Here is a 101408-nt window from a genome sequence, read left to right as displayed (position 1 = left end):
TAGTGGTGGTGGTGAAACCAACTAAAAAAAAAGCAATTACTCTGCAGAGAGGTGTGCTGGCCTAGTCAGAGTGGAGCAGACATGGACTGACTGTGGGCACCTGAAGAAAGAGTGAGGTGACTAGAGTAGGGGAGAGTGCTTCAGTCAGAATGACAAGCCTAATGGAGAGGGTGGGGACGGACCTTGGCCTTGTCCGGGAACTAGAAGATGGTCAGAATTTCCATGGAAAAGGAGCTCTGAGGAGTAAGAAGGAGCAGACTGGGGAGGGGAAGGGGTGGGTACCTCTTAGTGAGGGTGTTATGGGCAGAATAATGGCTCCTCAAGATGGCCATGGAATCTGTGGATATGTTACAGTACATGGCAAAAAGAACTTGGTGGACGGAATTAAGGTTAAAGACCTTAAGGAAGAGAGATTATTCTGGATTATTTTGCTGGGCCTAATGTAATCACATGAGCCCTTAAAAGTGATGAAGAGGGCAGATGAGTTGGTCAGATTTAAATTGTGAGAAGTACTTGATCCTCTGTTTCTGGCTTTGAAGATCCCTTCCTTTGGAAGGTCCCTTCCACCATCCAAAAATCCGAAGAATTCAGGTGACCTCTGGAAGCTGGGAATGACCCTCTGGATATAGCCAGCAGGAAAAACAGGAACCTCAGACCTACAACCACTAGGATCTAAATTCTGCCAACAACCCAAATGATCAAGGACACAAATTCTCTCCTAGAACCTCCAGAAAACACGACCCTGCTGATGCCTTGATTTTAGCTCAATGAGATCCATGTTGGACTTTGAGGCTACAAAACAGTGATATCATGAATTTGTGTTCTGAGTCACTGAGTTCCAAGTAATTTGTTATGACTGTAATAGAAAACTAATAATGTTGCTATCAAGAGCAAAGTACTACTGTAACAAATTCTACAAATGTGGAAATGGCTTTGGAATTGAGCAGTGAGCAAAAGCTGGAAGAATGTCAAAGAGCATAATGGAAAAAGCCCAAACTGCCTTCAACTGTTAGGGGAAATCTTGACTTTAAAAATGCTGCCTGTGAGGACTCAGAAGGAAATGAGGAACATGTTATTGGAGACCAAGAGGAAGTAGGACGCTAAGTAGCTGTAGAGAGCTTAGTGGAATTGTGTCCAGGAGTTGGGTGGAAAGCAGAACTTGTAAGCGATGAACTTGGACATTAAGTAGCAGAGATTTCCAAGTAAAATGTTGAAAACAGAGCCTCAGCTCTTGTTAGTTATGGTAAATGCAAGAGGAGGGAGGAAGATCGAGAGAAAAAGGGTTAAAACAGAACCAGGATATTGATATCGGAAATTCTTGGCCAACTGTCCAAAAAAACACTTTTCCCCAAATTACTGGCATTGATACAATTCTAATCAAACCAGGTTTTTCTTTTAGGTTGACAAAGTACTATTTTCATAAATAGTTTAGAACGGGGTGTGACATCAAAAAAAGATGACAGAGGGCGCCTGGGTGGCTCAGTCGTTAAGCGTCTGCCTTCGGCTCAGGTCATGATCCCGGGGTCCTGGAATCGAGCCCCGCATCGGGCTCCCTGCTCAGCGGGAAGCCTGCTTCTCCCTCTCCCACTCCCCCTGCTGTGTTCCTGCTCTCGCTCTCTCTCTCTCTGTCAAATAAATAAATAAAATCTTAAAAAAAAAACAAAAAACGACAGAGTAAGACTCTCCAGGAATCCTTCCCGCCACCAAAATAACTATTGAGCTAGCAGAGACTGCAGCAGGTTTTTGGAACTCTGAAGTCTAGTTGAACACTTGCAGCATCCAAGGGAGAGTTTAATGAAGAATTTAATTCAGTGAATTTCCTTGTTTCAACCCCCACAGGCTGAGGCAGCTTCCCAGCTGCAGGGGATTTAAGTAGATCTCACTCCCCAACCCCCATCCCACCTTCCTTTTGGGAGCAGGACATTTAAGGAAATCTTTGTGAGGTCACTGGCTGGCCAAAGTGATAATAGAATAGAAACTTCAGTTACTGCACACAACAAGAAATATACACTTTGTAAAAATAGTATGGAAAGATCATAAACAGATGGCTCCACCTCTCAACAAGCCGAAATCAGGATTCCCTGAAGAGAGAGAATTCAATTTCTAGAATTGCCACATGTCATACTCAGAATGTCTAGTTCTCAACAAAATATTATGAAACATGTTAAGAAATGGGAAAGTATGGCCTGTTTGCAGAGAAAAAAAAAAAGGAACTTGACAGAAAACATCCCTGAGTAAGCCCAGGCAGTGGAATTATTAGTGAAAGGAAACCATGGACAAAGAGCTAAAGGAAATCAGAAAAACAATGTCTGAATAAAATTAGAATATCAATAAAGAGAAAATTTTAAATGGATCCAAGAGTGCTGCAGCTGAAGACTACAATGATGGAAATGGAGTATTAGAAGGGTTCAACAACAGACTGGAGCAGGCAGAAGAAAGGATCAGTGAACTTGAAAGTAAGACAAATGAAATTATCAAGTCTGAGGATCAGAAAGAAAAATGAAGAAAAAATGTGCAGATCCCGTAGAACACCATCAAGCAGAACAATATATGCATTGTGGGAGTTCTGAACAGAGAAGAGAGAGAGAAAGGGGCAGGAAAAAACATTTGAATAAATAATGGTCAACTCCTCCCCCCAAATCTGATGGAAAACATGAGTACACACATCCAAAAAGGTTGGTTTGGTGGTTTGAGGCTTAGCATAAATGACTCCACTTTGGGCCTCTTGTTTTTAACAATAAATATTGTATGATCCCACTTGTACGAGATATTTAAAATAGGCAAGTTTATAGAGAGAGAAGGTAGAATTGAGATTACCAGGGGCTGGAGGAAAGAGGAGATAGTGAATTATTGCTTAATGGGTACAGTTTCTGTTTCGGATGATGACAAAGTTCTGGAAATAGATAGTGGTGATGGTGGCACAGTATTTTGACTGTTATCAATGCCACTGAATTGTACACTTAATGATAGTTAAGATACTAAATTTTACATAAATGTTAGCACAATTTAAATCTAAAATTAAACAAAACAAAACAAAACAAAACATGGGCGCCTGGGTGGCTCAGTCAGTTAAGCGGCCGACTCTTGATTTTGGCTCAGGTCCTGATCTCAGGCTCCTGGGATTGAGCCCTGCATCCAGCTCTGCACTCAGTGGGGAGTCAGGGAGTCTGCTTCAGGATTCTCTCTCTGTCTCTCTGCCCCTTCCCCTGCTCATGCTCTTGCTCTCTCTCTCCCTCTAAAATAAATAAATCTTTAAAAAAATAAAATTAAGTTAAAAAACATGAAAAATGCCCAAAATAATAAACTGGTGAGTATATCAAATAAATACTGAATGAGAAGAGTAAGGTGAGTGTCAGAGCCTTCTCAGGCAGCCCACACAGACCTGGTTACAGGTTTGAGAATCCCTGGGGTGCGTAATAAAGGAGCTGTGGATAGAGATGGATAGAGAAAGGAGGTCTGGTCAAGAAATGCTGTTAGAGGGGCACCCGGTTGAGCCAGTCGGCAGAGCCTGTGACTCTTGATCTTGGGGTCATGCGTTCAAGCCCCACGTCGGGCATAGAGAGTACTTAATAATAAAAAAAGAAATGCTGTTAAAAAATTCAGTTGCGGGGGGAAAGGATATTTTTACTTCACCTCATTCCATATACCAAGTAATTCCCAAAGATCAGTGAATCATCAAAGACTCTTGCCAAGTCATTGCAATGACTGCTGCTTTTAGTAAACATTTCCTTTTTTGACCAACCTCTTGAAACACATACTTCCCCGGGGCTTCTACAACATCACGCACTTCCTGGTTTTATCATTGTCCTTGCCTTCGCACCCCAAGGTAGCAGTGGGGGTAGGGGAAGGGGATGGGGAAGACTGGATATAGAAATTATTTGGAATAGAATTTACTAAAGGATTGGGTGTGCATTTTGAGAGATGAGTCAAGACTGCCTCTTAGATTTTTAGTCTGAGCAACTGGGTTAATGGAGGTGTCATTTACTGATGAAGGCAATTGTGGGAGGAATAGGTTTGGAAGGGAGAGTGAAGAGTTCAGTGTTAGCCATGTTTAATTGAGATGTTGGCCCTCCAGGGGAGATGGTGAGTAAATGATGGGAATCCAGGAGCCATTGTATGTACAGACAGCACTGAAGCCATGAGATGACAAGAGAGCAAATTTTGATCAGGAAGGGAAGAGGTAGCCAGGACTGAGGCCTGGGCTCTCTATTACGACTGGGAGGTGAAGAAGAACCGGCTGAGGAGCTAAGAAGGAGAGTCCAGGGAGGTGGGACAAGAAGAGCAGAGGGTGGCAACCTGAAGGTGGAGAAGGGATGAGGCTCCAAGGAGGAAGAAGTGGCCAATCACGCTAAAGGAGTCCATTGGATTTAGCAACATGGAGCTCACTGGTTGCCATGACAGGTGTGGATTTGGAGAAGTGACGCGAGGACTGGACTGGAGTGGATTTGGGAGAGAATGAGAGGAGAGGAAGTGTGTGCAGTGAACTCTTCGGGGAAGTGTGGTGGCCCCTGGAGGCGGCTGTGGCGCAGGCAAGAGGGGCCTAAGGAGAGTGACAACTAAGTGTAATGCAGTATCCTGGATGGAATCCTAGAACAGGAAAAAAAAAAAAAAGGTAGAAATTAAGGTAATCTGAATAAACTATAGACTTTAGTTAATAATAGTGTACCAATATTGGCTCATTAATCGCAACCAACGTACCTTAATAATGTCAGATGTTAATAAAAGGGGAAACTGTATGGGAACTCTACGATCTGCTCAACTCTTCTGTAAATATAAAACTTCTTTAAAACTAAAGTTTTAAAAAAGTGGAAAGATGGACTAATTAGACGATTCTATTTCATTTTTATTTTTCACGTCTAAATCATAATATAATTTTAGACCACAAAATATTAATAAACACACACTTAAGCATCTTCTGTCTGCTTTTTATAAGAGTTATATTTTAAGTATGACTTTTTTTGAAAGATCACAAAGATAGAAGTACAATAAATCACATATAAATCACGTAAAAGCAGAGTTCAGAGGTAGGCTCTTTCAAAAGTAACATTTGTTTTGTAAAAATTAAAAATTCTGGGGGCGCCGGGGTGGCTCAGTTGGTTAAGCGACTGCCTTCACCTCGGGTCATGATCCTGGAGTGCCGGGATCGAGTCCCGCATCGGGCTCCCTCCTCGGCGGGGAGTCTGTTTCTCCCTCTGACCCTCCCCCCTCTCATGTGCTCTCTCTCTCATTCTCTCTCTCTCAAATAAATAAATAAAATCTTTAAAAAAAAAATTCTGTATTAACACAGAAATGTAAATACGGTAACATCCTTCTCCTTCCCTTCAATCCATTTTCCAGAAGTCACTCGGCTGAAAGTTTCGAGTGAGTTCCTCCGGATTTTTTTTCTATGGGGTCTATTAGAAAAGCCACATCGTTTTGTTTTATTTGTGTGTGTATGTTTTGTGTTCCAAACATGGAAACCTATTTCACAAACCCCAGACTAGGGGTTTTCTTTGTTCTACAGTGTGCAGTGCGCACGGAAGTCGGGAACCGGGAGCAGCAGCAGGCTTCTCTCACGTTCCTCTCCGAAATGTGACTCAAGGTCGATGACTTTGAATTTGAACTCAGTTTCACAGGGCGTATGAGTGCACACGCACTGCCAGTGTCAACCACGAACAAATGGAATCCATATTCTCTCCACCCAAATAGTCTTTAAACCGTTCCTTTTTCTCAGCAATATCTTGTTAAATTCCTTCGATGTCAACCGTCTGAATTCACCCTTTTATTTTATTTTTTTTAAGATCTTATTTATTTATTTGAGACAGGATGAGAGAGAGAGAGAAAGAGAGAGAGAGAGCACATGAGAGGGGGGAGGGTCAGAGGGAGAAGCAGGCTCCCTGCCGAGCAGGGAGCCCGATGCGGGACTCGATCCCGGGACTCCAGGATCATGACCTGAGCCGAAGGCAGTCGCTTAACCAACTGAGCCACCCAGGCGCCCTCTACTTCACCCTTTTAAAGAGAAAACCGTGATCAGCAGCTACCTCGGAGTCCCAGCATCCCACGCTGGTGCCTGAGCCCGGGGCCTCCCATCCCCGGACACGCAATGGCTACGCCCCTGGCCCGCGCGGCAGCTCCGAGCACGCAGTGGATTCGGGGCGCCCGCGGTTCGTTAAAAACATCGCGCACTTTGCCTTCCATGGATGAAAGGTAAAGATGGACTGGGCCGAGGATGGACCCGCACTGGCCATGAACAGCTAGGTGGGCTGAAGCACGCAGGTACCGGTAGACGCGCGGACGGAACCACGGACCAGCCGGGCGTGAATACTCGTGGTCTCCGCCAGGAGGCGGCCGAGCGCCATGTCTGCGGTAGTGCGCCTGCGCCTCGGACGGGCGCGTCCCCTCTACGCTTGCGTGGCGCGACCTAGCGCCGACCGGAGCTACAAGATGGCGGCTTCCGCAGTTTGCCGGGCGGCCGGGACCGGGACGAGAGTGCTGCTGAGCGCCCGCCGCTCGGTGAGGCGACAGCGGAGAGTACAAGGCCGTGGAGCGCGGGGCTTCGCACGCGGACGGGGAGCGGACTGCTAGCGGCGGAGGGTCGAGATTGGGGAGGTTGTGGGGTCAGGGCCGTGCGAAGGTCACGGCGCTGAGCGGGGATGGGAGTCTCGCGGCTGTCCGGGGGGCGGCGACGGGGATCCCACTGCTGGCCTGGGAGCCGAGGAGAGATCCCGCAACCTAGCGCTCAGTCTCGGTCGTCCCTTTTCAGCAGCCGGCCCTGCTGAGGTCGCGTCCTTTGCGGAGCACCGCCACCTTCGCCCAAGCTCTTCAGAGCGTGCCAGAGACACAGGTCAGCGTGCTGGACAACGGGCTGCGAGTGGCCTCCGAGCAGTCCTCCCAGCCTACCTGCACGGTGAGCGGGGGCCCCTCTCGGGAGGCCGCCTCCATATTGCACCTGGCGTCTTTTACCAGGTCAGGGTGTGACCTTGGGCTCGAGTCCTCTTGTGGTTTGGGTCGGACTCCTCACTCACCGCTGGATTGACTCTACTACTTTAATCCCGACCCCAGCTAGGCTGACTTCGTGGGGCATTCCTCACTATAACTAACACATTTAGCATATGATGCCTGACAAGCAGGAGGCCAAGTTCTTTGCAGCGTTTTCTTAAGCAGCCCATATGAGAGAAGTGATCCTTTTTTCATTTTACCATGTGGAAAATGGGTTTCAGAGACGTAAGGTGCCCAAAGTCATAATGTCCTGGCTAGACCACTTATGCACTTGCATGAGGAATGCATTTGAAGATTCCAAAGAAGCATGGTTTTAAAAAACAAATCCTCAAAATTGACTTAAGGAGAGAAATCTTGGCTAGATATATGATTAGGTGAGAAGATTCTCAAGACGTAATCCTCTTTCCCCTAAACTGCAGGGCTAAGTGGTTTTATTGGTAAATTCTTTCAGTTTTCCAGGAACAAATAATGTCCTTTGATACAAGTTGCTACTAAACACAGTAAAAGATCATGGGTAACTTCTGTATTACATGGCACTTATATAAACTGACCCAAAGCCTGTTAAGAAAGTTTGGGAGAGAATGCTATATTTCATGGACTCTGGAGATGCTCTAGATTGTAAGGGGCACCACTGTGCTTTAGTGCCAGAGATAGAATGCTGTCGATGATAACCAAAAGCTACCATGGGTTGTAAGATTAATTTTCGTTTCTGAGATGTTAGTTGTGAAACAGATATTAGTGTTAAGAACTTTTGATATATAGTATGTATATCAACATCTCTTGGGAAAGTAGGTGTGAAAATTTTAAATCAGCTGTGAGCAAATATTAAATTAAAAGACTAGATCTGTGTGACTTGTATGGGGTGATGCGTGTTTCATGGCACACCAGGAGGCTGTTGAGGAAATTATGAGATTCTCTCATTGGGTGTCAAGGAGACACTTGGCAGTGTTAAGTATTCGAGTCTGATTAAAAACTTTTTTTTTTAAATAATTGTGAATGAAGGTTCCGTGCTTAATAAGATAAAACGATCAGTGTCTAAACCTTTGCCTCCTTCCTTAATGGTGAAAGACAAAATCACCAGAACAGAGGCAGGGTATAATTTTTAGAAAGGAGAAAATAAGTTGTTGTTTGCAAACGATGTGTTACTTGCCTAGAAGAAACAACCAACTGAAAAGTGAGAACAGAATATAAGAGTTTCATATGGTAATGGGGTTAGGTGAGTGTGCACAGTTAGAAACTTCCTTGGGAACCAGTCCATAAATAGAGTGGGAAGGAGAGGTGACACAGTATGTCTTTCAGCCAGTGCCTGTGCCCAGGGCACCGCTGTAGCTCCAAGCATAGGGGTCCTACTGAGACCGTTCTCCCCCACCCTGGGACCGTGACCCCCTATCTGGGGCTTCTGTTGAGTCATCCAGGGTAGGGTGTAAGTGGGGGCTGGGGTGGTTTGTGTGTTACCTTTGTTGATGGCTTCTTGTCCAGGTCGGGGTGTGGATTGATGTTGGCAGCCGTTACGAGACTGAGAAGAACAATGGGGCAGGTTACTTTTTGGAGCATCTGGCTTTCAAGGTGAGGCTCCTGAAGTCCTGAATCTCCCCTGGGGTTAGGGCTGCCTCTGTCCCTCCTGAGGATGCAGGTTAGCAAAGTCAACCTCAATTATGGGCTTCAGCTGGGGGGCACTCTCTGGCTGGCTTTTCTGGAAAGAACCACATGGGCTTAGCCTCTCCTGAGTGAGCACCTATCTGATCACCCCTGCATAAGGCCCCCAGAGCCAGAAAAAAATGCAGGGATCTGCAGGACCCCACTCCTCACCAGAGAGGCCAGTCCTGTGTTATATGCGTGCATTGGCGTGGAAGTGTGAAACACGTTGATTGACGCGTGCATTTTAACAAATTCATAGACTTGGGCTGGCCTGCCTTCTTGTGATATGCTCTCCTTCGGCAGAATACCCAGGCATCTCTTGTTTGTAGAAGTAAATACTGAGCTTTCTTGGAGGGGGGGGGGAGGGAGCGCCAGCCCGTGTTGGCATGAAGTCGTGAGTTTTTTGAATGAATGAAAAACTGGAGGAGGAGCTATGGAGGGGTGGGGGTGTGGAGCAGGACGGGGTGGGTAGTCTAGCCAGCAGCAGCCGCACAGAGGTGTCCACGAGCACACACACAGTCATGTGAGTGGCATGGGGCTAGAGTAGGTCATGGCAGCATCACCTGCACATTGATGTGAGCTAACCTGACCATGACTGACAGCGAGGGGACAGAGAGTGCTGGTATGGCCAGCTGCTCTGGGGCTCTGGATTGCACTGGCCATGCCTTTTCTCTCCTCGCCCCCGGCTGTCTCCGTTCTATCAGCCTGTGGTACTGTGGCCTGCTCAGCCCTTGGTGAGCAGATTGTAGGCCCTCTATCCCCATAGTCTTTGCTGAAGGAGGTGCCTGTGGACCAATGATCCTGCTGGGACTTTGGCCTTTGAAGATGGGGGTCCTGAGCTCCTGTGTGGCTCCTGATTGATCCTATTGATACCTGGTTCAAGGGAACAAAAAATCGGCCTGGCAATGCCTTGGAGAAGGAGGTGGAGAGCATGGGAGCGCATCTCAATGCCTATAGCACCCGGGAGCACACAGCTTACTACATCAAGGCGCTCTCCAAGGACCTGCCAAAAGGTAACGCCTGAAGGAGGGGGCAGGGACAAGGGTATAGGACTTCAGGGGTGCAGAGGACAGGCCCCCAGGAGCTTGGCTTGGCTGAAGAATGGGGTTACCCTGACAGCATCCTCTTGTAGTAGGGCAACCAGGCGTGCCAGCCCTGGGCAGTTTGTGCCGGTACTGGCCTGCAGTGGCCCACCTCGTGCCCACACCTGCCCTTCTCGCATCCAGCTGTGGAGCTCCTGGCGGACATCGTGCAGAACTGCAGCCTGGAGGACTCCCAGATTGAGAAGGAGCGTGATGTGATCCTCCAAGAGCTGCAGGAGAACGATGCGCGTATGCGGGACGTGGTCTTTGACTACCTGCACGCCACGGCGTTCCAGGGCACACCTCTAGCCCAGGCTGTGGAGGGGCCCAGCGGGAATGTCAGGTGAGGGTTGGCTGGGCCCGTGCTGGCCCGTGCTCAAGCCCCGTCCACCCCAGTTTGTTTTTAGTTGGCCCGTGCTATTATATGTTCTTAATTTGCACAACTGAAAACGTTTGCTCTGTCGCCACATGGTTCCTGGGGGTCTTTTTGAATGCCCATGCGGTCTTCACTCGAGTTGCGGGCCTCCTTGTAGGGTGTGATTTTGTGTGTGTCCTGACAACCTGAGGGAGGGAGCGTTGGGGATCCTGTCTGCGTGGCTCTTCGTCCTCTGGTGGGACGAGCTCTGACGCCGCCTCTTGAGAGCCTCACCGCATCAGCTCACAGCCTCCTCGGAGAGGAAGGATTGAGCCTGTCCTGAGCGCAGACGTGAGGTGGGGCCCAGAGGGCTGGGTGGCAGAGATGGGGAAGGGGATTGAGGGGTGTGCTAGGGCTTGCACCCCGGAGAAGCCATGTCTCTCCTTGTCTGTCTCTTCAGCACTGTTTTGTGGGGCCCAGACCACTGTGGTTTGGGAGAGGCGTTGAGCCATTGGCCGTATGTCTTGCAGGAAGCTGTCTCGTGCAGACCTGACCGAGTACCTCAGCAGGCATTACAAGGCCCCTCGCATGGTGCTGGCAGCAGCTGGAGGTGAGTGCTGGGCTCGCCGAAGCTCTGTGGTAATGGCTGGGTGGGCACCAGCCTTGGTTACCGGGGCCCAGGGCTCCTGGTTCTGACAGTGGGGGATCTTCCACTCCTGGGGACCCTGTTCCTGTGCTGTCCTTGAGTAGAGTGATCTTTCTCTCATGCCCTCTGAGATGGGATGGGGTTCCGCCCTGTCGCCACCACTGGTACCCGCCACATAGGGATGCCACTCCCCCTCAGTACAGGCCTTTCTCAGCCCCACCTGTCCCTTAAGAGACCCAGTTGGCAGGCTGGTGGGAGAGACAAGCCCTGAGGTTTGTTCCTTGCAGCCTTGCTAGTGGGCAGGCCAGACACTGGGGTGTGACGATGCACATTTGATGACAGACCGGGAATTGCATGGTTGGAGGTTAGGGGGTGCTTTTGAAGCACATGTTATTGGAACCAAGATCTAAAGGATGCGGGGGGGCGGGTCAGTGAGGTGGGGAGTGGGGAACCTGAGCAGAGGGACAGGGCAGTGTTGTGGCCCGATGCTTCGCTGCCATGTGGGGGCCAGAGCATAGGCAGACCAGGGAGGGGCTGTGGCAGGTGTCTGGTGGGAGGTGGCAGGAGTGAGGGTTGGACTCAGGATGGTTTTATAGAAATCTGAAGACGTCTGGCCGTGGTGGGGAGTGGACAGGATTGGGGTTAAGGATGCTTCTCCAGCTTGTGGCCTTGGCAGCCGGGTGGGTGAAAAGGACTGCTGGGAAGAGCATGGTTGGTGGCCGTGGGGCCTGTGACCCGGGGTACCAAGGGCAGTTTAAGCGAGTGACATGTGAGACTGTGTTGAGACCAGCAGGGTGTGAGCTCAGGGAAGGAAGGCATAAAGGCTGGGGCGCCTGGCAGGCTGTCTCTCTGGCTGCGCACAGCCACAGCACCGACCGGTCAAGATGCTAGAGCAGCAGAGACCTCCTCTTGTAACGGCGAGGATGTGCAGTCCTGCAGGGCCCTGGGGGACTGAGGTCACAACATTATTTGTGACCGTCCCCGAATTAGTCACGGCCCTGCAGTAGCACCTGTGTGCCCTCTCGTTAGCCTCTCCCCCAGGGTAGCAGCCAGGATCTGCCTGAGGAGGGGTCAGAGGGAGAAGCAGAGCAGGTGGCCTGGTGCCCAGGGAGCCCCAGGCTTGTCCTTAACGTGGGGGAGAACGCACCCCCTGGGGACCCATCTTTACGCCCAGTATGCTGCTGCTTCCCTGGGGCTGAGGGGACGGACGCTCTTCCACGCTGAGGTGCCTGCCCCCGCATGAGGCAGGGTCTGTCTGGGGAGGATTCTCTTCGCTCACCCTGTCCTGACGTCGTGCCTTCCTTCCACCGTCTCCCCCCGAGCTAGGCCGTGGGGTCCTCCGCCTGGGCATGGTTCCCTGGACCCCGCAGCCTGGCCGCTGACGGCGCCCCGTGTCTCGGCAGGGGTGGAGCACCGGCAGCTGCTCGACCTCGCCCAGAAGCACCTCAGCAGCGTCTCGGAGACGTACACGGAGGACACCGTGCCCACCCTGGCTCCGTGCCGCTTCACGGGCAGCGAGGTGGGCCGCCTTGTGGGCCGGGGTACTGCTCTCAGCCCGGGCCTCCGGAGGGACCCTCGGGAACACGGTTGTCTTCGTGACGCCAGAGATGCCTTGGGGTGCGGAACGGGCGCTGTGGCTGCTGCCTCCCAGGCACCCGTGTTCACACACGCGTGTGCATGCTTCATCGCCACCTCGTACCTCTCCTGTCGTCTGGATATGCTGGCTCTCTCAGTCTCGCCGTGTCCTTTTTCAGATCCGTCACCGCGACGATGCTCTGCCCTTGGCCCATGTAGCTATTGCGGTAGAGGGGCCTGGCTGGGCCAGCCCGGACAATGTGGCCCTCCAAGTGGCCAATGCCATCATAGGCCACTATGACTGCACTTACGGTGGCGGCACGGTGAGTGCTGGGCTGAGCACGGGACCCCGCCTTCGGGGGCCAGGGCGGGCCGGGGCCGTGGGCTCCTGCACCATGGGGTTCAGGGTGTGGGCCACAGACAGGAGGGTGGATGCTGACGCTCCTTGCCCCCGGCAGCACCTGTCCAGCCCACTGGCTGCCGTCTCCGTGACCAACAAGCTGTGCCAGAGTTTCCAGACCTTCAACATCTGCTATGCAGAGACCGGCTTGCTGGGCGCACACTTCGTCTGCGATCGCATGAACATCGACGACATGATGTTCTTCCTGCAGGGCCAGTGGTGAGTGGCAGCCCAGTACGGCCGGGCTCTGGAGGGGCCCTTGAGCGGGACGGTGACAGCCCCGTCGCTCAGGATGACCACCCCACCCCCCGCCCATTTTAGGATGCGCCTATGTACCAGTGCCACGGAGAGTGAGGTGCTCCGGGGCAAAAACCTCCTCAGAAACGCCCTGGTGTCTCATCTGGATGGTGAGTCCTGCGGCTCTGGGGGCGGGCATGGGGCGCATCCTGGCAGGGACGGCCCCAGGATAGCCACGTTTCCAGCCAGGATGGGAGAGGAGAACTTTGAAGGCCATGCCATATCCCCCCTGCCACCCCCAGGGGCTTGGTGGGTCAGGTCCAGGTGGCAGCGGGCCAGGTCGGCAACAGCCCAGTGCTAGGGGAGCAGGTGGTGGAGGTGAGGGCTGGGATCCGGGGTCAGACCGCAGTCCCGGTGGCAGCCTGGAGCTGGAGGCTCATGAGCACCTGTGCTCCAGGACTGGACTGGGGGGACCTGTAAGCCTCCCCTGACCCTTGCAGGCACCACTCCTGTGTGCGAGGACATCGGACGCAGCCTCCTGACCTATGGCCGGCGCATCCCCCTGGCTGAGTGGGAAAGCCGGATTGCGGTAACGGGGGCCCCTGGGAGAGGTTCAGGCCTGACAGTGCATGGTACAGACTGCTCCCGCGGGCATCCCTGGTGTCCTCGGCAGCGTCACCGACAGGGTTGGCATAATTGGAGGGCCGGGCAGAGGCACTGAAAGCCGAGGGCATGGGTGGGGCCTGGGCAGGTCTGCGGCAGGGAGGGCCCCCCTGCCTTTCCCCTTTGGCTGAGGGGGCAGCTCCTCGGTCCATGTGGAAGATCTTGATTGGCGGGGTGATGTTGACCGGCTGAGGTGGTCCCGGGAACCTGCCTGTCAGTGTGCTCTCTGCTTTCCCTGCAGGACGTGGATGCCAGTGTGGTGCGTGAGGTCTGCTCCAAGTACTTCTATGACCAGTGTCCAGCAGTGGCTGGATTGGGTGAGTGGCCTAGAGAGCCTGTTCTTTGTCCTTCTCAGGCCTCCTCTTGGCCTCCCCTGCTGCCTGTGCTCCCCCTCCCCCGCAGCCTACACTGGCAGCCGCAAACTGAGGCCCCCGAGAGGCTCTGCCCAATAGCCTGGCTGCCAGGGAGTTCTTGCTCAGAAAACCTGTCCCAGCAGCTCCCTGACTCCCTGCCAGGTGCCTCCATCAGTACCCCACACCCGCCAGGTAACGGACACCTCCGTGTGTGGGGTGGGGCTCCAAGAGCCAGAGCATGAAGTGACAGGCTCGGCTCCCCTGGGGGAATGTTCTCTTCCCTTTTTCCACTCAAAGCCTGTCTTGTGCTGCTCTGGGCAGCTCTGAATCGGGTGCGGCGCAGGGCCAGACGTCCCTCTACAGGCCAGGTACCCCACCCTGACGCCCCACCCTGTCCCTACAGGCCCCATTGAACAGCTCCCAGACTACAACCGGATCCGTAGCGGCATGTTCTGGCTGCGTTTCTAGGCAGGAAGGCTGCACAGGCCAGAGGGCCGGGCCAAGGTCATGGTCCCTCCCACCACAAACATACCAGCTCGGCTCTTCAGACCTGGACGCAGATGACCTTACCTCCAATAAAGCCCTGTGTCGAGAACTATGTTGTCCTTCACTTGGCGTTGCCATGGAGTCCCCTGGGCCGTGGATGGGGGAGCAGGGACTTCCCTCCAGTTCTGTTTGCCCCGGATCCTTCCGCCTTCCCACAGGCTGATGTATCCTCACCCAGGGGCAAGCGTGGGGGCTGCAGTATGGAGGCCGGAAGCCTCTGATGCTTGCAGGGAGCTGAAGCCAGATGTTTCCATTTAGCCACGTGGGGGATGCTCCTAGCTAGTCTGTCCCAAGAGTAGGGTGTGGGAACCCATGCTTTTGCCCTGGTAGAGGTCTGGTGGCTCAGGAGGGAAACCCTTCGCTGTGGGCCCCATGCAATATGCCTTCTGGCAGTTCCTGGCCCCCTGGACAGACCAGAAGGGCCAAGGACTGTCCCTGAGGAAGCCTCCTTCGTATGTTTACTCTGGATTCTGGAAGGAGGATAGCCTCAGGCATAGTGTTCCCATTTGATTTCTAACTTTTGCCTGGACAGGCAGGGCAGGAATCCTTTGCCTCGATTTGCCGCTGACTCAGGCTCCGAGAATAGCCCTGAGCTCAGTGGGGCCTGAGCCCCCTCCCTTGACTAGATCTGTCCCAGGCAAGTCCTGAGCTGCTGGCCTGATGATCCCCTTCCCATCTACCTGTGGCAGCCAGGACCTGGTGGAGCTCACAGCTGCCTAGTCGCCCTTCAGGTCCTGGCCCCATGAGGCAGGTGGGCAGGTAGAATCCTCTTCTGTCTCCAGCCCTTCTGCAGTCAGGTTCCCTGGGAGCCCAGGATGGAAGTGAGGGGCCTGATTCTCCTAGGAGGAGTGCTGCTGGCAGTCGGGAGCAGAGTCCCAGGACAAAGGTGGTTGAGGAGCGGGCTCTTGAGAAGTCACCCAGCATTCTAGCCTTACAGTGGCCCCAGACAACCCTTGAATCACTCCTGCCCTGCCCCAGTGCCTTTCCCTCATCTCTGCTGCCACCAGTTGTCAATTAGGAAATAACTGTCAAGTGCCTTCTAGAACCCAGAGCTGGAGGTCCCAGGTCATCCTCCTACTTTGCGAGAACCTGCTAGACAGTGCAGAACCCTGACAGGCCCACCCCGGTGCTAATAGATGCAGCACACTGGGCCCAGGGAGTACCAAATCTTTGCCCTAAGTTTGAGCTCCTGGAAGATGGGGTTGATTTCTAAGCCCAGACATGGTCCTCGAAGGCTCTGGGTGTGCTGGGCACTCCTGGAAGTGATCTGGTCCCAACAGACCTTGCATACCAAGCCAGGGAATTTGATCTATACTCTGGAGGCATTTTGAGGGAGGTGCCTCAGAGGTTACTGGGAAGAGAAGTGACTTGGTCAGCCTGAGGAATAGCACGGGGACCCTGAGGCTGGATCTCTGTGGCACCCCAGGGAGCTGTGCTATGGCAGTGCAGAGTTGGAGCGGGCTGCAGGGGACACAAGCAGGACAACAGCCCCAACAGGGCTGGGGTACCCCAAGAAGGGGTAGGTTGCCAGAGGACGACCTGCCTAGCTTTGGCCACAGTTTCGGTGAGAAATTCGGAGGTGTCCAGGACAGTGGGATGTGTGGGGCTGGAATCCTGGAAAGCCCCACTTAGAGATGTGGTGCCACCCGGCAGAGGTAGTGACCGAAGCCGGAGGAGCTGTCGGGGGGAGCGTGAGAGGAAGGACAGAGCTCTGGGACCCCAGTCTTCAGGTGGAAAGTGCTGGGCCCTGGAGCTGTGCCCTAGCCTGTGTACCTGGAGCCAGGAGCCTCAGAGGGTCACACACCTGCTCGTGGCCTCAGAGGGGCTCCAGTCACACTCTTGGCCACCTGTGCTTGAACCGCCCCGACAGCCTCTCCCAGCACCCTCTGAGGGACCCCCACACAGCAGGCAGCCCTTCCTTTCAGGGCCACGTCATGCTCCTGCTACCCTCTCGGCAGGGTGTCCAGTCGCCCCTACAGGCGGGACCTACCGTATGTGGCAGCTCTGCCCTCTGCCCTACAAGAGGAGGTGGGGGGCTGGCGGCCAGGGGCTGCCCCTGTAAGGAGATTGTGTCTGGTTCTCTGCTGTTCTCGCCTATCAGACAGCTTTAAGGGCTGGGGGTCTTGGGATGTGGCTGAGGAGACCCTGACCTTGGAAAAAGTTCTGGGCCCCATGGGTCACAGCACTGTATCCTATGATAGTTAGGGGGAGGGATCAGTGATAAAAGGGGCCATTCTGCGGCTTCAGCCATCTGGGCAATAGGAAAACAGGCAGCATGGAGGGTCTTCATTGCCTCCAGCTCTGGACATACCAGAGACCCCCCCCCCCCCCCCGGCCCGGAAGGAGCCCAGGGGAGATGAAGTGCTGGCCCCATCTCTTCACCACTCAGCCTGTTGACCCAGGAGAGGCCTGGGGCCAGGCATGTTGGAAGGGACTCGGTGGTAGTGGTGAGTGTAGACATACTTTCTGGGCTGCTCAGAATTATCTAGGACTAGCAGGAAAACAAACAAAACACGGGGCCTGCTGTTCTTGGGAACGTCTCTGCCTTGGTGTCACTCCCCTATGATGAAGACACGCACATACAAAGGCTCATCTCCTCAGGACAGTGTACGTGACCTGGAGATGCGTTAAAGGGGACTGTCTACAGTCACAAAAACCAGTTGAGGGAAATGGGTGGGAAGTCAGAGGCTGCTTAAGGGGAGAGCAGGGAGACGGGTAGTTACGAAGGTGGCAGCCACAGGTGGGCCCTGAGAGCAGTGAGGAAAGGAGGGAGAGCCCATGGTGACCTCTGGGCCTGGGGGGGGTGGGGGGTGGGATGATGGGTGGAAGGGGGTCTTCAAGAAGAATAGAGTGAGGGAGGAGACTCGGGCAGGCCAGAATGAGGACGAGTAGTTAAGGGGACTTGGAGCAGGAGAGGGCCACCAGTGGGGGTGTAGGCAGGAAGGGGTTGATTCCTGAGAGATGAGCTGTCACTGTGGGTGGTCCCACCCTGCACATATGGACAACCCCTCTCCGTGCAGGCACAGCTGGATGGCATCTGCCTGGGACTGGTTCAGGGCATGGCAGGGGGTGTGGGGTACTGGGATGGACGTGTACGCGTATGCATGACACACATTCTCTCCTCCTGGGCTTCCCCTTCCCAAGGTGGGGGTGGTGGTGGTGGTGGGCATTTTTCCGATACAGTCCAGTGGTGCCTTGGTTCCCCTGGGATGAGCCCAGAGCCCCTCATTTGCTGGGGGCTGCTCCAGCTGTCAAGGGGATTGGGGTGGGGCACAAGAGATCCAACAGACAGGGATAGCTGAATCACAGGAGTGGCCGGCGGGATTCATGGCCTGAAGGCTTGTCTGGGCACCCCCATAGGGTGGGGGGTGAGTCATCTCCAGCTGCAGCACCCCCACCACCATCCCGCCGTCTCCTCCATCCGCAGGAACCTATCTGAATTCCAGCCTCCAGCAGTCAGGACACTAGTCACTCTGACCTTAAAGCAGCCACAACTTCTGACCGTGGACAGGGTTCGAGGGGTCTGCCTCAGCATCGGTCAAGAACCTTCTGGGGGGAGTCCCGGAAGCCACAGGAGGTGGGGGGCTTTACACTTTAGTGGAGTCAAATCATCTGTCCCGGCAGGGGCGGTGGGGGTGGCGGCCTTTGGGACGCTGGGTGGGGGGCGGGCCGCCTGGGACCCCGCCCGCAGCTCCGCCCCCGGGATCAGGGACTTTTCTTGGCTGTGGCGGCGGGACTGCGGCAACGGCTGGCGGCGGGAGCCGGTGGACGGGCAGGCAAGACCGGGACTGGGGGTGGGGGTGCGCTGGGCTCGGACCGCCACAGCTACGGGGGCCGAGGGACAGAGCCGGGGGGCCTGGCTGACCGTCTCCCCCACCCAGGATGAGGCTGCCGCTCCTGGTGGGCGCGCTCTGCGCCGGGATCCTGGCAGGGACGCTCCGCGTGCGGGCCCAGCACAGGGAGAGAGGTGGGCACCGCCAGGAAGGGCTTCATCCAGGACGCTGCACCCTGTCACCTGCGGCCTTCATCTGGGACCCCCCCCCCCACTCCACGACCCCGCCTGCATCCTTGCTAACTCTCCCCGGACTCCCCAAACCCTCTGCCACCCCTGCTGGGTCTCCCAAACTAAATCCTATCCCATTGGGTCCCAAACTCTGGCTCCCCACATGCGCGCTGCGTCACCTACTCTTTGTCATTCCACTGTGGCCCCCTGAGGCCAACCTCAGTCCCAGATCCACACCCGCGTAGGTGGCTCTCCCTTGCCTGCATACACCAATCCTCCGTGGAGAGTCTGCCCCGGGTCCCTCTGTCCCTCCCTCCGAGGTTCCCAGGCCCAAGCCGGCCTGGACCGGTTTGCTTAGCCACCGAGGCCTACTCCATCCTCCCCAGCCCCTAGTGCCAAGGGACCACAGTGCACGGAGGGGTGGGTGGGCTCCAAGAAGAGAGCCTGATGGCTTCTCCCTGCCCCAGTGACCTGCACACGCCTTTACGCTGCTGACATCGTGTTCCTACTTGACGGCTCCTCGTCCATCGGCCGTGGCAACTTCCGCGAAGTTCGAGGTTTCCTGGAGGGACTGGTGCTTCCCTTCTCCGGGGCAGCCAGTGCACAGGGCGTGCGCTTCGCTGCCGTGCAGTACAGTGACGACCCCCGGTGAGTGGGGGCCCCCGGAGCTGGGGATCCATAGCTCTCACCAGGATTCTTCCCCCACGGAAGCAGGGAGTCCAGAAACCCCTAGGCCAGGCTTTGGGGAACCCAGACCCCTCTCCCCTGAGCCAGGACCTCCTCTGGAGACAGAGGGAGGGGTCTCCCGGGTAGAGTCCTCGCACCTGAGACACCTCCAGGCTGGTGTCCTGCCAAAGACACCAGTGTGTTTTCTGATCTGGAGATGGAGAGCCCAGGGGCCTCAGATGCCCCCTGCCTACCGGACTCTCCATGTTTCAGCTTCCTGATGCCTTCGGCCTCTCCCCTCCCACAGGGCCTCCCTGCCTGGCCAATGGCCACCTCCCTACAACGAGACCCTTCCTCCCAGAATTACTTAATTAACCAGACATCCTGCTCCCAGAGGCAGGGAGCCCCAAGGGCTGCAGCCATAGGCAGGGGGGTACCAGAGGAGTTTGTTAACGGCTTCAGACGTTGGAGGACAGGGGGAGTCACAGAACAAAGAGGACCCTCAAGGGGACCCGATATTCACAAATCTCACCCCAGAGGCCTCCTAGAAGCCAGGGCCAGAAGAGGTCCTGGCCCCTAGCCTGTTGCCACCTTCCCTCCCCTGCACAGGACAGAGTTTGGCCTCGATGCCCTTGGCTCAGGGGGTGATGTGATCCGAGCCATCCGTGAGCTCAGCTACAAGGGGGGCAACACGCGCACAGGGGCTGCGATTCTCCACGTGGCTGACCACGTCTTCCTGCCCCCGCTGGCCCGACCCGGTGTCCCCAAGGTGATCTCTCACCCTACCATGCCCCCCAAGTTAGCCGTCTGAGGCACACTGATTTACCCCCTGCGCCTGCCCCAGGTCTGCATCCTCATCACAGATGGGAAGTCCCAGGACCTGGTAGACACGGCTGCCCAGCGGCTGAAGGGGCAGGGGGTCAAGCTGTTTGCTGTGGGTGAGTTCCAAGCTGCGGTGACACGTGGGCTGCGGCGGGGGCCAGTCAGAGGGCACGTGAGCCCCTGAACTCTGACTGGGCATCACCTCAGGGATCAAGAATGCCGACCCCCAGGAGCTGAAGCGAGTTGCCTCACAGCCTACCAGTGATTTCTTCTTCTTCGTCAACGACTTCAGTATCTTGAGGACGCTGCTGCCCCTTGTTTCCCGGAGAGTGTGCACAACTGTGGGTGGCGTGCCCGTGGCCCTGCCCAGTGAGTTCCTGCCCACACTTGTGCCCTGACCTGGACCTCTGCCCCCGCCCCCCACCTGGGAGTGCTGATGCCATCGCACGTGCTCCCGACACCAAGCTGGGGGTACCGTCCTCCGGTCCTGCCCTCGAGGTGCTGACCCTACCCCATGGGCTCCTGACCCTCGACCCCAGTGCTACGCTTTAAGTCTGACCCCTGATCCTCCTGCCTGATTGCCTGACTCCCTGCCCTTCCCAGCTGATGACTTGACCTCTGGTCCCCGAGACCTGGTGCTGTCTGAAGCAGGCAGTCAGTCCTTGAGAGTACAGTGGACCGCGGCCAGTGGCCCTGTGACTGGCTATAAGGTCCAGTACACTCCTCTGACAGGACTGGGACAGCCGCTGCCAAGCGAGCGGCGGGAGGTAAGGATGTCAGGGGTGGCAGGTGGAGGGCTGGGGATTTGGCTGGGCAAGGTAAAGTGACCTCTGACCCCGGGCAGGTGAGCGTCCCCGCTGGTGAGACCAGCACGCAGCTGCAGGGTCTCCGGCCACTGACCGAGTACCAGGTGACTGTGGTAGCCCTCTACGCCAACAGCATCGGGGAGGCCGTGAGCGGGACAGCCCGGACCAGTGAGCAATTCTGCTAACCTCTGACCCCGCCCACCTAACGCCCCAGTAACCCCCCCCCCCCAGCCTGACTCCGCTAATCCCTGGTGCACCTTCCCCCAGCTGCCCTGGAGGGGCCGGAGCTGACCATCCAGAATACCACGACGCACAGCCTCCTGGTGGCTTGGCGGACTGTGCCGGGTGCCACTGGTTACCGTGTGACGTGGCGGGCCCTCAGTGGTGAGTGAGGGGGATCCCGGCACCTCAGACAGGATCGTAGGGTTCTGAGTCTGCAAGGCACACTGACCCCCACCCCCGTGCCCCCGTGCAGGTGCTGTCACGCAGCAGCAGGAGCTGGGCCCTGGGCAGGGGTCAGTGTTGCTGCGTGACCTGGAGCCTGGCACGGACTACGAGGTGACTGTGAGCAGCCTGCTCGGCCGGAGCGTCGGGGCGGCCACCTCCCTGACTGCCCGCACTGGTGAGGAGGCCGGGGCCTTTCTTCGGGCGGGGTGGGCAGGCAGGCAGGTCACTGAGGCCACTGACATCCCGTGTGCCCTGGGCAGACGCCTCTGTGGAACAGACCCTGCGCCCGGTCATCCTGGGCCCCACGTCCATTCTCGTTTCCTGGAACTTGGTGCCTGAGGCCCGCGGCTACCGGCTGGAATGGCGGCGTGAGAGCGGTCAGTGCAGGGGAGAGGGGTGGGCAGGCAGGGTCGGGCTTGGCTTCAGCTGGCCTGACCCTGTCATCTGGCAGGCTTGGGGGTGCCACAGAGGGTGGTGCTGCCCTCTGATGTGACCCGCTACCAGTTGGATGGGCTGCAACCGGGCACTGAGTACCGCCTCACGCTCTACACGCTGCTGGAGGGCCGCGAGGTGGCCACACCTGCCACTGTGGTGCCCACTGGTAAGGGCTCTGTGGGCCTGGCCCTGCGATGGGGGAAGGGACGGGGCGGGGGGCCCGGGCAGCCTTTCATGCCGCGCTCTCCAACAGGGCCAGAGCTGCCCGTGGGCCCTGTGACAGACCTGCAGGCAACCGAGCTGCCCGGGCAGCGGGTGCGAGTGTCCTGGAGCCCAGTTCCCGGTGCCACTGAGTACCGCATCACTGTGCGCAGTACCCAGGGTGAGTACCACCACACCCACACACGCATTAAAGATCCAGCTCTTGGGGTCTGAATGCACCTTCACCCCATCTCTCTCCACTCCTGGGTTTCTACAGCCTCCTCCTGTCTCCTTGTCCATCTATCCCCCGAGCTGACAACTGAGCCCAGATCTGTCACAGAGGCTGTCTGCTCCTGGCCCTGCCTCAGCCCATCTTCTCACCCGGGTCTGTCTCCACTCACTGCCCCACGTCCCTGGCTGCAGCTTTCGCCCTTCTCCACAAGCACAAGCTCAGTCCCTGCCCTTCGGTGACCCTAGCTGGAACCACTATCCACGCTGATCTCGCAGCCCCTGTCCCCACCCAATACTGGCCCCTGTCACCCCACGTCACTGTCTATTGATGACCTGTCAATTCCTATCGCTGTCCACTGACTTCTGTCGTCCTACATTCCACATCCCTCTCCATGGACCCCTATCATCTTGGGTCTCCATTCATCACTGGTCCATTATCCTGTGTCACCCTCCGTCACTGACCACCATCATCCCACATCCCTATGTCTCACTGACCCCTGCCCACCTACCCTGCCTTCTCTCTTAGGGGTTGAACGGACCCTGGTGCTTCCTGGAAGTCAGACAACCTTTGACTTGGACGATGTCCGGGCTGGGCTAAGCTACACTGTGCGGGTGTCTGCTCGAGTGGGCACCCGCGAGGGTGGCGCCAGCATCCTCACGGTCCGCCGGGGTGAGCACTGCAGGAGGGCTGTGGGGGGACAGTTGCCTGGCTCACTCCGGTCCTGGTTTTGACCTCTGACCTCTATCCTTAACCCCCAGAACTGGAAACCCCACTTGCCATCCCAGGGCTACGAGTCGTGGCAGCAGATGCAACACGAGTGAGGGTGGCCTGGGGACCTGTTCCTGGAGCCAGTGGATTTCGGATTAGCTGGAGGACAGACAGTGGTCGGTGTGGGGTGTATGGGAGGGTTGAGAAGAACAACTGGGGTATAGGGGATTGGGGGGGCAGGCAAGAGCCATGTCAACATTTCCCTCTGACCCTAGGACCAGAGTCCAGCCAGACATTGCCCCCAGAATCCACTGCCACAGATATCATGGGGCTACGGCCTGGAACCTCCTACCAAGTGGCCGTGTCAGCACTGCGAGGAAGAGAGGAGGGTCCCCCTGTGGTCATCGTGGCTCAAACTGGTCAGGGCCTGACCCAGCCCCTTGGCTATCTATCTCCAGTGCCCTTTGGACCCCCGTGCCTCCCGTCTCAGACCCTTGCTTCGCCTCAGAACAGTCACAGTCTCCCTCTTCAATTCCCGGTGCCTCCTCCCTCAGAGTCCTGCTTTCCCCTTTGGCCTCCCTTGCCTCCTTTTAAGCCCCTACCTTCTTCAGATTCCTCTGCCTCTCCTCAAAGATCCCACTCTCTTTGCCCTCAGATTTCCACCACCTCATCTCTCAGGCTCCCGTTGCCTTTTCTGCTCCACCTGACTCTCCTCATACCTCTATCAGAACCCTATTATCTTCTCTGTCAGACCCTCTTCTCTCTCAGATTCCTATCACCTGCCTCCCTCAGACTGCAACTATCTCCTCTGTCAGAACCCCCACTTCTTCCCCCATCTGGCCCATTCACTACCTCCCCCATCAGATCCCTGTCTCCTTCTAGACTCCCATAGCCTTCTATTAGATGGTCCCCCAATCCTCCCCCATCAGACCCTCCACTACCTCCTCCATTAGACTCTCCGTTGCCTCTCCCTGCAGACCCACTGGGCCCAGTGAGGACTGTCCATGTGACGCAGACCAGCAGCTCATCTGTCATCATCGCCTGGAACAGGGTTCCTGGTGCCACAGGATACAGGATCTCCTGGCACTCAGGCCATGGTGGGGACCAGGGGTTTTGGAGGGGACCGGAGGTTTTGGAGGGTCGTGGGGGGCAGGTCTGGGTGGAATGGGGGCCGGGGTCCAGGTGGGGCACTGCGGGACAGAATCCAGCTAGCCCTGGAGCTGCCTCCATTCCCCCTCCCAGGTCCAGAGAAATCCCAGTTGGTTTCCGGAGAGGCCACAGTGGCTGAGCTGGATGGGCTGGAGCCAGATACTGAGTACACGGTGCATGTGTGGGCGCATGTGGCTGGTGTGGATGGGACCCCCGCCTCTGTGGTTTTGAGGACAGGTGAGTGGACCCTGGCCAGCTGGCAACCGCATCTCATTGGCTACCCCACCCCTCTTTGTATTCCTGACTGCTTCAGCTGCCCGCTCCATCACTGCTCAGCGACTTCTCCACATTGACTAAGTGTCCACCCTCAGCGACCTCCTGGCCGCTCCACACTGCCCACTCTGGGGCACTGACCTCCTCCCTCTCAGAGGTTGCCTGCACTGACCTGTCCATACTAACCTCACACTGACCTTCAGATGACCATGTTCACACTGCCACCCTGTTCTCTACCAGCCATCCAGTGGCCCCTGACCCTTTACCCTGCCTCTGCCCCCAGACCCTGCGCCCGTGGGCAGTGTGTCGAAGCTGCAGATCCTCAATGCTTCCAGTGATGTTCTGCGGGTCACCTGGGTGGGGGTCACTGGAGCCACAGCCTACAGACTGGCCTGGGGCCGCAGCGAGGGTATGTTTCCCTGACCCACCCTTGTCCCTCCTGGCTGGGATTGCCCTCTCTGGTGCGCCACCCCCACCCCGACTGTTGCCCCGTGTTTGCCTGCCCAGGTGGCCCCACGAGACAGCAGGTGCTCCCGGGAAACACGGACTCCGCAGAAATACGGGGCCTCGAAGGCGGTGTCAGCTACTCGGTGCGAGTGACTGCACTGGTCGGGGACCGTGAGGGCGCGCCGGTCTCCATTGTCGTCACTACGCGTAGGCGGAGCTCGGGCTGGGGCTAGCCTTGGATTGGTGCTTGGAGGGTTTGGGGGCGGGTTTTGTGCACGGCGGGTACGAGGGGGAAGGAGGGATGAAGCCTGGGATAGGCAGAGGAGTCAGTTGGGGCGGTGCGAGTTCCAGGGTTGGTCTGGGATTGGCTCAGGAGCCAGTGGGGGCGGAGCCTCCCTGAAGCCTGGGTTTTCTCTGCAGCGCCTGAGGCTCCGCCAGCACTGGAGACCCTTCGCGTAGTGCAGCGAGGGGAGCACTCGCTGAGGTTGCGCTGGCAGCCGATGCCCGGGACACAGGGCTTCCGTCTGCGTTGGCGACCCGAGGGTGAGAGCTGTCCCCCGGTTGCGGGGGCGGGCTCAGGGACCAGCAGGGGCGGGGCTGGGGGCGGGGTTGGCTAGATAGGCGAGGTCAGTGAGTGGGCAGGGTCTGTCAGTTGTGGGGGTGGTTTGCTGGATCAGTGACAGTGTGCGGGATCAGTTATCCAGGTGGGATCAATAAGGGTCAGTCGTGCAGGGTCAGTAAGGGAACAGGGTCAGCGAGAATGGGGAAGATCAATCAGGAGGGTGGATCTGGTCAGCAGGGTCAGTCAGTGAGGTAGGCAAGGTCATTAATGCTGGTCTGTAGCCCCCTCCCACGTGTCTTGCGTCCCACTCTCGTGCCTGCCGCAGGTGGCCAGGAACAGTCCCGGGTCCTGGGGCCCGATCTCAGCAGCTATGAGCTGGATGGGCTAGAACCAGCCACCCTATACCACATATGGCTGAGCGTTTTGGGGTCAGCTGGAGAAGGGCCCCCCACAGAAGTGACTGCACGCACCGGTGAGCCCAGAGAGTCCACTCTTCCCTGGTGTGAGCTTCCTCCCCACTGATGACCCACCCCATGACCCTTAGTGACTCCTCCTGTAGACCCCCTACCACTCTTGCCCCTGGGGTGACCCCAGCATGATCTCACATGACACTTCTTTCACTAAGATGGTCCTACCCCAGAACCGCCTCAGATGACCTCTCCCCTCTGGGTTCTCAGGATGTAGACTCTGATCCCTGGTGTTTGATTCCTTCTTCAGAGTCACCCCGTGTCCCAAGCACTGAACTGCGTGTGGTGGACACTTCAATTGACTCAGTGACTCTGGCCTGGACTCCCGTGTCTGGAGTATCCAGCTACATCCTGTCCTGGCGACCACTCAGACGGCCTGGCCAAGGTGAAGGGGAGGCCAGGGTTGGGGTGGGCTGGCAGTTGGGGCTCCATGGAAGGCCTCCCGTTTAACCAGGTTTTATCCTCTGCAGACATCCCTGGGGCCTCACAGACACTTCCAGGGATCTCGAGCTCCCAGCAGGTGACAGGGCTAGAGCCTGGCATCTCCTACACCTTCTCGCTGATACCCATCCGGGAGGGTGTACGGGGTCCTGAGGCCTCTGTCACACAGATCCCAGGTATGATGGGCACAGTGGGAGGGGCCTAAGGGGGTAGCTAGATGGGCCGGCTGCTTCAATAACTCAGCCGCCTTCCTGCAGTGTGTCCCCACGGCCTGATGGATGTGGTGTTCCTGCTGCACACCACTCAGGACAATGCTCATCGTGCGGAGGCTGTAAAGCGAGCCCTGGAGCGTCTGGTGTCTGCACTTGGGCCTCTTGGGCCACAGGCGGTCCAGGTTTGAGCCCAGAGGCAGCCAGACCCCTTCCTATCCCAGCCCTTCCCTGTCCCAGGCTTCACAGCAGCTACCATTTCCCTCCTCTACCAGTGGTCCAGGCTGTCTCCCAGCCCTCCCCAGACTCCAGATCTCCCCATCTGCTGCTTGGCTCCCTATCCTGCCATCACTGCTGACTCCCTAGTGTTCAGGTTTAGTCCCACACCCTTAGCTCCATATCTCTCCCCATAGGCTCTGTCATCCTCGCTTTGCCATCCTCCCCAGCTCTGTGTCTGCCCCCCCCACCCCAGGTTGGCCTCCTGTCCTACAGTCATCGGCCCTCCCCACTGTTCCCGCTGGATAGCTCCTACGATCCCGGGGTCATCCTGCAGAAGATCCGCAGCATCCCCTACGTGGACCCAAGTGGGAACAACCTGGGTAAGGAACTGCATTGGACATGCACTCTTGGGGCTTCCCTGCAGGGAACTGGTTGCCTCTGGGTTCTGACATGTTTTTTCTCCCACAGGCACCGCTGTGCTTACTGCTTACAGACACCTGTTAGCACCGGATGCTCCCGGGCGCCGCCAGCATGTACCAGGGATAATGGTTTTGCTAGTAGATGAGCCCTTGAGAGGTGACATCTTCAGCCCTATCCGTGAGGCCCAGGCTGCTGGTGAGGAGAAAGGCTGGTGGGGATGGGGCCTGGGAATCGGGCTGGCTCCAGCAGGGTTGTCATGCAGACTGCCGGACCCCTCCTTAGGGCTCAAAGTGATGATATTGGGCCAGGCCGGAGCTGACCCAGAACAGTTGCGTCGCTTGGTGCCAGGCATGGACCCTGTCCAGACTTTCTTTGCTGTGGATGATGGTCCAAGCTTAGAGCAGGCAGTCAGTGGTTTGGCAACATCCCTGTGCCGGATAGGCTCGACCACCCAGGTTTGCAAGGGGTCTCTAGGGGAGGGGTAGCTGGCAGGGGAGAGGGGGTCTGGGGACTCTTGGTAGAAGAGCCTGGCCTCAAGGAGACCTTACGTCCACAGCCACAGCCAGAGCCTTGCACGGTGCATTGTCCAAAGGTAAATGTCCAGGGTTGAGAGGGTGGGCGAGGGCCACACCCGGCGCTGGCCACTCTGACCCTCATTCGACGTATCTTTCCCCAGGGCCAGAAGGGGGAACCTGGAGAGATGGTGAGTGGCCCTAGTTGGTGGCGGAGAGTGGTTGGGGGTCAGTGGGGCTGGGGGGCGCTGGTGGCACAGGGCTCACTGATCACCCTTCCTAGGGCCTGAGAGGACAAGCCGGGCCTCCTGGCCCCCCCGGCCTTCCGGTGAGTGCCTCCCCACACCTGTCCTCTGCTCCCAGACTGGTGCACGGCCTCCTCACCTGCTTTTCTCCTCTCAGGGCAGGATTGGTGTTCCTGGCCCCCAGGGGCCCCCAGGAAGTACCGCTGCCAGGGGCGAAAGGGTGAGTGGAGACCATTGAGCTTCCCCTAAGACACTCCTGCAAGTGTCCCCAGGGTTTTTAGAAGACAGAAGGAAAGAACAGGGGAAGAACCACAGGGTATTCCCAGAAGCCTAAGTGGACATTATAAACCACATCAGCGACTTTGGGAAAGGACCTAAAGCAGAGCAGCCAGGGGAGTTTTGAGATTCCGCCAGAGAACCCGGGAGTAAGTTCTAAATCCCAGAGGCAGAGAAGGCCCTCTGCCTCATCACTGCCCTTGTGCCCGGGATGAGGCCCCGTTTAGCTCAGGAGGGCTCCTTCTCTGCCCCACTGCCCCACCCCAGCAACACTCGGGGGCCTGTGGGGTCTGGGCTCCTCCAGCAAACCAGGGGCATGGAGGGAGGGTCCCTTCCTGCCCTGACCTCTTTGCCTCCTTAGGGCTTCCCTGGGGCAGATGGGCCCCCAGGCAGCCCTGGCCGCCCTGGGACTCCTGGAAGCCCTGGCTCAAAGGTAAGCAAGCCTTGCCCTTGCAGGTCACACGCTGGGACTCTTTGCTTGCGTGGGTGGGTGGGTGGTCTGACTGTCCTGACGGCTTCCATTAACAGGGCTCCCCAGGGTGGCCTGGTCCTCGTGGAGAAACAGTAAGTTGCTTTCCCTTCTTTGCTCATCCAGTGTCTTCCCAAAGTTCTTTCTGCGGGGCGGGGGCCTGCTGGGGTGGGGCAGCGAAGATGCGCTTTGTGCCCAAGCATGACCCTTTGCTCCATTTTGCCCTCAGGGAGAGCGAGGACCTCGAGGCCCAAAGGGGGAGCCGGTAGGTGCAGGGGGAAGGGAGGGAACCAGGATGGCCCAGGGAGGAGCACGCTGGACACTGTGCAGGGCCCATGGCATGATAAGGAATAGCTGAGGCCCCTCTAGGGGCTTCTCCCACCTCAAGGCTCCCATACCCTGAATCCTGTCCACTGCTTTCTGTCCTGTAGGGAGAGCCTGGACGAGTCATTGGAGGCGAGGGCCCAGGGCTTCCTGGGCAGAAAGGGGACCCTGGACCTCCGGTAAGTTCCAGAACATGTGGGGGCAAGTGATGTGTGGTGGGGGGCCAGCGGGAGGCAGGGTGGGAGTAGGGGTCTGTGGGGTATACTTTATACTTTGTCTCTTCCATCAGGGCCTCCCTGGATCCCGTGGCCCACTGGGGGACCCAGGACCCCGTGGTCCCCCAGGACTTACTGGAACGGCCGTGAAGGTGACAACATGACCCCCATATGGTCTCATGACCTCCATATGATCCGGTGACCTAGTGACCCCATTTGAACCCACACAACCCGTACTGGTTGCTCTGACCCCATGTGACCCCTCAGCCCCCCATGGCTCCTCAGTTCCTCCATGACCTTTGTAATCCAATTTGTCCCCCTGACCTTCATTTTTCCCATATATTGGGGAGTGGAGGTGTAGTCCAGGGTCATGGGGCCATGATCTGTCTTTCAGGGTGACAAAGGTGATCGTGGGGAGCGGGTAAGTGAGGGGCAAGGTATCCTGGGGGTGGCTTGGAATTTGATTCCCCTTGGTCATCTCCTCACCTGCTGTTCTTTCTCAGGGCCCTCCAGGACTGGGTGATGGCGGCACTGTTCCAGGGGAGCCTGGGCTGCCGGTGAGCCCTGAGGCTTTGCTGGGGAACTTGGGGCCATGCTCAGGGGTGTGGATACTGGGGCTGGGGCTCTGCTGGGGCAGTGGGTGGGTGCTGGGCCTCACAGTTTGGGGCTCATGTTTTTACCCACTTTCCCCTAGGGTCTTCCTGGAAGCCCCGGACCCCAAGGCCCAGTTGGCCCCTCTGGAGAGAAAGGAGAAAAGGTAGGAAGCCTGACCCCTTGGTGTCCCAGTTCTGGGGCGGGGGTGGGGGTGGGTTGGGGGCAGGGTCTTCTACTCATCTATTTCTCCTTCAGGGTGACAGTGAGGATGGAGCCCCAGGCCTCCCAGGACAACCTGGAAGCCCGGGTGAGCGGGTGAGTGTAGGGGCAAGGGTTTTGAGGGGCAGCCACAGCTCCCTCAACCTCCTACTCTCTACGCTATCCTTATGCCCAAACCCAAATCTCTGAACCCTTTCTAGGGCTTTCGAGGACCTCCTGGAGACATTGGCCCCAAAGTAAGCACCATGTGGGGGGGTCAGGTGTGGGGTGTGACACACTGGGACTGCTATAGGCTTGGGGGAGGTGGGGGGATCAGGAGATGAGGGTTCTCAACAGGTCAGAGGTTGTGGTTTCAGGGGCAGGATGGCTAGAGTTTGAGACACCTTCTCTGCGGTTTGACAGTCAAGGCACCTCTCCTATCCGTCTCCCCTTAGGGTGACAGAGGACTGAAAGGGGCTGTGGGTGAAACTGGAGAGAAGGTAAGTGCAGCCGAGGGGTCTCTTGGGGCCCCAGAGGGTCTGGGGCTGGACTCAGCTCTGACCCATCCTGTTCCATCAGGGTGAACGTGGATCCCCCGGCCCAGTGGGACCCCAGGTGAGCCCTCTGACCCCAGTGCCAGTGCCCAGCTGACTCGAGTTCTGTGCCCCTTCCTGGTTTTGACTTCTCAACCTTGACTCCCCCTGCCCCTCACCTCTCCTCACATAACTCCTGCTGATGCGGGCTCTAACCCTCAACCCCTGGGACCCGCTTTTAACCTCCTGACCCTGCTGAACTGACCTTGACTGATCTGGTCTCCGTCGCCCCGCTGAGTTCGACCCCTGCCACCTGAATCCTGACCTTTCGTGCCCTCTCTCCTGCACCCTCACAGCCTCTAGCCCTTGTTTGCCATGATCTCCCTGCTGCCACCCCCCCAGACCAGCATGTCTGCTCTTCTTCCCCAGGGGCTGCCTGGAGTGGCTGGACGTCCCGGAGCTGAGGGGCCCGAAGTGAGTCTGTGACTGTGGTGGGACCGGGAGAGGGCTTTTCATGTGTTCCTCCCACTCTGGCTTCACACCTTTTCCACATGCAGGGACCACCAGGACCTGCCGGCCGCCGAGGAGAGAAGGTGGGTCATTGCCTGGGGACCAGTCCCCTCCCCACTGCACCCCGTACTAGGAGGGATCGTGGCAGGTGGGACACCAGGCCCTTGGGTTCCTAGGTGGGTCTCTGACCAATCCCTGCCTCTGTCCTTTTTGCACAGGGGGAGCCTGGTCGCCCTGGGGACCCCGCAGTGGTGAGCAAAGGAAGGACGGCCGGCACTGGCCTGCCTGTAGACCAGCGTTCCAGGCTGGGACCTCGTAACCTTGGGGCCCTGAGCAGGCTAAGAGTTCTGTGACTCTCCTTATGCTATAACACATCTCCTGAGTCCTGGCTGTCACCTGTGACCCTGTGATGTCACACAGGTCATGAGCTCCGTGTAACCCCTGCCCGGCTCCCAGCCGTGACTCTGTGATCTCTGGACAGAGACTGAGCTCCGTGACTTGCAGTTTGATATTACCCCATCCCCAGTCAGCCACACAGTACTGCGTGCCCAGGTGGGGCCAAGCATGTCTGTCCTGTTTGTTTTCAGGGACCTGACGGTGTCGGGGCCAAAGGAGAGAAGGTAATTCTGGCGAGAGTGAAAGGAGGCTGACACAGGGTTGAGGTCAAGGTCACAGGGCCTGCTTGGAGGCCCCTGGGGGGTAGAGAGTTCTGCATGATTGCTAGGTCAGGGTGGTGGCGGGGGGTGGTTCATGGAACCTGGGGCTGATGCTGATGGTTGATGGTCTTTGTCACCTCCAGGGAGATGTGGGGCCCACTGGGCCCAAAGGAGCTGCAGGACTCAAAGGGGAGCGGGTGAGTGAAGGGAAAGAGTCTAGGGGGTAGGGCAGGTGAGGGTTGTGCTCCCTGACGTCTGATTCTTCCACCGCAGGGCCCACCTGGCTTGGTTCTTCCCGGAGACCCTGGCGCCAAGGGGGACCCTGGAGACCGGGTGAATAAATGTGGGATTGGGGAGTGTGATAGAAGGAGATGAGGTAGTACCTGGGAGCCCCAGCTAAGTCCTGTACCCCCTTCCCACGCCCTGCAGGGTCCCATTGGCCTCACCGGCAGAGCAGGACCCCCGGTGAGTACCTGTGACCTTGAGTAACCTCGAGGTTTCTGGGATTACCACCCCCCAAGGGTGGGCTACTTGCATCGTGATCACCTCACTTCTGCCTCCTCTACAGGGTGACTCGGGGCCTCTTGGAGAGAAGGGAGACCCTGGGCGGCCTGGCACCCCAGGACCTGTCGGCCCCCGAGGACGAGATGTAAGAAAGCTGGAGTTGGGGGGAGTCCTGGGGGACAGGGGAGTAGGGTGTTGTTGGCACCACGGGGCATCTGGGGCCCAGGGCTGACTCTCCTGTCTCACAGGGTGAAGTTGGAGAGAAAGGTGACACGGGCCCCCCGGTGAGACTCCTTCCCACTGTGATTTCTGAGCCTCTACCCTTGAACTGGGATCCCTCTGGGCTGGGGGCTCCACCAGGTCATCCAGTCCATTCCCCTGCCTACTGTCCAGCTGGTGCCAGGCCCTTCTCTGCCCCTTCTCCCCGAGTCAGAGTTTGAGTCCAGCCTACCTGCTCAGTGTGGCTTTCTCTCCATCACCAGGGTGACCCAGGTTTGCCTGGGAAAGCTGGCGAGCGTGGCCTTCGGGTAAGCCTGGCAGGGCGAAGTAAGGGGATGCTGGAGAGTCTGGAGGGAGGCCTGGTGTGACGGAAAACTCTGGCATGGTTTGGGGGTGATGAACCTGGGGCAGCATGGGGGGGCTCATGGGAAACCTGCAAAATGCTGGGAGGAGCCTGTCTCAGGCCAGCTGCTCTTCCCAGGGGGTACCTGGAGCTCGGGGGCCTGTGGGTGAGAAGGGGGACCAAGGAGATCCTGGAGAGGATGGACAAAACGTGAGTCCTAACCCCTGACCCCTAACCCCAACTTCAACCAGCCAGTTCCCAGCCCCTGCTCTTGCCGCCCAACCCTGCAATGCTCAATCCTCACAGTCCCCTGTGACCCCTTCATCGCAACCTCCAGAGGCCACCAGGATCCCCATGAGTCCTTAGTTTGCTTCCCAAACTCCCTGAAACTGCCGCCTGTCTTGAGTGACCCTGACCCCCTGACTTTCTGCAGGGCAGCCCCGGACCATCTGGACCCAAGGGGGTCCGTGGGGAGCCGGTGAGTACCCCCAGTGTCCTGGGCTCTGGAGGGATGGAGATTTCCAGTGTTTGGTCTGGTCGGTGGCCACATAAGGGGCTTGGAGGTCAAGGTGGGGAGCCACTGATGGCCACCTCCGGGCCTGACCTGCCTTCTGGGGTTTGGCATTGGGATGCTTCTGGGAATCTGGGAGCAGAGTTGGGCCTGGGGCAAACCTGAGCCACGCCCTGGGACCTCGGGGCTCCTATTGACCATAATCATTTCCTTTCCCAGGGTCCCCCAGGACTCCCTGGACGGCTGGTAAGGGTTGAGCTGAGTCTGGTCCTCTGTCATCTCTCTCGCCTGCCCCTGTTGGTGCTGCATGGTGTCCCTTCATCCGTTCCACTGGCTCCCATTTCCCCCATGGCCTCCTGATAGCTCCATTGATCCCATAGCCCCTCACTGGCCCCACTTCTCCTTGCGGAGCCATTCACTGGCCATTCCCTTCCCTCCCCCCAGGTAGACCCGGGACTTGGAGCTGGAGAGAAGGTACCAGGGTCTGTGGGTGGAGCAGGACTCGGAGCACAGGAAGCATCCCAAGTGCCTCCATGAGGGGCATGCCTGTGGCCCTCGGGCTCTTCCTTCAACGAGCTTGTCTCTGCCACAGGGAGAGCCTGGGGACCGTGGGCAGGAGGGTCCTCGAGGACCCAAGGGTGACCCGGGTCCCCCAGGAGCCTCTGGCGAGAGGGTAAGTGTGGTTGGTCCCCTGAGGAGGTGTGGGTCTGGGAAGGCCTGCTCTGATTTCTTCCTCCCCCCATCCTCAGGGTGTCAGTGGACTTCGGGGGCCCCCAGGCCCTCAGGTGAGTGATGCTCTTTGCCCCAGCAGCCTCAGTCCCTCTCCTACCCTCACCTTTTATCTGACCTTATTCTCTCCAGGGGGACCCAGGTGTCCGAGGCCCAGCAGGAGAGAAGGTGAGAGGGCAGGGAGGTTTTTCAGCCGTGAACCAGGCTCTTAGGTCCATCTTATCCTTTGAGGCCTCTTACCTCTCTGTTTTCCTCAGGGTGACCGGGGTCCACCCGGCCTGGATGGCCGTGGTGGGCTAGATGGGAAACTGGGAGCCCCTGGCCCCCCTGGGCCGCATGTGAGTCGTGATGGGCCCTGTGTGGTCACGCCCTCCCCTTCCCTCTTCACATGACCCCAGCCTCACCTGGGTCTTCGTGGTCTTGATGAGCTCCGGAGCCAGATGGGGTGTTTGTGTCTTCTCCCAGAACCCGCCTGGGCGGGGGGGGGGTTAGCGCCTGGCAGGCCCTGAGTTCGCGGGAAGCAGTGGTCGTGTCAGCGGGGCGTGCTCCTGACCCCGTGGTCACTGCAGACTCCCTGACTCTGAGTCTCTCCTCAGGGTGCAACAGGCAAAGCTGGAGACCCAGGGAGAGACGTAAGTGAGGGGAGATGTTAGGCTCAGGGTGGCTCAGGGGTCCAGCATGAACTGCAGCCGGGTCGCCACACCACGGTGTCAGTGGGAACAGTGGGAGTTGGTCCAGCCTGGGGCTTGGGAGGCTCTCAGTCCCTGGCAGGCAGGCTTTAGCAGGGTCCAGCTTTCTGACCTTCTCTGCCTTGGGGGCCTTAGTAGGTCCCCCAAGTCCTGGAGGTTCTTTCCTGGGGAGTTTTAGCAGGGGACCTCAATGAAACCTCCAAATTTTAGGGGTCTCTACCCTCAAGGAGCATCTTAGTGGGGTCCTCTCCAGTCCATAGGTGTGCTTCGGGGGCTCTCTCAGGGGCTCTCTCAATCCTAGCAAAGACTTTTTGCAGGGGCTTCCGGGCCTCCGAGGAGAACATGGCCCCCCTGGCCCACCTGGCCCCCCTGGAATCCAGGTGAGACTGAGCTTTCATGGTACCCCTTTTTTTTTTTTAAGTTTATTTACTTACTTATTTAAGTAATCTAAGTAATCTCTACACCCAACGTGGGGCTCGAACGCATGATCCTGAGTTCAAGGGTTGCACACTCTACCAACTGAGCCAGCCAGGCAGGCGCCCCTCACGGTACCCTTTTGCCGCCTTACTGCCCTCACCTGGGCCCTGACTCCTGATCAATGATCTCTTCCCACAGGGAAGGCCGGGAGACGATGGGAAGCCTGGCCTGAATGGGAAAAACGTGAGTGTCCAGAGCAGACACAGGGACACGTGCTGAGAAACGCCGGCACGTGCACACAGCCCAGATGTGCAGATACACACGGGCCACACACGCAGACCCCTGCTGGGCTGTATCCACACCCACGTACCTAGCCCGGACCTACACACACGTCCACGTGCACACGCACGCAGCCTCGCAGACCGTGAGCCGTGCAGCCGCGCTGCCCGGTGCCCAGATGGACTGACAGCTGCCGAGATCACGCACAGCCAAGGGCGCGGGCGGAGAGCCACAGACACAGATGGAGAGGTGCAGCCGTACTGATGTGAGGCCCCATTCAGGGAAGCTTGGAGACATGTTGACACGCAGATACCGCCACCCAGCCCAGATACGTGCTAAGACGCATGTGGAAGCCGGGCCACAGGCGGACTTGGGTTGAAGTATGGTGAGACACATGTCCAAGGCTCTGGCGTGTAACACATGCAGTTATGTCCACAGTCATTCATACACAGAGGGCCACACATATTGAGATAATACATGTAAGACTTGCAGGCGGATCCTGAGACATACAGATGATTCTCAAAGTACCAGGGGCACACAGACTCACGTCCATCCTGTGTATACATGTATGTGGCCATATGTAGATGTGGTTGAAGATGTGCAGACAGACTGAGACAGTCTGTGAATCTTGGGGCTGACGTGAATCTTCTGCCCACAGGGAGAACCCGGGGACCCTGGAGAAGATGGAAGGAAGGTAAGGCCCCTCACTTGGAGTCTGCTCCGGCCTCAGATTAGGGCCCTGTCTAAAGTGCCCTTGTCTTCCTTAGGGAGAGAAGGGAGATTCGGGTGCCCCTGGGAGAGAAGTAAGTGCTGGAGTCCTCTGCAATCTGTCCCCTGACCCCGACTCTGCGGGATACGGCTCCACTCTTTTCCGGGGTCTCAGGGTCCTGATCCTGGCTGCATCCTCCACAGGGTCACGATGGTCCCAAGGGTGAGCGTGGAGCTCCTGGTAGCCCTGGACTCCAGGGCCCCCCAGGCCTCCCGGGGCAGGTGGGCCCCTCTGGCCAGGTGAGTATCCAGGAGGGGAGTTCTAGGACTTGGGAGCAACAGGGGCCATTATGTTTCTGGGGTGCCATGATTCTGTGTGACTGCTTTGTGTTCTGTCCTATCTCAGGGTTTTCCTGGGGTTCCGGGAAACGCAGGCCCCAAGGTGAGTGTGCACATGGTGGGTCGGGGGTGTGGTGAGGGCTGAGCAGGGTTGGGGCATTTCTCCCACCTGATCATTCTTTGTTCTCAGGGTGACCGTGGGGAGACTGGACCCAAAGGGGAACAGGTGAGGTCCCCACCTTTTTCACATGCCCAGGTGGCCGTAGCTCCCACCTCCGCACACACACTCCCCCCAGAAACTGGACCCAGCAGCTTGTCTCTTGGTGTCTCCAGGGCCTCCCTGGAGAGCGTGGCCTGAGAGGAGATCCTGGGAGCGTTGGGGTGAGTGAAGCTCAGGACCCGGTCCTTGACTCTCATCCACAGGCCTGAGGGAGCCACCTCTTTCCCCTCTCCCTTGCCATGAAGCCCCACGGGTTCTGTCCCATGTGCTCAGTCCCCTGCCCTGCTGGGATTCCCACAGCTGACATTCGGGGAGCCGGGCAATGGGGACACACCAGGGAGGGGCTTCCAGGGCCTCAGGCCTCTTCAACCAGTGCTAAAGGGTCCTGTGGGCCAGAGGCCTGGGGAAGAGGGTATGGAGGCTTCTCTGAGGGCCGCCCCTCACCCCAGCTTTTGTCCCCAGAATGTGGAGCGGTTGCTGGAAACTATTGGCATCAAGGTAGGTTGTTTGGGGGCTGGGAGTGGGAGCAGATGGGAGCCCCGTGGGGCTAGTGGTGCCCACATGGCCGGGTGGGGGCCTGGGTGGCTGCAGGGACAGGCCCTGGTTCCCCAACCCCTCTCTATCGCTCAGACGTCCGCCCTGCGGGAGATCGTGGAGACCTGGGATGAGAGTTCCGGCAGCTTCCTGCCCTTGCCCGACCGACGCCGTGGCCCTAAGGGGGAGCCAGGCGAGCGGGGCCCCCCGGGCAAGGAGGTGTGTGTCTGCGGCTCGGTGGGGGCGCCCTGGGGACAGCGTCATTGTGCAGCTAGCCACATTCACTCTTCTGTTCCTCCAGGGCCCCATCGGCTTTTCTGGAGAACGCGGGCTGAAGGGAGATCGTGGAGACCCTGGCCCTCAGGGGCCACCAGGCCTGGCCCTGGGAGAGAGGGGCCCCCCTGGACCTCCCGGCCTTGCTGGGGAGCCTGGAAAGCCTGGCATTCCTGGGCTCCCAGGCCGGGCTGGGAGCACGGGGGAGGCAGGAAGGCCAGGAGAGAGGGTAAGCGGGGCTAGCCAGGAGGGCTGGAGATGCGGGCCCAGGAGGAGCTGGACCCCCCTGGACATGACCCCCACCCTGCTATTTGCATCTCAGGGAGAACGGGGAGAGAAAGGAGAACGTGGAGAACAGGTGAGCTGGGTGGGGGGTAGTCCTTGTGGGGTGGGACTGCCTGGGCGCTGTGCTGGGGCAGCCCTGCCATTTCCTTCTTCTCTGCAGGGAAGAGACGGCCCTCCTGGCCTCCCTGGACCTCCCGGCCCCCCCGGTCGCAAGGTGATCAGCCCAGCCCTGCCCCAGGCCTGTGACTCTTGATACTAGGAGGCCACCATTAACTCAGGCCCCAGAAACTCTATGTGGTGTCTCTGACCCAAACTCCTGTGGGATCTTGTGAGTGAGGAGGACCCCTCCGTGCCTCTGTGACAGACACCTCTCTCCCCTGTGACCTTGTATGTGTAGGTGGCTGTGGAAGAGCCAGATCCTGGCCTCTCTGGAGTGCAAGGACCCCCTGGATTCAAGGGCGCAAAGGTCAGTGTGTGGGATCAGTTAGGGGGCCACCTCCTGCCCTGGCACCAGGGCCCGGCTTGACATGTCATCCCTACAGGGGGAGCCAGGCAGTGACGGCGACCGAGGCCCCAAGGGAGACAGGGTGAGGCCCCCCACTCCCCGCACCGTGCTTCCCCCTCCTTTATGGGAGCCCACGAGGGATGGTGTGTACGTGGGCACACGGCAGTGACTGGGGGCTCAGGGCATGCCTTTCTGCTTGCAGGGTGTGCCAGGCCTCAAGGGAGACCAGGGAGAGCCCGGACAGAGGGGTCTGGACGGCAGCCGGGTGAGTCTGCACCACAATGCGCAGCCCCGCCCCCCAGCCCCGGGCTCTTACAGTGTGGTCTGGACTGGAGTCTGCACGGCCTGGGAGTGTCTCGGGGAGGGACAGCATGGCCTTAAATCTGTTCTCTCCAGGGCCTACCAGGAGAGCGTGGTGTGGCTGGACCCGAAGGGAAGCCGGTAGGTGGTGGCAGGCACGGCGTGGCCCAGGCTCCCGGGGACAGCCGCTCTCTGCCATGTGCGGGCTCTCTGGTGACAGGGTGTTGTGCCTGAGAGCCCAGCTGTGAGTGCAGATGCCCGATCTGTGTGCGTGTGCGTGTGCGCGCATATAGGCCACTATGTATTATCCCTGAGGGGCGGGCCCTGGGTGCGGGGTGATCTATGCCTGGGCGGTGGGGGGGGGGAGGGCGGCCTACAAGTGGGCTCCCTAGACAAAGGCCTCCAGAGGGTGGGAACAGGCCCAAGTGAGGCCCAGATTGAGGCTCAGCAGCCCCCTTCTCTATCCAGGGTTTGCAAGGTCCGAGGGGGACCCCTGGCCCAGTGGTGAGTATCCTAGAATCATCCCCCGCTCCTGCCCCCATCCAACCCCATCCTACAGGGGGCAGTCCTTCCTGAGTTTCCCTGGGGGGGTGGCACTGGCTCCCCCTCATCAGACTCTTTCTCTCTCCAACAGGGTGGCCATGGAGACCCTGGGCCACCCGGTGCCCCGGTGAGTCACGGGAGCTTACAGTCTGGTGGGGGTGGGCTGGGCATTGATCCCCACTAAGGAGCCAGGCCTTGTTTGCATGAATCCCCGAGCCTGGGCTGATAACTCTGACCCCTGTCCCCTGCTCTTATTACTTTTTTCTAGGGTCTTGCTGGCCCCGCAGGACCCCAGGGTCCTTCTGGCCTGAAGGTGAGTATGGGTGTGTGCGGGTGTGTGGCTAAAAGGAAGAGGAGGCTCATTGGAGCCAGGTCCACACCAGGGTAACATCTGCCAAGCCCTGGGATGCCGTCACCCTGCAGTGGGGCTGAGCACCCCGGTGTCCCATCCCTGGGGCCTTTGCTTATGGACAGGGGCTGAGGAGCCTCTTGTCCTTCTGTGGGTGATGCAGTCTCTGGGTTTTCCACAGGGGGAGCCTGGAGAGACAGGACCACCGGGACGGGTGAGTGGCCCAGCTCATGGGTGAGAGCCACAGGGAGCCAGGTGCGGTTGGCCCTGCCCTGAACTCTCTCTTCTCCCAGGGTCTGCCTGGACCCACTGGAGCTGTGGGACTTCCCGGCCCTCCTGGCCCTTCAGGCTTGGTGGTGAGTGAGGTCCCTGCAGGGACACTTTTTCCTGCCCTCTGGGTCCCACGTTGTCCCATGTCCCCCTCATATCTGACTTGTCTCCCTCAGGGTCCTCAGGGGGCGCCAGGTTTGCCTGGACAAGTGGTGAGTCCTGGGGATCGAGGCCGGGCTCCAGGAGTCAGGAGTCCATGGGCAGGCCCCTAACAGAGCCCCTGCCTCTCAGGGGGAGACGGGAAAGCCGGGAGCCCCAGGTCGTGATGGTGCTGGTGGAAAAGATGGAGACAGAGGAGCTCCTGGCGTGCCGGTGTGTGTTTGGGGGCAGCTTGCTTCGGGCCTGGGACGGGGCCCGGTCCTGTGCCCGGAGGGTGAGGGGAGCAGGGCAGCAGGGCCGGGGCGGTGGGCAGGCTCTGAGTTCTTCACACTGCTCTGTCGCAGGGGTCACCAGGTGTGCCCGGCCCTGTTGGACCTAAAGGAGAGCCTGGACCCATGGGGGCTCCTGGACAGGTGATCCTGACCTGACCCCGACCCTCCGTGCCTCACCGTGTCTAGTGCTGGCCTCCCATCCGGGATGGCGGGGTGGGGCTGGGGAGAAGGCAGGAGGCGAGGTAGCTCACTGGGCATTCCCCACAGGCTGTGGTCGGGCCCCCTGGAGCAAAGGGAGAGAAGGTGAGTGTGCGGAAGGCCTGGGGGGAGGGGCCAAGTGCTGGAGGCCAAGGCATCCCACTGACCCTTGTCCCACATCAGGGAGCGCCTGGAGGCCTCGTGGGAGACCTGCTGGGAGAGCCGGTGAGTGTGGAGCCTCCGACAGCACCCATCACCCATCCTTGTGACGCTCGGCTGCCATAACACGTGACCCTCAGCTTCCATAATACGTGACACTCGGCTTCCATAATACGTGACACTCGGCTTCCATAATACATGATCCTGGGCTTCCATAATACGTGACGCTCGGCTTCCATAATACGTGACCCTGGGCTTCCATAATACGTGACGCTGGGCTTCCATAATACGTGACCCTGGGCTTCCATAATACGTGACGCTCGGCTTCCATAATACGTGACCCTGGGCTTCCATAATACGTGACGCTCGGCTTCCATAATACGTGACGCTCGGCTTCCATAATACGTGTCACGTTTGACCGCGGGCCTCATGCCTCCTTCCTTGAGTATCCTTTTTTAATGACCCTAATGCCCATGTTGCTTCCTGTCCCCTGCCTCTACAGGGGGCCAAAGGTGACCGAGGACTGCCAGGGCCTCGGGGTGAGAAGGTGAGGTGGGCCCGGCCCAAGGGCCAGAGCGCTGGGTCGAGGGGGCCAGGTTGGGTGGCTAGACCCCCTTACCGCCCTTTCTGTGCAGGGTGAAGCTGGCCATGCCGGGGAGCCTGGAGACCCTGGGGAAGATGTGAGTCTGGGGTCTGGGCAAGTCTGAGCTTGGGAGGAGGAGTGCAGTTGTGGACCCGAGGCACCATTCCCGGGCCTGTGCACCTTCCAGCATTCAGGATCCTGCTCCTGGGCGCACACAGGGACCAAGCCTCTTGGCTTCCACGCTCCCCGGGGGAGGCGGGAGGCGTCTTTGCTTCCTGGTGCCTGTTCCTGGTCTCCAGCTCCTCAGTGTGTCTGAGCACACGTGTGTGGTTCCTGTCCGTTGCCCCCGGTCTCAGGACACAGCACAGTTCCTGGGGGCTTCTCTTGCTCACCTGCTTATGCTTCCCGGATCCCCTGCCCCCTCCGAGTCCGGGTCTCAGCTCCCTCGGCTGGGGTGGCTCTGAGTTCCTGCACTGGCATGCTCATGGGATCTCCCGTGAGCCTGTGCTCACATCTGAGGTCCCTGAGCCTGTGTTCCTGTGTGACACTACGTGTCCGTAGTCATGCCCGAACTCACCCGTATCTGTGCTCACATCTGAGCTTCCCTCTGTCTGTGCCCTCACGAGTCCATCGTCGCCTCTGAGCTCCTGTGAGTCAGTCCTTGTGTACATGTCTGAGTCCCACGTCTCCATGAGCACATCTCAGCGGCCCTGGGAATACTCTTGGGCCATGTCTCAGCTCTGGGTTCACGTTCCTCCCCTCAAGTACTGTTTACTTTGGTTTTTTAGGGTCAAAAAGGGGCTCCTGGACTCAAGGGTAATAAGGTATGTATACCCTAAAGTGTCTCTGCTGGAGGTCATGTTCCTGAGACTCCCTGGGCCTGACCTGACCCCTCTTTCCCTTGAAGGGTGACCCAGGAGTTGGGGTCCAGGGCCCCCCTGGGCCAGCTGGTCCTCTAGGTCTGAAGGTAAGTCGATGCCCCGTCACTGGTGGTGGGCAGTGGGCAGGGAGGTCCCTGGAAGGATGAAGAGGAGGGCAGGCCGGGGGCTAGTTCTGGGAAGGAGTCCCGTTGGGACCATTCCTCCCTTTGCTATCTCTGTTCCAGGGAGATGTGGGCCCCCCTGGCCCCCCTGGTGCTCCTGGTGTTGTCGGATTCCCTGGTCAGACAGGGCCTCGAGGAGAGATGGGTCAGCCAGGCCCCAGTGGAGAGCGGGTAAGTATGCTGAGAACAGCATGTGGGGACTTGGTGACTTCAGGACCTCTGAGTCTGGTAGTGGGTGAGCAGGTGAGGAGGAGAAGGGGGCCCAGGCCCTGCCTCGGGGGCTCCCAGTCTTGGAGGGGCCAAGGAGGAGGAAGGTCCCCAAGTCACCCTCTGCCTCTTTCGCTGCATTGTTCCGGTAGGGTCTGGCAGGTCTCCCAGGGAGAGAGGGTGCCCCAGGTCCCTTGGGGCCACCTGGACCACCAGGGTCAATGGTGAGTAGAAGTGCCCCAGTGTCCCAGGTATCTGATTCCGGTGTGTTGGAGTCTGTCCATGTGGGGACTGGACACACTGCGTGCTTGGGTATGTGTGTGTGCCTTTGAGGGGCCCGGGACCCTCACCTTACTCTGCCCGCAGGGAGCTCCCGGAGCCTCTGGACTCAAAGGAGACAAGGTAGATGGGACAAGGCTGCTGGCTCTCCTGTATCCGTCACCCCCCACCTCCACTGACCTCCCGTCACCCCCTCCTGCCTCAACTGACTCCCATCACCCCTCCCGCCTCCACTGACCCTCATCACCCTATCTGTCCCACTCTGTCCGCCACTGATTCCTCTCGCATATCCCCGGTATCCTATTGATCTCCAGGGAGACCCTGGAGCAGGTCTGCCCGGGGCCCGCGGCGAGCGTGGGGAGCGTGGGGAGCCAGGTGTCCGGGTATGTATGTCCTGCTCTGCGGCCACAGCCCCCTTTAGCACAGCTCTCACCTCTGATTTCCAGCTTCTGAGTCAATGAACTTAATGTCAACATGCAGGGTGAAGATGGCCGTCCTGGCCAGGAGGGACCCCGAGGACTCATGGTGGGTCCCCTTGGGGAAAGCGCCAGCGGTGTGGCATCAGTCCCCTGCCTGTGCTCTCTGTGCCCTTGGGACACTCTCTGTGGCCCTCTGGTTCTTCTTATGTACTCTCTGGTCCTTCATCTCTCCTATTCCCCTGGGACTCCTTAGTCCTCCCCTGCCCCCTGAGCAGTCTCCCCACTAATGCCCCCAAATTCCCTTAGCTCACTGTTGTCTTCTTCTCATATAGGGGCCCCCAGGCAGCCGGGGCGAGCGTGGGGAGAAGGTAAGGACATGGGGGAAAAGATCCCCAGGGTGGGCAGGGTTGGGGCTAGATCTTGTAATTCAGGATTTGGAACTCCTCGGTTTGGAGAGATTCACACTCTTCCACCCAACAGGGTGACGCTGGAGCCTCAGGGCTAAAGGGTGACAAGGTGAGTGTGGGCATGGGAGAGGGCAGAGGCATGGACTAAGGGTGCTCCTGACTCCTTTGACTGCCCCCTGTCCACTCAGGGTGATGCAGCCATGGCTGTGGGGCCTCCAGGGCCACGGGGTGCCAAGGGAGACATGGTGAGTAGTTCTGGCCCCTGGACAACCTGGGTCTCTCTTGGATGTGGGAGGGGCTCCTCTGGGGGCTGGGCCAGGGGATCTGAGAGCTCAAACTTAGATGGGGTGAGGGCCCTCCAGCCCCTGACCCTGACTTCTGACCCCTGGCCCAGGGCGAACGAGGGCCTCCGGGCATAGATGGTGACAAAGGACCTCGTGGAGACAATGGGAACCCTGGAGAGAAGGTACAGGGAAGAGGGTGGGGTACTCTGTGTGGGGTTGGGAGAGGGTTTCTGTGGGCTGTGGGGGCTCTATTGAGGGTCTGTGAGGATAGGAGGGGAGGATGGGGGGCTTTTGGGGGGTCAGAGGGGAAGGGTTCAGTGGACTGTAGTAACTCTGTGGGATGGCTGAGAGGATGGGGGCTCCCCGGAGGTCTCGAGTACCTCCATGTGAGGTCACCAAGGAGCTCTGTGGAATGTAGCTCCAGGAAAGGCCCTCTGGGAACAGACAGGGGCTTTTCTGGTATCAGGGGTGCTCCAGGTAGGTGTAGGGGCCCCGTGGTAGGAGGGAGGGGCAGGGATCTGAGAGCATGGGGTGAGAAATGAGCCCCGCTGGGGGCAGTGGGTGGGAGCAGCATTGGCTGGCTCTCCTCACCCGGCAGGTTCCAGTCTCACTCCAAGCCTCTAGCCCGGTCTAGTCCTGATTGTGTCCCTCTCCCGGTCACACCCACAGGGCACCAAAGGAGAGCCTGGTGACAAGGGTTCAGCCGGGTTGCTGGGAGCTCGTGGACTCACAGGACTCAAGGTCAGCCCCACCCCAGGCACAGACCCAGACCCACCGGTCACAAACATCTGTCTTGTGGGTGTCCTCTGAATGTTGGAAGGTTTCCAGCCTCCCTCCCTGTTGGCCACGTGTGTGTTTACATGGGATCTGTGTGCGGCCTGGGAGTCCCTGAGTGGCATGGGGGACAGTCACGTTGAAGGGCTGCCCTCCCCCATCTGTGCTTCCCACAGGGTGAGCCTGGCACCGCAGGGATCCCAGGTGACCCGGTAAGATGCCCCTGCTCCCACAGAGACGCCCTGCCCCACAGGGCCCCTGTCCTCATGTGATGGCCTTTGACCTTTCAGTGACTGGTGCTCTCGTGGTGTCCTCATGCTGCCCGGGGCCCCCACCTTCACAGTAACTGCTGTGATGATCCCACCCACAGGGTGACCCCTGCCCCTGGACAGCCCTGCCCTTCCAGCAGCTCTGGCCTCCAATAGTGACTCTCACCCTGTGATGTTCCCTGTTCCTTTCATCCAGAGTGATTCTCCTGGATCCCTCCTGACCTCCTTGACTTCATATTGACCCCTTTCCCCACCAGGGATCCCCAGGAAAGGATGGAGCCCCTGGTGTCCGAGGAGACAAAGGAGATATTGGTTTCATGGGTCCCCGGGGCCTCAAGGTGGGAAGGGGCTGGGGTTTTTTCCTCGTTGGGTGGGGGGTGGGGGGTGCTAATGTTGGAGGGCAAGGTATCTGGGGTTGAAGGTCAGGTATCTGGGGTCAGATGTTGGGATATCTGGGGTTGAATGTGGGGTATTGGGTTAGGGGTTGGAAGGTCAGAGATTAGTGTCTGAGGCCAATTTGGAAAGTGGTTTCGTGGTCAAGGGGTTATAGGGTGAAGTATCTGGAAGTCACTTTTCCATCTGCTTTTTCCCCGCAGGGTGAGCGAGGGATAAAGGGAGCCTGTGGCCTCGATGGAGAGAAGGGAGATAAGGTATGGAGGTGACAGGGTTGTGGGCAGCTGTGGGGCCTGGGCCTACGTCTGACCCCTCCACCTGATCGCTGCAGGGAGAAGCTGGTCCCCTGGGCCGCCCTGGGCTGGCAGGACGCAAGGGAGATATGGTGAGTGTGGGGTACCCAGGATGGGGAGAGGATGGGTGGGCCAGGGCCCAGCTCATGTTTTCTCTTCTCCAGGGGGAGCCGGGGGTGCCAGGCCAGGCGGGGGCCCCTGGGAAGGAGGGCCTGATCGGTCCCAAGGTATGGGGTCTCTCAACAGTGGACGTAAGGGGGGCAGAATGGGGCAGGGAAGATCATGGTAGGGTGATGGGGGTGTCATTTCAACAGGGTTATGGAGGGTTGGGACATTGTGGGGTAGAATGAGGTTGGTCTTAAGGTTTCAAGGTGGGTTGGAGTCACAGTGGGGATTTAGGATTAAGGGATGAGAGGTGAAGTGGGGAGATGTGCATCAGGGCTAAGGGGTTAGTGGGGGAGGTTGGAGTGTCTGTATAAAGGATATAGGTGGAATCAGGGCAAGGAGTATGACAGTAAGGTCGGGGTCATGGGGAGCACGGCAGACCAAGGGTCCTGGGATCGTAGGATCACAGGTGCTTGGGTCATGGAAGATTGTGGCCATTGGGCCAAGGGGCTCACGGCCATTGAGCTGAGGAGGCCGACGCAGACGGTCTCTTATGCTTCTTTCCATTCCCAGGGTGATAGAGGCTTTGATGGGCAGCCAGGGTCCAAGGGTGACCAGGGCGAGAAAGGGGAGCGGGTAAGTTGAGAACAAGGTCATGGTGAACTAAGGAGATTGTACTTACTGGAAGTGCGTCCATCTTTGGGGGCTTTGATCACTGACCCTGACCGTCTCTCCACAGGGGCCCCCTGGAATTGGGGGCTTCCCAGGTCCCAGGGGCAGTGACGGCTCTAGCGGTCCCCCTGGGCCACCTGGCAGTGTTGGTCCCAAAGGCCCCGAAGGACTTCAGGGCCAGAAGGTAAAGAGCTCGGACTCTGACTCCTGACCCCTGAACCTCCCTGACTCTTCCAACCTCACTGACCTCTGACCCTGCAACCCATCCCCGAGGCCCCTGCCCCAGTCTCTGAACCTACGATCTCCCACTTTCCCGACTTCTGACCTCCACTGCCTCTGACTGCTCACTGGGTCCTTGTATCTGTTAGGGTGAGCGGGGCCCCCCCGGAGAGAGAGTGGTGGGTGCCCCTGGAGCCCCTGGGACCCCTGGAGAGAGAGGAGAGCAGGTGAGTGGGGATTCCTGGGCATAGGGTCGGAGACCAGGGTGACCTCCAGTGTCCCTAAGATCGGGGGTCACAGCCCTGTCCCATCCGTTGTGCGTAGGGGCGGCCAGGGCCCGCCGGCCCCCGCGGGGAAAAGGGAGAAGCTGCACTGACAGTAAGTGTGGGCCTGGGTGGGCTGGGCCCCACCTTCCGCACCCAGGACCCTCACCGCCTGGGCCTGGGCCCCTGACTCAGTGCTGTCCCTCCGTGAGCCCTGCATCATATGCCTTTTGTCTCTCCCGTGATCCATGGGTGCTTCATGATCCTTTGTGGTCTTGTGCTCCCAGGAGGATGACATTCGAGGCTTTGTGCGTCAGGAGATGAGTCAGCATTGCGGTGAGTGCGGCCCAGCCCAGAGCCTCTTGGGTCCCATTCCCACTCCACCCCGGCTCCCCTAGACAGGGGCAGGCAGGGTCCGCAGACCCGACGGGGCTCGAGCAGTGAAGGAGATGGGCGGGGATGGATAGATACGCAGGAGAATACATGCGCTTCCGGACAGACGTGCTGACAGGACTTTCCAGTAGTGTCCCTAGCAGCCCAGCGTGGCCGTGTGGAGGGTGGAGGTGGGAGCAGGCCGGTGGGCATCAGAGAGTGAAGCTGTGTCTCCTCCTGTCCCTCTGTCTGACCGCTTCCGAACCTTCTCCACGCCCGCCTACTTCTGACCCTCTCTCTCTGTCTCTCTCCCTTCCTCCCTCTCTGCTTCCCACCCATTCTTTCCCTCCGTTGGTCTCTCTTGTCCGTCTCTCCTGCGGTCCTTCTCTGTCCATCTGTGTCCCCCTGTGTGTGTCCCTCTGTCTCTTCCCCTGCCGCTTTCCATCTTCGTCTCTTGCTCTCTGTCCTTGTCTCTCTCCCTGCCCTTCTCTGCCCGCTCCAGCCTGCCAGAGCCAGTTCATCGCATCTGGATCACGTGAGTAATTTTCTGGTATTTTCTGCTCCTGGAACTTTCCTCATCCCAGGCCCTTCTGTGCCCATCACCTGGGTTCACTCAGCCGGGGCTTGGCTGGGGTGGCCACCATTATGACCCCGAGGCCCTGTGCCCCTACCCCTTGCTCCAGGACCCCTCCCCAGTTATGCTGCAGACACTGCCGGCCCCCAGCTCCGCCCTGTGCCTGTGCTCCGGGTTTCTCACGCGGAGGAGGAAGGTGAGGACACGTGGACCCGGGGTGGGGGGCCATGCGGTGGGGCGCAGACCCATGAGGCGTTGCTCCTGTGCGCGGGGCAATGCCACGTGCACAGGGGCAGCACGCAGGGCATGGCACGGACACGGCACGCGTGGGAGGCCGGTGTTGCCCGCCCCGCCCCCAGGGCCAGGGTTGGGCAGCATGGACGTGGCCCCGCAGCAGCCTGGCCGTGTCACAGTACACCCCACCCTGTGTGCAGGCCAGGTGCCCCCTGAGGACGACGAGTACGAATACTCTGAGTACTCCATGGAGGAATACCAAGACCCTGAAGCTCCTCGGGATGGCGATGGTGAGAGCGGGGGCGGGCCCAGAAGGGTTCAGGGAGGGGCGGCAGGCCCCCAGTCCCTCTCTGATGGCCACCGCCCCTGCTGACCTCCTGACCCCCGCTGGCCCTAGACCCCTGCTTGCTTCCACTGGACGAGGGCTCCTGCGCTGCCTACACCTTGCGCTGGTACCATCGGGCGGCGGCAGGTAGCACAGAGGCCTGTCACCCCTTTGTCTATGGTGGCTGTGGAGGGAATGCCAACCGTTTTGGGACCCGTGAGGCCTGTGAGCGCCGCTGCCTGCCCCGCGTGCTCCAGAACCAGGGAACAGGTATGGGCCTACCCCTCCACCCCAATAGGAGCCAGGACACCGAGCCTCCCCATATCAGGTCCTTGTCGGGGGCCCGGGTCAGGAGCCCCCTCAGACTGGGGGCCTGGGACAGACCCCCAGACCAAGGAACTGAACAGAGAACACTAGCTGTGGGGTCCCTTCCATGCTTCCTCCTCCAGGCACCTGAGTGAGGATCCCCTCTCTGAGGTCAGAGCCCCACTCCTGTCATGCCCCCAGTGCCCCGCTGATCCTTTGCCCAGTGCCTCTCTGGGCACACATGCTGGGTAAGGCCAGATGGCTGAAGACAGCTCCCCACCTGCCGCGCCCCCCAGGTGCTGCCCGGAGCTGAGGCCCAGATGACCAGCTGGCCAGCTGAAGTTCAGCGTCCCCTGGAGGAGTCCTGCTGTCCCTCCCCTTGGTGCTAGAGGCCTGTGCGCACGGGAGCGTGCATGAGCGTGTCCATTATTTCAGTGACTTGGTCCCATGGGTCTAGCCTTCCCCCCTGTGGACAAACCCCCACTGTGGCTCCTGCTTCCCCAACAGATGACTCAGTGCGGGGGTGGCTGTGGGCAGGGAGCGGATGTGACTGCATCTGACCCGCCCCTTGACCCAAGCCTGTGATGACATGGTGCTGATTCTGGGGGGAGCATTAAAGCTGCTGTTTTAAAAGGCCCCTGTTGTGACTGTTTGGGGAGATGGGGGTGGCAGGGGGTTAGGTTTTCCCTGGGAGGTCAGTGCTATTCTGCATGGGTGCAGAGTCCCTCTGTCCGGCCCTGGTCACTGTCCTGTGACCCTCAGTCCTCAACTTGTCCCCCAGAAGGAGTAGACCAAGTGGGGGCTGAGGACATGTCCTCACTGCTCCCCAGGAGGGGATGAGTCAGAGGGGGGGAGCTGCTTCATGCCAGGGGCCATGGCCCAGCTCCTACCTCAGGGGGCTGAGAGAGATAAATGGGCCGTGAAGGGAGCAGAGAGCCGGACCACAGCACCGCACTGCCTAGCCCCAGCCACGGGCAGCCCCGGCAGCCCCACCTTGCCCCAGAGGAGGCTGCCGCTGGTAGGACTGAGGTGGCTCTGGGTGGGGTGGGCAGGGCCTTGGGGGCTGAGTGGATCTGGGATTTGGTTTGGTGGAGGTCTCTGGACCTGAGGGGGCCTTGGAGTCTCTGGCTGCTTCTCCACCTTGAGGACCCCATTCCTGCTCTTTCTTGTCCTCGATCTGTTGCAAGCTCCCTCAGAACTCAGGCTCCCCTTTTGTCCCTCCGTGTTCTCTCTGTGTCTTTGCATCCCTATTTTTTTTTTTTTTTAAAGATTTTACTTATTTATTTGAGAGAGAGAGAGTGCGTGCACGAGCACGGGGTGGGGCAAAGGGGGAGGGAGAAGCAGACTCCCTGCTGAGCAGGGAGCCTGATGTGGGACTCGATCCCAGGACCCTGGGATCATGACCTGAGCCGAAGCAGACACTTAACTGACTGAGCCACCCAGGCGCCCCTTTGCATTCCTATCTTTATCATGTTGTCTGTGTCTGGGGTGGTTCCAGCCTCTTTTTCTTCCAGGCTCCCTCTCTTTTGGTTTGCCTCCTCTCTCTCCTCTTTCTCCCTCTTCTCCTTCCCCTCCCCAAGTGTATCTCTATCTCTACATCTAGATCTAGCTGTGCTCTCTTTATCTCCCTGGCCCCTGCTCTGTCTAGCTCTGTCTTGATTTTCTCAGTCTCACTCTGGCTGTCTTGTCCTTTCATCTCTGTCTCTTCTATCTCTCTCCATCCCTTGCCTGGCCTCTCTAATCTCTCTCTGTCTCTTTCCCTCAGTCTCCCTGTCTGTCTGTCTGCTTTCCCCATCTGTCTCTGTCCATGCGCCATGGCTGCCCAGAGCCCCTGCCCTGAGCCTCTTTTCTCCTTGCAGCCTGACCACCACGATGACCAGGTGGGCTCTGCTGGTGCTGATGGTCCTGACATTGGGCAGGGCCCTGCTTGTCCCTGCGACCCCTCTCCCAGCTTCCCAGCTCCTCCCTCAGAACCCTCCCCAGGCCACTCCCCGCCCCGTGGCCTCGGACAGCACCTCAGCCAGCACCACAGGCCCCTCCACTGCTTGGGGCCACCCCAGCCCCGGCCCCCGCCCAGGCCCCCGCATCACCCTCTCGCTGGATGTCCCCATTGGCCTCCTGCAGATCTTACTGGAGCAAGCCCGGGCCAGAGCTGTGAGGGAGCAGGCCGTCACCAACGCTCGCATCCTGGCGCACGTTGGCCGCCGCTGAGCCGGAGGGTGGGGGTCACAATGATGGGACCACCCCGGATCAGGAGACCTGGAAGGCGGTGGCAGAGCAGGACGGCGCTACATCTGGGCATGGTGCGCCTGGCCACCACCCTGTGGGGTCACTGCCAGATGGTGTCATATCACAGCTGAGTGCCTCTCAGAGCCACGGTGTGTCTGGATAGCCTGGACGTTGCCAGACTGGGGGGCTGCCAAATGGAGTCTTGCCATGCCTGGAGCCCCGCAGACTTCCAATATGTCTGGACAGCTTGGACGCTACCGTGGAATGTCACTACTATGTGGAGTCTCGCCATGTCTGGGTGCCCCAAGGTCAAAGAGCATCCAGACACTCAATGTGGTTACTCTTGCTCCACTTTTAGGAACTTCGGCACAGGAGGCCGACATGTTATCTGAGACGAGTCCGCCTAAGACCAGACCCGCAGGTCTGCCCTGCCCGCCACGGGTCACCACACAGGGAAGTGCAGGCTGAGGGTCACACGCATGTTTTGTGCTCCCCGAGGCAGCACCCACCTCCGATGAAGGGGCCGTCAGGGGCATCTCCAGGCATGAGTGGCCGGATGTGGCAAGTCTGTGGCTGTGGCAGCCTTGCCTTGTGGCAGGTGTACACGTGCATGGGCGGCTGCGTCTCTGCGTATCTGATAGCTGTGACTGTGGGTGGGCAAGGTGAGGGCAGGTGAGGGGGCTGCGCGGAACAGGGGCTTGTCCCCCAAACCAGCATGAAGCACGCTCAATGCACAGCCAGGTACTGTCCTACCCACACGCCTGCACACCCAGCCGTGGCCCTTGGACACGCGTGGCTCGGGCTGCTGGGGCTCCAGCCCAGCTCTGCCCCTCCTTCATCCAACTGTCCGGAGCAAACATGCTCATCTTTCCAAGCCTCAGTTTCCTCCTCTGTAGAGCAGTGATGCCACCAGGCTTCTTGCGAGCACCAAGTGACAGTGTACATGAAGATTCTGGCACACAGGAGAGAGCTCCAGAAATGTAGTGCCTGGAGAATGGGATGAACGAGGGTCACAGTCATGGGCACCCAGGGCTGAGTCATAGCTGGCTACGCTGCCCCTCTGCCCGCTCCCCCCCACACACACCCCTGCACCATTTCACCAACCTGGTCCCTCGGTGTGGAAGGAATAGGTTTTCCCTAATCTCACACGGTCAGCACCATGGCTGGGCTGGAGATGGGACCGACCTTCTGAACGGTGTGGACAGGCTTGCCCGCATATGGGGCAGAAACTCTAGGTAGTGTAGATGGCTCTGGCTGGAGCCCAGGGCAGACCCTGGGCAGTATGGACTGCTCTGGCCAGAGAGGGAGGCCACACGGGGGCGGGAGGAGGGCTGCCTGGGGTGGGGGCACTGCTGATCTCTCAAGTTGTGAGCAGCCCTGGGGGGCGGGCCCAGGGCGGGGCTGGGAAGGCGGGGCCACACGGGGCACACCGCAGCTCCCTCCCGCACCCAGAGGGCGGGGCTGCCCGGCTCCAGGCTGCAGGGGGCGGCTGCCCGGGCCACTTCGCTTGCAGGATGGACAGAGGCGAGGAGGGAGGCAGCGCCCTGACGGACCCCGGGTCAGGGAGCAGCAGGCGGGGTAGGCATGGGCGGCGGGGAGAGGGTGGGGGGGAGGCTGGGGGAACGACCAGAGCACAGTGGGGGTGGTGCTGGAAGAGGTGCGAGGGTGTTGGGGGGGTCTCTCTAAGTGTAGGGGTGCTCTGAGGGGGCATCAGCCTGTCAGTGGCAAGGAGGAGGGGGAACACTGTCGCCTTGCAGGGGAGTGGGGGGGCTGGGCCAAGGGGAACTATAAATAGCTTCTTCCTCCAGCCCAGAGAGAGGGACAGCCAGCTGGAGCTGCCTGAGGCCCTCCTGCTCTGCCCTTTGCTGGCCTCCAAGGGGGTCATGTTTGTCCAGGTCCCCCCTCAGGGGTCACACATCATTTTGGGGAGGCCCAGGGGCTCATTTGGAAAATTTTTCATATGAAGTGGCTTTAGCCCTTAAACCAGCATTTCTAGGGCACCTACTGTGTGCCTTGCGTGGGTCCTGGGCTGCTCTAAGCACCTACTGTGTGCTCTGTCCTGGTCATGAACCTCTCTGAGCCCTAACTGTGTGCCTTGGCTGGCCCTGAGTCACTTTGAGCACCTACTGTGTGCCCTGTGCCAGGCTGGAATCAGCAAGTGCAGACCACAGTTCACAGGCTGCTCAGTCATATGGCTCCATACCCCCAAGCTGGAACCTCACACCCTCTGTGAGCTCTGGGTCCAGGAAGATACCAGGGATGATCCTTGGCTTGAAGTGGCCCTGGGAACTCCCTGAACCTCCCAGTGGCAGCAGAGGGGAGAGGAGGAGGGACATAAAGGGGAAGGGAGGCAGTAGAGAGCAGCGGGCCCCGGCAGCCTGCCTGTCTCTGGGCAGGCCTGGGTTGCTAGTGTGCATGCACGTGGGGCTCTGTGTGCACACTTCCATGCGTGGGCATGTGGGTCTGTGTGGCATTCGCTGACCCAAAGGCCTGGGCCTTTATGCTGCAAAGTCTGGCCAGGGCTGGCCAGCAGATACAGGGATGGGGAAGAGTTTGAGCACTGAGAACTGAGGAGCTAGGACTTCAGCCACCCTATAGCTTGTAGCCAGGGACACTGGAGAGAGGTCCAGTGGTCGGCGCAGAGGGCACCACTGGAGCCAACCTGGGCCAGGCCAGGCAGGTTCATAGAGGAGCAGGGAGGCTGAGCAGAACATAGCCACACACCAGTGCATGCTGACATCCCAGTACATTTTCCACCCCATCACTTTGGGATGGCCCCAAGGAGGGAAAAACCATGAAGGCTGGCTGTTCTATTGGGCACCTACTGATGCAAGAGAGCATTGGAGGGAACAAACCAGAGCCTAGGTGTAGGGGTGGGAAATGTGGTAACATGGAAGATGTGGGAGGTGAGGTTTTGAAGGGCTGGGAGTTCATCTGAGTCCATCCTGCACTCTGGGCTGACTCTGTGACCCTGGGCCCTGCTCCCCTCCCTCAGTTTCCTACTCGAGAAATGGGCAGGGAGATGAAGAATGTTCTTAGAGCAGAGGTAGACTCTGGCCTTGGGGAGGAGCCCTAGGCTCCTCCTGCTGGTAACCTGTGGCCTCCCGCTTGGTGTGGGGACTTGGGAAGGTGTGTCTGGGTCAGCCCAGGGTCAGACTGTTTGGAAGGGTGGGAGGTACAGAGCCACGGCTCTTCCTAGGAAGCTAGGCTCAGATTGTCTGGGCGTGGGGACAGTTCCCTCGAAATGGCCCTGGCATCCTGCCCTGCTCTGGCTACCCTGTACCCCCAGCCTTTGACTAACATCCCAAGAGGGCTGAGGAGGAGAATGGGCAGGCCAGAGGAAGTGCTGGGTGACTGTGGATGCTAGAACACATAGCTTTTGCAATAAGTGCTGGGGGTTGGAGAGGGTGTGGGCGGGTGGTGACAAGGTCTCTGAGGTCAAGGTGGCCCCGGGATGGCCTTGGCCATGGCTAGGAGACAGATGGCAAGGCTGGCTGTGTCAGGAACAGAATGAGTGGCTTTGGAGAAGTAGGAAAGTGGGCGGGTTGTCACAAGGGGTATCCTGCTCATCAAGAGCTGCCCACGGGTGTGCGCAGAGCTGCCTCTGCGTCAGGTGGAGGGAGGTGGGGGGTGGACACTGCAGAGGAAGGATGAAGGAGGAAGAGCTCAGCTCTGTCTGGGGCAGGGCATTCCTCCTGGGGTAGCTGGCTAGAGCTGGTTTTAGGGAGGATCTAGGAGGGCTTCCGCCTCCTGAACCTTCATCTCCTGTGACGGGGGCAAGACATCTGTATCAAAGTTATCTTAAGGGTCCTTGCCAGGCTCTGAAGTGCTGGGTGGAGACAAGTGTGTGGCAGGGAGGTCAGAGGGAGGGGGGTGCCGCACCTGTGGTCCGCTGGGCAGAGCCTTGTATCCCGGCTGGACACACTTTGGGCAGAGAACCTGAGGATGTCATGATCCTGTCTGGGGGTTTTGTGGAGGACATCGCTAGGGGGCAGTGTGACCCAGGTTTGAGCAGTGTCGGTGGGGGGGCCCCAGGACAGAAAGTATACAGAACTTGGAGAAGCTGGCCTGAGGAGACAAAGAACGACCCAGGGTTCCTGAACTTCTGGATTTCTCCCCTGCCCTTTGCTTCCACTGCATTCTTAGAGACAGGAGGGAGATAAGTAATATAAATGGTATCACTAATGTGCTTTAGAATGGATTTCTCAGACACTGACACATTTAATCTATACCAGAATCCTGTAAGGTTGATGATGCCTGCATTCTATTTTCCTGATGACGAGATGGAGGATCATTTTTAATATACGCAAATTTACAATTTACAATTTAATTGGTAAAAATAAAATCCTGGAAGAAGTTAGATACTGCCAGGGCTCAGTGAGTCCCCAGGGACCTTGGTTAAAAGGTTCTGCTCACGTGCTCCAGGTGGGCTGGAGTTTAGCCTGAGTTCCCGAGCGGCCAAGGTAAAGAGAGGAAACAATTTTGAGATGTCCCTGTCCGTGAGGTAAAAGATTTTTCCAGCGTGGTTGCGCCGGTCACTCCACTGGGCGAGGAAGAATCCTGGGGCTCGAGAGAGGGTCGGGACACACGGCTGGGGGGCGCAGCGGTTGACAACTGGCATAACGCAGGGGCCACCAGACTGGTCCTGACCAACTGAGACCTGCGGGTCAAGCAGGCGGAGCTCCTTGGCCTGCAGATCCCTCCCTCCCGGGGGCCCTGAGATCAGCGGTAGCAATGAGCGGAACCCGGGTACCCTGGGGGCAAGGCTGTGCAAAGCGAAGCGGTGGATGAGGCCGATGCAAATCTGCGCGGTCCCGTTGGGCGTGCTGGGCTCGTGCATCCCCGGCAGGGTCCGCACTATTATCCAGGCCTTGAACGTGTGGGGAGTTGGGCATGCGCGTCCCCGATCCCGGCGTGAAGGGCGGGCCTGCTGGGTCCAAAACCGGCTGGCAGGCAAGTTGGGCATGCGTGGTCGGAGGCCGGGCCCTCTTCAGTCGGGGTAGGGCCTACTCGTTCTGGGGCGGGGCCTGCGGGGAGTCGGACTGGTGGAGGCTCGAGGAGGGGCGGGGCCGAGGGGCGGGGCCTCGAGTGGCCCGAGGTGGCCTGGCTGCCGGGTCGGAAGCCGCGCAGTCCGACTCATCACGTCCCGGGTATGGCGTCCCCACGGGAATTGACCCAGAACCCCCTGAAGAAGATCTGGATGCCGTACAGCAATGGGAGGCCCGCTCTGCACGCCTGCCAGCGCCGTGGTGAGGCGGGGTCCGTGGAGAAGGGGAGGGTGGTGCACGGGGATGGGTGGATAGGGCGGCCTGGGCAGTGGTCTCGCACGGAAAGGGGGCCAGGAACCAGGTGGGGGACAGGTGAGGCTGCCGTGACTGGTGGTAGGGGAGCAGGAACAGGTCGAGGGCCGGGCACAGGTGTGGTAGAGCAGGGGGCGGAGACAGGTACGTGGCCCTGTCGCCCCTCGCTAGGGGCTAGGTCTGGCTACCATCACCTCCGGGAGGCGTCGGCCCCCTCTCACCGAGTCTGTACCCACCAGGTCAGGCCAGGGGAGGATTCGGAGCCTCCTGCTGCCATTCACTTCAGGCCAGAGAGCGTGGGCCGGGTCTGAGCTGTGTCGGCCTTATGGAAATCGCTTGACCTTTCTGAGCCCAGAACTTTCAGAGGCCCAAAGGTGGGCCAGTCCCCTTGGCCTTAACTACCCACCTCTGGAGCTAAAACCGAGCTTTGGGAGGAATTTCAGGGAAGTGCAGTTGTATTGAGGATGGAGAAGGTGAGAACACTGTCCCATATGGACCTGTCTTTGTGTCCATGGGGGTATATGCATCCAGGTGGGGTCGTGGGTGAATGGTAAAGTTGGAGGGGGAAACATCCAGGAGACATGCTGAAATTCATGGAATTGTTAAGGAATTGTTAAGGGGCTCGCCTTTCCTGGGATCCCGGTGTTTAATCCACTTTACTTGACTTTCTGCTTGTTCTTAAATGAGTCTGCAATCACTTATTGCCAAGAAAAACAAAGGGTTTTTTTTGTTTGTTTTTTTAGGAATAGCTGAAACATTATAATGAATTTGCAAATTGGCAAGGACCTCAGAGAACATCTAGTCCAACTTGTGGTACAGATATAGAAATGGAGATCAGGAGATTGTGTAATGTGCTAAGATCTCCCTGTGCTCCTTGACCTCTGCTTGGGCATGATAAGGGAGGGGAGAGTGCTCCGTTCTTGTTTTGCCTTGAGGCCAACCTGGGGGCCCTGGCTTTGACCAAGATGTAAGTCCTGTGGGTGGGCTGTGGGTATCTCTTACCACACTGGGTCCTGGTAGGGGGTAGCCATGGTTTTGACCGGGCATTCTGGTGGGTCATGGCTCTGACCATGATGTAGTTCCGGGTAGGATGCTGAGGCGGTGATCAGGCTCTTAGACCCGGGGCCATGGCTTTCCAGTCAATACGCAGTCTTGAGAGGCAATGGCGACCGCCTAGCCAGCCCTCCTTCCAGACTTTTCTGGAGGGACCGAGGCCAAGGCCCATTGCTCTCATGCTTCTAGCCAGTCTGTGTTGTCCTAACGAGGGGGTGGCCGCTGTTATTACATAAAGGGGAAGAAGTCAGAACCTGGGCTTTGAAGGCAGGAACACTGAAGCTGCGTCGTGGCTCAGTTGTGTGACCTTGGGCAAGGAGCTGACCCGCTAGGCCATGGGTTCCTCATCTGTGGGGTGGAGACAGTCATCATCCCTGCTCCCAGGAGCTGCTGTGAGCCTCTTTTCGAGGAGATGCTTGATAAGTGGTGGCAGCTGGTGCTGTCATTTCGTCACCACCCTTCTTTGCTTCTCAGTACCTCAGAGTCAGGAAATGAAGCATCAGCTCTGAGCCAACCCCCATTCCAGATGGCAAAGATGCTGAGGCCCAGTGGGGAGGGGCCTGTGTTTCTCCAAGCACCAAGGATGCGGTGAAAATATGCCTCTGGCCTGAGCAGAGGGCCTTCTGTGTGGCACTGTCTCAGGGTGGTACAGTAGGTGAGACTCTGGACTGGCCCAACACAGGAGGGCTTCCTGGAGGAGGAGGCACCCGAGAAACCAAAGATGAGACCTGCAGATTGTATGGGGGTTTGGGCCCCAGGCAAGGGTCCCCGAGTTCACAGCAGGGAATAAGCCATGAGTGAACATGGAACCTGTCTGGACAGCACCCCCAGTCTCCAGAGCCTGTGTTCATGTAGCATTTTACCCCCTGTATGGTAGATTTATAACTTGGTGGAAGACCACAAGGACAGATGAGGACCTGAGGGTGGGGGATAGGTGGAAGCTGACCTGATCACGGGCTTTGTAGAGAAGAGGGCATGGAGCCCATGGTTGGTCTGTGCTGTGTCGTGGGTTGTCTTTGGCGTCTAGTCCCTGGCACCTGAGGGCCCCAGGGGCTGCTTGGCTCTGCCTCCTCCACCCCTGCTCTCCATGAGCAATTCTTTGGTGAAACTCAGAGCTACTCATGAGGCCTGCAAGCTGTTACCTTCTTCATCATTTACCCCTCAGCTCAGCCCTGGAGGAGCTCTGGGGGCAGGTCAGGCAGGGGCTGAAGAAAGGACTCGGAGCATGCCAGACAGGACAGTGCTGGTGATAGCCTTTATTAGCAAAAAGGTAGCAAGAACTTCTCGGCTAGGGACACAACTGGAATGTGCACAGGACAAAAGGAGAGGTGACTTTCTGTCCCCTCTGAACAGGACAGTGATGCCAGGTTGCTTTCTTTTAAAGAGTTCTCCCTTCCCCAGCCTGGCCCCAAGGAAGTGGGAGCAGGTGCAGTTCTGGAACCTTCTCCAGGACTTGTGCCTGCCCCTGAGGTGGCCCACCAGAAAGTCATCACGGGGTAGCACCAGGCTTGTCCCGGGCCTCTTGATTCCTAGGGCTCTTGCGGCCCTAAGCAAATTTATAGGAAAAGGAACCAGTGAGGTAAGTTGAATGGACATGTCTGCAAATCTCCTTCTGCCCATAAGCCTCAGGTTCTGCTGTGAAATTGCTCAGTACCGAGGCTCTCGAGGGCCCAGAGGGGCAGCTCCGGCTGCACCCCAGCTCCCCTGGTGCATATGCTCTCTCTGTTCAGGCCTTGTAGTGTGTTCCCTCTTGTGGGCCTCAGTTTGTAATTCCTCTTCTGCTAGCTTGCTTATGTTTTGCTGTTGTAAGCAGAGCTATTGCAGATACTTGTACTTTGAGCTTTCTTTGGGTCGTTTCCTTGGGAGCTTATCTTGAGGAAAAGAGTTGATAGGTAATTTTATTGCTCTTGTTTTGCACTCAGCCCTGGTTGACCACCCTGCCTGCCTCCCGTGGCCGTGCATGGGGCCAGGGAGGGGATCCTGTCACCACACACTGGGGGAGAAGGCCAGGGCTATCTCTGGGAAGGGAGGAGATGTGAAGAGGGGATGCAGAACCCCACTCCTGAGGTTGTGGGAGAGCCCTTCAGGGAGCAGTGGGAAGGAGGGGAGCAGGCGGGGTGTGCAGGCTTCCCCCGTGCTTAGTAGCTGATTCACTGCCCTTCGGTTGCCTGAGAGCCCTGACCAGCAGTTGTGCAAACAGCACAGGCCTCAGTGCACTGGCTGTCAGGATGCAGGGCCTTGCTTAACTTGCTTTTCTCTCACCTTCACCAATGCTGGGGTTTTTCTGCAAGTTCACTCTTGCTCATTGTTGGCCTGTGTTCCGTGGGATCCTCTCCTTCCCTCCCTGAGGCTCACAGTTTGGGTCACATTTGCCCAAAGGTCAGGTACAGGAGCGATGGAGCCCCCACTGGCAAGCAGGGCCCTTTACTTCTCTGCGGGCCTGCCTGGAGACGGACAGGTGCCTCTGCACCCCAAGTCCCAAGGGCAGTGGGGCTGAGATACACCTGCGTCCTCAGGGCCGGGCAGGGGGCACAGCTCCCCAGGCATGCCCCTGGCTTTTACCTGGAGGTAGTGCTAGGCCTCACTGAGCATTTTTTTTTTTTTTTTAATTTGACAGAGAGAGAACACAGCAAGAGGGGGAACACAAGCAGGGAGAGTAGGAGAGGGAGAAGCAGGCTTCCCACTGAGCAGGGAGCCCGATGCGGGGCTCGATCCCAGGACCCTGGGATCATGACCTGAGCCGAAGGCAGACGCTTAACGACTGAGCCACCCAGGTGCCCCCTCACTGAGCATTTATCATCCCATTTGACAGGTGAGGACACCAAGGCTCAGAGTTGCCAGTCATGGTCAGAGTCAAGAGAGGAACCCAGACCTGACTCCTGAGCCCCAGGCAGGGCTGCCCCTGGGGCCTCTGGGCTCCAGCTCCGGTGAGGGAGACAAGCTGAGGGGTAGGGCCCAGCAGGCTGTCCAAGAAGGGCTACCAGGAGAAGGCACTTGCAGAGCCCTGGGGGCAAAGAGGGGCAGTGGCAGGTCCCCACATGGGCCGCCTGTCTGTCTGCTGTAGTTTCACATGGCCCAGGTGCTGGGGACGGTGGAAGGGAAGCTTTCTAAGGTTTCTGCAGTGAGGCCACACTGAAAGCGGAGCTGGGTCACGTGAGGCCGGTAGTTTTGCTGTCTTGGTGTCTGTCCCAGTGGGCCAGGGTTTGGGGATGCTGTGTCCAGACCTGTCCCCGCCTCTGGCCTCGGCAACTTCTCTGGCTGGTGCACTGACCTGGCGGCACGTGGGATGGTGGCAGGTGGGCCGTCTGAGGGACAGTCCTTGTGGACATTGGTCTGGGTCTCTGGTCTCAGCCCCTTGTGGCACTCACCCTGGGGGATTTGGAGATGCCAGCCCCCCCCCCCCCCCATAATTTTTGAGCACCAACTCTGTGCCAGACCACATGATCCGGAACGGCTCAGACACTGCAGGGCTGCCCTCGCTCCAAGTGATCAGGTGCAGGGGGCAGACTCATGGGTGAGGTGATCAGGATGGAGGGAGTGTGCCGGGGTAGCACGGAGGTGGCTGGGAAGAAGGTCTCACTGAAGAAGCAGCTTTTGAGCTGGGCTTTGTACTGGATGAGGCAAAATTCCCAGCAGGGAGGGTAAGCAGTGGAACTGTGCTAGCAGGAATGCTGAAAGGCTGTGCGGGCGGGGTGTGGATTCCCGGATAACAGGTGGGCGTTGACTATCTCCTGGGCTTTGGCTCTGTCTGGCCTGTTCATTCAGGGGCGGGGCGGGTCCAGCTTTATATCCGAGGCACCCATCAGGATAAGGGGCTGATGAGATCATCCGCAGCTGCTGGAGCCCGGACAGGCCTGGGCAGCGGGGTTATGCCGGTGGTGGCTCGAGACCAGGGTCTGAGGCCAGGAGGCCTGGAAGGCCCGTCTGATACCCTGTGTGGGGAGCAGAGGGGGGGCACATTGGAAGGCGTCCCAGCCCTTATCTGACATGGCCTCCTTGCCTTTCAGTTTGCATGACCAACTGCCCAACGCTCATTGTCATGGTAGGCCTGCCCGCCAGGGGCAAGACCTACATCTCTAAGAAGCTGACTCGCTACCTGAACTGGATTGGCGTGCCCACTCGCGGTGAGACTTGGCCTCGGCTTCCAAGGGGGCCTTGGGGCTTTATGGGGGAGGGGAGGGGAAGAGAGAAGGCTGGCCTGGGGTGGGTCAAGGTCAAGAACTGGGGAGGGCTGATGCTGTGTGAAAGCTGAGCCTTTCTTTCCCCCAGAATTCAACGTAGGCCAGTATCGCCGGGACATGGTCAAGACGTACAAGTCTTTCGAGTTCTTCCTTCCAGACAACGAAGAGGGCCTAAAAATCAGGAAGTGAGTGTGTGTATGTGTGTGATTATGTGTGTTTACAGAGAAGACCCTGGAGCCCAGGTGCCCAGCTGCTCCTGAGCCCTGGCCTTGCTCTGCCTGTGACAGGGCTGGTCTCCTGACCTCTCAGGATGTGGTGGGGTTGGGGATGTGTTGGATATGGGGACAACGGGAGAGGGTGTAGGGCCCCCCCTTTTTTTTTAAGATTTTATTTATTTATTTGAGACAGAGAGAGAAAGAGAGATAGCATGAGCAGTGAGAAGGGGCAGAGGGAGAAGGAGAAGAAGCAGGTGCCCTGCTGAGCAAGGAGCCTGACTTGGGGCTCGATCCCAGGACTCTGAGATCATGACCCGAGCCGAAGGCAGACACTTAACCGACTGAGCCACCCAGGCACCCCAGGTGTATGGCCTCTTGGTGGCTGGCTCTGCCCTGGGATTCATGAACCCTTAATAAGGACATCCTATGGGAGGGGAAGATGGGGCTTCAGAGAGATGGAGGAGACCTAGCCAGGGCAGGTCATGGGCCGCTGAAGAGACCTCTCACTTGCTTACCCCAGGCCCTCCATGGGCATGGCCTCTGGTAAGGAGGGGAGCCCAGTGGGTGCAGGGACACAGGCCTCTGGGATGTGGCAGAGTGGGAGAGGGACTACCTCCTGGCACCTTCTCACAAAGCTAGAAGGATTGGGCCCAGAACCGCACCCTTCCTTCCCTTGCCCCCGGATAAATTTGGAGGATGTTTGGCATGTGCTTGGCATGTTCTTGGCACGGGTAGGACAGGCCTTGGCTTTGCTTTCATGTGGCTCAGACTTCACCCTCCTGTTCTCATTCATGAATTTGCATATGATACCCTACCTCTTGCTCTCCCTGCCCCATTCAGACTTGAACCAAGAACAACTGGTGGTCTGAGGATCTGTGCTCTTTTGGGCAGGTATCAGCTGAGGGATCAAGAAGCTTCCTTGCCCTTGCTCTGGGTCCAGCCATTGTGGTAGGGCATTTAGCAGAGGTTGGCCCAGCTCTAGTGACCTCCCCAGATCAAGTGGAGCTCCAGGCCAGAAGCTCCTGGGTTGTTGCCCAGGCCTGGATACTAGGCTGTCTGCTCCGTCTCTGGCCACCAGGGGGCAAGAGCTCCCCACTGTGGGGCTTGGCCCTTCCCCAGCGTGGGCTCTCGGCCAGGCTGCAGTGGCACCAAGGAAGGGCAGGGGAGTCTGACGTTCAGGCCTGTGGCCGGATTGTGGGTAAAACTGGAGGCTGGACCCTCTGGTGACCCAGACAAAAGGGAGGGGACTGATATTTGAACTCCTGCTGTGTGTTGGGTGCATGCTGCCCGTTGTCACTCCTCCTCCCCATTTTACGGGTGAAGAAACTGAGGTTCAGGAGTCTCACACAAGACAACAAGTTACTTCCTAGAGCCCAGACTTGAACCTAAGCCCATACCACTAAAAACCGTTGTGTCCATCTTTCTAGTGTTACCCAGTTAGTAGGTCAGAGGCTGTATCCCGTGCAAATTCTGTAACAATCTCAAGCTGTGGGCACCGACCAGCTTATTTCTCTCCCCTGCGTGCGGCCGGTGGTATCACCTCACTCCCCCAGATGCGGAGGCAAGGTCTGGAAGTGATGGTACTGTGTAGGATCACGCATGGTTTGAATTTGAAGCCAGGCCTGTCTGAATCCAAAGTGTTTGTGGGAAGAATAAGGGAGCTGGCCCTCCCAGGGCCCACCAGTAAATCTGCTCAGGCCTCCCGTCGAAGGTAGGAGTATTGAGATTAACTCAGATGGGGAAACCCCAACTTGGAGAGGTTGGGGAGCTAGTCCAGGGTGGCCCAGCTGGAACAGAGGCCCCAGCAGGAGAAGCTGGGGGCAGGTTTATGGGGGCCTGTCTGCAGGTACGCCCTCTGGCTATTCCTAGAAACCCTCCCTCCTGAACCTAAAGGCTGGCTCTGGCCCCTGGGCTTCAGGACCATTTCCCAATGACCAGCCCAAAAGGTCCCACAGGTAATTGGCAACATAGAAGGATCAGACTTTTTTAAAATGGGAAGCCTGAGAAGAGAAGGCTGTTTCCCAGAGCCCTGGGTGACCACACATTGTTGAGGTCCCTGGAGCTACACAGCGTTGGTGTCTGTCCCTGACACCGGGCACAGTGGAAGGTCCCGGAAAGGGCATGCGGGGTCACGTGCGCACGTGCAGGTCCCGTGTACACATACGCCATCAGGCGCATTCATACTTGCACGCTCGGTCTCCTGCCGCACACAAGCCCACAGGCCGGCCCATGGGCACGTGCACGTGCGGCTAACGGTTCCATTCAGGCCAGTTCTGACACGGTCCACCTGGAGTTAGCACCGGTCTGCACAGGTGAAGGGCTCAGTCCCACACGCCTGCCCCCGCTTCACACCCACACCCCCAAACGCTCGGGCTCCCGGGCTGCTCATCCCACGTCTCCACTGGAGCCCTGAGATCCCTCTTAGCCGGTGCAACCCACTGGTCTTAGCCCAGGACGTGGGGCGCTCGTGCGGCTGGCCAGACATGGCTCCGGCCGTGCCAGTTCCCCGGACTCTCAGAATTCAGGGGTTTTTGGCAGAGGAAAGCTCTTTAAAGTTTTAACGGAAAGACCCACCGGGGCGCAGAAAGGTCACAAAGAGGCATAGGAGCAGAGCTCCTTCCAGGGACGCGGACCCAGCTCTGCCACCAATTTGCCCCTGACCCCAGCGGGCCGCCCCCTGCTCTGCCTGGCCTGCGCCTCCATGCTTGGGTGCGGTGGCCCGGCCAGCGAAAGGCCCGGCAGCACTGCCCTTGGATGCGCTGGGGTTTATGCACCAAATCCGAAGATCAAACAAATGGAAGAAGATCTAACTTTACTCTTGCATCAAGAGAGTGCAGGTAAGGGGTGCCTGGGTGGCCCAGTCGTTCGACGTCTGCCTTCGGCTCAGGTCATGATCCCAGGGTCCTGGGATCGAGCCCCACATCGGGCTCCCTGCTCCGTGGGGAGACTGCTTCTCCCTCTCCCAATCCCCCTGCTTGTGTTCCCTCTCTTGCTGTGTCTCTCTCTGTCAAATAAATAAATAAAATCTTAAAAAAAAAAAAGTGCAGGTAATAGATGAAAGACCAGAGTGATCTATTTGTCTCCAGACCTTAGAGGAGAAAGGGATACAACGAGTAAGATCCTTAGATACGGCAGCCCATTTTGCAGCAATAAACCAAAAGGCTGAGATATTCTGAAGGCATTATAGTCAGTGGTCAGTCATGGGGAAGTTTTCACCTTCTGGAGGGTCTGTGGACATGGGTGCAAGAGACAGAGACACAGCACCCTCCTCCAGAAGGGATAGTTTCACAGGTTCTCTCTTCCAGGAAAGCAAATGGAATATTAAGTGTAATGTCGCCCTGGGGGCCTCAACAGTGTCTTTTCTCTCCCTGCCACCAGCCCCCAACACTCACACACAAGGAAACGTCTGGTTTTAAAAGTGCTTATTTTGGGGCGCCTAGGTGGCTCAGTCGGTTAAGTGTCTGCCTTCGGCTCAGGTCATGATCTCAGGGTCCTGGGATCGAGTCCCGCATCGGGCTCCCTGCTCAGCTTCTGTCTGCTTCTCCATTTCCTTCTGCCCCTCCCCTCCGCTTGTGCTGTCTCTCTCTCTCAAGTGAATAAATAAAATCTTAAATAAATAAATAATAAAAGTGCTTATTTCGATAATTATGGGAAATGCATGACAATTAGAAATCATGAATATGGCAAAATGGCAGCCTGGATTTGTATACAATGAGATGAGAAGAGAAAGTGCAGAAAAGTGGTATTTTAAAAAATATTCCCAGGGGCACCTGGGTGGCTCAGTCGGTTAAGCGTCTGCCTTCAGCTCAGGTCGTGATCCCAGGGTCCTGGGATCAAGTCCCACATCGGGCTCCTTGCTTGGTGGGGAGTCTGCTTCTCCCTCTGCCTGCCGTTCCCCCTGCTTGTGCGCACGCTCTCTCTCTCTCTCTGACAAAATCTTAAAAAAAAAAATCCCCAGTGGCCAGGAGCACATAGCACTCCACTTATAGCAGAGTTAGCACACAGCCCTAAAATAACCTCAAGGAAAGAGAGCCCTTGAGAAGAGAAGGGACCCCAGGGACTGGGCCCTCTCCGGTCTGGGGTAGGATGTGTCTCTGATCTGTGGCCCTCCTGCGGCCAGGGTCGGGTGCGGGGCTGACCCTGTGTTTTCTCTTCTGAAGGCAGTGTGCGCTGGCAGCCCTCCGTGATGTCCGGCGGTTTCTCAGTGAGGAGGGGGGCCACGTGGCGGTGAGTGAGACATCCCCATGACTTCTGGGAGTGGCATGTGGGAGCCTAGCTACATCTAGCCCTTTGCTCATCAGGTGTCTGGCAGGGAAGGGAGGGTGTGCAGGGCCTTGGGAGGAAGTCTACAGCCACTATATAGGAGGAAGCCAGAGGCTGGATGTGTGCTGGGAATTTCCCTCTGGGCTTGTGGTTGCATTTGACCCAGTAGGACTTCCTTCTGAATACTCACATTGTTGGTCACCACATGTGGTATCTGTTACCTAAGTCTTTAGCCAATGTGATTTCTCCTGGGCTGGGGAGAATCCTGCCTCACATGGAGTGGCTGTTCCAGGAACCTGCTGAATCCTGGGTAATGGAATTCCAACGATGTGTTGGCCCCTCCTGTCAGATGGATGGGTGGGACAAGGTTGAGCAAGGGTGTCTATGGGAAAGGCCCCTCCCCTCCCCCTACGCAGTCAAACACAGGAGCTGCTTTTTCCTTCCTTTTTCCTCTTGGAGGCGTGCTTCCTGCAGCTCATAATCCCCCAGCCCCATCTGGATCAGTCACCTTCTGGGTCTCGGGAGTTCCCTCCTCCTGACTCCCCAGTTGAAGCCTTGCTCTCAGACCCCATGTCTTCTTTTTCCTTGGTTTACTGACTTGTTTAGTTGGAGCTCATGCTCCAGTAGCTTCCTGAGGAAGGTACTTGGGAATTACCTCGCATGAGATCTTGTGTGTCTGGAACTGTCTTTTTTTATCCTCATATTTGATGGTTGGGTTTAGGTGGGAAGTATTTTTCCTTTAGAATTTCCACAACATCGCTCTGTTGTAGTATGGCTTCTAGAGTAGCTGTGGAAAAGTCGGATGGCATTCTGATTTGCCGATCTTCCCAAAAGTTTCATCTCTTGGAGGGAACTGGGGCTGCTCATGCCCTTTTCTCTGGGGAGAACTTTAGGGCCTGGTGGGTCTTCGCCATGCTGGGTCCCGGGGCGGCCATCTCCAATGAGAAACTCTTTTCTAACAGGTCAGGGAACCTGTCATCTGTTATTACTTTGATAAGCCACCCCCACCAGTTTCTGACAATTGATTCTCTGCTCCACTCCCACTTTTCTGAGCTGCTTTTTCTAGAACTCCTGGGGGTTTCATGCTGGGCTTGAGCCCTAATTATATCTTTTTTTTTTCCCTCCTGATTGCCTATCTCTGTCACTTGTGTTCTATTTTCAGGGAGACTATCTCAACATTATCGTACAAGCATTCGGTTGAATTTTTAAAGAATTTCTGTGATCATATTTTAATTTCTAAATTCTAAATTTCTTATCGCTGAATGTTCCAGTTTTTTAGAACTCTGTTTCTGTTTCGGGGTGACTACAGTATTTTGTATCTCTCTTTAGATAACTTTTGTTTTTGTTTTTGTTTTTTGACATATCTTTCTGTACTCTGCCCTGTCTTCATTTTCTCAAAGTTCCTTTATTCTTTTTTATGTAGTCTGTTTTTCACATTTGGGGTTTTGCTGAAGCAGCCCATGAGCCCTGGTTGAATGCCCTTTTAAAAAAGTGGTGCTCTAAAAGCTGCTTTTAGACATGCGGGTGAGTGGGTCACCCCTGAGGGCACGTGGACAGGCCCCAGGTGGTTCATGAGGAGCCCCAGACGAGTCAGCCTGGCCGGATGAGGCAGGGAGAGGGCCTGGGGCTCCACCTGCTCTTAGTTGCACCACCGGGCAGTCCCCCCTTTTCCTCTGCACCCTCGTTCCTTTTCTCTGAGACAACTGGGTCCCATTCCTGATGCTCCCCGTTCTGCACAGATGGGTGTGCTGTGCTGGCTGGGGGCTTATGTTTGGTCTGCTCCGTCTCTCCGAGTTGACATCTCCTCTTCCGTTCTCTCTATTCTTCTTTTCCCATCTTCATGGAGTCTCGGGATGGAGTGGAAATAAACAGGGGTTCCGCACTCCATGTTTAACTGGTTTTACAAGAAGTCCTGTTGGCCAAGCACAGACTGAGTACCTGCTGGGAACACAGGCACCCAGTCCTCCCAGCTTCCTTGAGGTGTGTTCCTCAAGGAAGGGGGGGCCCGGCCTGGGCCTCGCAGGTCTAAAGGAGACCGGCCAGGCGGGTGGCCTGGGCACCAGCTGGTCCCCATGAGAAATCTGGTCCCTGTGCAGCTGCTGTCGGCTGGCCTCCCCCCTGCTCCAGGGCCAGAGTCCGAGTGAACCCTGGTTTGGTCCTAGGTGTTTGATGCAACGAACACCACCCGAGAGCGGAGAGCGACCATCTTTAATTTTGGGGAACAGAATGGCTACAAGGTGAGGCGTCTTTGGTTCACTTCCTTGGTCGGGCTGGGGCACATTTGGACCCCCCTGGGCCCCTCTCACAGCCTCCTGATGTGCGCGGCTGTCAGGCAGGTGGGCTCCAGAGTGGATGTGGGATACAGCAGTTGCTATTTCCTCTGTCTGGGGTTTTCTTTTCGGGGAGGTGGGCATCTCATGGGAGGGTCCTGGATAGGGTGGCACCTAGTTTGGTTGGGGGCTTCTCGACCCTGTCCCCACCCCCAGAAGAAGGGCCTGGGGTCAACCTGGCCATCAGGGAGGTGGGAGCTCCATGGAGCCAGGCCCAGGACCCTGAATGTGTCTATGGTTCCTTCCCTCCTGCCGGCCCTTGTCCTTGCTGAAGACCTTTTTCGTGGAGTCCATCTGTGTGGATCCTGAGGTCATAGCTGCTAACATTGTGGTGAGTGGTGTCTCTGACCTTGTGGGGGCAATAATACAGCTGAGGTGGCATGTGACAGTGAGGTCTGTCTCCGGGTTTGGGCCAGTGCCTAGGCCGGCCTCGATTTGAGCTTCTTGAACATTGGGGGCGGGGAGGGAAGGCAGTGCAACACCAGGTCAGGTGATCGGAGACTCCTGAGCACCACTTGTGTGGAGGGCCGTGTAGCTGGGGGGCATTCACTCTGCTCCCTCCTCTTACCTTCCCCTCCCTTTCCCCCTCATCATTCCCTGGACAGTGAGAGAGGAGCTTCAGCCTCTGGAGGTAGGGGGTGGGGGTAGGAAGTGATGTTTATATTTTGAAAGCGAAAGAGATTTGACCTCTCTCTCCTGCCTCCTGTTTATCCAAGGAATGAACTTCTGGGTTGGGGGAGATGGTTCAGCTGGGAAGGGGCTTCCGGGCCCTTTGCCCCTCTGGCCTCACATCCCCCTGTGCCAAAAAGATGAGGACTCCTATCTTAGGCTGCCCAATACTCTGTTGGCACTGGTGTGGGAACTAAGACCAGGGAACTGCTGGACTCCTTCTAACGGAACCAGTCTCCGGGGATCGGCTGCCAGCCTCATGCCCCCAGCCTTGTCCTGGCCTCTGGCTCAGCCTCCCCTCACCCCCTGCCCAGCATCCTCCTTAGTCTCTAGCCCTGCCTGGCCTCCAAGCCTGATGTGTCCTTGCTCTGTGCCTGGTCTGGCAGCAAGTGAAACTGGGCAGCCCTGACTATGTGAACCACGATAGTGACGAGGCCACGGAAGATTTCATGCGGCGCATTGAGTGCTATGAGAATTCGTACGAGTCGCTGGATGAGGACCTGGACAGGTGAGTGAGGAGAGCACCATGTCCCGCAGCTATGATGGGTGGGTGGTGGGGGTCCTGCTCAGCTGCCTCCTTGTGACTCGCCGGGGTGGTGGCTGAGTGGCCACCCCAACAGGCAGAGATGGTCTGGCCTTGTTTCTTTCCTTCGGGCAGAAATTGTGGGCCAGAGCGGACTTGCAGAACCCCTATTACCTTATCTGGGGCTCTGCAAGTCAGAGTTTTCTGTTATTCCATGTGACTCAATGACCCTGCATTGCATAGAGCTTACTAGAATGGAAGGGAGGGAGGGAGGGAGGGAGGGAGAGAGGGAGGAAGAAAGGAAGAAAGAACAGAATTTTCTGCTATTCCCTTATAAAATCAAGCCTAATTTCTATGTGGAGAGTCTTCCTGCAAGGCATTTGCGAACATTACGTGTTCTTTAAGTACACAGTCTGTGTTTTGAGACGGGGGGACGGAGTGCCCAGATCCTGCTTACAGCTGACGGTGGCCCGTGCTGATAAGCCCCACTGCCTCCTTCTGGAATGGCAGACCCAGCAGGAGTAAGTGTTGGGTGGGGAGGGGGCTTTAGGCCCACAAGGGGCATCAGCTGAGGCTCTTACAGTAGCAGACTTTATCTGTGAAGGGTCAGGTAGCACATATTTTGGGGGGCATACGGTCTCTGTTGAGCTATTTAACTCTGCCATTGTGGTGCAAAGGAAACATAGACAATATGTCAATAAATGGGCATGACTGCATTCCAATAAAACTTTATTTACAAAAACAGGCTGTGGGCCGTATTTGACTTTTTGGCTATAGTTTGCCAACTTGGTAAAGTATTGCATGGCCCCTTGGTAAAGTATTGCATGGTCACAGATCATAGCCAAGACACAGGGGACAGGGTGAGTTATGTAGCATTAAGTGAAAGTCTGGAATATAAACTTGGGCGTAGGGTCCTGTGTAATCACATGAGAACATCTAATGCGTACAAACCAAGGGGAACAAGCACCTGTAAGAGGGATGATTTCTGGGGGTCTTTACAGAATAGTTCCTACTGGAACTCCAGTAGGAACTCCTCCTCTGGCTGAGTCTCCTTGGCCGGGCTCTGTGGCCAGCCCCAGCCCGTCAGCACCCACTGCCTGGGCCCTGGTGGTTTTTCGTGTTTCTCCAGTCACCCCAGCGCAGTGGTTCTCGTGGTTCTGTGATGTGAGTGCACGAAAGAGGCTTAACTGGAACAGCTCCTGTTGGATTCCTCAGTTAACGTTGCTACTGTTTTTATTGGTGTCCACATAACAACCCTAAACCTAAACCCAGGCCCTCGGGCCAGACAGTGAGAACTCAGATGAGAACCTTCAGGGGGCCTCCCCGGGCCAGCCCAGAGCACGATGCCTGAGAAACCCCGCCTTTACTCCTGCTGCCTCCCCAGCACCCAGCAAACAGAGCAGACAGAGCGTGTTCTCCCAACCGCCCCGCTCCCCAGCCCGAGCGAGCAAGGGAAGTGGCTGAGCTGGGGTACAGGGGCGGGGTTTATTGGGGGAAGGAAAGGCAGGTCCAGGGGTGGCTGGCAAGGGGAGCGGAGGCGAGGAGCGTTTGCCAGCTGCCCCCAGGTCAGTCCTGGAAAAAACCATCTCTCATTCACCTTACAGACTGTGTTGAGAGCTCAGAGGTAGGCAAGCGGGGTCCGGGGGCCACAGAGCAGCAGTGAAAGTCACAATGTGTATGACTGACCCTTTGGATGTCACCTTTTGGAAACACGACAAGTGTTGAGCACCTCTCACAGGGTCTGTCTGGCTGTCCCACGTGTTGTGTTGCTCCGTCCTCACCCCTGTCAGTTGCACACCAGCTGCCTGTCCATGTGTTGTGATCTCAAGCCCAGTGGTCCGAAATGCACAGCTCTGTGGCCACTTCCATGGTGGCAGGATGAGCCCTCGGGGGCCCAGTCACACTCACACCTCTCTCTCTCAACCTCCTCTCTGGAAAGGGATCTGTCCTACATCAAGATCATGGACGTGGGGCAGAGCTATGTGGTGAACCGGGTGGCTGATCACATCCAGAGCCGCATCGTGTATTACCTCATGAACATCCACGTGACCCCCCGCTCCATCTACCTCTGCCGGCACGGGGAAAGTGAGCTCAATCTCAAGGGCCGGATTGGCGGGGACCCGGGACTGTCCTCCCGGGGCAGGGAGGTCAGTGTGTGTGTGTGTGTGTGTGTGTGTGTGTGTGTGTGCGCACGCGCGCTGGCGTGCTCGGGGGTGGTGAGGGGAGCTGTGCATTGGTACTTCTGGGCAGCTGGGTACATGTATGCATGTGTCCAATGGACCTGACTCCAGCTCTTATAGCTCATATGTAATCAAGGTGGATGACCTTCATTCAGTCTGGAATGTTCCTGTCATGTAGGGAAAGTCACCAAGCACCACGCTTGGATCTCTGGCTTCCATGTGAGCTGTCACCAGCTGAGCCCCTTTCCCTGGAGAGGCATGCCATTATGGGAATGACCCAAGTCCCTGCAATGCAGCTGATGGCTGCACCACAGTCCGGGGGAGATACTCAGGCCTCTGTAGGGAGGTCACATGGTCCAGGACACATGGTCGGGAGGTGGGCGACGGCAGGGGACATAATGATCCACAACTGGAACTGCACGGAGGGTCTGGAGAGAATGCATAAGGACAGCACTTGAGGGTGTGGGTGTTCTCAAGAGGTCAGTTCTCTGTGTTCTGAGGCTGGGTGGGCATGACGCCACTGTGCCCTGTGGCTTCATGGTCCTTTGAGGGCTGCCTTGGATCTGTGGGTCTGAACTTGCTTCTGATGCATTTCAGTTTGCCAGGAGTCTGGCCCAGTTCATCCGTGATCAGAACATCAAGGACCTGAAGGTCTGGACGAGCCAGATGAAGAGGACCATCCAGACAGCCGAGGCCCTGGGTGTGCCTTATGAGCAGTGGAAGGTCCTCAACGAGATCGACGCGGTAATCACCTGCCCTTTGCTGTCCACCCAGTGCCCCTGCCCTCTGCTGCTTAGTGCTCCCAGTCCCCGCCCTCCACTGATCAGTGCTCCCAATCCCTGCCCTCCCCTGCCCGGTGCTCCTGGGCCCCCGCTGAGCTCAGCCAGCGTGACTGTGCTGAGAACCCGGGGCAGCTCTCTCCTTCACTTTTCTTCAGTTTTTTAGGGATTGGATTCCCATACCCCCGCGTCTTTCCTTCCTTCCCTTCTTTTGAATTTAACTATCTCCACCAACCAGAATTTCTTTTGGCATTCCAACATAAGCCTTAAAGCTGATTTCTCCCCGGTTAACTCACTACTTATAACCACCCATCTATCTTTTCCCTGTTGATTTATTTCGCCTACTTTTATATTAAGTATGATTTACAGTATCACACTGTTTTAATTATGGCAGCTTTTTACTCTGTTTCTTGGCCATTTGGATATCTTCTGTGAGGTCTTTTGTTCTTTTTCTCGCCCAATTGGATTGTCTGCCTTTTTCTTGGTGATTTTTAGGAGTTCTTTATGTATTTTGGATACACTCCCAATTTTTGATGGGGAGCCGGACATTTTGGATGAACAGTGCTAGAGATAATTTAGGCTCGGGTGAATGTTCCCTCTCTCCAGAGGATTAACTTTTACTTTGGGCAACCAGTTGGGGTAGGTTACCTTGGTCTACTCAGGGACAGAGCAATTGCAAAGCTGCATTTTATCTTTGCAGAGGTCAATGTTCAGGTCTTCCTCCTTCTCCGAGAATGTGGCCTGTCAGGTTCTGACGGAAAACCTTGTGGACCCAAGCTTCTGTTTTTGGCCCCTCAGCCCAAGACGGTGGCCAGTTCTGCCAGGCTTCTGTCCACTCAGTCCCTACTTCTTGCTTGGCTTTTCCTCCTCCCCACCCCACCCCGTTTTATTGAGATATACTCAGCATGTAACACTGTGTTAGTTTTAGGTGCACAACATGATGATTTGGTATACCTATATATTATGAAATGATGACTAAAACAAGTTAACATTTGTCACCTGCCGTAGTTACACATTTTTGTGTGTGTGAGGAGAACTTTTAAGATCTAATCTCTCAGCAACTTTCTTTTTTTTAAAGATTTTATTTATTTATTTGAGAGAGAGGGAGAGAGAGCCAGTGAGCGAGAGAGAGAGAGAGAGCAGGAGCAGGGGGAAGGGGAAGAGGGAGAAGCAGACTACCCACTGAGCAGGGAGCCTATTGCAGGACTCGATGCTGGGGCTTGATGCCGGACCTGGGATCATGATCTGAGCAGAAGGCAGATGCTTAACCGACTGAGCCACCCAGATGTCCCTCAGCAACTTTCAAATATACGACAGAGTATTGTTAATTGTAGTCACCATGATGTACGTTATATCCCCAAGACTTATTTATCTTTTTTTATGTATATATAATTTAAGATTTTTATTTATTTGTGTGTGAGAGAGAGAGAGAGGGCACAAGCAGGGGGAGTGGCAGGAGAGAGAGAGGGCACAAGCAGGGGGAGTGGCAGGCAGAGGGAGAGGCAGACTTCCCGCCAAGCAGGGAGCGCGATGTGGGACTCGATCCCAGGCCCCTGGGATCATCACCTGAGCCGAAGGCAGATGCTTAACTGACTGAGCCACCCAGGAGCCCCGAGACTTACTTATCTTATCATTGGAATTTTGTACCCTTTGACCACCTTCACCCATCTCCCCCACCCCCAGCTTCTCATTCTTTTAACTGCCACTTTCAAAGCAGCAAAACCCCAAAAAGAGAAACGATGCTGTGTATCAGGTTCCCCTCTTTGGGCTTCCCTTTTCTCCAAGACCCTGGCCCCTCATGGCCTCTCCGCCTTGTAGCTCTATGATAATATCAAGCAGGTTTAAAATTTTTTTTTCTGTCTGGCTTTTCTAGTTGCTCTCCCTGGAGGGTTGTTCTGAAGCAAGCTAGGCCACCAGTGCCCGAAGTGCAAGCTGGTAATGAGATCAGATTTGACTTGTAGAAAGGTCACCCCAGCTGGCATATAGAGAATGGTTTTGCTGGGGCGAGGTAGAGGGGCAGGCTGGAGAAGGGAGACCAGTGAGAGGTGCTCACGGTGGCCTGGTAAGCTGATGGATGACATCTGGAACGTGACTGGCAGCAGTGTAAGAGAGACGAGTGGACTGATTTGTGGGCCATTTACTCATTTATTCACGTATTTATGCCCGCCCGCCCTGGGGTGGGCACTGGACCAGGTGCCGGGGACCTACATGTGGGGAAGGGATAGAAGTGATAACTGAGAAGAAGACGAGTGTCCAGGACCATTCCAGGTTTCCGTCCCCTGGGAAGGGTTCTGGGTCACGTGAGGGTAGGAACTGTGTCTACCTTGTGCCCCACATGGTGGGTGCTCAGTAAATACGGACTGAGTGGAAGGAGGCAGTCTGGGGGAGAATTGGTGAGCTCTTGAAAAGGGTAAGTACTCTTTGTGACCCCTCTCGTAGTTCCTTTGAGCATCTTGTAGGCTCCCAGCAGTTGTGGCTGCTGGGAGTCGTGGGAGGCCTGCAGCCACCCTTCCTCGCTCTCCCTGAGCCCACTTGGGTGCCAGGGCCTGCCCTGCAGGTACTGGATGTGGCTCTAACATCGGGCTTCGCACAGAAGCCTTGGGCCACCCCAGTTTTTGTTTTTCCTTTGTAGTTAATCTGATTATTTTCCTAGATGCTGATGGATTCTCTTCTTTATCTTTCGAGTTTGGAAACTGTTCTAATATCTGTGATCTATTCATCATCTTTCTATGTTTATCTTTCTTCTTTCCCTGGGTTCTGGTAAACAGCCTTGGGCTAGCCTTCTATTTCAACACTGGGATTTTTTTTTTTTTTCTTAGTTCAGTCCACAGTTCACGGCCTTATTTGTTCTTTTAAAAAAAAAATACCAGCTTTATTGAGAAATAATTCACATACCATACGGTTCACCTACCTAACGCGTACAATTCAGTGGTTCTTAGTGTAGTCACACAGTTGTGCAACCACCACTGCAATTAATCTCAGAACATGTCATTACTCCAAAAAGCAACCCTGACACCGTCCCTCCATTTCCTTCCAGCCCCTCCCCCCACCGTCCCAAGGCTACCGCTAATCTATTTTGTGTCTCCGTGGACTGGCCCAGCGGGGATATTCCATATAAATGGAATCATACACTATGTGGTTTTTTTGTGACTTAGCATGTGGTTTTTTCTTTCACTTAGCATGTTTTCAAGGTCCAAGCAAGTGTCCAAGTTTCATTCCTTTATATTGCCCCACATCCTATTGGGCAATATAATAATAATAATATGCCACATACGACGTATCCAGTCATCCATTGATGGGCTTTTGGGGGGTTTGCATTTGGGGGCTCTTAGGAATAATGTTGCTGCGAACATTCATGTGCAGCTTTTTATGTGGACATGTTGTCCTTTCTCTTGGGTATGTACGGAGGAGTGGAATTGCTGGATCATACGGTAAACTCTGTGTTCAACCTTGTGAAAAACTGCCAGCCCGCAGCATTGTACAGTCCCACCAGCAGCGCACGAGAGGTCCGATGTCCCCACATCCTTACCAACTCTTGTTATTATCTGTCGTTTTTTTTTTTAATAGCCAACCAACAGTAGAATGTCATTCAGCAAGTTCTCGACCACTTTCTAACAAAGATCACCTTTTCTTTAGTGTCCAGTAAATACCATTTCCATTTCCTTCTGAGACCTCACCAGAAGCACCTTTCACATTCGTATTTCTTTCCTTTTTTTTTAAGATTTATTTATTTATTTGAGAGAGAGAGAGAAAGAGCATGAACGAGGGCAGTGGGGCAGAGGGAGAGGAAGAGAGAGAATCTCAAGCAGAATCCCCGCTGAGTGCGGAACCCAGTATGGGGCTCGATCCCAGGACCCTGACATCATGACCTGAGCCGAAATCAAGAGTTGGCTGCTTAATTGACTGAGCCACCCAGACGCCCCCAATATTCTTATTTCTAGCAGCATTATGCTCATGAGGTTATATGTATTTCTAAGATGATAGAAGCTCTCTCTACTCTGCTTCACTTCCTTCTGAGTCTTTAGCAGAATCACTGTCAATGCCCATATTTTTACCAAGTATCTGGTGATTGCCAACAATCCTTGGCATTCTTTAACTTACAGCTGCCTCACCTCAATCTCTGTCCTCACGTGGCCTTCTTCCCTGTGTGTGTCTCTCTGTGTCTTCTCATGGTCGTCTTGAAAGGACATCAGTCAGTGGACTGGGGCCCACACTTGGTGACCTCATCTACTTGGTTACATCTGCAAAAACTCTATTTCTTTTTTTTTTTAAGATTTTATTTATTTTAAGGGTGCCTGGGTGACTCAGTTGGTTAAGCATCTGCCTTCAGCTCGGGTCATGATCCCAGGGTGCTGGGATCGAGCCCAGCGTCAGGTTCCCTGCTCAGAGGGGTGTCTGCTTCTCCCTCTCCCTCTGCCGCTCCCCCTGCTTGTGCTCTCTCGCTCTCTGTCAAATAAATAAATAAAATCTTTAAAAATATATATTTTATTTATTTTAGAAAGAGAGCGAGAAAGCACGCATGAGCTGGGGGGAGGGGCAGAGGGAGAAGGAGACACAGAATCTCAAGCAGACTCTGCGCTGAGCGCAGAGCCCAACGTGGGGCTCCATCTCGCAACCCTGAGATCATGACCTGAGCCAAAATCAAGAGTCGAACACTCAACTGACTGAGCCACCCAGGTGCCCCAAAGCCCTATTTCTTTTTTTTTTTAAGTATCTCTTTTTTTTTTTTTTTTTTTAAGATTTTGTTTATTTATTTGAGAGAGAGAATGAGAGACAGAGAGCACGAGAGGGAAGAGGGTCAGAGGGAGAAGCAGACCCCCTGCTGAGCAGGGAGCCCGATGCGGGGCTGGAGCCCGATGCGGGGCTCGATCCCAGGACTCCAGGATCATGACCTGAGCCGAAGGCAGTCGCTTAACCAACTGAGCCACCCAGGCGCCCCAAAGCCCTATTTCTAAATAAGGTCACACTAACAGGTACCACGCATTAGGACTCGAGCGTATCTTTCAGCAGGGACACATCTGACTCAACAAAGATGGTTTGTCTTTCTTAGAATTTTCTTATTTCACATAAGTTATCTCATTTGTTGACACAGAGTTGTTCACAATAGTCCCTTAGAGTCTCTTCTCTTGGAAGCTTGATAGTAATGTTCCTCTGTCATGCCTAATTGTAGTGATTTTTTTCTTTTTTTTTTTTTTAAAGATTTTATTTATTTGACAGACATACACGGTGAGAGAGGGAACACAAGCAGGGGGAGTGGGAGAGGGAGAAGCAGGCTTCTGGGGCACCTGGGTGGCTCAGTCATTGAGCGTCTGCCTTTGGCTCAGGTCATGATCTCAGGGTCCTGGGATCGAGCCCCACATCAGGCTCCCTGCTCGATGGGAGGCCTCTTGTCAGTCTAGCAAAAGGTTTGTGAATTCTGTGAATCTTATCAAGGAACCAACTTATGCTTCCATTGCTTTTCTCTGTCTTCTGTTTTCTATTACATTTATTTCTGCTCTGATCTTTATTACTTCCTTCCTTCTGCTTGCTTTGCGTTTAGCTTGCTCTTCTTTTTCCAGTATCTTAAGGTGGCAGATCAGATTATTGATTTGAGATCTTTCTTTTTTTTTCCATACAGACATTTACAGCTGAAAGTTTTCCTCTTGGTCTTTCCTTCTTAATAGACAACTTTGCCCCAAGTCTTTGTCTAGAAAACAACTTAGAACAAAGGCAGAGACCAGCAACTTTTTATTAGGACATTTTATGGCTTCTTTCCCTCTCAGGGCCCTTAAACCACACTTATATGTTGTCAACCAGTGTTCTTCTTCTTTTTTTTTTAATTTTTTTATTGTTATGTTAATCCCCATACATTACATCATTAGTTTTAGATATAGTGTTCCATGATTCATTGTTTGTGCATAACACCCAGTGCTCCATGCAGAACGTGCCCTCCTCAATACCCATCACCAGGCTAACCCATCCTCCCAACCCCCTCCCCTCTAGAACCCTCAGTTTGTTTTTCAGAGTCCATCGTCTCTCATGGTTCTTCTCCCCCTCCGATTTCCCCCCCTTCATTCTTCCCCTCCTGCTACATTCTTCTTCTTCTTTTTTTCTTTCTTAACATATATTGCATTATTTGTTTCAGAGGTACAGATCTGAGATTCAACAGTCTTGCAACCAGTGTTCTTCTTTGCTGGATTTTTTAAAAAATAGCATTTATAGAAGGTAATCCACGCCACGTGTGAGTGCGTGGGTGTCTTGAAGAACACAAGTGAATTCTTGCTTTATAGCTTGTACAATAGTCTATAACTCAGAATATGTATTTCTACAGCACAGAAAACAAAAGACACAAGGAAAGACACATAGTTAACATTCCTTTGTTTATTTTTATGGCATAAACTGGATGGATGGGTAATGGATGGATGGAAAAAGACTGTTCTAGTAGCTCTGTACAAACAAGGGGCTGCCCCCTTGCTCAGCGTCCCCATGGGCCTGCTCCTCCCAGCGGTGTTCTAAGCTCCAGGCTGGGAGGGCCCCTATGGCCCTGGAAATGCCCTGTAAGCCTGGTCCCCTCTGCCTGCCCTCCCCACCCCCCCGACACAGGGCTGACCCCCGGGCCTGGCATGGGAGATGTGACGACCGCCATATCTTCCTAGGGCGTCTGTGAGGAGATGACCTACGAAGAAATTCAGGATCATTATCCACTGGAATTTGCCCTACGGGACCAGGACAAGTACCGGTACCGGTACCCCAAGGGGGAGGTAGGTGGGATTTGGGGGCTTAGCCCCAGCTGCCACCTGCGCTCTGCCCCAGGACCCCTGGGGGACTCTGTGGAGGCTGCATGGACAGCAGGTGGGGCCTGACCTCAGAGCTTGGCCAGGCTGGGTGTGTGTGTCATCTCTGCCACTTCCCAGCCATGATGCCCAGGCCGCAGTCCCCACCCCCCACTTGGGCGGTGGGTGGACATTGCTGCATGGGACTCCCAACTCTGAGACTCATTGGATCCCTGCTCCCCGATGTTCCCCATCTTTGCCTTTCCGCTTCCCCGGGGTATCACAAGGATCATGTCCTCCGCATGGCTCCAGACACAGAGTCCTGAATACAGACCTAGGGAGACCTTCCCCGGTTGAGTCATAGCCACAGGAAGCCATGTGCTCGGACACCTTCCCTCAAGCTGGGTCCTGCCTCAGCCCAGGCCCCAGGTCAGAAGTAGGTCACCTTTGACTTGGGTACCTCCCACTTCCGGGAGGTGGCCTGGGGCAGTGGCCAAATAAAGATACCCTGACAGATACACACATATGTACACCCATATACGGACTCATGCAGAAGCTACCCCCCACCCCCAACCCCGGGTGCCAGCCTCTTGGCCCCTCTGCTAGACTGTCTTCAGGAAAAGTACAGCTCTGGGGAGCATTAATTATTCCCCACGTCGTACTGTGAGGGAGAACTCAGATTTAAAACTAACCCAGATAACAGTAAAAAGAAACCAAGCTGTTGCCTCTTCAGACTTGAGAATACAGCGGGGGGAATTTGGTAGGGAAATTACAGTTGCCAAAAGAACTGAGCTAGGCTTCCCCCGGAACTACAGGACTTCGCTCCCGGTCAGTGCCCAGGGAGCACTTCCGGCTCCAGCTTGAGGCGTGTGTTTTGAAGTCCCGCTCATTGTGTGCAAAGAGGGCTTGGTCTCCTGATGGAGAAGTCTCTAAACCTCAGGACCCACGCTTGGTCCAAGGGCTCCCTCATCAGCTACTTCATGGCACCCAGGGGAGGCACAGGGCAGGCTGACCATGAGGATCATTGTTCCTGGGCCCTCAGGCATGCCGATGGGTCAAGCCCCAGGAAGTTTTGGGAGTCTTTGCTCCTCCCACCCCCACGGTTCTTTCGGTGCGTTCCGTCTGCTATGGGCTGGAAGGGCACAGTGTCTCTCCTCCCAGTCCTCAGTTTGCCAGCGTGTGAATTCCAGCAGCAGAGGGTTCCGCCCAGGGCCCTGGGGGTGGGCATGGAGATGGCCCCTTAGGATGGAAGCCTGAGGCCCAGCCCTGTCCTGGGACCTGACCCTGGGGTAGAGGATGCGATCTCTTTCCCAGATTTCCAGTTCTTCTCCCCTCCCAGCTTCCGTCTCTAGCTGGACACCTCACTGTCCTACAGAGGCAGGCCCTAGCCCTGAGCTGCCCACCCCTGGTGCCCCCGGGGTGCCAGGCTGGAGGATATCTAGCCACAACCTCCCAGAATGATGAGGGTCCTAGGAGTGAGGAGGTAGCCTGCTACCCAGAACATCTCCGTCACTACCCCTGGAGCAGGGCCTGAGGGACCCTTCCCGCTTGTCCTTGCAGTCCTATGAGGACCTGGTCCAGCGCCTCGAGCCTGTCATCATGGAGCTGGAGAGGCAAGAGAATGTGCTGGTCATCTGCCACCAGGCTGTGATGCGCTGCCTTCTGGCCTACTTCCTTGATAAGGCGGCAGGTGCGGGCCGGCCCCCGGGGAGGTGGGATGTGTGTATGTGAGAGGGACAGAGGGACTGTTCTGTGGGCGTCCCTGGTGTGCCAGCCCTGCCCATCTGTGTCCACAGAACAGCTGCCCTACCTCAAGTGTCCGCTGCACACCGTCCTGAAACTGACCCCTGTGGCTTATGGTAAGGAAGCTTCCTGCACACTCAACTGGTTGCCAGACTCTGGCTTTCCATGGGACTCCATGATGTTTCTGCAGATCCCTTGAAACTCCCATTAGGGGCTCGTTCCTCCTCTGCCCCCCACCCCACTGCCTTTCCCAATTTCCTTTTTTTTTTTTTTTCTTTTCTAAGTAAGGTCTACACCCAACTTGGGGCTTGAACTCACAACGCCGAGATCGAGAGTCACACGCTCCACAGACTGAGCCAGCTAGGAGCCCCTCCCAATTTACTTTTTTGTTTTGTTTTGTTTTAATTTCTGTGGCCACACGAGCCTTTCCGATGATCCTTAGCCATCACCCACCTGCATGAGGGGCTTTTCTACTGTTTTTTCAGAGACCCCCACAAAGCCCCACGGCCCCCAGGACCTGGGCCTTAACATATTCAGGGTATTTTGAGTGCAGAGTCGTTTGAGTCCCAACTCTGCCTTGCATTGTGCCCGCAGGGACCTCAGGCCACCTCCTAAGCTCCTGAGTCTCAGCTCCTCACCTTCAGCACAGGCTATGAGGCACCCCTCAGGTGGTCGTGTCCTTGGGAGAACGACGGGAAAGCCCAGTGACAGCTGATGTTGTTCCCCTGTGTGCTCATCCCCTCGTCCCCATGCACTGAGCCCCTGGCATGATGTGGATTTGGCCTTGTGTTTGTGGCGTGCTTGGGGTGTGAGTGGTGCGGGGGCCCCGAAGGCTCATGGAACGATTCCACGCCGCGCTCAGGCTGCTGCACGGCTCGTCTCCTCAGTGGAGCCCTCCCGGGTGTCTGGGCTTCTCCCCAAGGCTGCACGGTGGCACTTGATAAGCACGGGCCTGCGGGGTTCCTCGTCCTTCCTCCTGTGCTCCCCGAAGCAGCCCAATGTGGGAGGACCCGGATGAAGCTAAGAATGGCTGCCCTGTTCTGCGATACCCCGGGCTTCCACCCGAGAGAAGCTTCTACCCTCTACGGCTCCAGGAGGGGAAATGAATTTACATCCTCCCTTTGGCAGGTTGTAAAGTGGAGTCCATATTCCTGAACGTGATGGCTGTGAACACGCACCGGGACAGGCCTCAGGTAGCAATGGGGTTACTGCTGGGGTGACGAGCCTATTCCTGGGGGTATCCAGATGCAGCATCTTCCAGACCCAGGGCCAGTTTGGGGTGCCTGCCAGAGAGGACTTGAGTTCTCTGCCAAACCTGCTGTCTTACCATCAGGGCGAGGTCATGGCTCTGGGCTGGGCCTTCCCGAGGGTGCTGCCCTGGGAGTGGGGAGGCCCCTGGAGCTGGGCCACCAGGGTAGGAAGTGCCTGAGCCTGGGTGTGGTGGCTTCCCAGCAGCCCTATCATAGAGGTCTGGGCCAGGGGGAGAGGGGGTCCCAGCTGGGAAAGAAGCAAGAGGCCCACAAGGGGATGGATGCAGATTCTTCTGTGATCCCCTACAAGTTCAGGCCTCATGAGCATCCTTTCCAACTTGAGCAACTTTAAAAATTAAAACGGTGTGCGCTTTGTTGGGGAAAGGGCCATGCAGGTGCAGAGAGGGTGTTGGCACTGGACAGAGACGGTCCTGCAGAAGAGCAGTTCATGACCCTGTGTTCCCCCAGTGCCTTGTTTAAGATAGAAGCTCCTCAAAGTATTGCCCAGAACCCCTTTCTATGTCCATGGGAGGTCTCTCTTCCACTGAGGCCAAGGGCTAGATCGGCCCTTCTGGACCCCATTCCCAGAGTCTGCTGTACCAAGAAGGCTCCTAGGGTCTGAGTTGTGGCTGCTGCCACCTAAAAGGGAGCATGGTGGGCTCTGGGTCCCTGTCAAAGGTGCACAGCTTGGGCTGCACACTTGCAGCGCTGTGGTCTTGGTCCCCACCAGCAGAGATGTGTGGACGTTCTTAAGGTGGCTGCCCCCTCCCCGGGACCATCCACCATGCAGGCCTCTTCCCTGTTTGTCCCGAGACTCTGGTCCAGGCCCCGTGTGGCCCCCATAGGTCACTGGGGAATGCATGTCCTGACGGGCACTGTTTGTGCTGAGGGAAGTCCAGGAGGCACTGGGCCCCAGCACTGACTGACAGGGTGATGGTAAGAGAATGCCCTGGACCCGGCCGGCACTGGGGGCTGACCCCCGCATCTGCCGGGCAGGAGCCAGCATGGCCACGGGGTAGCTGGCAGCCCCCTTGCCCACCTCTGCATGCTGGCTTCCGAGATGCCAACTTCTGCTGGCCACCGGTTCCCGGCTGGTTCCCTTTCAGGTGGCGGGATCCCCGGGCCCTAGCCCATTCTTGGGAGCAAACTGAGATGGGAAAGGGGCCCTCAGGAAGCCTGCCCCATCCCCCAGAGTTGCACCTGCCCCTCCCATTGCAGTGGCTGGTTCAGTGAACCCAGAGGTGGGCCCCTGGGGGCCGTGTCTTCTTGCCTGTGGGTCTGGGCACATCACATCGCACAGGACTGCGGCCTCAGGTGACCTGCTTCAGTAGGTGATGGTTGTGAGGGCCCACAATCAAGAAGATGGACCACCAGGATTGGGGGGCTCATAGGACCGTCTCGTGGAGCTGAGGGAAGTGTCAGGCCCCCTTATCCCTCAGGCCTGAGCCCAGCAGGCCATGGAAGGAGCTGGGCTCTGTGGCTTGGCGAGGGCTCTCTGTAGCTGAGGGCTTCGGGAGGTCCAGGGCACCCTGTGCCCCAGCTCTGAGAGGACAGAGCAGGCCAGGATGAGGAGGGGTCCACAGGCTGCTGGGGCCTCATCTGACACCTGCCCACCAACACTTAGACCAGGAGGTGGGCACCCCCAGGAGCGGGGCCCCCTTCCCTGCCCCCACTGGTGAGGATTTGAGCCCCCAACAAGCTCTTCCCTCCCAGTTGACTCAGGCCTGAGGCAGGAGGTGGGGTGGCCTCGTTCTGGGCACCGCCTGCCCTGTGAGCAAGGAGCGAGCAGGACCTAGGCACCTTCCTCCGCTGCCTTTGAACGCTTGTGTTCATCCATCCGGCATGTGTGGAGAGGCTCTTGAGCCCTTGCTCTTAGGGAAATTTGGGGGTTGGAGTCCCATAGCCAGGGCTCCTGGCGGGGGAGTATGTGAACCCAGAGGGTTACAGTGACGAGGAAAGTAGACAGCAGGACAGTGGGTGTCCATCTATTCTCACCACAAGGTGAATGTTCTGTGGTTTGTTGTGTGTGTGTTTGTTTTGCAGAATGTAGACATCTCGAGGCCCCCGGAGGAAGCCCTTGTCACGGTCCCTGCTCACCAGTGACCATGCCTCATCCACTGCGACCCCCAGGCAGGTATGGACCTCTGCAGATGAGGTCCTTACAGGCCCCCTGGCCCGTGTGAGTTTCTCTGCCGGAACATCCCAGAGCCCGCGCACCAGCCGCCCTGCTTCCTTGTTAACGGTGACAGGGTTAGACGTGGTGCCCGACCTGCTGCTATAAAGCGTTTGGCCAGACTGCATCCGCCCGGGGCTGGTGAGAGGTGTCCTCACAAGCTGGTCCTGCCGTTGCAGCTCTGAGGTGCTCTCTCCCTGGTCGGTGGGCTCTGTGAAGTGTGAAGCCCTAAACATGTGAACAGAAAGCCCGGCTAGGAGGTTCCCGCCACGGCCGAGCTGTCTGAGGCGGATCTGGCGACCCCAGCGGGGACTCTGTTGTCTCCTCTGTGTGGGACCCTGAGCTCTGCTGCCGGGGCTGCGAGGGAGTGCCCTTCCCGTCCTGCCAGGAACCGAGAGCCGCCGAGGCCGCCCCCTCGTGTCGGAGCCGCTCAAGAGCGCCCCGTGCTCACTTCAGCAGAAGCACGCAGGGAGCGCGGCCTTTGGGGTCACCCCTTGTCGATCGCACGTACACTGGAACATTTGGGGGAGCTGGTGGCCAAGGCCGCCCCTGCCCAACGGCTGTCACGGTGAAAGCACGTAAAGTCAGGGTGGTGGCGTGAACACCCAGGTGCTCGAGGGAGAGGGTCCCACCTCACCCTCCCGGCCGTGCTCCCCAGGCTACCTCTCCCCCGTTGCGGCCTGTGTCCACACAGGAGCGGACCCTGGTGGCAGAGAAATGCATTTGCTGTGAAGCGTTCAGAGAAAAAAGCCTGTCCTGGCGTTCACTGATCTCCACCTGTGGGGAGAGGCCGGAAACCCGAGGCACCCTGTCCAGGGGAGGATGTTCCCAGCATGGCGCAGCTTCGGCTTCCCGTGCGTGGGAGCCTGGCAGAAAACCACCCCGGGAGGCTGCCGTCTGTCACGCGCCCCTGAGTTCCTTTGGGCCCAGAGAGGCAGGCCGGGCAGTGGGTTCTGGCTCCATCTTGTAGATGGGCAGGAGGCCTGGCCAGCAAGTCGAGAGGCTGGGTGAGGAGGTGTCGGGGTCTGTAGTCGGACGCCCTGCTGTCCACAAGTGGGTCCTCGTCCAGGATCCCGAGCCCACCTTGTACCCAGAAGCTTCCCTGGCAGGACAGCCCACCTTTCCCAGCCTCCCGGGGCTTTAAAGCCTGCGGGTGCCACCTGCCCCTGAGGGGAGCGCGTGCCCCTGCCCCAGCTGTGGTCTCTCAGCCTCGTGCACTGCAGTGGCCGTGGACAGACCCGGTAGAGGGCTGGGGCAGGAGCTTCTGGACTCACCTCCTGCCAGAGCCCCTAGCCCTGGACTCAGGACCAGAGGACCATGCCACTGTCTTTGGGACATGGGGACCACAGCCCTTGTTTCCATGTCCCCCAGAGTTTTGGTGACTTGGTCACATGGACAGTTACTTGTTGGCCATAGTGGGTTTCTTTGGTTGGCGGGCTGTACGTCTGGATGTCCCCACCTCTCCAGGACCTCAGGCTGGCTGAGGCAGGACCAGGGAGGCCTTTTCTCTGTGCCCAGAGGGCAGTCAGGAGCTGCTGGACCCGGAGTGCTACAAGGACTGGGATAGGGCGGAGGGAAGCCTGAGGGCATGGCAGGGTTGGGGCAGCTCCTCTCCGCCTCTGCCTGGAGTGCTCTCTGCATGGGCAGCAACCCACTGGGTCGGCTGCCGGGTTTTATCCATGACAGTCCATGTGCTTGTGTCGAAGACGTTTTCCCATTCTCCCTGGAGTGGGTGGTGGTGGATCTCAGCCACACGTCACACTGTGTCCAGCATTCTTTGCAATAAATACTTAAAAAAAAAAATTGGAGCACCTGGCTGGCTCAGTCAGTAGAGCACCTGACTCTTGATCTCGGGGTTGTGAGTTCAAGCCCCATGTTGGGCCTAGAGCTTACTTAAATAAGTAAATAAATAAACAATAAGAATCTAAGGTTGTATCTTGTGGCCATCTCTCCACTTCTGAGGTATTCTCCAGCTGGTTCTGCTGACTCCCACACTGTGGTCTCTCATAGGTCTGTGTTGGGATCTTTGGTCCAGCTCCCACTTCCATGCCTACCCCTCTCTGGAGAGGAAACTGTCTTACCCTGGAGTGAGTCCTGGGCCTGGTGCCCATGGGCAGGGACAGGGCCAAGTTTTCTCTGGGCCAGCATAGGGTTCTGGGTCCTCACCCCAGGATGTGTGAAGGGGCATCTGGGATGGAGGACCATTAAGGGGAAATTATGGGCCCCAAATGTTGGCATCTTTGGGGAGAGGAACCAGGGACTGGGTTGAGGACAGAGGGGCGACATGAGGCTCTGAGTGGGGGCGTGTTGGCTGGTTCTGTCCTGTTTTCTTTGTCACCGACCTTTGGGTTGGGGAAGATGGTGACAGGGGCAAGGTTTTCCCTTTCCCCTGCCCCAGAACTTCATTGGACTCTGCATACCTCCTGCCCTGGGCCTGGGCTGTTGGAGGGCAGGTTGCAGGGCTACTCCTCAGTGGACACGACGGGGCTGGCCGTGGCTGGATGCCCAGCTGCACCTCTCGCAGTGTGTCGGGTGGAGGGAGCTGTGGCCGGGCTGCTTCTGGGTGGTTTGGTGTCGCCGGTAGTCATGGCTCTGCCTTACCCAGCTGTGTCATGGTGGGTGACAGAAGCCCCTGGGCTTCATTCCTGAGTTCCACGGGATTTCAGCTGCGATGGTCTTCCTGGTGGGTGAGATCAGGGGACAGCTTGATGGTCCTCACCCTGTCTCCGGGCACTGGGTTCCTGGGTGGACACCTGACCTGAGAGGCCTCAGTGCTTTGGGAAGAAGGTGTTAAAGATTTTTAATAACAAGGCAACAGCAGAAGGAATAAGATTTAACACTATGAGAATTTTTCTTCAGGTCCAGTGTTCTACCACAACCTAGAAAGAGGGATTATATATCATCATTTTGAAAAATTGTGTAGCATTTTGGGTTGCTCGGAAACAATGACCATCATTGGATGTTAGGGTCAGAGGGTATTTGGATAGAAAGAAATGCTGTTGCAAAGACAGGCTTTAGCAGAGGCACCTGGCTGGCTCAGTCTGTGGAGCATGCGACTCTTGATCTCGGGGTTGTGAGTTCAGGCCCCAAGTCGGGTATAGCGATTACTTAAAAATAAAATCTTAAAAAAAAAAAGACACAGGTTTCAGCAACATTTGAATTATGAATTATGTTTATAATATAATTATATACTATATATTAATAAATTAAAATACAGTTATCACCTGCAAAGGGGAATTTTGGCATGTTTGGCTTAGACTAATCATGTGTGGAGCTGGGGATGTTTTTTGAACAAAACTATTTTTTGGGGGTGCCTGGGTGGCTCAGATGGTTAAGCGTCTGCCTTCGGCTCAGGTCATGATCCCAGGGTCCTAGGATCGAGCCCCGCATCAGGTTCCCTGCTCGGCGGGAAGCCTGCTTCTCCCTCTCCCACTCTCCCTGCTTGTGTTCCCTCTCTTGCTGTGTCTCTCTCTGTCAAATAAGTAAAATCTTAAAAAAAAAAACAACAACTATTTTTTTTCTTAAGATTGTATTTATTTATTTGACAGAGAGATAGAGAGCACAAGTAGGCAGAGTGGCAGGCAGAGGGAGAGGGAGAAGCAGGCTCTCCGATGAGCGGGGAGCCTGATGGGATCATGACCTGAGCCAAAGGCAGACGCTTAACGACTGAGCCACCCAGGCGCCCCTGAACAAAACTTTAAAGTGAAAAATGGAGGCGGTGCCTGGGTGGCTCAGTCAGTTGGGCGTCTGACTCTTGATTTCGGCTCAGGTCATGATCTCAGAGCTCTGGGATCGAGCTCTGCATCAGGCTCCGAGCTCAGTGGGGAGTCTGCTCGGGAGTCTCTCCCTCTGCCCCTCCCCCGTGCACATGCTCGCTCTTTCTCTCAAATAAATAAATCTTAAAAAAAAAAAAAAGAATCCCTGACATGGAGAACAGTGACTATGGTGCTTGTTAAGTAAAGGTTGAATTGTGTCCGCCCCACAAAAAAAATTCATACATTTAAGACCTAACCCCTAATACCTCATAATGTGACCTCATTTAGAAATAGAATCTTTGGGGGCACCTGGGTGGTGCAGCCGGTTAAGCGTCTGGCTCAGGTCGTGATGATGGGGTCGTGAGATCAAGCCCCACATGGGGCTCCACACTTAGCACCAAGTCTGCTTGCGATTCTCTCTCCCTCTCCCCCCGCCTCTCCCCCTCGTGCTCTGTCTCTCTCTCAGATAAATAAAATAAATCTTAAAAAAAAAAAAAGAAATACCATCTTTGCAGATGTACTGAGTTGAGGTGAGGGCGGGCCCCTCATCCAAAATGCCCCAGTGCCTTCAGAGAGAGCGTGGCCCCGCCAACACCTCGGCTCCAGAACCATGAGGCAAGAACCTTGTGTTGTTTAAGCCACTCAGTGTGTGGTACTTTGTTACGGCAGTCCTAGCAGACAGACTTTTCAAAGACGTTCCCCTCAGCGATGAACTTCTAAATGAAGGTAAAGGGAATATCTCTGGGTGAGTTGTCTGATAATCCCAGTCCAATATTTGTTTTCAGTGAATGAGTGAATCTTCCTGAGGCTTTGGATTCTTTCCTCTACTATACCAGGGAACTTTTGGCATCTTGATTGCATTTAGTGAGACTCAGCTTTCCTTCCAGCCAACCAAATAGACACCCAGAACGACCCCTAGTAGCTCAAGCCAGCACACGGAATCCAAAATTTCTGGTAAGTGCACCTGTATTGAAAAAATCAGCCCAATTTAAACTTCGGTTCTTATCTCCTTGGTCCAGGACCTGGATCTTTCCTCATACATGCTCTCCATATTGTGACCATGGTAAAGTAACAAAGTCTTAAAATTTCTTTGCTATATAAGCCTTTCCCTCTGGGTTTAACTTTGTAATAAGACCTCCAGACATGCTGGAATCCACCTTTTTATTTATTTATTTTATTTTTAAGTAATCTCTACACCCAACATGGGACTTGAACCCACAATCCTGAGATCGAGTCACATGATGCTCCACCAACTGAGCCCACCAGGTGCCCTGCTGGAATCCATCTTTAGTTTAAGGCATTGGGGATGTTAAGGAGTTTGGGAAGAGGGGCAGAAGAGTCGGCTTCCCTCGGCAAACCCCTTGGCAAGGACGCCTTGCTTCCGTGGGCAGGGAGGTGCAGAGGGTCTGGGGTTGGTGGTAATCTGATTCCTCTGCGCTCTTTCTTGTATCTTCATCCCGTGTAATTTGTTAACACATTAAGTGCCTACTGTGGGCTAAGCCAGTAAGCCAGGAAGCCTGACAGACAAACCCTTACTGTCACGGAGCCAGCACTCTCGTGGTGGTAGACACAGTAAAGAAATAAGTAAAGATCACAGAGAGAATCACCTCACAGGGCGCTGGGACAGAGGGGGTGTAAGAAGGCCTGGAAGGTGATCATAGGCCTGGGTGAAGCCGTGAAGCATTCCACAGCCGGTGCAAGACCCTGAGGGCAGGCTGTGCCAGGTAAGTTCCAGGAACATAGGGGAGGCCGGGGTGGCTGCAGAAGCAGGAGTGAGGAGGAGGAAGACCATGGTGGTCAGAGGTCATGGGGTTCAGGCGATATGGTGCTTTGGAAAGGGGAGGCTACTTTGAGCCAAGTGACTTGATCTGATGAACATTTTTAAAGGGTCCCTCTGGCTGCTGCTGACTCCAGAATAGACTTCAGTGGGGCAGAGTGGAGGCCGGGAGACCTGTGCAGAGGCCTCTGTGACAATCTGGGCAAGAGACCGTGACGCTGGGGTTGGGGCTGCTAAGTAGTCAGATTCTGCCTAAACTGTGAAGGTAGAGCCAAGATTGGCTGCTGGTTTGGATGAAGGCATATGAGAAAGCCCGCCATGCCCAGGGGTGGGGTCACCACTGTGGACACGTGAAGGTCCACGGGGGCAGCGTGGTGCTGGGGGTCGGCAGTTCAGTTGAAGGTGCATTCAGATTAAATGCCAGGGATATCCAAGGGGAGGCGTTGGTGGGACGGTTGCATCTTGGCCTCTGGAGTTGAGGCCTGGGCCGGAGATAAGAAATGGCATCATCAGGGCCTAGACGACACTTAGAGCTATGACAGTGGACGAGCGCTCGAGGGGAATGTAGATAGGAAAGCAATGACACCTGAGGACTGAGCCCTGGGTTGCCCACATTACAGCTTGACACGAAGAGCCAGAAGAGGGGTATGGAAAGGACCAGCGTGGGGAGCATGGGTGGAATGGGGAGTGGCCTGCCACGTCGAGTGACACCAGTGGGTCGAGGAAGGTGAGCGTTGCCACTGGATGTGGGCTTGCGGAGTGTTCCCGCGTGTTGCTGTGCACACTCAGTGCTCTGTCCTGAGCGGTGCCTAGCGTACGCCTAAAAGATTTAGGGAGGCTGTGAATTCAGGCAGTATTTAACCTGGAAGCCACAGAATCAGCCTGTGGGTTTCATGGTGGGCCTACCTCAGCCGCATCTCTGCGGGAGACAGGGGACTCCTTTGCAAAGCAGAGAAAGCTTTGTTCATAGCTTGACAGGCACACAAGAATCTGACCCTACTGTTCTCTTTCTTTAAGCTGTTTGGCGCTTTTGGAAGCAATCACCTGACACCAGGTGCTTTTCTCAAGCCCTTCGCTGCTGTTGTTAAGGGGAAGCCCTTGGCCTCCTCAAGCCCCGTCCTCAGTGGCTTCCTCACGGGAGGGGCCACCTGTGGTGTCTTGTTTTCTGGCGCCACTTTGGACACTAAATTTGGTGGGATTTTTTCACACCAATAACGAATTCTCTGGCACCAACTGGGTGTCCAACAATTCCATTCGATTTGGACACCAACTCCTGAGTGAGTGCAGACCCGGCAGGTGAAGGGCTCAGTCCTACAAGACTGACCCTACTTCGGGGCGCCTGGGTGGCTCAGTTGGTTAAGCAACTGCCTTTGGCTCAGGTCATGATCCTGGAGTCCCGGGATCGAGTCCCACGTTGGGCTCCCTGTTCGGCGGGGAGTCTGCTTCTCCCTCTGATCCTCCCCCTCTCATGCTGTCTCCCATTCTCTCTCTCAGATAAATAAACAAAATCTTTGAGGGAAAAAAAAAAAAAAGACTGACCCTACTTCAGGTGCGAGCCACAAGTCCCACGAGGGCCACCCATAACTTCTGACCAGGTGGCCATACATCACCTGTATGAGCCCCCTCCTCAAATTCAATAATTTGCTGGAATGACTCACAGAACTCAGGGAAACACCTTATTTACATTTACCAGTTTATTAACAAGGATACAATTCAGGAACAACCAAACAGAAGAGATGCATAGGGCGAGGTATTGGGGGGATGGAAGGCTTCCAGGATACCCAGGGCTCCTGCCTTCCCAGTTCCTGAAGTTCCCTGAACTCACTATGCAGGGGGTTTGATGGAGGTTTCATTACAGAAGCACCATTGATCACATCATTGGCCTTTGTAAGTTTAAGGACAGGTGTAGAAGTGGGGTACTGGGAGACTTTACCTTCAAAAACCCTAGAAACCAAGTTACATAGATCATAAAATGATTGGATTAGAATTTTTAAAAAATGATGTTTTGACTTTAAAACTTTATTTTTGAAAGGAAAGAAAATTTGCTATTGCTGGCGTTGATTTAAAAAAAAAATCATTGGCCTTTGGCTGATAGAAGTGAACTCTCCACCCCCTGCCTCCGCAGTTCGGGCTGAAAGTTCCTACCCTCTATTCCTGGCTTGGTCTTTCTGGCGACCTGCCCCCCCCCCATCCTGAACCTATCTAGGGGGTGTGCCTTTCCCCACCAGCAGTCTTTCATTAGCATCCAAAAGATAGTACATTCCAAGTGTTTTAGGTCTGGTGCCAGGAAGCAGAGACAAAGAGCCTCTACTTTGTATTAAACGACACTCCCAGTGGGGGCTTCAGCCTGCCAGGTTAGCTAGAGCCCTTTCCCTTCATCCTAGCTGGATTTCCACTGCCTTTAGCTCCCACCGGACGGATGTCCAGTGCGGACACCTCCTGCCATCCCCGGGGGCAAGTCCTCTATCAGTTGCAGGAAATGGGCTCTGCCCAACTTAATCAGAAGGAGAATTTATGAAAAGGAACTTGTGTAGCTCCCAGAGCCACCAAGGGGGCTAGAGGACAAGACACAGAGCCACACAGTTTGTCTCCAGCCCAAATCACAGTTCTGCTCGGGCCTGCTGCGCATGCCACTGCGGGGCCGTCCCCGTCCCTGCAGGCCCGGACGCTGCAGGCTGCTGCCTGGCTGCCACGGCCCCCACGAAGGAGGCTCTCTGCGGTCCTCCCGCTGGTCACCAGCCCCGGAGTGACCTCCAGGGAGGGTACATTTGATTGGTTGGGCCTGGAGAAAGGCCCTTGCCCCGGGGCAAAGGACACAGGGCGAGTGAATATCTGGCATTTCTGCCTTCTGAAGTGGAAGAAAGGGGCCCAGGGGCTGGGTGAAAAGGAATGGCCGGGACCGCTACTTTAGCATTGGTCACTAACGCAAATTCAGCTGAGCAAAATGTAAAGATCTCATTGGTTTTATTAACCACTTCATGTATTGGGAGGCATTCCGCAAGTGGAGGGGGGCTCTGAGGAGTGGGACCAGATGGAGGGTTTCTATCGAAGGAGGGTAGACGCAAGAAAGTTTAATATTAGCAAAAGAAAAGGATTGTTCCAGGCCCCGCCGCTTTCTAGGGGGCAAGCAGGTGTCTTATCAGGCAGATGACCTCATCTTTCTTTGAGGGACGGGAGATGAGCAGGTGGCCGACTCAGTGGAGCTGATCAAACATTCCCCGACTGACCGGTTACAGCCACATTTCTGGGGGAGGCTGAAACCACAATTAGACTGGGGATCAAGCCCTGGTTTGGGAACTTGGTCTGAGGAACACCTTTTTGGGCCTGTGGTTTTCTTTTTTTTTTTTTTTAATGTTTTATTTATTTATTCATGAGAGTCAGAGAGAGAGAGAGAGAGGCAGAGGCAGAGGGAGAAGCAGGCTCCCCACCTAGCAGGGAGCCCGATGCGGGACTCGATCCCGGGACCCCGGGATCATGACCTGAGCCGAAGGCAGACACTTAACGATCTGAGCCACCCAGGCGCCCTGTGGTTTTCTTTTTTAACAGCACTCACCGCTCCTGGCCCCGAGGCTCAGTCCCAGGCAGATGGGCTGCATCCGCGTCAGGAGTGGGCCGTCTGGGCATCACTGGGTGTTGCTCTGGGCTGCCGGGCCCACGTGGACTTCCCATCACAGCTTGGCCACCCACTGTAAGCGAAGGTCCCATTCTCGTCAAGCTGGGTGTTTGAGAAGAGCTCAATACAAGTGCTGTTTACAGGGCTGTAGATAGGTTCAAGGGGCCACCTAGGTTGGGGCAGCACCAGGGGGTAACATCAGGAGGAGCCCTTTCCCGGGCATCTGGGGGGCTCAGTCGGTTTAATGTCTGCCTTGGCGGGGGCGGGACTGAGCCCCTAGTTGGGCTCCCTGCTCGGTGGAGAGCCTGCTTCTCCCTCTCCCTCTGTCCCTCCCACCCTCCGCTCGTGTGTGTGTGTGTGTGTGTGTGTGTGTGTGTGTGTGTGTGTGCGCGCGTGCCTATGCGTGCTCTTTCTCTCTCTCTCTCTCTCTCTCTCACTCTATCTCAAATAAATAAATAAAATCTTAAAAAAAAACCAAACAAACAAGAAGCCCTTTCCATCCCTAGGCCTGCGGGGTCAAGGTGGGGAAGGGTTACCCGAACCCGGTGTGGGACCACGCCTTAGCCCCAGATTGGCCCCCACACATCCTGTGTCAGTTCCCGTAATCTGTCCACCAGAGGGATCTCTCAAGGCATTCACTCCTGTGGCCTCTAGATAAAGTCTCAATATCTCAGCATATGGCCCTGAGAGGGACCTAGGAGAGAGGAGTGCTATGGGGTGGGGTGTGTTGACGGCAGGCAGGAGTTTGGGGAAGTAGAGTGGGGGGGGCAGCCCCACCCACGCAGACTCTGACCTCCCACCTTCTATTTGCCAAGCCCAACAAGAAGCCCAGGAAGAGGGAGCCCCAGGACGAGGTAAGGTGGAGGGTGGACCCAGAAGGGAAAGTCAATACAAGCTGCTGCCACAGGTCCCTACTATGGGGAGCACAGAGGACTGGGGGCACTGAGGCAGCCCATCCCCGAGGGGAGTGATTCAGGCCTGGTACTCAGGGGAAAGTGGCCAGTGGGCTGAAAGGGATCCTGTCTTTCCTTCTTCCTCAGTTATCCAGCACCTACTATGTGCATGGCCCTTGTGCTGGATACAGAAGACAGATACTACCCCAGTCTCATTGACCCCCCAGAGTAGCAGAAGACACCCACATGACCCAGGGTTTGGTGTTGGGCTGGGGGAGTCACAAGGGCTGTGGGAACATAGAGGGGCACCCTAACTCAGACTTGACATCTTGGGAGGCTTCCTGAAGGAGGTGGCGTTTTAAACTGGGACCTAAAGGGTGAGCCAGAGAGGGTGAGGGGGATGTGTGTGGTGGCCAGGAAGCACGAGGAGCCCCATTTTATTGCTGGGACTGAAATTGGAACTTTACCTTAAGAGCCATGGGGAGTCCTTGCAGGATTTAGAGCGGTGGTGATGGGGTGGGTGGGTTGACTACTGATTTGTTCTCTAGGAAGTTCAAGACTGGAAGCATGGAGAGAGGTGGTGAGACCAGAGCTGTGTCAGTGGTAAGTAAAAGAATGTTCTGGAGGTGAGAGTGGCAGAGTGGGGGGAGTTGAGCACCAGCCTGGGTGACCAGGTGGAACTGGGGAGACAGGTGTGAGTTGTCTGTGGTGGCCCAGGGGCTCTTGGGAGGTGGTGTTCTGGGCGTCCTCAGGGCCTGGACTGTGGTGAATGGACAGTGGTGAATCTCAGAGGCCAAGACACCACAGGTGAATGGACTGTGGTGAATCTCAGAGGCCAAGTCAGCTGGCAGAGAGCTCAGGGCAGGGAGGGGGCAAGAGTAGAGTTGTGGGTGGAAGGTGGGGAAGGTGAGGATCAGGTGGTCCGGGACACCAGCAGGGAGCGCAAGGCGGAAATGCAGAGGGAGAGGGTGAGGACATAGGGGAGGACCCTGTGGTGCCAGTGGCCTGGGACAGGGGAACAGCAGTTGGGGGGGTGGTGTGTGCCCTGAAATGAGGTGTGAGCCATTTCATGTAGACCAGACGGGAAAGGGGCAGAATTTAAGGTAGGGTCTGTTTCTAAGCAGGGAAGGGCACCGGCTGGAATGAAGAGCGGGTGGGGGAGGCCCGAGGAGACAGGCTGTCAGAGGGCTGCCTCTGAGCGCAGCAGCCCCGCTGCCGGGCACCTCCGTCCCATACACGTGGCCTGGCACTGTGTTTGCTGAGCTAGTCCAGCTGTCTGGGTCCTTACCTCATGTGTCCTGCCTGTAGGACCCTCACTCTTGTTGAGTACACTTTTTTTTTTAATGTAAACTCTACACCCAATGTGGGTCTTGAACTCACGACCCTGAGATCAAGAGTCGGATTGGAGGACCCTCCATCTTGTTGAGACCCCCACATTTGGCACAGGGAGTTTGGTTTCTGCCTCGGAGGGGCTGATTTCCCCAGGCGGCTTGTGGAAGTGACCATTTCCCAGCTACACAGACTTGGTGTCCTCCCCCGCATGGACACACGCCGGTCGGATGCATGGCTGTGATTTTCCCAGCCTCGGGCTGTTCCTGGCCTCAGGCTCCTCCTGTCCGTGCACAGCTCTGGGTGGGCCATGGAGCCCGCACGGGACTCCCCCATGAAGGTTTCCCACTTTTGTGAGGTATAGGAAGATGAGAGGGCATGGGGACCCCAATCCTGAAAAGGTCAGGGAGGATGAGGCCAGGGGAGAGGCCCCGAGAGGAAATGGGGTGGGGGTGTCAGAGCAGAGAGGCCAAAGACAGGTGACAGGACGTAAGAAAGGACAGCTCTGAGAAGCTTTGCTGGGGGCAGGGCCTATGTTATGAAGAGAGACCGAGTTTGTGGGACGCAGAGGGCTGGGCACACAGGGTGTGGAACGAGGGCTCAGAGGCTGGCTGGACAGGTGCAGGTGGAGGGGAGCATGTGGTGGCTGTTGGGTGTGCAGAAGGGGGACCTGGGCTGTGTCCAATTTCAGACCGTATTGCTGGGGGGGGGGGGCAGAGGCAGCGGGGCAGGATGAGGCTGAGCCGTGTCAGGGAGGGCTCCTCATCTTGCCCGGGGACAGCCATGCCTCTGTCTCGTGTGCTGAGTCCTGAGCCCTTCCCGACCAGGTGGCTCCTGGCCGAGCTGTCTCCTCCCTCTTCTCACACCCCAGCCTGGGGAACCGCACTGAGGACCTCCCAGGTTGTCCTCTGGGGTCTCTTTGTCCCAGCGATGCCCCGTCCTCAGGTGAGAAACATGCGGTGGCACGCGGGGTGTGTTCACTGGCCCAGGTGCCCAGTCAGTGTGACATTTCATGTTTTCTGCCTTGAGTACGATGTCCTGGATATGCCAGGTGTGGGGTGGGTGGCAGGTCAGAAACCCTGGGTAAAAAAATGCTGGCCATAGATCGAACACCTGTGCCCTCCCCAAATTCAGATGTTGAAATTCTAACCCCAAGGTGATGGTATTTGGAGGTGGGGCCTTTGGGAGGTGATTAGATCTTGAGGGTGGAGCCCTCATGAATGGGGGTGAATGTCCTTATAGAAGAGGCCCCAGAGAGGTCTCTTGGTCCTTCTGCCAAGTGAAAACACAGGGAAAAGACAATCATCTATGAACCTGGAAACTCTCATCAGACACAGAATCTGCTGGCAACTTGATCTTGGACTTCCCAGTTGGCAGAATTGTGGTTTATAAGCCCCCGAGTCTATGATGTTTTGTTGTAGCAGCTGGGACAGACTCCAGACCGTGCTCCTTCTCCGTTCTCCGGCTCTGCCCAGACCCCTGCCCCACAGTGAATGGCAGGGCCACAGTTAGCCACTGCGCCATCTCAGGGAGTCTTGGGTGAGCACATGGTCCCGGAACAGACATGAATTCGGGCCAGCCAGACTCCCCTGAGCCAGGAGGTGGCCTAGTGTGCCCGGGAGCTGCCAGTTCCCATCCTCAGAGCAGCCCATCTGAACCAGGCTTGCCCTCAGAGGCGGGGATGAGCCTGCCTGGGCTGGGGGGTAGGATGACTGCGGGGATAGAGCTGTCAACCCAGGGGACAGGGGATGGAGCCTCCTCAGAGCCTCTGGATTAGGCTTGCAGGAGGGACTGGCATTTATTGAGCGCCTACTGTGTGCCCAGGTCTGCTCTGGGCACTGTTCCCACCACCTCACCTGGTCCCCGGCTCCCAGGTGGGTCCGGAGAGAGGATCCGCTGGACAGGAGGGGCCCCCCTGCCGCGAGGAGGGCCTGTGTCCTGCCTCCCAAGGGTTAGGATGCAGATCCCCCCCGCAAGACCCCCTCCGGGCCAAGGGCTGGGAACAGGGGAGGGAGGCGGAAAGTATCCCGCGCCCAGAAGGCGACGTCGGGGCTCACCAGGGCCGCCGGCGCCCGGAATGGGCCGGAGTGTCCGCGTGGCCCCTGGACGTGGGCCCGGCCCGGAGGCTGGGAGGGGCGTCCGCTCCCCCTCCCTGGCCTCGCTCTCCTCCCCTCCGCTCCCTCCTCCGGGCGGGGTTCCCGGAACAGGCCGCCAAGGGCGGGGCGAGGAAGCGGTGGCCGCAGGGGTCGCTGCGGCTGCGGCGGCACCTCAACCCGTGCCGCTTCTGTCCGTCTGTCCTTGTGTCAGTCCGCCGCCCAGCCATGGCTGTGTGGGTCCCCGCGCCACGGATCCTGCTGCTGGTGCTGCTGCTCCCCCCGCCTCCAGGTGGTGAGCCTCGCGGGGTGGGGGCAGTGCGTCCCGGGCAGGGACAGTGTGTCTGGGAGGGGGGCAGCCACGTTCGTGCGTCCCTGGAGTGAGCCCAGGCAGCACCATCCCCAGTGTCCCCTACCCCCAGTAACCCCAAGGCAGCCAGCCAACCCCCAGGACTGACCTGACCTCAGTCAGCACCCCTGTGTCTGAACAGACTCTGGGAAGTTGCCACCATTGTTGTGCCCCGGGTAATGGTGGTAGTGGTGGGGTCTGTGCTCCCTTAGATGTTCCACGGGATCGGGTCCCCAGGGGCTGGGGTAGGAGTCCCTGCCTGGCCTTAGCCTAGGGTGGTGGCAGGAGGGAGGCCTGGCCCCTCTATCAGAGGCCTTCCCTTCGGCCCTATTTACTGGCTGGACTCCCCCACCCCCTGCTCCCATGGCCCTTGTGTTCCTGGGGACGCCTGAGGCTGGCCTCCTGGGTTGGAGGAAACACCACTGTGTGTGTTGATGGTAGACTGATGATTCACCGAGGAGGCGGCCAGGCTGGGGGCCATTTCAGGGTAGGAATTGGAACAGCCCCTTGCCCAGCCAGAGGAAGCCGAGCAATCCCACTGGGGTGAGTGGCTTTCTCGAGGAAAAGGGCTTTATTTCCTGGGGGGCTGAGATGAATCCGGGGACCTGGGGTGGGAAAGTAAGAAGGTGGAGCCCCGGTCCCTGGTCCAGTGAGATCTGGCAAGCCTTGTCCAGCGTGTCTGGGGCCCAGAAGAGCATTTCTGTCGTGGGCTCTTGGCCCAAACAGTGCAAGGGGTGTATGTCTTCAGCCCCAGCTTAGAGGCTGGGCTGTGGCCGTAGAGGCCGAAAGGACCCTGCTGGAGGTGGGTCACCTGAGTTACCCGGGAGCGCGGGCCACGCTGACCACACCTGCTGTCAGGTGGACAGCTGGCTGGGGGGAGCCTGGGAGTGGTCAGGTCCTCTGCGCCTGCAGCTTTGCCCAGAGCAGGGTTCTGCCCGAACCTGCCAAGACCGGAGCACCCCGCCCCCGTCCCCCATCCCCTTCCTAGTTATCTCTTCTCAAGGAGGTCACTCAGTGCCTCTGTCTTTGGGACTCGCTCTGTATGTGATACACTGACCAGGCGGAGTCTCCAGACATGGCACGCTGCCCTGGGGCTCTGGCCAGTCTGGGTCCCCCGGGTCCAGGTGCTGGGCCAGGACTGTTTCCAGGAGACATAGCCATACATCAGGGTTTGTCATCAGACCTGTCTCCAGGCTACCATAGCCATCTGGGCCTTGCTGGACTGGGTGTTCTATTCGGGGTCTGTCCAGGCACAATCTGGGACTGCCCCCCTCCTGCTGGTGGGCACTAGATCTCTGCTAATGTAGCTTAAGGATGCATGGGAACATTTGGCTGTAGCTTCTTCCTGGAAGTTTGCAGGCCTTGTGGTCTCCCAAAGCCCTGGGTCATTTCCCACACTTGTCAGCCAGGTCCTCTCAGTATGACCTGGAATACTGGGAGCTCTGTCCTTACCCCAGCCTGTGGGAAAGTCCTTGGATCCCTACTCTGGCTGAGAGCCTTGTGATGGTTCTGGGGCTTAAAGTGGTGCCACTGCGTCGGAGCCCTGGCCACCAATTGCATAAACGTTTCCTAGGCACCTGCTGCAGGCCCAGCCCAGGGCTAAGTGCTTCACGGACATTTGTGGTGGGTATGGCCGTGGCCGACGGTGAGCCTGCCGTGAGGGCGTGGGCTGTGAGCGCCAGGGCCCTGGAGTCCAGGGTCTAGCAGAGGCACTGAGTGGTGAGGAGAGGGAGTAAGGATTGAGAATAGGTTGGTCCAGTGCCTGGGCCCCAGCAGCTGGTTGGGGGCGTTACTGTTCAGCTCTGACTGCTGGGCTTGGGCAGCTTCTAGAGGAGGGGGACTGGAGTAAGGCCGTGAAAGATGAATAGATTTGAAGACAGGGAACGGGAAACAGGCAAGAATATGGGCCGAGTGTGGATAGAGCTGGAAAGTTGGGGTGACCATCAAAGCCCTTTGCAGTCCAGAGCCTGCTTTGTGGACCCTGGACTTGATCCTGAGGCAGTGGAGACCAGGGATGGTCCGCGAGCGGGAAGTGGCCCCTCCAAACTCCCACTTAGGAAGGTCAGTCTTCATCAGAAGGCAAGTGGCTGGTGGAGGAGAGAGGGAGCCCGGTTAGGTGCCTCTGCTGTGGGACAGGGGGGAGGGCAAGGCAGTGCTAAGGGAGGGGCTACGTGGGCTGGGACATGGCTGAGATCTGGCGTGAGGCCTGGCCCTATGGCCACCGATTAACAAGTGTGCTTTTCCGCTCCAGCCCACAGTGAAGTATGTGTGGCTTCCCGTGGACGCAAATTCTTCCCCGAGTCCTGTCCTGATTTCTGCTGTGGCAACTGTTACAACCAATACTGCTGCTCTGATGAGCTGAAGAAATTTGTGGGCAGCGAGGGAAGCTGTGCCGGGCCTGAGGCCAGGTGGGTGCACAGTGGTCGCAGGGTGGGAGGCCTGAGCCCGCCCCCCAGCAGGAGTGTGCCTGAAAGAGAAATAGCCCTGCCCCTCTGGCCTCGCAGCCCCCTCAAGATGCTAGAGCACTGGACCAGGGATGGGGGTAAGGGATGGGAGCTCCTGTTCTGGGCTTGCTCAGTTAGTCCCTTGCCCCTCTCTCCCCAACCCTCAAGGGCTCCAGCTTACCTGGCTCACTCAGTCTTGGGCTGAGCAGTTTTCTCAGGGCTGGTGGCCTCAGCTGGCCCTGTGGCTCACCCCTGGGTATGTACCTGGACCAGCAAGATGCACACCTTGGTGTGAGTGTACCCTGTAGCATACGCATGCACCTGGCAGGGGATTGTATGTGATTTGTGTAGGTATCATCTTGTGGGCCCTGGGGCGCACATCGCACTCTGCACCATGCCTGGGTCCTCTTGGTGTGGCCAGTGGATTTGCATTCCATCTAGGTTTAGACCGTTTCATGGGCTGGAAGCAAGGTCTCCCTTTGCCACGTCTGTGTTTCTTTTGTGTTTGGTCATAGGGATAGAGAGGGTGGAGGTGGTCCAACTTCTCAGCTCATGGCAGGTGATCATCACTGGTCTGGGCAAGCCCAACCCAGCCCGTACCATCTTATGTATTTAATCTCACGTGACCTTTCCATTTGCCTCTCACCCCATAAGCAACCAGTCTGTATGTCCTTTTCATTGTTTATGTGATTGATTGATTGATTGATTTTTAAGTTAAAGTTTGTTTTTTTTTAAACTCTACACCCAACATAGGGCTCAAACTCATGACCCCAAGATCAAGAGCTGCATGGTCTACCGACTGAGCTACTTTGTGTTTTGAAGTCTACATTGTTTTGTGGATACAATGAACTCCCTTACTTTTTTGCATTCAGCACAGTGTTTTTTATTTGTAAGACCCATTCATATTGCATGGTGTACAGCTGGGCTGTGCCCACCCTGTGGTGTCATTCTCTGTGGTGTGAGTCCTAAGCTTGCTATCATAGATAATTGCTGTGGGCATCTTCCTATACTTCCTTTCTCTTTTTGTGGAACCATGTGAGAATTTCTTGGACGTGTACATGGGAGCAAATTGCCAGGTCAGTGAGATGTATGTAGTTACTAAGGACTTCCAAGGTGTTCTTGGGAATGGCAGCACCAGGCTGCATACCTGCCAGCCATACCTAAGGATTCCTCATGGA

The 101408-nt window shown here is 56.8% G+C and overlaps 5 protein-coding genes across 9 annotated transcripts in view; all 5 read left to right on the top strand.

The window, feature by feature from the left end:
• The first annotated feature begins 6371 nt into the window (after positions 1–6371).
• On the top strand, positions 6372–14522 carry LOC116637251 (cytochrome b-c1 complex subunit 1, mitochondrial). 2 transcript variants are annotated; one of them, XM_032412681.1, is made up of 13 exons: positions 6372–6492; positions 6746–6886; positions 8458–8544; positions 9500–9629; positions 9843–10041; positions 10584–10663; positions 12103–12218; positions 12454–12597; positions 12733–12893; positions 12996–13081; positions 13412–13500; positions 13816–13891; positions 14331–14522. In XM_032412681.1, exons 1-13 carry the CDS (start codon positions 6424–6426, stop codon positions 14393–14395), a joined length of 1443 nt encoding a protein of 480 aa, XP_032268572.1. In that variant the 5' UTR covers positions 6372–6423; the 3' UTR covers positions 14396–14522. The 2 variants fall into 2 exon arrangements, with proteins under 2 accessions (XP_032268572.1, XP_032268571.1); XM_032412680.1 differs by having other exon boundaries at positions 6373–6492; positions 6743–6886.
• A 3833-nt stretch (positions 14523–18355) lies between these two features.
• Positions 18356–48973, top strand: COL7A1 (collagen type VII alpha 1 chain). The gene is made up of 118 exons (XM_032412679.1): positions 18356–18440; positions 18944–19124; positions 19752–19911; positions 19987–20080; positions 20172–20333; positions 20568–20731; positions 20809–20938; positions 21038–21154; positions 21246–21392; positions 21478–21594; positions 21669–21818; positions 21906–22034; positions 22611–22754; positions 22844–22969; positions 23069–23212; positions 23771–23890; positions 24036–24179; positions 24499–24624; positions 24723–24869; positions 25083–25205; positions 25550–25696; positions 25942–26076; positions 26162–26308; positions 26390–26526; positions 26814–26940; positions 27029–27175; positions 27263–27435; positions 27537–27572; positions 27657–27683; positions 27776–27820; positions 27895–27957; positions 28375–28446; positions 28542–28577; positions 28712–28747; positions 28914–28985; positions 29096–29173; positions 29416–29442; positions 29525–29578; positions 29716–29778; positions 29871–29930; positions 30035–30070; positions 30269–30313; positions 30393–30428; positions 30776–30820; positions 30904–30939; positions 31075–31107; positions 31444–31476; positions 31656–31709; positions 31786–31845; positions 31942–31977; positions 32081–32161; positions 32265–32300; positions 32499–32543; positions 32717–32788; positions 33012–33056; positions 33309–33335; positions 33534–33563; positions 33682–33762; positions 33839–33874; positions 33951–33986; positions 34076–34156; positions 34415–34450; positions 34825–34887; positions 35123–35167; positions 35862–35897; positions 35971–36006; positions 36116–36211; positions 36318–36353; positions 36441–36476; positions 36584–36631; positions 36933–36968; positions 37101–37223; positions 37306–37506; positions 37600–37635; positions 37723–37776; positions 37960–38028; positions 38105–38149; positions 38270–38332; positions 38464–38508; positions 38836–38871; positions 39002–39037; positions 39179–39223; positions 39441–39473; positions 39553–39615; positions 39706–39741; positions 39821–39901; positions 40033–40101; positions 40228–40263; positions 40342–40383; positions 40820–40864; positions 40953–40997; positions 41689–41724; positions 41808–41867; positions 42006–42113; positions 42302–42373; positions 42516–42551; positions 42743–42811; positions 42909–42953; positions 43180–43215; positions 43328–43363; positions 43443–43499; positions 43649–43720; positions 44208–44279; positions 44489–44524; positions 44839–44919; positions 45178–45231; positions 45306–45359; positions 45432–45494; positions 45946–46008; positions 46112–46228; positions 46413–46490; positions 46588–46641; positions 46814–46862; positions 47401–47433; positions 47582–47668; positions 47907–47996; positions 48104–48301; positions 48634–48973. Exons 1-118 carry the CDS (start codon positions 18356–18358, stop codon positions 48648–48650), a joined length of 8820 nt encoding a protein of 2939 aa, XP_032268570.1. The 3' UTR covers positions 48651–48973.
• A 1236-nt stretch (positions 48974–50209) lies between these two features.
• UCN2 (urocortin 2) lies at positions 50210–50548 on the top strand. The gene has a single exon (XM_032412194.1). The coding sequence runs from the start codon at positions 50210–50212 to the stop codon at positions 50546–50548; it is 339 nt and encodes a 112-aa protein (XP_032268085.1).
• A 5109-nt stretch (positions 50549–55657) lies between these two features.
• On the top strand, positions 55658–85826 carry PFKFB4 (6-phosphofructo-2-kinase/fructose-2,6-biphosphatase 4). 3 transcript variants are annotated; one of them, XM_032412675.1, is made up of 14 exons: positions 55658–55815; positions 60927–61043; positions 61189–61285; positions 65476–65542; positions 67741–67815; positions 68183–68239; positions 68964–69085; positions 71040–71247; positions 71878–72024; positions 78695–78799; positions 80372–80501; positions 80608–80670; positions 81683–81747; positions 83848–85826. In XM_032412675.1, the coding sequence occupies exons 1-14, from the start codon at positions 55719–55721 to the stop codon at positions 83905–83907; spliced, it is 1410 nt and encodes a 469-aa protein (XP_032268566.1). In that variant the 5' UTR covers positions 55658–55718; the 3' UTR covers positions 83908–85826. The 3 variants fall into 3 exon arrangements, with proteins under 3 accessions (XP_032268566.1, XP_032268569.1, XP_032268568.1); XM_032412678.1 differs by lacking the exon at positions 83848–85826 and adding an exon at positions 81149–81222 and having other exon boundaries at positions 81683–81726; XM_032412677.1 differs by having other exon boundaries at positions 55694–55825.
• Positions 85827–97549: 11723 nt separating this feature from the next.
• SHISA5 (shisa family member 5) overlaps positions 97550–101408 on the top strand; it is a 20018-nt gene continuing 16159 nt past the window's right edge. The window contains exons 1-2 of one of the 2 annotated variants that reach the window (XM_032412674.1): positions 97550–97729; positions 100038–100194. In XM_032412674.1, the coding sequence (XP_032268565.1) occupies positions 97666–97729; positions 100038–100194 (221 nt within the window). In that variant the 5' untranslated portion in view covers positions 97550–97665. Of the gene's footprint in view, positions 97733–100037; positions 100195–101408 lie in introns of both variants that reach the window. The other variant, XM_032412673.1, reaches the window with a different exon arrangement.

This window comes from Phoca vitulina, unplaced genomic scaffold (genome assembly GCF_004348235.1).
Source record: "Phoca vitulina isolate PV1807 unplaced genomic scaffold, GSC_HSeal_1.0 scaffold13, whole genome shotgun sequence".
Taxonomy (NCBI): domain Eukaryota; kingdom Metazoa; phylum Chordata; class Mammalia; order Carnivora; family Phocidae; genus Phoca; species Phoca vitulina.
The sequence above is the reverse complement of the archived record's forward strand: the minus strand, read 5'-3'. Positions and strand labels throughout refer to the sequence as shown.

Excerpts from the sequence above, each read along its gene's own strand:
- LOC116637251 (XM_032412680.1), top strand. The coding sequence starts at position 6,424 with ATGGCGGCTTCCGCAGTTTGCCGGGCGGCCGGGACCGGGACGAGAGTG. Across the intron at positions 9,630-9,842 it reads CTCCAAGGACCTGCCAAAAG|CTGTGGAGCTCCTGGCGGAC; the intron begins GTAACGCCTGAA and ends TCTCGCATCCAG. Across the intron at positions 12,598-12,732 it reads GCACTTACGGTGGCGGCACG|CACCTGTCCAGCCCACTGGC; the intron begins GTGAGTGCTGGG and ends TGCCCCCGGCAG.
- COL7A1 (XM_032412679.1), top strand. The coding sequence starts at position 18,356 with ATGAGGCTGCCGCTCCTGGTGGGCGCGCTCTGCGCCGGGATCCTGGCA. Across the intron at positions 22,970-23,068 it reads TAGCTGGAGGACAGACAGTG|GACCAGAGTCCAGCCAGACA; the intron begins GTCGGTGTGGGG and ends CTCTGACCCTAG. Across the intron at positions 29,779-29,870 it reads CTGGAGAGAAAGGAGAAAAG|GGTGACAGTGAGGATGGAGC; the intron begins GTAGGAAGCCTG and ends TTTCTCCTTCAG.
- UCN2 (XM_032412194.1), top strand. The coding sequence starts at position 50,210 with ATGACCAGGTGGGCTCTGCTGGTGCTGATGGTCCTGACATTGGGCAGG.
- PFKFB4 (XM_032412675.1), top strand. The coding sequence starts at position 55,719 with ATGGCGTCCCCACGGGAATTGACCCAGAACCCCCTGAAGAAGATCTGG. Across the intron at positions 67,816-68,182 it reads GGGAACAGAATGGCTACAAG|ACCTTTTTCGTGGAGTCCAT; the intron begins GTGAGGCGTCTT and ends TCCTTGCTGAAG. Across the intron at positions 78,800-80,371 it reads ACCGGTACCCCAAGGGGGAG|TCCTATGAGGACCTGGTCCA; the intron begins GTAGGTGGGATT and ends TTGTCCTTGCAG.